General features: G+C 42.1%; 2 protein-coding genes across 6 annotated transcripts in view; both read right to left on the bottom strand.

Moving 5' to 3' along the window:
• Nucleotides 1-44056: 44056 nt before the first annotated feature.
• On the bottom strand, nt 44057-102306 carry LOC112237451 (myoD family inhibitor). 5 transcript variants are annotated; one of them, XM_042296264.1, is made up of 6 exons: nt 101729-102305; nt 100372-100521; nt 71174-71311; nt 61369-61695; nt 53381-53472; nt 44061-44328 (listed from the first exon to the last, which is right to left on the bottom strand). In XM_042296264.1, the coding sequence occupies exons 3-6, from the start codon at nt 71295-71297 to the stop codon at nt 44287-44289; spliced, it is 585 nt and encodes a 194-aa protein (XP_042152198.1). In that variant the 5' UTR covers nt 71298-71311; nt 100372-100521; nt 101729-102305; the 3' UTR covers nt 44061-44286. The 5 variants fall into 5 exon arrangements, with proteins under 5 accessions (XP_042152195.1, XP_042152198.1, XP_042152197.1 ...); XM_042296261.1 differs by lacking the exon at nt 53381-53472 and having other exon boundaries at nt 44057-44328; nt 101729-102306; XM_042296263.1 differs by lacking the exon at nt 44061-44328 and having other exon boundaries at nt 53031-53472.
• Nucleotides 102307-141296: 38990 nt separating this feature from the next.
• The window catches only part of LOC112239667 (forkhead box protein P4), a 162890-nt gene continuing 160007 nt past the window's right edge, over nt 141297-144179 (bottom strand). Inside the window, 3 exon segments of the mRNA XM_042296251.1 lie at nt 141297-142222; nt 142591-142766; nt 143814-143880. Of these exon segments, the coding sequence (XP_042152185.1) occupies nt 142066-142222; nt 142591-142766; nt 143814-143880 (400 nt within the window). The 3' untranslated portion in view covers nt 141297-142065.

Below are 144179 nucleotides of genomic sequence, written 5' to 3'. Positions count from 1 at the left end.
TCCACAGGTTTAAGACATACATCAGAACCAGGTCTTAACTCCACAGGTTTAAGACATACATCAGAACCAGGTCTTAACTCCACAGGTTTAAGACATACATCAGAACCAGGTCTTAACTCCACAGGTTTAAGACATACATCAGAACCAGGTCTTAACTCCACAGGTTTAAGACATACATCAGAACCAGGTCTTAACTCCACAGGTTTAAGACATACATCAGAACCAGGTCTTAACTCCACAGGTTTAAGACATACATCAGAACCAGGTCTTAACTCCACAGGTTTAAGACATACATCAGAACCAGGTCTTAACTCCACAGGTTTAAGACATACATCAGAACCAGGTCTTAACTCCACAGGTTTAAGACATACATCAGAACCAGGTCTTAACTCCACAGGTTTAAGACATACATCAGAACAGGTCTTAACTCCAGGTCTTAACTCACCAGGTCTTAACTCCACAGGTTTTAAGACATAAGACATCAGAACCAGGTCTTAACTCCACAGGTTTAAGACATAAGAACAGGTCTTAACTCCACAGGTTTAAGACAACCAGGTCTTAACTCCACAGGTTTAAGACATACATCAGAACCAGGTCTTAACTCCACAGGTTTAAGACATACATCAGAACCAGGTCTTAACTCCACAGGTTTAAGACATACATCAGAACCAGGTCTTAACTCCACAGGTTTAAGACATACATCAGAACCAGGTCTTAACTCCACAGGTTTAAGACATACATCAGAACCAGGTCTTAACTGGACAGGTTTAAGACATACATCAGAACCAGGTCTTAACTCCACAGGTTTAAGACATACATCAGAACCAGGTCTTAACTCCACAGGTTTAAGACATACATCAGAACCAGGTCTTAACTCCACAGGTTTAAGACATACATCAGAACCAGGTCTTAACTCCACAGGTTTAAGACATACATCAGAACCAGGTCTTAACTGGACAGGTTTAAGACATACATCAGAACAGGTCTTAACTCATACATCAGAACCAGGTCTTAACTCCACAGGTTTAAGACATACATCAGAACCAGGTCTTAACTGGACAGGTTTAAGACATACATCAGAACCAGGTCTTAACTCCACAGGTTTAAGACATACATCAGAACCAGGTCTTAACTCCACAGGTTTAAGACATACATACAGAACCAGGTCTTAACTCCACAGGTTTAAGACATACATCAGAACCAGGTCTTAACTCCACAGGTTTAAGACATACATCAGAACAGGTCTTAACTCCACAGGTCTTAACTCCACAGGTTTAAGACATACATCAGAACAGGTCTTAACTCCACAGGTTTAAGACATACATCAGAACCAGGTCTTAACTCCACAGGTTTAAGACATACATCAGAACCAGGTCTTAACTCCACAGGTTTAAGACATACATCAGAACCAGGTCTTAACTCCACAGGTTTAAGACATACATCAGAACCAGGTCTTAACTCCACAGGTTTAAGACATACATCAGAACCAGGTCTTAACTCCACAGGTTTAAGACATACATCAGAACCAGGTCTTAACTCCACAGGTTTAAGACATACATCAGAACCAGGTCTTAACTCCACAGGTTTAAGACATACATCAGAACCAGGTCTTAACTCCACAGGTTTAAGACATACATCAGAACCAGGTCTTAACTCCACAGGTTTAAGACATACATCAGAACCAGGTCTTAACTGGACAGGTTTAAGACATACATCAGAACCAGGTCTTAACTCCACAGGTTTAAGACATACATCAGAACCAGGTCTTAACTCCACAGGTTTAAGACATACATCAGAACCAGGTCTTAACTCCACAGGTTTACAGACAGGTAACTCCATTTAAGAGAACCAGGTCTTAACTCCACAGGTTTTAACACATAAGACATACATCAGAACCAGGTCTTAACTCCACAGGTTTAAGACATACATCAGAACCAGGTCTTAACTGGACAGGTTTAAGACATACATCAGAACCAGGTCTTAACTCCACAGGTTTAAGACATACATCAGAACCAGGTCTTAACTCCACAGGTTTAAGACATACATCAGAACCAGGTCTTAACTGGACAGGTTTAAGACATACAGAACCAGGTCTTAACTCCACAGGTTTAAGACATACATCAGAACCAGGTCTTAACTGGACAGGTTTAAGACATACATCAGAACCAGGTCTTAACTCCACAGGTTTAAGACATACATCAGAACCAGGTCTTAACTCCACAGGTTTAAGACATACATCAGAACCAGGTCTTAACTCCACAGGTTTAAGACATACATCAGAACCAGGTCTTAACTCCAAGACATACATCAGGGTTTAAGACAGGTTTAAGACATCAGAACCAGGTCTTAACTCCACAGGTTTAAGACATACATCAGAACCAGGTCTTAACTCCACAGGTTTAAGACATACATCAGAACCAGGTCTTAACTCCACAGGTTTAAGACATACATCAGAACCAGGTCTTAACTCCACAGGTTTAAGACATACATCAGAACCAGGTCTTAACTCCACAGGTTTAAGACATACATCAGAACCAGGTCTTAACTCCACAGGTTTAAGACATACATCAGAACCAGGTCTTAACTGGACAGGTTTAAGACATACATCAGAACCAGGTCTTAACTCCACAGGTTTAAGACATACATCAGAACCAGGTCTTAACTCCACAGGTTTAAGACATACATCAGGTCTTAACTCCACAGGTTTAAGACATACATCAGAACCAGGTCTTAACTGGTTTAAGACAGGTTTTAACTCCACAGACAGACATACATCAGAACCAGGTCTTAACTCCACAGGTTTAAGACATACATCAGAACCAGGTCTTAACTCCACAGGTTTAAGACATACATCAGAACCAGGTCTTAACTCCACAGGTTTAAGACATACATCAGAACCAGGTCTTAACTCCACAGGTTTAAGACATACATCAGAACCAGGTCTTAACTCCACAGGTTTAAGACATACATCAGAACCAGGTCTTAACTCCACAGGTTTAAGACATACATCAGAACCAGGTCTTAACTCCACAGGTTTAAGACATACATCAGAACCAGGTCTTAACTCCACAGGTTTAAGACATACATCAGAACCAGGTCTTAACTCCACAGGTTTAAGACATACATCAGAACCAGGTCTTAACTCCACAGGTTTAAGACATACATCAGAACCAGGTCTTAACTCCACAGGTTTAAGACATACATCAGAACCAGGTCTTAACTCAGGTTTAAGACATACATCAGAACCAGGTCTTAACTCCACAGGTTTAAGACATACATCAGAACCAGGTCTTAACTCCACAGGTTTAAGACATACATCAGAACCAGGTCTTAACTCCACAGGTTTAAGACATACATCAGAACCAGGTCTTAACTGGACAGGTTTAAGACATACATCAGAACCAGGTCTTAACTCCAGGGGTTTAAGACAGGTCTTAACTCCACAGGTTTAAGACACACATCAGAACCAGGTCTTAATTGGACAGGTTTAAGACATACATCAGAACCAGGTCTTAACTCCACAGGTTTAAGACATACATCAGAACCAGGTCTTAACTACACAGGGTTAACACATACATCAGAACCAGGTCTTAACTCCACAGGGTTAACACATACATCAGAACCAGGTCTTAACTCCACAGGGTTAACACATACATCAGAACCAGGTCTTAACTCCACAGGTTTAAGACATACATCAGATCCAGGTCTTAACTCCACAGGTTTAAGACATACATCAGAACCAGGTCTTAACTGGACAGGTTTAAGACATACATCAGAACCAGGTCTTAACTCCACAGGTTTAAGACATACATCAGAACCAGGTCTTAATTGGACAGGTTTAAGACATACATCTTAGAACATACATCAGAACCAGGTCTTAGGTCTTAACTCTTAACTGGACAGGTTTAAGACATACATCAGAACCAGGTCTTAACTCCACAGGTTTAAGACATACATCAGGTTTAAGACATACATCAGAACCAGGTCTTAACTCCACAGGTTTAAGACATACATCAGAACCAGGTCTTAACTGGTTTAAGACATACATCAGAACCAGGTCTTAACTCCACAGGTTTAAGACATACATCAGAACCAGGTCTTAACTCCAGAACACAGGTTTAACACAGGTTTAAGACATACATCAGAACCAGGTCTTAACTCCACAGGTTTAAGACATACATCAGAACCAGGTCTTAACTGGACAGGTTTAAGACATACATCAGAACCAGGTCTTAACTCCACAGGTTTAAGACATACATCAGAACCAGGTCTTAACTCCACAGGTTTAAGACATACATCAGAACAGGTCTTAACAGGTTTAAGACATACATCAGAACAGGTCTTAACTCCACAGGTTTAAGACATACATCAGAACCAGGTCTTAACTCCACAGGTTTAAGACATACATCAGAACCAGGTCTTAACTCCACAGGTTTAAGACATACATCAGAACCAGGTCTTAACTCCACAGGTTTAAGACATACATCAGAACCAGGTCTTAACTCCACAGGTTTAAGACATACATCAGAACCAGGTCTTAACTCCACAGGTTTAAGACATACATCAGAACAGGTCTTAACTCCACAGGTTTAAGACATACATCAGAACCAGGTCTTAACTCCACAGGTTTAAGACATACATCAGAACCAGGTCTTAACTCCACAGGTTTAAGACATACATCAGAACCAGGTCTTAACTCCACAGGTTTAAGACATACATCAGAACCAGGTCTTAACTCTGGACAGGTTTAAGACATACATCAGAACCAGGTCTTAACTCCACAGGTTTAAGACATACATCAGAACCAGGTCTTAACTCCACAGGTTTAAGACATACATCAGAACCAGGCAGGTTAACTCCACAGGTTAACTCTTAACTGGACAGGTTTAAGACATACATCAGAACCAGGTCTTAACTGGACAGGTTTAAGACATACATCAGAACCAGGTCTTAACTCCACAGGTTTAAGACATACATCAGAACCAGGTCTTAACTCCACAGGTTTAAGACATACATCAGAACCAGGTCTTAACTCCACAGGTTTAAGACATACATCAGAACCAGGTCTTAACTCCACAGGTTTAAGACATACATCAGAACCAGGTCTTAACTCCACAGGTTTAAGACATACATCAGAACCAGGTCTTAACTCCACAGGTTTAAGACATACATCAGAACCAGGTCTTAACTCCACAGGTTTAAGACATACATCAGAACCAGGTCTTAACTCCACAGGTTTAAGACATACATCAGAACCAGGTCTTAACTCCACAGGTTTAAGACATACATCAGAACCAGGTCTTAACTCCACAGGTTTAAGACATACATCAGAACCAGGTCTTAACTCCACAGGTTTAAGACATACATCAGAACCAGGTCTTAACTCCACAGGTTTAAGACATACATCAGAACCAGGTCTTAACTCCACAGGTTTAAGACATACATCAGAACCAGGTCTTAACAGGTTTAAGACATACATCAGAACCAGGTCTTAACTTTTAAGACATACATCAGAACCAGGTCTTAACTCCACAGGTTTAAGACATACATCAGAACCAGGTCTTAACTCCACAGGGTTAACACATACATCAGAACCAGGTCTTAACTCCACAGGGTTAACACATACATCAGAACCAGGTCTTAACTCCACAGGGTTAACACATACATCAGAACCAGGTCTTAACTCCACAGGTTTAAGACATACATCAGAACCAGGTCTTAACTCCACAGGTTTAAGACATACATCAGAACCAGGTCTTAACTCCACAGGTTTAAGACATACATCAGAACCAGGTCTTAACTGGACAGGTTTAAGACATACATCAGAACCAGGTCTTAACTCCACAGGTTTAAGACATACAGGTCTTAACTCCACAGGTTTAAGACATACATCAGAACCAGGTCTTAACTAAGGTTTTAAGACAGGTTTAAGACATACATCAGAACCAGGTCTTAACTCCACAGGTTTAAGACATACATCAGAACCAGGTCTTAACTCCACAGGTTTAAGACATACATCAGAACCAGGTCTTAACTCCACAGAACCAGGTCTTAACTCCACAGGTTTAAGACATACATCAGAACCAGGTCTTAACTCCACAGGTTTAAGACATACATCAGAACCAGGTCTTAACTCCACAGGTTTAAGACATACATCAGAACCAGGTCTTAACTGGACAGGTTTAAGACATACATCAGAACCAGGTCTTAACTCCACAGGTTTAAGACATACATCAGAACCAGGTCTTAACTCCACAGGTTTAAGACATACATCAGAACCAGGTCTTAACTGGACAGGTTTAAGACATACATCAGAACCAGGTCTTAACTCCACAGGTTTAAGACATTCAGAACCAGGTCTTAACTCCAAGACATACATCAGGTTTAACTCCACATACATCAGAACCAGGTCTTAACTCCACAGGTTTAAGACATACATCAGAACCAGGTCTTAACTCCACAGGTTTAAGACATACATCAGAACCAGGTCTTAACTGGACAGGTTTAAGACATACATCAGAACCAGGTCTTAACTCCACAGGTTTAAGACATACATCAGAACCAGGTCTTAACTCCACAGGTTTAAGACATACATCAGAACCAGGTCTTAACTCCACAGGTTTAAGACATACATCAGAACCAGGTCTTAACTCCACAGGTTTAAGACATACATCAGAACCAGGTCTTAACTGGACAGGTTTAAGACATACATCAGAACCAGGTCTTAACTCCACAGGTTTAAGACATACATCAGAACCAGGTCTTAACTCCACAGGTTTAAGACATACATCAGAACCAGGTCTTAACTCCACAGGTTTAAGACATACATCAGAACCAGGTCTTAACTCCACAGGTTTAAGACATACATCAGAACCAGGTCTTAACTGGACAGGTTTAAGACATACATCAGAACCAGGTCTTAACTCCACAGGTTTAAGACATACATCAGAACCAGGTCTTAACTCCACAGGTTTAAGACATACATCAGAACCAGGTCTTAACTCCACAGGTTTAAGACATACATCAGAACCAGGTCTTAACTCCACAGGTTTAAGACATACATCAGAACCAGGTCTTAACTCCACAGGTTTAAGACATACATCAGAACCAGGTCTTAACTCCACAGGTTTAAGACATACATCAGAACCAGGTCTTTTAAGACATACATCAGAACCAGGTCTTAACTCCACAGGTTTAAGACATACATCAGAACCAGGTCTTAACTGGACAGGTTTAAGACATACATCAGAACCAGAACTCAGGTCTTAACTACATCAGAACAGGTTTAAGACAGGTTTAAGACACATCAGAACCAGGTCTTAACTCCACAGGTTTAAGACATACATCAGAACCAGGTCTTAACTCCACAGGTTTAAGACATACATCAGAACCAGGTCTTAACTCCACAGGTTTAAGACATACATCAGAACCAGGTCTTAACTCCACAGGTTTAAGACATACATCAGTTTCTTAACTCCACAGGTTTAAGACATACATCAGAACCAGGTCTTAACTCAGGTTTAAGACATACATCAGAACCAGGTCTTAACTGGTTTAAGACATACATCAGAACCAGGTCTTAACTCCACAGGTTTAAGACATACATCAGAACCAGGTCTTAACTCCACAGGTTTAAGACATAAGAACAGGTCTTAACTCCACAGGTTTAAGACATACATCAGAACCAGGTCTTAACTCCACAGGTTTAAGACATACATCAGAACCAGGTCTTAACTGGACAGGTTTAAGACATACGTCAGAACCAGGTCTTAACTCCACAGGTTTAAGACATACATCAGAACCAGGTCTTAACTCCACAGGTTTAAGACATACATCAGAACCAGGTCTTAACTCCACAGGTTTAAGACATACATCAGAACCAGGTCTTAACTCCACAGGTTTAAGACATACATCAGAACCAGGTTTACAGGTTTAAGAGACATACATCAGAACCAGGTCTTAACTCCACAGGTTTAAGACATACATCAGAACCAGGTCTTAACTGGACAGGTTTAAGACATACATCAGAACCAGGTCTTAACTCCACAGGTTTAAGACATACATCAGAACCAGGTCTTAACTCCACAGGTTTAAGACATACATCAGAACCAGGTCTTAACTAAGGTTTAAGACATACATCAGAACCAGGTCTTAACTACAGGTTTAAGACATACATCAGAACCAGGTCTTAACTCCACAGGTTTAAGACATACATCAGAACCAGGTCTTAACTCCACAGGTTTAAGACATACATCAGAACCAGGTCTTAACTCCACAGGTTTAAGACATACATCAGAACCAGGTCTTAACTGGACAGGTTTAAGACATACATCAGAACCAGGTCTTAACTCCACAGGTTTAAGACATACATCAGAACCAGGTCTTAACTCCACAGGTTTAAGACATACATCAGAACCAGGTCTTAACTTAACTCCACAGGTTTAAGACATACATCAGAACCAGGTCTTAACACAGGTTTAAGACATACATCAGAACCAGGTCTTAACTAACTTAAGACATACATCAGAACCAGGTCTTAACTCCACAGGTTTAAGACATACATCAGAACCAGGTCTTAACTCCACAGGTTTAAGACATACATCAGAACCAGGTCTTAACTCCACAGGTTTAAGACATACATCAGAACCAGGTCTTAACTCCACAGGTTTAAGACAGGTTTAAGACAGGTTTAAGACATACATCAGAACCAGGTCTTAACTCCACAGGTTTAAGACATACATCAGAACCAGGTCTTAACTCCACAGGTTTAAGACATACATCAGAACCAGGTCTTAACTCCACAGGTTTAAGACATACGTCAGAACCAGGTCTTAACTCCACAGGTTTAAGACATACATCAGAACCAGGTCTTAACTGGACAGGTTTAAGACATACGTCAGAACCAGGTCTTAACTCCACAGGTTTAAGACATACATCAGAACCAGGTCTTAACTCCACAGGTTTAAGACATACATCAGAACCAGGTCTTAACTAAGGTTTAAGACATACATCAGAACCAGGTCTTAACTCCACAGGTTTAAGACATACATCTTAACTCCAGACATACATCCAGGTCTTAACTGGGTTTAAGACATACATCAGAACCAGGTTTAACTGGACAGGTTTAAGACATACATCAGAACCAGGTCTTAACTCCACAGGTTTAAGACATTTAAGAACCAGGTCTTAACTCCATACATCAGGTTTAAGGTTTAAGACATACATCAGAACCAGGTCTTAACTCCACAGGTTTAAGACATACATCAGAACCAGGTCTTAACTCCACAGGTTTAAGACATACATCAGAACCAGGTCTTAACTCCACAGGTTTAAGACACACATCAGAACCAGGTCTTAACTCCACAGGTTTAAGACACACATCAGAACCAGGTCTTAATTGGACAGGTTTAAGACATACATCAGAACCAGGTCTTAACTCCACAGGTTTAAGACATACATCAGAACCAGGTCTTAACTACACAGGGTTAACACATACATCAGAACCAGGTCTTAACTCCACAGGTTTAAGACATACATCAGAACCAGGTCTTAACTCCACAGGTTTAAGACATACATCAGAACCAGGTCTTAACTCCACAGGTTTAAGACATACATCAGAACCAGGTCTTAACTGGTTTAAGACAGGTCTTAACTACAGGTTTAAGACATACATCAGAACCAGGTCTTAACTCCACAGGTTTACATCAGAACAGGTCTTACTCCACAGGTTTAAGACATACATCAGAACCAGGTCTTAACTCCACAGGTTTAAGACATACATCAGAACCAGGTCTTAACTCCACAGGTTTAAGACATACATCAGAACCAGGTCTTAACTCCACAGGTTTAAGACATACATCAGAACCAGGTCTTAACTCCACAGGTTTAAGACATACATCAGAACCAGGTCTTAACTGGACAGGTTTAAGACATACATCAGAACCAGGTCTTAACTCCACAGGTCTTAACTCTTAACTCCACAGGTTTAAGACATTAAGAACAGGTCTTAACATTTAAGACATACCAGGTCTTAACTCCACAGGTTTAAGACATACATCAGAACCAGGTCTTAACTGGACAGGTTTAAGACATACATCAGAACCAGGTTTAACTCCACAGGTTTAAGACATACATCAGAACCAGGTCTTAACTCCACAGGTTTAAGACATACATCAGAACCAGGTCTTAACTCCACAGGTTTAAGACATACATCAGAACCAGGTCTTAACTCCACAGGTTTAAGACATACATCAGAACCAGGTCTTAACTGGACAGGTTTAAGACATACATCAGAACCAGGTCTTAACTCCACAGGTTTAAGACATACATCAGAACCAGGTCTTAACTCCACAGGTTTAAGACATACATCAGAACCAGGTCTTAACTCCACAGGTTTAAGACTTAACTTAACTCCACAGGTTTAAGACATACATCAGAACCAGGTCTTAACTTAAGACATACATCAGAACCAGGTCTTAACTCCACAGGTTTAAGACATACATCAGAACCAGGTCTTAACTGGACAGGTTTAAGACATACATCAGAACCAGGTCTTAACTCCACAGGTTTAAGACATACATCAGAACCAGGTCTTAACTCCACAGGTTTAAGACATACATCAGAACCAGGTCTTAACTCCACAGGTTTAAGACATACATCAGAACCTTAACTGGTCTTAACTCTTAACTCACAGGTTTAAGACATACATCAGAACCAGGTCTTAACTCCACAGGTTTAAGACATACATCAGAACCAGGTCTTAACTGGACAGGTTTAAGACATACATCAGAACCAGGTCTTAACTCCACAGGTTTAAGACATACATCAGAACCAGGTCTTAACTCCACAGGTTTAAGACATACATCAGAACCAGGTCTTAACTCCACAGGTTTAAGACATACATCAGAACCAGGTCTTAACTCCAGGTTTAAGACTTAGAACCAGGTCTTAACTCCACAGGTTTAAGACATACATCAGAACCAGGTCTTAACTCCACAGGTTTAAGACATACATCAGAACCAGGTCTTAACTCCACAGGTTTAAGACATACATCAGAACCAGGTCTTAACTAAGGTTTAAGACACAGGTTTAACTCCACAGGTTTAAGACATACATCAGAACCAGGTCTTAACTGGACAGGTTTAAGACATACATCAGAACCAGGTCTTAACTCCACAGGTTTAAGACATACATCAGAACCAGGTCTTAACTCAGGTCTTAACTGGACAGGTTTAAGACATACATCAGAACCAGGTCTTAACTCCACAGGTTTAAGACATACATCAGAACCAGGTCTTAACTCCACAGGTTTAAGACATACATCAGAACCAGGTCTTAACTCCACAGGTTTAAGACATACATCAGAAACCAGGTCTTAACTCCACAGGTTTAAGACATACATCAGAACCAGGTCTTAACTAAGACATACATCAGAACCAGGTCTTAACTCCACAGGTTTAAGACATACATCAGAACCAGGTCTTAACTCCACAGGTTTAAGACATACATCAGAACCAGGTCTTAACTGGACAGGTTTAAGACATACATCAGAACCAGGTCTTAACTCCACAGGTTTAAGACATACATCAGAACCAGGTCTTAACTGGACAGGTTTAAGACATACATCAGAACCAGGTCTTAACTCCACAGGTTTAAGACATACATCAGAACCAGGTCTTAACTCCACAGGTTTAAGACATACATCAGAACCAGGTCTTAACTCCACAGGTTTAAGACATACATCAGAACCAGGTCTTAACTCCACAGGTTTAAGACATACATCAGAACCAGGTCTTAACTCCACAGGTTTAAGACATACACAGGTCTCAAGACATACATCAAACCAGGTCTTAACTGGACAGGTTTAAGACATACATCAGAACCAGGTCTTAACTCCACAGGTTTAAGACATACATCAGAACCAGGTCTTAACTGGACAGGTTTAAGACATACATCAGAACCAGGTCTTAACTCCACAGGTTTAAGACATACATCAGAACAGGTTTAAGGTTTACATACATCAGAACCAGGTCTTAACTCCACAGGTTTAAGACATACATCAGAACCAGGTCTTAACTCCACAGGTTTAAGACATACATCAGAACCAGGTCTTAACTCCACAGGTTTAAGACATACATCAGAACCAGGTCTTAACTCCACAGGTTTAAGACATACATCAGAACCAGGTCTTAACTCCACAGGTTTAAGACATACATCAGAACCAGGTCTTAACTCCACAGGTTTAAGACATTTAAGACATACATCAGAACCAGGTCTTAACTCCACAGGTTTAAGACATACATCAGAACCAGGTCTTAACTCCACAGGTTTAAGACATACATCAGAACCAGGTCTTAACTCCACAGGTTTAAGACATACATCAGAACCAGGTCTTAACTCCACAGGTTTAAGACATACATCAGAACCAGGTCTTAACTCCACAGGTTTAAGACATACATCAGAACCAGGTCTTAACTCCACAGGTTTAAGACATACATCAGAACCAGGTCTTAACTCCACAGGTTTAAGACATACATCAGAACCAGGTCTTAACTCCACAGGTTTAAGACATACATCAGAACCAGGTCTTAACTCCACAGGTTTAAGACATACATCAGGTCTTAACTCCACAGGTTTAAGACATACATCAGAACCAGGTCTTAACTGGACAGGTTTAAGACATACATCAGAACCAGGTCTTAACTCCACAGGTTTAAGACATACATCAGAACCAGGTCTTAACTCCACAGGTTTAAGACATACATCAGAACCAGGTCTTAACTCCACAGGTTTAAGACATACATCAGAACCAGGTCTTAACTCCACAGGTTTAAGACATACATCAGAACCAGGTCTTAACTCCACAGGTTTAAGACATACATCAGAACCAGGTCTTAACTCCACAGGTTTAAGACATACATCAGAACCAGGTCTTAACTCCACAGGTTTAAGACATACATCAGAACCAGGTCTTAACTCCACAGGTTTAAGACATACATCAGAACCAGGTCTTAACTCCACAGGTTTAAGACATACATCAGAACCAGGTCTTAACTCCACAGGTTTAAGACATACATCAGAACCAGGTCTTAACTCCACAGGTTTAAGACATACATCAGAACCAGGTCTTAACTCCACAGGTTTAAGACATACATCAGAACCAGGTCTTAACTCCACAGGTTTAAGACATACATCAGAACCAGGTCTTAACTCCACAGGTTTAAGACATACATCAGAACCAGGTCTTAACTCCACAGGTTTAAGACATACATCAGAACCAGGTCTTAACTGGACAGGTTTAAGACATACATCAGAACCAGGTCTTAACTCCACAGGTTTAAGACATACATCAGAACCAGGTCTTAACTCCACAGGTTTAAGACATACATCAGAACCAGGTCTTAACTCCACAGGTTTAAGACATACATCAGAACCAGGTCTTAACTCCACAGGTTTAAGACATACATCAGAACCAGGTCTTAACTGGACAGGTTTAAGACATACATCAGAACCAGGTTTAAGGTTTAAGACATACATCAGAACCAGGTCTTAACTCCACAGGTTTAAGACATACATCAGAACCAGGTCTTAACTCCACAGGTTTAAGACATACATCAGAACCAGGTCTTAACTCCACAGGTTTAAGACATACATCAGAACCAGGTCTTAACTCCACAGGTTTAAGACATACATCAGAACCAGGTCTTAACTCCAGGTTTAAGACATACATCAGAACCAGGTCTTAACTCCACAGGTTTAAGACATACATCAGAACCAGGTCTTAACTCCACAGGTTTAAGACATACATCAGAACCAGGTCTTAACTGGACAGGTTTAAGACATACATCAGAACCAGGTCTTAACTCCACAGGTTTAAGACATACATCAGAACCAGGTCTTAACTCCATACATCAGAACCAGGTCTTAACTCCACAGTTTCAGAACCAGGTCTTAACTCCACAGGTTTAAGACATACATCAGAACCAGGTCTTAACTCCACAGGTTTAAGACATACATCAGAACCAGGTCTTAACTCCACAGGTTTAAGACATACATCAGAACCAGGTCTTAACTGGACAGGTTTAAGACATACATCAGAACCAGGTCTTAACTCCACAGGTTTAAGACATACATCAGAACCAGGTCTTAACTCCACAGGTTTAAGACATACATCAGAACCAGGTCTTAACTCAGGTTTTAACAGAACCAGGTCTTAACTGGACAGGTTTAAGACATACATCAGAACCAGGTCTTAACTCAGAACCAGGTCTTAGGTTTAAGACATACATCAGAAACTCCAGGTTTTAACTCAGGTCTTAACTCCACAGGTTTAAGACATACATCAGAACCAGGTCTTAACTCCACAGGTTTAAGACATACATCAGAACCAGGTCTTAACTCCACAGGTTTAAGACATACATCAGAACCAGGTCTTAACTCCACAGGTTTAAGACATACATCAGAACCAGGTCTTAACTCCACAGGTTTAAGACATACATCAGAACCAGGTCTTAACTCCACAGGTTTAAGACATACATCAGAACCAGGTCTTAACTGGACAGGTTTAAGACATACATCAGAACCAGGTCTTAACTCCACAGGTTTAAGACATACATCAGAACCAGGTCTTAACTGGACAGGTTTAAGACATACATCAGAACCAGGTCTTAACTCCACAGGTTTAAGACATACATCAGAACCAGGTCTTAACTCCACAGGTTTAAGACATACATCAGAACCAGGTCTTAACTGGACAGGTTTAAGACATACATCAGAACCAGGTCTTAACTCCACAGGTTTAAGACATACATCAGAACCAGGTCTTAACTCCACAGGTTTAAGACATACATCAGAACCAGGTCTTAACTCCACAGGTTTAAGACATACATCAGAACCAGGTCTTAACTCCACAGGTTTAAGACATACATCAGAACCAGGTCTTAACTCAGGTTTAAGACATACATCAGAACCAGGTCTTAACTCCACAGGTTTAAGACATACATCAGAACCAGGTCTTAACTCCACAGGTTTAAGACATACATCAGAACCAGGTCTTAACTCCACAGGTTTAAGACATACATCAGAACCAGGTCTTAACTATACATCAGAACCAGGTCTTAACTCCACAGGTTTAAGACATACATCAGAACCAGGTCTTAACTACACAGGGTTAACACATACATCAGAACCAGGTCTTAACTCCACAGGGTTAACACATACATCAGAACCAGGTCTTAACTCCACAGGGTTAACACATACATCAGAACCAGGTCTTAACTCCACAGGTTTAAGACATACATCAGATCCAGGTCTTAACTCCACAGGTTTAAGACATACATCAGAAACCAGGTCTTAACTGGACTGGACAGGTTTAAGACATACATCAGAACCAGGTCTTAACTCCACAGGTTTAAGACATTAACTCTTAACTCCACAGGTTTAAGACATACATCAGAACCAGGTCTTAACTCCACAGGTTTAAGACATACATCAGAACCAGGTCTTAACTCCACTTAAGACATACATCAGGTTTAAGAAGACATACATACATCAGAACCAGGTCTTAACTCCACAGGTTTAAGACATACATCAGAACCAGGTCTTAACTCCACAGGTTTAAGACATACATCAGAACCAGGTCTTAACTCCACAGGTTTAAGACATACATCAGAACCAGGTTAACTGGACAGGTTTAAGACATCAGAACCAGGTCTTAACTCCACAGGGTTTAAGACATACATCAGAACCAGGTCTTAACTCCACAGGTTTAAGACATACATCAGAACCAGGTCTTAACTCATAGGTTTAAGACATACATCAGAACCAGGTCTTAACTCCACAGGTTTAAGACATACATCAGAACCAGGTCTTAACTCCACAGGTTTAAGACATACATCAGAACCAGGTCTTAACTCCACAGGTTTAAGACATACATCAGAACCAGGTCTTAACTCCACAGGTTTAAGACATACATCAGAACCAGGTCTTAACTCCACAGGTTTAAGACATACATCAGAACCAGGTCTTACTCCACAGGTTTAAGACATACATCAGAACCAGGTCTTAACTCCACAGGTCCACAGGTTTAAGACATACATCAGAACCAGGTCTTAACTCCACAGGTTTAAACCAGGTCTTAACACAGGTTTAAGACATACATCAGAACCAGGTCTTAACTCCACAGGTTTAAGACATACATCAGAACCAGGTCTTAACTCCACAGGTTTAAGACATACATCAGAACCAGGTCTTAACTCCACAGGTTTAAGACATACATCAGAACCAGGTCTTAACTGGACAGGTTTAAGACATACATCAGAACCAGGTCTTAACTCCACAGGTTTAAGACAGGTCTTAACTCAGGTTTAAGACATACAGAACCAGGTCTTAACTGGACAGGTTTAAGACATACATCAGAACCAGGTCTTAACTCCACAGGTTTAAGACATACAGAACCAGTCTTAACTCCACAGGGTCTTAACTGGACAGGTTTAAGACATACATCAGAACCAGGTCTTAACTCCACAGGTTTAAGACATACATCAGAACCAGGTCTTAACTACATCAGACAGGTTTAAGACATACATCAGAACCAGGTCTTAACTCCACTTAAGACATACACAGGTTTAACTCCACAGGTTTACATACATCAGAACCAGGTCTTAACTCCACAGGTTTAAGACATACATCAGAACCAGGTCTTAACTCCACAGGTTTAAGACATACATCAGAACCAGGTCTTAACTGGACAGGTTTAAGACATACATCAGAACCAGGTCTTAACTCCACAGGTTTAAGACATACATCAGAACCAGGTCTTAACTCCACAGGTTTAAGACATACAGAACCAGGTCTTAACAGGTTTAAGACATACATCAGAACCAGGTCTTAACTCCACAGGTTTAAGACATACATCAGAACCAGGTCTTAACTCCACAGGTTTAAGACATACATCAGAACCAGGTCTTAACTCCACAGGTTTAAGACATACATCAGAACCAGGTCTTAACTCCACAGGTTTAAGACATACATCAGAACCAGGTCTTAACTCCAGGTTTAAGACATACATCAGGGTTTAACTCCACAGGTTTAAGACATCAGAACCAGGTCTTAACTGGACAGGTTTAAGACATACATCAGAACCAGGTCTTAACTCCACAGGTTTAAGACATACATCAGAACCAGGTCTTAACTCCACAGGTTTAAGACATACATCAGAACCAGGTCTTAACTCAGGTTTAAGACATACATCAGAACCAGGTCTTAACTCCACACAGACATACATCAGAACCAGGTCTTAACTCCACAGGTTTAAGACATACATCAGAACCAGGTCTTAACTGGACAGGTTTAAGACATACATCAGAACCAGGTCTTAACTGGACAGGTTTAAGACATTTACATCAGAACCAGGTCTTAACTCCACAGGTTTAAGACATACATCAGAACCAGGTCTTAACTGACAGGTTTAAGACATACATCAGAACCAGGTCTTAACTGGACAGGTTTAAGACATACATCAGAACCAGGTCTTAACTCCACAGGTTTAAGACATACATCAGAACCAGGTCTTAACTCCACAGGTTTAAGACATACATCAGAACCAGGTCTTAACTCCACAGGTTTAAGACATACATCAGAACCAGGTCTTAACTCCACAGGTTTAACACATACAGGTCTTAACTGGAGAACCAGGTCTTAACTCCACAGGTTTAAGACATACATCAGAACCAGGTCTTAACTCCACAGGTTTAACATACATCAGAACCAGGTCTTAACTCCACAGGTTTAAGACATACATCAGAACCAGGTCTTAACTCCACAGGTTTAAGACATACATCAGAACCAGGTCTTAACTCCACAGGTTTAAGACATACATCAGAACCAGGTCTTAACTCCACAGGTTTAAGACATACATCAGAACCAGGTCTTAACTCCACAGGTTTAAGACATACATCAGAACCAGGTCTTAACTGGACAGGTTTAAGACATACATCAGAACAGGTCTTAACCAGGTCTTAACTCCTCCACAGGTTTAAGACATACATCAGAACCAGGTCTTAACTGGACAGGTTTAAGACATACATCAGAACCAGGTCTTAACTCCACAGGTTTAAGACATACATCAGAACCAGGTCTTAACTCCACAGGTTTAAGACATACATCAGAACCAGGTCTTAACTGGACAGGTTTAAGACATACAAGACATACATCAGAACCAGGTCTTAACTCCACAGGTTTAAGACATACATCAGAACCAGGTCTTAACTCCACAGGTTTAAGACATACATCAGAACCAGGTCTTAACTCCACAGGTTTAAGACATACATCAGAACCAGGTCTTAACTCCACAGGTTTAAGACATACATCAGAACCAGGTCTTAACTCCACAGGTTTAAGACATACATCAGAACCAGGTCTTAACTCCACAGGTTTAAGACATACATCAGAACCAGGTCTTAACTCCACAGGTTTAAGACATACATCAGAACCAGGTCTTAACTTTAAGACATACATCAGAACCAGGTCTTAACTCCACAGGTTTAAGACATACATCAGAACCAGGTCTTAACTCCACAGGTTTAAGACATACATCAGAACCAGGTCTTAACTGGACAGGTTTAAGACATACATCAGAACCAGGTCTTAACTCCACAGGTTTAAGACATACATCAGAACCAGGTCTTAACTAAGACTACATCAGAACCACTTAGGTTTAAGACATACATCAGAACCAGGTCTTAACTCCACAGGTTTAAGACATACATCAGAACCAGGTCTTAACTCCACAGGTTTAAGACATACATCAGAACCAGGTCTTAACTCCACAGGTTTAAGACATACATCAGAACCAGGTCTTAACTGGACAGGTTTAAGACATACATCAGAACCAGGTCTTAACTCCACAGGTTTAAGACATACATCAGAACCAGGTCTTAACTCCACAGGTTTAAGACATACATCAGAACTTAACAGGTTTAAGACATACATCAGAACCAGGTCTTAACTGGACAGGTTTAAGACATACATCAGAACCAGGTCTTAACTCCACAGGTTTAAGACATACATCAGAACCAGGTCTTAACTCCACAGGTTTAAGACATACATCAGAACCAGGTCTTAACTCCACAGGTTTAAGACATACATCAGAACCAGGTCTTAACTCCAGAACCAGGTTTAAGACATACATCAGAACCAGGTCTTAACTCCACAGGTTTAAGACATACATCAGAACCAGGTCTTAACTCCACAGGTTTAAGACATACATCAGAACCAGGTCTTAACTCCACAGGTTTAAGACATTAAGAACGACAGGTTTAAGACATACATCAGAACCAGGTCTTAACAGGTTTAAGACATACATCAGAACCAGGTCTTAACTCCACAGGTTTAAGACATACATCAGAACCAGGTCTTAACTGGACAGGTTTAAGACATACATCAGAACCAGGTCTTAACTCCACAGGTTTAAGACATACATCAGAACCAGGTCTTAACTCCACAGGTTTAAGACATACATCAGAACCAGGTCTTAACTCCACAGGTTTAAGACATACATCAGAACCAGGTCTTAACTCCACAGGTTCCATAAGGGTGTTACAGAAAAAGAATGTAATAAATGTAATAATAATAAAAGCTAATGTAGTCAAGCCCTTAGTCCTGACAGTGGGTTGATGGTTGAGTTTTGGGTCTCTCCCCCTCTCGTCCCCCCTACTGCCTCTGTGGGACAGATCATAGGGGCCTATGTAAGCCTGTGGTTCATTCATTCATTATTTGATTATTTAATCAGCCCAGATGAAAATCATCTTTAACACCAGTGTTAATTAGGAAACATCTGGAGCAGAGAGAGAGAGAGCGAAAGAGAGAGAGAGAGAGATGAAAACAGGGGATGGCATCTCTGTCTCTCCAGCTGTCACTGTCTCTCCTTCTATCCCTCCATTATCCCCCTCTTACCATCCATTTCTCTTATTCTCCCTCCCTCCCTTTATATTTTCTTTGTCATTCTGTCACCTTCTGTTCTGTAATGCCAGTGTATCCCACCAGGGGGAGCAGTGTTTATGCTGCTAGACACCAGACCAGTTGGTGAAGGAGAAGGAGAACTTTTACATTTTCCCAATAACACAAGCAGGAGAATATCATGCACTGTATACACTACCAATATATAGTCTGTAAGGATATCCATACAATATCATTCACTGTATACACTACCAATATATAGTCTGTAAGGATATCCATACAATACCATTCACTGTATACACTACCAATATATAGTCTGTAAGGATATCCATACAATACCATTCACTGTATACACTACCAATATATAGTCTGTAAGGATATCCATACAATACCATTCACTGTATACACTACCAATATATAGTCTGTAAGGATATCAATACAATACCATTCACTGTATACACTTCCAATATATAGTCTGTAAGGATATCAGTACAATACCATTCACTGTATACACTACCAATATATAGTCTGTAAGGATATCCATACAATACCATTCACTGTATACACTACCAATATATAGTCTGTAAGGATATCCATACAATACCATTCACTGTATACACTACCAATATATAGTCTGTAAGGATATCAATACAATACCATTCACTGTATACACTACCAATATATAGTCTGTAAGGATATCAATACAATACCATTCACTGTATACACTACCAATATATAGTCTGTAAGGATATCAATACAATATCATTCACTGTATACACTACCAATATATAGTCTGTAAGGATATCAATACAATATCATTCACTGTATACACTACCAATATATAGTCTGTAAGGATATCAGTACAATACCATTCACTGTATACACTACCAATATATAGTCTGTAAGGATATCCATACAATACCATTCACTGTATACACTACCAATATATAGTCTGTAAGGATATCAATACAATATCATTCACTGTATACACTACCAATATATAGTCTGTAAGGATATCCATACAATACCATTCACTGTATACACTACCAATATATAGTCTGTAAGGATATCAATACAATATCATTCACTGTATACACTACCAATATATAGTCTGTAAGGATATCCATACAATACCATTCACTGTATACACTACCAATATATAGTCTGTAAGGATATCCACACAATACCATTCACTGTATACACTACCAATATATAGTCTGTATGGATATCAATACAATATAATTCACAGTATACACTACCAATATATAGTCTGTAAGGATATCAATACAATATCATTCACTGTATACACTACCAATATATAGTCTGTAAGGATATCAATACAATATCATTCACTGTATACACTACCAATATATAGTCTGTAAGGATATCAATACAATATCAATACATTTTAATGGACGATAAAGTATTATTTTATATTATTTTATGACCTGAGAGTATACAGCACTTCCCTTTTGTTGGTCATTAAACCAGTGGAGCTCTATGTTCTGTTCCTCCCCCATCATTCACACATGAACAGCACCTGAAGGTGGGATTATTTGGCAGCACCACGAACACCACTCCAGTCCAGTGGTGATCCTTCATACCTACAGCACCACGAACACCACTCCAGTCCAGTGGTGATCCTTCATACCTACAGCACCACGAACACCACTCCAGTGCAGTGGTGATCCTTCATACCTACAGCACCACGAACACCACTCCAGTCCAGTGGTGATCCTTCATACCTACAGCACCACGAACACCACTCCAGTCCAGTGGTGATCCTTCATACCTACAGCACCACGAACACCACTCCAGTGGTGATCCTTCATACCTACAGCACCACGAACACCACTCCAGTCCAGTGGTGATCCTTCATACCTACAGCACCACGAACACCACTCCAGTCCAGTGGTGATCCTTCATACCTACAGCACCACGAACACCACTCCAGTCCAGTGGTGATCCTTCATACCTACAGCACCACGAACACCACTCCAGTCCAGTGGTGATCCTTCATACCTACAGCACCACGAACACCACTCCAGTCCAGTGGTGATCCTTCATACCTACAGCACCACGAACACCACTCGAGTCCAGTGGTGATCCTTCATACCTACAGAACCACGAACACCACTCCAGTCCAGTGGTGATCCTTCATACCTACAGCACCATGAACACCACTCCAGTCCAGTGGTGAACCTTCATACCTACAGCACCATGAACAGAGGGATGGGGAAAAGAGAGGAGGAGGGGATAGAGGGAAAGAGGAAGGGATTCCCTTTAATTGCAATCATCCTGAGCAGCTCTGTGTGTCGTGCTGGCAGCAGCACTGCAGGGATCCACACTCCACACATACAATTAACACAGGATAGTGGGGGGCACATAATTGGGCCTTCTCCCTCTCTCCAGTCACGCTATCCTACTATGTGTGTATTTGGGTGTGTGTGTCTGCTACAGGGTGTGTGTGGCCACTGGTCCTGATTTTACTCCAAAGCTAAAGACATATTCCATGTTCATACTTGGCCCTTAGTTTTCTATTGTCAGTATGTGGTTGTACAGTACATGTGGTGGAGCCTGCCCATCTGAGGGGGGTACAGCTCCATGACAGTTCCATGTTTCTTGGTTGATGCTCGTCATCTGCTTTGCCTGAACCAAAACAGTGTTGTTGTTTTTGTCTATGGGTTGTTCTACGCTGGCTGGGTGATGCGTCCAGCTATTGTCTCAGGATGTTTCCTCTGTCTGTGTCTCAGTATGTTTCCTCTGTCTGTGTCTCAGTATGTTTCCTCTGTCTGTGTCTCAGTGTGTTTCCTCTGTCTGTGTCTCAGTGTGTTTCCTCTGTCTGTGTCTCAGTATGTTTCCTCTGTCTGTGTCTCATTGTGTTTCCTCTGTCTGTCTCAAGATGTTTCCTCTGTCTGTGTCTCAGTGTGTTTCCTCTGTCTGTGTCTCATTGTGTTTCCTCTGTCTGTGTCAGTATGTTTCCTCTGTCTGTGTCAGTATGTTTCCTCTGTCTGTGTCTCATTGTGTTTCCTCTGTCTGTGTCTCAGTATGTTTCCTCTGTCTGTGTCAGTATGTTTCCTCTGTCTGTGTCTCATTGTGTTTCCTCTGTCTGTGTCAGTATGTTTCCTCTGTCTGTGTCTCAGTGTGTTTCCTCTGTCTGTGTCAGTATGTTTCCTCTGTCTGTGTCTCAGTGTGTTTCCTCTGTCTGTGTGTCAGTATGTTTCCTCTGTCTGTGTCTCATTGTGTTTCCTCTGTCTGTGTCTCATTGTGTTTCCTCTGTCTGTGTCTCATTGTGTTTCCTCTGTCTGTGTCTCAGTGTGTTTCCTCTGTCTGTGTCTCAGTGTGTTTCCTCTGTCTGTGTCTCAGTATGTTTCCTCTGTCTGTGTCTCATTGTGTTTCCTCTGTCTGTCTCAAGATGTTTCCTCTGTCTGTGTCTCAGTGTGTTTCCTCTGTCTGTGTCTCATTGTGTTTCCTCTGTCTGTGTCAGTATGTTTCCTCTGTCTGTGTCAGTATGTTTCCTCTGTCTGTGTCTCATTGTGTTTCCTCTGTCTGTGTCTCAGTATGTTTCCTCTGTCTGTGTCAGTATGTTTCCTCTGTCTGTGTCTCATTGTGTTTCCTCTGTCTGTGTCAGTATGTTTCCTCTGTCTGTGTCTCAGTGTGTTTCCTCTGTCTGTGTCAGTATGTTTCCTCTGTCTGTGTCTCAGTGTGTTTCCTCTGTCTGTGTGTCAGTATGTTTCCTCTGTCTGTGTCTCATTGTGTTTCCTCTGTCTGTGTCTCATTGTGTTTCCTCTGTCTGTGTCTCATTGTGTTTCCTCTGTCTGTGTCTCATTGTGTTTCCTCTGTCTGTGTCTCAGTATGTTTCCTCTGTCTGTGTCTCATTGTGTTTCCTCTGTCTGTGTCAGTATGTTTCCTCTGTCTGTGTCTCAGTATGTTTCCTCTGTCTGTGTCTCAGTATGTTTCCTCTGTCTGTGTGTCAGTATGTTTCCTCTGTCTGTGTCTCATTGTGTTTCCTCTGTCTGTGTCAGTATGTTTCCTCTGTCTGTGTCTCAGTATGTTTCCTCTGTCTGTGTCTCAGTATGTTTCCTCTGTCTGTGTGTCAGTATGTTTCCTCTGTCTGTGTCTCAGTGTGTTTCCTCTGTCTGTCTCAGTATGTTTCCTCTGTCTGTGTCTCAGTGTGTTTCCTCTGTCTGGGTCTCAGTATGTTTCCTCTGTCTGTGTCTCATTGTGTTTCCTCTGTCTGTGTCAGTATGTTTCCTCTGTCTGTGTCAGTATGTTTCCTCTGTCTGTGTCTCAGTATGTTTCCTCTGTCTGTGTCAGTATGTTTCCTCTGTCTGTGTCAGTATGTTTCCTCTGTCTGTGTCAGTATGTTTCCTCTGTCTGTGTCTCAGTATGTTTCCTCTGTCTGTGTCTCAGTATGTTTCCTCTGTCTGTGTCTCAGTGTGTTTCCTCTGTCTGGGTCTCAGTATGTTTCCTCTGTCTGTGTCTCATTGTGTTTCCTCTGTCTGTGTCAGTATGTTTCCTCTGTCTGTGTCAGTATGTTTCCTCTGTCTGTGTCAGTATGTTTCCTCTGTCTGTGTCAGTATGTTTCCTCTGTCTGTGTCAGTATGTTTCCTCTGTCTGTGTCAGTATGTTTCCTCTGTCTGTGTCTCAGTATGTTTCCTCTGTCTGTGTCTCAGTGTGTTTCCTCTGTCTGGGTCTCAGTATGTTTCCTCTGTCTGTGTCTCAGTGTGTTTCCTCTGTCTGGGTCTCAGTATGTTTCCTCTGTCTGTGTCTCATTGTGTTTCCTCTGTCTGTGTCAGTGTGTTTCCTCTGTCTGTGTCTCATTGTGTTTCCTCTGTCTGTGTCTCAGTGTTGGCAGGGTGTTGTGTCAGGGTTAATTAAGACACACAGCTCATCTCTACCTGATGAGGGTCAGAACACAGAGGCAGCTCTGCATCACATTAATCTAACCCCAATTTATGCTGACACACACACACACACACACACACACACACACACACACACACACACACACACACACACACACACACACACACACACACACACACACACACACACACACACACACACACACACACAGAGAGAGCTGCATCACATGAATCCTCAATGTATGTTGTCCATCCTGCTGATAGATACCACACTCATCTGCATCCAAAATCACACAGGCACACATATAGTACACACACTCCTGTTCACACACACTTGCACACATGCAAGCACACATTCACACTTAAGTACACACGTGCACACACACATTTTAGCTGCCTGCTCCGTCATCCAGTGGTGATGATGATCCTGCTGTTTTGACCTCCTGTTTCTGATTCATCCTTCCTTCTCTCTGAAAACATATACACATGCGCGCGCACACACCGACACACATACTACTGGGCCTCTACTCCGGGCCACTACTCCGGGCCGCTACTCCGGGCCGCTACTCCGGGCCGCTACTCCGGGCCGCTACTCCGGGCCGCTACTCCGCGCCGCTACTCCGCGCCGCTACTCCGGGCCGCTACTCCGGGCCGCTACTCCGGGCCACTACTCCACCTGCACACTATACTACACACTACCCTCCACCTGCACACTATACTACACACTACCCTCCACCTACACACTATACTACACACTACCCTCCACCTACACAATATACTACACACTACCCTACACCTGCACACTATACTACACACTACCCTCCACCTGCATACTATCCTACACTCTACCCTCCACCTGCACACTATACTACACACTACCCTCCACCTACACACTATACTACACACTACCCTCCACCTACACAATATACTACACACTACCCTACACCTACACACTTTCCTACACACTACCCTTCACCTGCACACTATACTACACACTATCCTCCACCTGCACACTACCCTCCACCTACACTATACTACACACCACCCTACACCTACACACTATACTACACACCACCCTACACCTACACACTATACTACACACTACCCCCCACCTGCACACTATCCTACACACTACCCTCTACCTACACAGTCTCCTACACACTACCCTACACCTACACACTACCCTCTACCTACACACTATCCTATACACTACCATTCACCTGCACACTACCCTCCACCTGCACACTATCCTACACACTACCCTCCACCTACACACTATACTACACACTACCCTCCACCTACCTACTATCCTACACACAACCCTCCACCTACACACTATACTACACACCACCCTCCACCTGCATACTATCCTACACACTACCCTCCACCTACACACTATACTACACACTACCCTCCACCTGCATACTATCCTACACACTACCCTCCACCTACACACTATACTACACACTACCCTCCACCTGCATACTATCCTACACACTACCCTCTACCTACATACTATACTACACACCACCCTCCACCTACACACTATCCTACACACCACCCTCCACCTACACACTACCATCCACCTACACACTATCCTACACACCACCCTCCACCTACACACTATACTACACACTACCCTCCACCTACACACTATCCTACACACCACCCTCCACCTACACACTATACTACACACTACCCTTCACCTACACCTAAAATACTGTCGGGTCGTATCAGATGATTAATAGTGGCTTGGATTGTGCAAGTCATTGGCCACACAAATACATCTGGGCCCAACTTATTATTATATGAACCGTCCACACAAATACATCTGGGCCCAACTAATTATTATATGAACCGTCCACACAAATACATCTGGGCCCAAATTATTATTATATGAACCGTTCACACAAATACATCTGGGCCCAAATTATTATTATATGAACCGTCCATACAAATACATCTGGGCCCAAATTATTATTATATGAACCGTCCACACAAAGTTACAGTTAAGATTGGAAGCATTTTAAAAATGAAGGATATTACCTCTTTAAAAACAAGTGAGTGCTTTAGTCTGAATGAATGGTCTCCCTTGCTGGGTTTGCACCACCCCTCCCTCGTTTCCCTCCCTCTCACTCCCGAAAGGTTAACGGTGAGAGGCCCTCCTGGAGACGCACAAGTCACCTCCTTTAATTGCCTTTTCTCATCCTTCCTGTTCTCCACTGGGGTCAGGTCTGTCCACTGCAGGACCAGACAGAGGGATGTTTCTGCAGCATACACAGACGCGTCACTGAGGCACTCAGGCTGAACTGAGAACCGGAGGCAAGGATGGTAGGGGCATGGGAGGGGGCAGGGGAGATGTGTGTGTGTGTGTGTGTGTGTGTGTGTGTGGCACTTCAAGTGTCTGCACTTACACACACAGTATCTCATTAGAAGCAGAGGGGTGCTGTAGTGTACCTATGTTGGCTAATTGAGCTGCAGTGGTCACCAGGCCTCAGTACCGCCCTCATCCATGAAACAGCTGACACCAGCACTGCAATGCTCACTATTTCTTATAGAGATGACGATATTAGCTGGGAGATCTAACCTGGATAGAAACTTCAGAAACCATGTAGAAAATTCCCCATATTTCTCATTTCTGTTATTGAAAAGTGGCTACAGTTTTACTATGAGAGTGTGCGTGGTAGAACATCATTAGAAGTTTGATTTGTAGAAACGCTGTATCTGTACAAATTATCAGGTTGACCTTGAAACATGCAATTCTATGAACTGATGAAAGGAAATGGTTTCATGCTTTTCAAATGAGAGGTTTTCATTTGTAGGCTACTCTGTTCTGCCATGCGACTAATAATGAATAAACTGAATAGTGAATAAAAATGAAATAGTGAATAAATGTAACATCTTTCCAGAGAATGATCCAAGATGTGTCAATCTATTTAGTTATACTTTCAACTTTCAGGTTTCAACTTTTAATGTCACATGCACAAGTACAGTCAAATGCCTTTCTTGCAAGCTCCAATCCCAACCTTTTAATATATATATTTTTTTTAACCTTTATTTAACTAGGGAAGTCAGTTAAGAACAAATTCTTATAACCTCTTAGACATTGTAAAGACAGTTTGAAAATGACCATTCTAAACTTCTAAAAGTGACATAAAAGTGTCATAATGACCTCTTCCTAACACCAGCTCAATGATTCTCTGGTGTGGATTGGCAGCAGAAGACTGTGATATGATATGAGCTCTACACGTTGCTAGCATTAGCCTGGCTGTGTGGCTGAACCATAGAATCAGGAGTAGAATGAACATCCCCATCGAAAGCAGTGCTCCGTAGACTGATGGACTGTCTGTTCTACTCATTCTACTTCTAGGAGGCCATTTGAGTCAGAGCTCTGGGTGTGAGAGGATATCATTAGGAACTGACAGCAGAACAGATGAGTTGTGTTATCTCACTCTCACATCTAAAACGCTATGGCTGAGGGAGATGGATAGAAAGAGAGAGAGCCAGAGCGAGCGCGAGATAGAAAGATGGAAAGAAGAGAGTGAGATGGAGGTAATGGAGAGGGGGGGGGTAGAGACAGAGAAAAGAGATTTGAGAAAAGGCTCATTCCCATCTGACATGTAGAGATTGGGCATGAAGGTGTCTACCGTCTTTAATTCATTCTGTTTGGGGAGGACTGGTCTGGGTTCAAAGTGCCATTGGAAAAGCAGCATGTTATTAAAGTAACTTCCAAATAACATGCCAAAGGAAAATATTACTATATAAAATCATGAGCATATATTTTTTGAAGGTGCTTCCTGGCTGGATACACGTATGTGCAGTAATTCACAGAATGGCAGGTGTTGTGCTGGATCAGTATACAGTATATAGGTTGGCCACACAGAAATATGGCTGACCTTCTCCAGTAGGAGTGGCCAGCATTAGGCTGTGTGTCCCTAAGCAGAGCCCTTCCTTACCATGTCACCACTGCTGCTGGCTGCAAACTCTCGGACCTTCTTACCCAGACCTCCTCACTGAGGGGACTTTTAATCCACTTTACAAGGTTCTGAGTTTCACTAGTGCCCCATTATAAATGAATATCATATATAATACAGTGTAGTAGTGTAATGATATTCTGCTCTGGAGCACAGCTCCGGCCAGTCAGCCATTTCCTTCTCCTCCGCCCACTGACTAGGCACCATAGCACAGAGGAGAGGAAGCTGTGGAACAGCTATGAATACAGGTGGGACAACCAGGTGGGGATGTTGTGTGTGTCTCAACACAATTACAGATAATACGTCCAGAAGAGACACATTTGGAGTTCCTTGCTGCCATTGAGCTGCAGAACTACAAGGAATGATTTGTAGGTCATCATATGGAATCTGTTAACCATGTACAGAGTTTAGAGCTCACTACATTGGCGTGGGTTTTGAATTACACACACTTCACAATCAAATCTAAGAACGTTTTAGTTGGACCACCATTTTGTTCTCTTCTCTGTTCTGTTACTACCACAGGACTGCAACATACCAAGGTGTGGATTTATGGAACATTAAAGTCCTCTTTTAATATAAAGCACATGTATGGAACTGTTGGACAGCAAGCTACAGTAGACTCTATGATTCAGGATTGTTCTTTTTCCTTCTTTTACAGTAAGGAACGAGGCGTGAATTAAAGGCATGGTGAAAGTTTGCAGCTTTACAGAAAGCTCTGAAAATAAACTGCCCAAATGGATCTTGTGGTTTTAAAATGAGAGAGAAGTGATGAAAACAACGACGTGCCCTGTGATTCTGGCCTTTTGACTCTGGATGTTTGAAATGTTTCTGTTTTGCTGAACTGGAAGGGTGACAGCAGGTGGGCAACAATGCAGGAGCAACAGTTGCTAAGGAACAGGGTTCTAACGTTTCCACGGTGATCAGAGCGTTATGACCCAAACAGTGCAGGGCTCACTTCTCTCTCCCCCTCTCCCCTGCCTTCTCCTCACCCCTATTACCCCCCCTCCTCTCCCCCTCTCCCTCCCCTGGGTGTGCGTTGTGTGTCCAGGTCAACTGGACCAAATCTGTTTGAGCGGCTGCCATCACACGTTCACACACTTGGCCAGAGCTCACTCATACACATGCAAACCCACACATGCTCACACGCTCACGGCAGGAAATGAGTGTTTGTTCGGACAAGGCGCCTCTTCCTGTGCGCTCCCTAAGGGCTCCCTCTGGTCCGGGTTCTCATTGTGTGCGCTTGCTTTTGCCTTCCCCACTCCACACTTGCTTATTCTCTCTCTATTCTCTGGGATCCCTCTTGCCTATTCCGTCTTTATACTTTGGACCCTGTCTCATCTCTCTGCTCCCTCTCTCTTATCTGGTCTCGCTGTCCTCATTCCTCATCCCCTCCCTCCTCCCTCCTCTGTTTGGTTCCCTTCTCTCTCCCAAAGCCAGTGGATGGAGGTGGTCTGTTAGAGGATCTATTTCACTCAGAACTCAGAGACACGTTACAAGGAGCTGTCAGACAGTCAATACAATGGGACTTTGTCTGTGATCACTTTTAATGCTGAATGTCTCATTTGACATTTCCTTGCAAGTGGCCAAACTCAGTCTTTATATGGACGATTTTAAATGGCAGCATATTTATCGAAATCAGGAGAGAATAAACAGTGAAATGGAATGGATTCTGTGTGTGAGATTCAACTGGAGGACTGGAAGAAATCGAGAGGCTGTGTAGACCAAAGAGATATTGGCCTGCGTGTGTGTGTGCATGTTTGTGCATGTGTGTGTAACGACAAAGCCTTGGTCTGTGCTTGCTGTTTGCTTAAGGTGGCATGAGTCGGCGAGACTCAAACAGGAGCCTGTTTTTGCATGACCTGCCAAGCGCCCGACTGACGTTTAGCTCACACATACACACACACACACACGCACACACACGCATCGGCCACAAGTCAACATCTCTCTGCACTAGCAGTCTTCTTGTCTTTTAGTTTTTTCAACACAGCACCAGATCCAGACAGCCATTTTTATTCTTCAGACATAGACCCGTTGAAAGCAGCTACAGTACAGCTGTGAGCGACATTTTTTTATTTCACCTTTATTTAACCAGGTAGACTAGTTGAGAAGTTCTCATTTACAACTGCGACCTGGCCAAGATAAAGCAAAGCAGTGCGACACAAACAACAACACAGAGTTACACATGGAGTAAACAAAACATACAGTCAATAACACAATAGAAAAGTCTACATACAGTGTGTGCAAATGAGGTAAGATTAGGGAGGTAAGGCAAAACATAGGCCATAGTGGTGAAATAATTACAATTTAGCAATTAAACAGTGATAGATGTGCAGAAGATGACAGTGCAGATAGAGATAGTGGGGTGCAAAGGAGCAAAAAAATAAAAAATAACAATATGGGGGATGAGCCAGTTGCGTGGGATATTTACAGATGGACAATGATCTGTAAGCTGCTCTGACAACTGATGTTTAAAGTTAGTGAGGAAGATATGAGTCTCTAGCTTCAGTGATTTTTGCAATTCGTTCCAGTCATTGGCAGCAGAGAACTGGAAGGAAAGGCAGCCAAACGAGGAATTGACTTTGGGGGTGACCAGTGAAATATACCTGCTGGAGCACGTGCTACGTGTGGATGCTCTGACGAGGAGGAGTAGTAAGGATCGGAGGACCAACGTGCAGCGTGGTACGTGTTCATGCTCTTTATTAAAACAATCGAACACTGAAACAAAACAATAAACGACACGTGAAATAACCAACCGAAACAGTTCCGTGTGGAACATACAGACACAGAAAATAAACACCCACCAAACACAAGTGGGAAAAGGCTACCTAAATATGATTCTCAATCAGAGACAACTAACAACACCTGCCTCTGATTGAGAACCATACCAGGCCAAACGCAAAACACAACATAGAAAACAGAACATAGACAAACCCACCCAACTCACGCCCTGACCATACTAAACAAAGACATAACAAAAGAACTAAGGTCAGAACTTGACAATGGAGACCAGTGAGCTGAGATAAGGCGGGGCTTTACCTAGCAAAGACTTATAGGTGACCTGGAGCCAGTGGGTTTGGCGATGAATATGAAGAGAAAGCCAGCCAAAGAGAGCATACAGGTCGCAGTGGTGGGTAGTATATGGGGCTTTGGTAACACAACGGATGGCAATGTGATAGACTACATCCAATTTGCTGAGTAGAGTGTGGAGGCTATTTTGTAAATGACATCGCCAAAGTCAAGGATCGGTAGGATAGTCAGTTTTACGAGGGTATGTTTGGCAGCATGAGTGAAGGATGCTTTGTTGTGAAATAGGAAGCCGATTTTAGATGTAATTTTGGATTGGAGATGCTTAATGTGAGTCTGGAAGGAGAGTTTACAGTCTAACCAGACACCTAGGTATTTGTAGTTGTCCACATATTCTAAGTCAGAACCGTCCAGAGTAGTGATGCTAGATAGCTGGGCAGGTGCGGGCAGCGATCGGTTGAGGGTAGCCTAGTGGTTAGAGCGTTGGACTAGTAACTGAAAGGTTGCAAGTTCAAATCCCCAAGCTGACAAGGTAAAAATGTGACGTTCTGCCCCTGAACAAGCAGTTAACCCACTGTTCCTAGGCCGTCATTGAAAATAAGAATTTGTTCTTAACTGACTTGCCTAGTTAAATAAAGGAACATTTAAATAAAAAGAGCATGCATTTAGTTGTACTTGCATTTAAGAGCAGTTGGAGGCCATGGAAGGAGAGTTGTATGGCATTGAAGCTCATCTGGAGGTTTCTTAACACAGTGTACAAAGATGGACCAGATGTATACAGAATGGTGTCGTCTACGTAGAGGTGGATCAGAGAATCACCAGCAGCAAGAGCGACATCATTGATGTATACAGAGAAAAGAGTCGGCCCGAGAATTGAACCCTGTGGCATCCCCAGATGTCCGGACAACATGCCCTCCGACACACTGAACTCTGTCTGCGAGGTAGTTTGTGAACCAGGGGATGGCAGTCATTTGAGAAACCAAGGCTGTTGAGTCTGCCGATAAGAATGCGGTGATTGGCAGAGTCAAAAGCCTTGGCCAGGACGAAGAATACGGCTGCACAATATTGTCTTTTATCGCTGGCAGTTATGATATCGTTTAGGTCCTTGAGCGTGGCTGAGGTGCACCCATGACCAGCTCGGAAACCAGATTGCATAGTGGAGAATGTATGGTGGGATTCGAAATGGTCGGTGATCTGTTTGTTAACTTGGCATTCGAAGACCTTAGAAAGGCAGGGTAGAATAGATATAGGTCTGTCACAGTTTGGGTCTAGCGTGTCTCCCCTTTGAATTGGGGGATGACCGTGGCAGCTTTCCAATCTTTGGGAATCTCAGACAATATGAAAGAGAGGTTGAACAGGCTAGTAATAGGGGTTGCAACAATTGCGGCGGATCATTTTAGAAAGAGAGGGTCCAGATTGTCTAGCCCAGCTGATTTGTAGGTGTTAAGATTTTGCAGCTCTTTCAGAACATTAGCTATCTGGATTTGGGTGAAGGAGTAATGGGGAGACTTGGGCGAGTTGCTGTGTGGGTGCAGAGCTGTTGAACAGGGTAGGGGTAGCCAGGTGGAAAGCATGGCCAGCCGTAGAGTAATGCTTATTGAAATTCTCAATTATCGTGGATTTATCGGTGGTGACAGTGTATCGTAGCCTCAGTGCAGTGGGCAGCTGGGAGGAGGTGCTCTTGTTCTCTATGGACTTTACAATGTCCCAGAACTTTTGGGAGTTTGTGCTACAGGATGCAAATTTCTGTTTGAAAAAGCTAGCTTTTGCTTTTCCTAACTGCCTGTGTATATTGGTTCCTAACTTCCCTCCTCCATGAGGGGAGGGGCTAAGATAATGGACCAAGATGACCTAGGCCTAGGTTTAATCCAGGGCTCACTTGAAAAAGACATGTAAAGCTCAATGTATGTGATAATGGTGCTGGTGGGAGGTTAGCTGAAGACTGACAGGTGGGCCATGTGAGCAGGTGTTGTAGGAAGAGTGAGCTAGGACTGAAAGGTCAGTCTGGGGTGAGTTGTTTGGGTGTACAGTATGAGACATGTCTGAGAGGTTGGCGGTCAAAGCCACGTTGCTGGAGGGGCCTGGAAGAGAGCCAGATGTTGCGTAACGACTCCCATAAACCAGCAGGGGTGCAGCGTCTCTCTGTTTCCCCCCTCTCTCTGTCTCTCTGTCTCTGACGCCCTGTTTCTCTCTCTTTGCCTGTATCTCTCTCTCTCTCTCTCTCTCTCTCTCTCTCTCTCTCTCTCTCTCCTCTCGGCCTTAATGACAGAGTCACAGCAATAGCTAAACAGGAGGAAAAGACGTTGAGACAACATCCCAACAACTTGTAGGGTTCTATTCAATCTGTATCGGTGAAGCTTAAAGGTATTTCATATTGAGCCGACATATGCAGTGTTTACCGTGAATGCAGTCTCCACTAACGTGGGAACATTGCCTTTAAATTTCAATCACGCTGCAACGCTGAATTTCCGTGATACGGATTGAATAGAGCCCTTAGTCAACGTTAGGCTTCCGGCGTTTCCCACCCAGCTAGATCAAAGTGGAGCCTTAAGTAGCACTGTCTGCTTTATGCACATCCCCTGTCTGACTGCAACAGAACCTCTGAGAGAGAGAGAGGGAGGCCTGAGTGCCAACACTACACTGTTTTCACTGTGTGTGTGTGTGTGTGTGTGTGTGTGTGTGTGTGTGTGTGTGTGTGTGTGTGTGTGTGTGTGTGTGTGTGTGTGTGTGTGTGAATGTAAGCATGGCGATTTCATTATCATAAATAGGGACTGGGAAATCTCCTCCATCTTTCAATTTTACCTCTTTTAATTATTTTCTCTCCATCTCATGTTTGATGAAGTAAAAACAGATGGGATGGATAGGGCATTTAATTACCCTGTACTGATTCTGCCTCTCAACCAACAGACAGGGGAAGACCCCCCCTCCTCCTCAAACACACACACACATCTTCCCCTTTACTCTACCCTACAGGATAGTCATTGTGAACTGATCATCCTACTCATTGGAGAATTTGGGTTAGGTTTAGGTTCTACGGTTAGTTGTTAATATTTAGTAAGGTAAAATGGTTTAATATGGTGGTGGCCCATAGAGTGGGACTTTTCACCCCCACATCTGATTTCTCTCCTTACTCTGTTTGCCATTTTCCTCTGCAGATACATGTTGGTTGCAGCAGTCTGACTGATACTATCTTCCCATCCATTTACCACAGTGACATCTACTCTAACTCTAGCTTCATATCCATACCCCTGCTCAAGCATAACCCTAACCCTAGCCATAACCCTAACCCTAGCCATAACCCTAACCCTAGCCATAACCCGAACCCTAGCCATAACCTAGCTTAATTCAAAATAAAAAATACATGTTTTAAATGAGAAGTAGTCATTGGTCTGAAGCCAAAAAAGAAAGGAAATTCCCATGAGCACCACATTGCCTACTCCACCCATGTCTACCAAGGTTATCCAGCACACAGCTTTGACCTACTACAGTAGCTATGTTGGTCTGTTGTACTTTAAACACTGTGTATGCAGTTTGCTTAGGCTTCAAACCTTCTCAAACAGCCTAATTCACATTCTTAGAGGAGGTGCTCCCACAATAATGTGATTTTTACTGCAAAAGATGGTGAACTATGCCTGGGCAGGGCAAAGCCAGAGGAAACTTTGGTGGAGGTCCGTAGCGGTCCTGACGTGCAAATCGGTTGTTCGACCTGGGTATAGGGGCGAAAGACTAATCAAACCATCTAGTAGCTGGTTCCCTCTGAAGTTTCCCTCAGGATAGCTGGCGCTCGAAGTCTCGCAGTTTTATCTGGTAAAGCGAATGATTAGAGGTCTTGGGGCCGAAACGATCTCAACCTATTCTCAAACTTTAAATGGGTAAGAAGCCCAGCTCGCTGGCTTGGAGCCGGGCGTGGAATGCGAGCTGCCTAGTGGGTCACTTTTGGTAAGCAGAACTGGCGCTGCGGGATGAACCGAACGCCGGGTTAAGGCGCCCGATGCTGACACTCATCAGACCCCAGAAAAGGTGTTGGTCGATATAGACAGCAGGACGGTGGCCATGGAAGTCGGAATCCGCTAAGGGGTGTGTAACAACTCACCTGCCGAACCAACTAGCCCTGAAAATGGATGGTGCTGGAGCACTGGACCCATACCCATCTGTCGCCAGCCACGGGAGCCTCGAGGGCTACACCGCGACGAGTAGAATGGCCGCTGCGTTGAGCACGGAAGCCCAGGGAGCGGGCCCGGGTGGAGCCGCCGCGGGTGCAGATCTTGGTGGTAGTAGCAAATATTCAAACGAGAACTTTGAAGGCCGAAGTGGAGATGGGTTCCATGTGAACAGCAGTTGAACATGGGTCAGTCGGTCCTAAGAGATGGGCGATTTTTTTGCCTTTTCCCCCAGCATTGTCCCAGCCATATCCACGCAGCAGGAAGAATTAAAATCCTCCACAATAGTATGGGGCTTGCCTGTCCTAGCCACTCGGTAGCTCACCATATAAGATGCTTCTACCCCCTTCTTATTAATGGTATCTGTTGCTTTTATACATATGTCTTACTACTCGAAAGTCGTCTTTATTCTTGCTCAAAAAACTCCTGCGGTTTAATTTTCATTTCGTTTCTAAATGTCTGCGCAAGAGTGAAGGTTTCCCATGAGAGAGTAACGGTTAATGTGATTGGATGTTAATTATTTGACTAGGCTACCTGTATTTGACATTGTGCTGTTATTTCGCTGAACAGTAGTATAGCCCCGTTGGAAAATATAATGTAATGATTTTTTGGCGTACCCCCGATGGCATTACCCCAGTTTGGGAATACCTGGTGTAGAGAATCTTTTTATCATCTCAACCACTGTGAAATATATTTCCCATAACAAAAAGATTGTATTTTCAGCTGTTTGATGCTGGTGTACAAAACCTAAAGATCCACCGCTACTTACACTTGCTTTCCATGAGGATGACAGATCTATAACTCACATTTCTATGTGAATTTGATTTCTGTAACCATTAGCTTACCAGTGTAATATTGACATAAGCTCAGAAACACTTTTTAACCTGTTTTATCAATGTTCATTACCTCTGTCAAATGAATATGTAGCTTAAAGTTGTGTGTATTTGTATTTATTTTTTCAATAAAGATGGTGACGCTACAATAATACACATTTACAATAGGCCTATATCTAAAAATACATATAGCATAGTGAGACAAACACTGAGTGCGCAAAACATTAAGAACACCTGCTCTTTCCATGACATTGACTGAACATGTGAATCCAGGTGTAAGCTATAATTCTTTATTGATGTCACTTGTTAGAGCCACTTCAATCAGTGTAGATGAAGGGGAGTCGACACGTTAAAGAACCATTTTTAAGCCTTGAGACAATTAAGACATGGATAGTTTATGTGTGTCGTACAGAGGATGAATTAGCAAGACAAAATATATAAGTGCCTTTGAATGTGGTTTAGTAGTAGGTTCCAGGCCCACCGGTTTGTGACATGAACTGGAATTCTGCTGGGGTTTTCACACTCAACAGTGTCCTGTGTGTATCAAGAATGCTCCACCACCCAAAGGACATTCAGCCAACTTGACACAACTGTGGGAAGCATTGGAGTCAACATGGGACAGCATCCCTGTGGAACGCTTTTGACACCTTGTAGAGTCCATTTTTTAATTTTACCAGGTAAATTGACTGAGAATACATTCTCATTTACAGCAACGGTCTGGAGAATAGTTACAGGGGAGAGGAGGGGGGATGAATGAGCCAGTTGTAAACTGGGGATGATTAGGTGGCCATGATGGTATGTAGGCCAGATTGGGAATCCATGCCCTGACGAATTGAGGCTGTTCTGAGAGAAAAAGGTGTTCAATATTAAGAAGGTGTTCGTAATGTAAAGTGTGTGTGTGTATATTGTAGCGGTTTCATGGGTTGTGTGGTGGATGGACATTATGTTAGTTATGTTAGTTATGTTAAACAACTACCTCTTCCTCTACTGTATGTATTTATTTAGCTCCTTTGCACCCCATTATTTCTATTTCTACTTTGCACTTTCTTCCACTGAAAATCTACCATTCCAGTGTTTTACTTGCTATATTGTATTTACTTCGCCACCATGGCCTTTTTTTGCCTTTACCTCCCTTCTCACCTCATTTGCTCACATCGTATATATACTTGTTTATACTGTATTATTGACTGTATGTTTGTTTTATTCCATGTGTAACTCTGTGTCGTTGTATCTGTCGAACTGCTTTGCTTTATCTTGGCCAGGTCGCAGTTGTAAATGAGAACTTGTTCTCAACTTGCCTACCTGATTAAATTAAGGTAAAATAAAATAAAAATGTGCCTTCGAGGTTTCTTATATTTTTGGCTGCCAGGTCCATGGAGAGCAATGTGAAGTATTCTCCAGAGGGACAGCTCAGGGGAAACTTCTAGACTGCAACAGAACAGCCACACCTGTCTCCAGTTGTAATCAGAGCCAAACTGCAGCCGGTTAAACCAATCAGTGCCTCTGCTTAACCGCAGCCTGGGTTTTCTTTCTTTGACCCCGGCAGGTGATTGGAGAAGACAAAGCATATGGTAGAGAAGGAGGTTTTTAAAGAAAGGAACTTATGATTTCAACAAGGATATAACCCTCAAAGACAAGATTGGATGACCTTCCACTGGTGACGAAGTGTTTACTTTGTTTGTTTTTGAGTTTTGTATAACATGAATGCTACCGAAAACTGGTTTATTACTATCAGGTTAACCCTTCACTTGGACTGGTCGTGTGTTTGTATGTGTAAACCCTGCCTTACAAAGATCTTGGCCCCCAAACCATCACTATATGTATTTTTTATTTTAATAGCAAGAAACTGTATATTCTATTATTCCTCTGATGAATTGTGACTCGTTTCAGGAAACTAGGCGTATGTCGCACGTCATTACTTCACAGAAGAGCCAAAATTTCTATTTTGGCAGAAAGTCCTTCTAGAACATGCAAACTTTCATGTGCCTTAATAACAGACTTGTATGCCAACTGTAAATACAAATAAAATTGTTTAATTACGAGCATAGTTGGCTTAGCCAGAGAAAAAGAGAGCAACATTCCCGCTAGCCATGATTGTCTGAGATAATGAGTGGGCTGGACATGCCGAAAGATTGAGTTCGGATTGGTCTGCCATATAGCACGCTTCTGTCTGCCATGTAGAACGCTTCTGTCTATATCATGAGCTGGTCAGTATGTGTAGGTAATCATTTCTAATGTGGCTTTTTTGAAAGATATCACATAGTAGAACTACATAAGTGTTGCTCTCCACTTTCTGGAGGACCGAGTTCTAAAATCAGTGGAATTAGAGAATGATAGCTAAGGAGATGGCAAATTCTGCCATTTGATTGCAAATATGTAGGCAGAGTCAAAAAGAGAACACACAGAAGGCTGTTGTATAAAACACCTGTCTCTGGATTACATCTTCAAACTGAGGGCAACCATGGCATCCATGACAGACAGGGAGAAGCGTCCATCCATCTATACGGGTAAGATAGTCTTGCTTGCTAGCTACAGTACATTTTCCGAAATGACACGTTTCTTTTTGTCAAAGTTGTTTCCACTGCGACAACTGTCGATATACTTAGCTGGTCTGGCTATCTGTGTGCCAGAGTGCAGATTAACTGACAAATTTAAAAACACTCAACATCCGTTGAATATGGCCAGTGTCAGTAAACATTGGCAAAAAAAAGTGTCATTAAATTGTTGCCAACAGCACAACATAAAAAGAGCCTAACCAGCTCTCATTTGTGTCTGGAAGTAGCTAGCAAGCTAGCCAACGTTAGCCAGTTAGCTTGGGCGCTTGACGGCTGTTAGGTCAAAACGCTCAGATCAACCCTACTCCTCGGCCAGAGCATACAGTGTGTGCTCTGAACATTCTGAATTTACCAACGGTCAATCTGACAATGCTCTGAGTTTACGAACACCCAGAGCTCACTCTGAGCACACTCTGGCACTCAAGATGAAATGTATGACACACCCGTAGTATAACACAGCATTAGTCTTGAAATCTTTGGTGGTTCAGTACATGTGAATCCTTAAAGAGATGGGTGGGGCTAAGGATTTAGAGGGTGTGAACGCTGCTGAATGGGTGTAGACAAAGAAGCGCTCACCACAAGGTGTACCAAAATATTCAAGGGCCATTTTCTCACAAGTTTCTCAACTTTCAAAGCAGAATTACTTTCTCATTGTTCCTCAACTGTAGTGTATGAGATACCATTTTCTAGCTCTGAGTCTACTTTTACCCAGTGTAAAAAATACCATTTCAAATTTTGCTACATAAGACTAAATCGAGCCAGTCGGTCACAGTTAGGCTGTTTGAGAAGGTTTGAATCCTAAGCAACCTGCATACACTGTTTGAAGTACAGAACAACATAGCTACTGTAGTAGGTCAAAGCCGTGTGCTGGGAACCCTTGGTAGAGCATGGGTGAAGTAGCCTTTCTTCAGGCCTACTCAAAAAGTGGGCATTTGTTTTTAATTTCAATGTTTTTTACACTGGAAGGTGATTTTCTGCATAAGGTGTGTTACACACCATTTTCACATGCAAATCCAGATATTTTTTTGGAGCAACCAAGTCTGCTATTGGCAGTGCTATTGTAACCTTTGACTTAACCTCTGCCAAAAGGTCTCGGCCTTAATGGCACAGCTTGCTTTTAAACCATTGTCTGCTGGCTGTTGCCCTCTAATATCTAAAATCAGTTTGGAACTAACTATTTAAAGTATATTTTGAATTTACCATGGATAGTCAAAAGTCATTGTGTGCAGTTTTCAGACAACCTGGACTCGGGGGTAGAGGTAACATGCAACTTAAACACGGGACACTCCAATTAGTGTGATATGTTACATTTCTTATGGTGCGTAATTCTTTTGTGGGTATCCATCATCCATTTCGTATGATTTTTTCCAAATTGCAATTCATACAATATGTTACGAATTTGAAAAATGGATATGTTCTGAATTCCAATTTGTTGTTGCTGACGTTAGCTAGGTGGCTAACATTAGCTAGGCTATGGAGCAGGGGCTAGGGTTAGTCTTAAGGTTAGGGTTACCTAACATCCAAAGTAGCTAAAAAGTTGTAAGGTGTTGCAAATTAGCTAAAATTTTAAAGTTGTCTGAGATTTGAACACGCGACCCTTGGGTTGCTAGACTTTTGTGTCATATGCCCACCCATCCACTCCGACCAACCACCCTACCAAATCAAATCAAATCAAATCAAATCAAATTTTATTTGTCACATACACATGGTTAGCAGATGTTAATGCGAGTGTAGCGAAATGCTTGTGCTTCTAGTTCCGACAATGCAGTAATAACGAGCAAGTAATCTAACTAACAATTCCAAAAAAAAAAAAAACTACTGTCATACACAGTGTAAGGGGATAAAGAATATGTACATAAGGATATATGAATGAGTGATGGTACAGAGCAGCATAGGCAAGATACAGTAGATGATATCGAGTACAGTAGATGATATCGAGTACAGTATATACATAAGAGATAAGTATGTAAACCAAGTGGCATAGTTAAAGTGGCTAGTGATACATGTATTACATAAGGATGCAGTCGATGATATAGAGTACAGTATCAACGTATGCATATGAGATGAACAATGTAGGGTAAGTAACATTATATAAGGTAGCATTGTTTAAAGTGGCTAGTGATATATTTACATCATTTCCCATCAATTCCCATGATTAAAGTGGCTGGAGTAGAGTCAGTGTCATTGACAGTGTGTTGGCAGTAGCCACTCAATGTTAGTGGTGGCTGTTTAACAGTCTGATGGCCTTGAGATAGAAGCTGTTTTTCAGTCTCTCGGTCTCAGCTTTGATGCACCTGTACTGACCTCGCCTTCTGGATGGCAGCGGGGTGAACAGGCAGTGGCTCGGGTGGTTGATGTCCTTGATGATCTTTATGGCCTTCCTGTAGAATCGGGTGGTGTAGGTGTCCTGGAGGGCAGGTAGTTTGCCCCCGGTGATGCGTTGTGCAGACCTCACTACCCTCTGGAGAGCCTTACGGTTGAGGGCGGTGCAGTTGCCATACCAGGCGGTGATACAGCCCGCCAGGATGCTCTCGATTGTGCATCTGTAGAAGTTTGTGAGTGCTTTTGGTGACAAGCCGAAATTCTTCAGCCTCCTGAGGTTGAAGAGGCGCTGCTGCGCCTTCCTCACGATGCTGTCTGTGTGAGTGGACCAATTCAGTTTGTCTGTGATGTGTATGCCGAGGAACTTAAAACTTGCTACCCTCTCCACTACTGTTCCATCGATGTGGATGGGGGTGTTCCCTCTGCTGTTTCCTGAAGTCCACAATCATCTCCTTAGTTTTGTTGACGTTGAGTGTGAGGTTATTTTCCTGACACCACACCCCGAGGGCCCTCACCTCCTCCCTGTAGGCCATCTCGTCGTTGTTGGTAATCAAGCCTACCACTGTTGTGTCGTCCGCAAACTTGATGATTGAGTTGGAGGCGTGCATGGCGACGCAGTCGTGGGTGAACAGGGAGTACAGGAGAGGGCTCAGAACGCACCCTTGTGGGGCCCCAGTGTTGAGGATCAGCGGGGAGGAGATGTTGTTGCCTACCCTCACCACCTGGGGGCGGCCCGTCAGGAAGTCCAGTACCCAGTTGCACAGGGCGGGGTCGAGACCCAGGGTCTCGAGCTTGATGACGAGCTTGGAGGGTACTATGGTGTTGAATGCCGAGCTGTAGTCGATGAACAGCATTCTCACATAGGTATTCCTCTTGTCCAGATGGGTTAGGGCAGTGTGCAGTGTGGTTGAGATTGCATCGTCTGTGGACCTATTTGGGCGGTAAGCAAATTGGAGTGGGTCAAGGGTGTCAGGTAGGGTGGAGGTGATATGGTCCTTGACTAGTCTCTCAAAGCACTTCATGATGACGGATGTGAGTGCTACGGGGCGGTAGTCGTTTAGCTCAGTTACCTTAGCTTTCTTGGGAACAGGAACAATGGTGGCCCTCTTGGTGGCCCTCTCAAAGCCACCTCCAGAGGAAGTTGCCCCCACTATTTTGATCTAATTCCTGTTCCTAGTATGGAATTACTTGTTTAGCTCCACCCTCTGAACACCTCTGAATGGCTCCTTATAAATATTGATTAATTGGGCGTGCACATCTCCACCTTCCTCAGGAGCACAGCACAGTTAACAGTAGCTATGACAAGACGATGGACCATCCACTCTCCTCCTCCCCCTTCTGCAACGAAATGTAATGATAAAGGATGATTTCAGAATTTAGCCAGGCAGCTAGCTACTGGTAACTCTTAGCAACTGTGCATAATTTGTTTCAAACATATGAGTACCTGTAAATATACTAGCTAGCTCCCATTCAGCTGATTATCTGTAGTGTAAAGGTTAGGTAGTTAATAGCTAGCTACTGTACTCAAAATGTAGCTAGCCTGTTAGCTAGCTAACAAATCAACAGCTGGAACGACCTATTTGTATTGTTTAAAAATATCCCCACTAGCTGACTACTTAAAAAAGGTCAAATAGGGGGTGCTTATTTATCCTGTTTCACTGCATGTACAAGTGATAACCTTTACGTATGTGAGGTGTGAAATGTGTTTTTTTGCCTATCCCAACTCCACAGGAGGCACCCTCGGAAAGTGGGGTCACAACCAATATAACTCTAAAGCTTTTTGGCCCTAAATGTTTTTGTAGGGAGCCAAGGAATGCAACTATTACCTTTATCAGTGATGGACACTAGCTAGAATGTGGGCCAATTATTTTATAGCAATATAGCTAGCTACTAATAGAATAGCCCAACTTCTTAAACATTGTTTTGATGAGCAGGTTAGGATGTGACTTGGTCAACTCATACTTTGTACCAAATGCATTGGCTATCAATAAACATCTTACAATGTATACAGTAGAAGTACATGTATGTTCCTTGTTATTTACTTAGTATTATCCTACTTCATCCAGATATTCCACTGTTGATGTGTATGTAGCACAAACTTACTAGTTAGCGTGTATTCTCAGAAACAATAACACCAGTGTTACTGTAACAGAATGTGTATACTGTAATATAGGTTATAGCCAAGAGGAGGAAATGGTGGCTTGCTAGAGCACAGACATGGTTCGTATTTCAGTGGTGCTCATGAGGACTCCCATAACAATTAAAATGTCGATGTGGTCCCCTCAAACATATTGTAACATTGGGAACCCTCAGTAGTCAATGTGTTATACGAACCTGAGCGCAGAAGTAGACTGTGGGCTTTCTGTACATTGTAATAATTTATTTTCCATTCCATTGTTTGCTCAGCATGTAATTGTATTTGGTTATGTAAACATTACAAGAACAGTCATTGAATGATAAACAGAAAAAAACATGGATGCATTCTGTGATATATTTTTTAAACAATTTCCTCCACATCCTCGCTTTGTCATTACTACAATATTGCTGATTGCTCAGCCTGTGTTCTTCGTCTGCATCACATAGCCTGGGAGTCATCAGTCCTGTAAGGGATGGATCCAAATTTGCAGAATGGGTACCTGGAGGAAAATGGGGGAGGGCCATGCTTTTTCAATTTCATTTAAGGGGAGGGTTCAGTATTTTTTTCTTAGTCCAGTGTCGGGTCATGTAATTTCTAATTGATGAAATGTCTATTTCTCAGTGTTTCAGAATTGGTTGCTACCGTATATAGGCGATATACAGTATTAGATATATTATTAATAGTTATAAATCTACGATAGCTGCTGGGATGGTGAACAGTGCCCCTTGACTTTTTCCACATTTTGTTACGTTACAACCTTATCCTAAAATAGATTAAATATATACAATCTCAGAACTATACACAAAATACCCCATAATGACTCATGGAAAATAGGTTTTTAAACATTTTGGCAAATTTATAACAAAACAAATACTTTATTTACATAAGTATTCAGACCCTTTGCTATGACACTTGAAATTGAGCTCAGGTGCATCCTGTTTCCATTGATCATCCTTGAGATGTTTCTACAACTTGAATGGAGTCCACCTGTGGTAAATTCAATTGATTGGACATGATTTGGAAAGGCACACACCTGTCTATATAAGGTCCCACAGTTGACAGTGCATGTCAGAGCAAAGACCAGGCCATGAGGTTGAAGCAATTGTCCGTAGAGCAACGAGACAGGATTGTGTCGAGGCACAGATCTGGGGAAAGGAAAATGTCTAAAGCATTGAAGGTCTCCAAGAACACAGTGGCCTCAGTCATTCTTAAGTGGAAGAAGTTTGGAACCACCAAGACTCTTCCTAGAGCTGGCCGCCCGGCCAAACTGAGAAATCGGGGGAGAAGGGCATTGGTCAGGGAGATGACCAAGAACCCGATGGTCACTCTGACAGAGCTCCAGAGGTCCTCTGTGGAAATGGGAGAACCTTCCAGAAGGACAACCATCTCTGCAGCACTACCAATCAGGCCTTTATGGTAGAGTGGCCAGACGGAAGCCACTCCTCAGTAAAAGCCACATGACAGTCCGCTTGGAGTTTGCAAAAGGCACCTATGAAACCTAGATTGAACTCTTTGGCCTGAATGCCAAGCGTCACTTCTGGAGGAAACCTGGCACCATCCTTAAGGTGAAGCATTGTGGTGGCAGCATCATGCTGTGGGGATGTTGTTCAGAGGCAGGGACTGTGAGACTAGTCAGGCTCAAGGCAAAGATGAATGGCGCAAAGTACAGAGAGATCCTTGATAAAAACCTGCTCCAGAACGCTCAGGACCTCGACTGGGGTGAAGGTTCACCTTCCAACATGACAACGATCCTAAGCACACAGCCAAGACAATGCAGGAGTGGCTTTGGGACAAGTCTCTGAATGTCATTGAGTGGTCCAGCCAAAGCCCGGACTGGAACCCAATCGAACATCTCTGGAGAGACCTGAAAATAGCTGTGCAGCACCACTCCCCATCCATCCTGACAGAGCTTGAGAGGATCTGCAGAGAAGAATGGGAGAAACTCCCCAAATACAGGTGTGCCAAGCTTGCAGTGTCATATCCAAGAAGACTCAATGCTGTAATTGCTGCCAAAGGTGCTTCAACAAAGTACTAAGTAAAGTGTCTAAAAACCTGTTTTTGCTTTGTCATTATGGGTATTGTGTGTAGATTGATAAGGGAAAACATCAATTGAATAAATTGTAGAATAAGGCTGTACCACAACAAAATGTGGAAAGTCAAGGGGTCTGAATACTTTCCGAAGGCACTGTAATTAAAACTAGTCTGCAATGGATATTCCAACCCTGAGCCCCGGCCTGCTCTGCTCTTATTTTACGCTGCATAACCAATTCTGTGCTGTGTAGGCCTAAAGTGGCAGTTCAGGAGGAGAGTCAAAGAATTCTTTAGGTGTTTTTATTTTATTAAGCCTAGTCTAAAAATGCAATATGTTGAGCGTGGACTAGCCTATAGCCTGTTCAGTTTGAGAAAGTAGAGCATGAAGATGAGGAGGAACAGAGGTCAACTTTGGTAGCTTGCTACCACTATAATTCATTTGAATAAAAACTAAATGTTTCCTGCCCATGATGTATATGTCAAAGTTATTGATCTCACAATAAGCCAGATTTGAGTAACTTCCATTGTGGTGCTGAAACTTGAAGCAGCAGTCGTGGCACAATCAATCAGAAATGGGCAGCTTATGGTGCTGAAAGTAGGCAAATTCAAGTAGGCAAATTGTCGACCAAATCTAGCCACCATAACACTCTTTAAATAACAGCCTTTCACTGACACTGAGGTAGGCTACGTTAAAACCAGGACTCAAATGAAGGTAGTATGAGTAGACCTGCCATAGACTTTTCATTAAAGAAAAGTGCATATGGGATATCATTGTTTAGTTTCTTTGACATTCAGAAGCTGAGCTACAACCTTCTATAGCCGAGGAGACCAACAATTGACTTTGATTATGAAGTCATCTAATTCTGTCACTATCAATTGATTAAGCTATTCACTTTCTGTACAATAGAAGATGTTTAAACCCAAGACAGCTTTTATGGAAACAAGCCTCCTCTGTCTGGGGTAGAAAGGTAGGCCTACTGTCTGGGGTAGAAAGGTAGGCCTCCTGTCTGGGGTAGAAAGGTAGGCCTCCTGTCTGGGGTAGAAAGGTATGCCTCCTGTCTGGGGTAGAAAGGTATGCCTCCTGTCTGGGGTAGAAAGGTAGGCCTAGTGTCTGGGGTAGAAAGGTATGCCTCCTGTCTGGGGTAGAAAGGTAAGCCTACTGTCTGGGGTAGAAAGGTAAGTCTACTGTCTGGGGTAGAAAGGTATGCCTACTGTCTGGGGTGGAAAGGTAAGTCTACTGTCTGGGGTAGAAAGGTAAGTCTACTGTCTGGGGTAGAAAGGTAAGTCTACTGTCTGGGGTAGAAAGGTATGCCTCCTGTCTGGGGTAGAAAGGTAAGTCTACTGTCTGGGGTGGAAAGGTAAGTCTACTGTCTGGGGTAGAAAGGTATGCCTACTGTCTGGGGTAGAAATGTATGCCTCCTGTCTGGGGTAGAAAGGTATGCCTCCTGTCTGGGGTAGAAAGGTAGGCCTACTGTCTGGGGTAGAAAGGTATGCCTCCTGTCTGGGGAAGAAAGGTAAGTCTACTGTCTGGGGTAGAAAGGTAGGCCTACTGTCTGGGGTGGAAAGGTAAGTCTACTGTCTGGGGTAGAAAGGTAAGTCTACTGTCTGGGGTAGAAAGGTAAGTCTACTGTCTGGGGTAGAAAGGTAAGTCTACTGTCTGGGGTAGAAAGGTAAGTCTACTGTCTGGGGTAGAAAGGTAAGTCTACTGTCTGGGGTAGAAAGGTAAGTCTACTGTCTGGGGTAGAAAGGTATGCCTACTGTCTGGGGTAGAAAGGTATGCCTACTGTCTGGGGTGGAAAGGTAAGTCTACTGTCTGGGGTAGAAAGGTAAGTCTACTGTCTGGGGTAGAAAGGTATGCCTACTGTCTGGGGTAGAAAGGTAAGTCTACTGTCTGGGGTGGAAAGGTAAGTCTACTGTCTGGGGTAGAAAGGTATGCCTCCTGTCTGGGGTAGAAAGGTATGCCTCCTGTCTGGGGTAGAAAGGTATGCCTCCTGTCTGGGGTAGAAAGGTAGGCCTACTGTCTGGGGTAGAAAGGTAAGTCTACTGTCTGGGGTAGAAAGGTAAGTCTACTGTCTGGGGTAGAAAGGTAGGCCTACTGTCTGGGGTAGAAAGGTAAGTCTACTGTCTGGGGTGGAAAGGTAAGTCTACTGTCTGGGGTAGAAAGGTATGCCTACTGTCTGGGGTAGAAAGGTAAGTCTACTGTCTGGGGTGGAAAGGTAAGCCTACTGTCTGGGGTAGAAAGGTAAGTCTACTGTCTGGGGTAGAAAGGTAAGTCTACTGTCTGGGGTAGAAAGGTAAGTCTACTGTCTGGGGTGGAAAGGTAAGTCTACTGTCTGGGGTGGAAAGGTAAGTCTACTGTCTGGGGTAGAAAGGTAAGTCTACTGTCTGGGGTAGAAAGGTAAGTCTACTGTCTGGGGTAGAAAGGTAAGTCTACTGTCTGGGGTAGAAAGGTAAGTCTACTGTCTGGGGTAGAAAGGTAAGTCTACTGTCTGGGGTAGAAAGGTAAGTCTACTGTCTGGGGTAGAAAGGTAAGTCTACTGTCTGGGGTAGAAAGGTAAGTCTACTGTCTGGGGTGGAAAGGTAAGTCTACTGTCTGGGGTAGAAAGGTAGGCCTACTGTCTGGGGTAGAAAGGTAAGTCTACTGTCTGGGGTGGAAAGGTAAGTCTACTGTCTGGGGTAGAAAGGTAAGTCTACTGTCTGGGGTAGAAAGGTAAGTCTACTGTCTGGGGTGGAAAGGTAAGTCTCCTGTCTGGGGTGGAAAGGTAAGTCTACTGTCTGGGGTAGAAAGGTAAGTCTACTGTCTGGGGTAGAAAGGTAAGTCTACTGTCTGGGGTAGAAAGGTAAGTCTACTGTCTGGGGTAGAAAGGTAAGTCTACTGTCTGGGGTAGAAAGGTAAGTCTACTGTCTGGGGTAGAAAGGTAAGTCTACTGTCTGGGGTAGAAAGGTAGGCCTACTGTCTGGGGTAGAAAGGTAAGTCTACTGTCTGGGGTAGAAAGGTAAGTCTACTGTCTGGGGTAGAAAGGTAAGTCTACTGTCTGGGGTAGAAAGGTAAGTCTACTGTCTGGGGTGGAAAGGTAGGCCTAACTTTTGAAAGTACCATGCTCAGATTCCTAATGACATCTCAGATTGAATTATTTGCCAATTGTTGCAAACAAGTTCCACTGATTTGGCATTGGATAGATATTATAAGATGAACACATAGACCTCTCTCTCTCTGTCCATTCTTAGCCTGTCATTTCGGTTAGTTGTATTAATAAAGATTCTGCTAATATGTAATGATATTGAATTGTGTAACATGTTGTAGGGAGATTTGAATTTAACATTGAGCTTCAACCAATGCCATACTATTGTGGGGGCAACACCTCGTCCCAACACTAAAAACCAATGAGGAAATGGGAGAGGCAGGACTTGCAGCGCATTGAGCGTCACAAATAGAATCAAGTTCTATTTTGCGTCTGGCTTCGCAGACGCTCGTGAGCAGTGTAGGTGCAATTTCTATTTAACTAGGCAAGTCAGTTAAGAACAATTCTTATTTTCAATGACGGCCTAGGAACAGTGGGTTAACTGCCTCGTTCAGGGGCAAAACGGCAGATTTTTACCTTGTCAGCTCGGGGATTCGAACTTGCAACTGTTCGGTTTCTAGTCCAACGCTCTAACCACCAGGCTACCCTGCCGCCCCAATGAATGAATAACATGTAAATAACTGTCAAAAATCGACATCACCATTGTTCATTATACTGTATAATATGCTCATTGCACAGTATGTTCATTATATGTTCTCCTCTCTAACAATGCACTGCACTGTTTTACATCATGTATCCATGTTTAACTAATCCAAAATTATGGCAAGAAGACAAGCTTGGAGTCGGCACAAAAATGTCTGTGTATCCAGTTACTGTTTTGTGTGCCAGTAAGACTACTGAGGAGACCACAACCCAGCAGGCTCCCGTCCTCGGCCTGTTCTCTACTGTAGCAGGGAGAAAAGAAATTGGCATGAGTCAGCCGTTTGTTTCTGCTCGGGTCTCACGGAAGCAGCATAGGCCCTAGTGAGTGGGTGGAGCAGAGCTAGTAGGGGAAAGAGACCAAGTTTAGGATAGAAGGCAGCTTGCAAAGGCAGCTTATATCTGGCATATGGGAGCCTTATTTTACATCATCAAGCGGGCCCCACACCATCATATACCAGTGGTGGAGGTGGTTATGCATAGAAGTGTAATAATTAGAACAAATGAAAGGTGCTATCTAGAACCTAAAACAGTCATTTGGCTGTCCCTATAGTAGAACCCTTTTAAGAAATCTTGGTTCCTGGTAGAACCCTTTCCAGAAAGGGTTCTACATGGAACCCAAAAGAGTTCTACCTGGAACCAAAAAGTGTTCTACCGGGGACAGACACATTTGTGTTGTTCATGGTCCATCTAATATAGTGGAACAATAGAATTAGCCACTTGTGTATTTGTAACACTGAGAAGGACAAAGCATTGTGAGCCATCATTTTAAAGCATTACAGCAAAGATGGCTGGCAGTGTACACACCACGTAACATTGGTTTGGATGGGAATGTCAGCTCTATTAATTGTATTTCTGTGTGATTACCTCATTGCACTTCCACTGTTATTCCCCCTCTGTTCTGTGGTGTGTAATCATCATATATCTTCCTTATAGACGTCTGACAGTGAGATTAATCTAGCTATCCTAATGTTCCTGGAGTGAGACGAACTGTCACATAATCAATCTATTGATAAACGAACAGATAGATTCCAGCCCAGTTTTTAATTGCAGTTCTGAGGTGTGACAATACAATACTATCACTGCAGCACATGACTGGAGAACATAGGAGGTTAGGCCTTGGAATTGCTCCAGGATCAGTGTTGTATTTTTAACAAATCCTAATGATTAGGGTTAGGGTTATGGCTAGGGTTTGTGTTGAGCCGGGGTGTGGACACGAAGCTAACTTTAGAGTTGAGATTACTGTTTGACTTTAAGTACTATATAATACCAATACCTTAAAATGTACTTTGAAATAATGGCACAATAATGAAGACACTTTTAAAACAGAAAGGGGGTCTCTAAATGTCACCTAGTTTATCAGTGGTTGAGCCATCCCACTAGGCACACACTGGTTGAATCAATATTGTTTCCATGTCATTTTAACTAAATGACGTTGAAACAACGTGTAATAGACGTTGAATTGACATATGAGCCCAGTGGGATGGCTTTGAAAGCATATTGGTGAATGACTTTGGACTGTTTGAATGGTTTCTGTGTGTATGCAGCCTGTGAGGATGACTAGGCAGATGCAGAGCTGAGGACTAAAGACACATGGGTCCACAGCAGTCATGGTCCTGTTGTTTCCATCAAACAACCATCTGTTCTCAGTCCACACACATGCTTTGTCTTATCTTAAATGTCTACTTATACACCATCCTATAATCGCTTTCTTGCTCTCTCCATCTCCCTCTTGCTGTGTGTGTATGTGTGTGTGTGTGTGTGTGTGTGTGTGTGTGTGTGTGTGTGTGTCAGTGAAGGCTTCTCAGAGGAGGAAGGGGAGGACCATCCTACTCAATACGAAACCTAGGAGGCTCGTGGTTCTCACCCACTTCCATAGACTTACACAGTAGTTATGGCAACTTCCGGAGGATGTCCTCCAAACTATCGGAGCTCTTGCAGCATGAACTGACATGTTGTCCATCCAATCAAAGGATCAGAGAGTTAATCTAGTACTGAAAGAATAAGCTACAGCTAGCTAGCACTGCAGTGTATAGAATGTGGTGAGTAGTTGACTCAGAGACAATAGTTGAACAGTTTAACAACAACAACAAAACATGTAATGAAGGAGAAGCAGCGAGAGAGAAAGCGAGAGCCAGAGAGCCAGAGAGCCAGCTAATGCAGCTTATTTAGCCTACTCTACAACCTGACTCAAGCAGAGAGGAACAATATTTATGTTAGGTAGTGTAGCATTTCGCTACATTCGCATTAACATCTGCTAACCATGTGTATGTGACAAATAACATTTCAAATCAAATCAAATCAAATTTATTTATATAGCCCTTCGTACATCAGCTGATATCTCAAAGTGCTGTACAGAAACCCAGCCTAAAACCCCAAACAGCAAGCAATGCAGGTGTAGAAGCATTTGATTTTGAGCTAAGGCTATCCAACACTGCAACTCTTCCAAGTCAAGGTAAGCATTTGGTTTTATTAATTTATTGCCACAGGGGCCTGCCAGTGTAACTGCGAAACTGCTTGCTGTACACTGTACTGTGTGATTGTACCCATAGATATGTAGTTTACTTACACATTCTAAGTTCTAGTTTCGTCACTATAACGTTAATATGGTGACAACGGTGTAGGCTGTATATATTGGTTAGCGGTCATGGTATGAAGGTTTGGCTTGGAGAGGTTTTTGTGCCTGGTCACAGACAGTTATTGTGTTGTGCACTGAAGTCCACACGCAAAGGGGAAAAGTGAGAAGAGGAGAGCACGTAGATGCGAGAAGGAATTATACAACATGCCAAGTTATGATGCTGTGGCTGCTATGAAGGTGAACTGTGTGTGCGATGATCAGGGGTGTATTCATTCCGCCGATTCTGTTTGAAAACATTTCTTAAACGGAAGCAAAACGAACAAAACAGGGAGGGAGCAATCTTAGTTTGTCCAATAGAAACTAGTTTTAGTTGCAAAAATTTTGCAACTGTTTGGACTAATGATTACACCCCAGATCAGCTAGATGCAGGCAGTAGTGTGCAAAGTGGTATTGAATGTGTCACTGTGTCACCTTGATTACTCCAATTTGTCATTCGACCTGTTAAAAACTATGTTATATACTTTCATTTGTAGGTTAGGTTGTAGCAACCACATGATGGGTAAAGGGAAAATTAGAGTATCATGTAGTAGCCTAAACCTATCGATGTTACATTGAGTCGGGTGAATTTAATAGAAAGGCCATGCTCATGAAAAATAATAATAATCGGCCTCCCTAATCTTGAACGGCACGAACCACCACTGGCATGTGTGTTCTATAATACTGGTTTGGTTTGGATACAAGCTTAAAGCACTAATAGTATCTGCCTCAGACAGAGAGCCAATTATTGTAGAGAATATTCAGTCCGATGTAAAAAGAACAGCAGCATCTACCCACAATTTTGAGAACAAAAAAAGCACTTTAAGAGTCAGATGAAATGTCAAGGCATTTATTGAAAGTAGAAGTTTAATAACAGCTTTAACAGTGCTTGAAGTGGAATTAAAAAGGTGACAGTACTCAATTTAATTTGACTATTTTTATAGAGTCAGTATTCTAGAAAAGTTGCGGGTTCTAGGGAGCTCTCCGCACCCCTCAAGACTGTCCCACTTCAACCACTAGCTCAAAAAGCTGTCTGATGAAGAGCATAGATTTCAATACATCAAACCATTCCAGGACACACCCTAACCTGATTACATTGTCATAAAGGCCCTCTACATGAACATCAAGATGAAAATTAGGGTCTGTGTTCTTCTCCAAAGCACAGCATCACCACCGTGTCTCACCGTATTGTATGTGTGCACTCTCTGGCCATCGTTGCATTCCATTGACCCGCACATTAATAAAACACAGTAGATCCTCCTCGTCTCCCTGACTCCTGGAGAAAAAGGAAGAGATGAATTTACAGAAGCCAAAGTCGAGTCGCTCTTCATGTCAGGGGTATTCATTTCTGATTTTCATCACAGCCTGTGACCCTCTCACCTCTATTAGAATGCAGCCGCTGTAATTTCATGGTTAATATTCAATAGCCACTTGTCCCCTGCGCCTGCTGTGTGCATGGAACATCTCTAGAGGTGTGTGTGTGTGTGTGTCATTTATGATGTGTGTGACTGTATGTGTATGTGCGTATGAGAAAGACTGTGTGTATGCGTGTGTGACTGCAACTGTATTTGTGTATGTACTGAGAAAGGGAAATGGCTTCCTCCAAAACAGTTGCAGATGTCGAGATGTTCTCTCTCTTTCTCTCCTCCCCATCTGAGGCCCAGTATGAATGGTTTCTCTGTGAGACCTGCAGGGCTGGCATCCAGTGCTGCTTGTGGCCCTGAGGCTAGACACTCAAACACTGGCCCAGTTATCTCTGACCTCTACACAGGGACAGTGGGATGGACAGGCTGGGGTATTGACCTCACAGCCAACGCATACTGTACACACACACACGCACGCACGCACGCACGCACGCACGCACACACACACACACGACTCGTTACGTAAGTTCACATCTGTGAGTATCTATGTGGGTATAGTATACAGAGGGGGTTAGAGGTAGAGAGAGAAGCATGAGAGAGTGGATTAAAAAGAGGAGAACAGAGTGAGATCCCCTCTCACTTTCTAACAGAAAAATGTCCCAGCGTTTCTCCACATATTGATGCATTGGCCCAAACAGGCATTCCTACTCAACGACTGTGGTCTGTTCTGCATGAGCCCAGTTGTTGATCTGTTTTCTCCACAAAGACAAGGAAGGGGGAGGAGGGAGGTGAACAGAACAGTGCAAAGACATGGTTATGGGGAAAACAAGATGAAGTAATCATTTTTTTTTAAAGATGTTAAGATTATTGGCACCCGTGTTTCAATACTCCGGTAACCTCCCCTTGTGAGAATAAAGACACTGGGCATTTTGTTTTTAAATCATGAGATTGGAGAACACATTAGGAGGAATTCTGTACGGCGGAATGGTCTAAGATCCCTCCCAATGTGTTCTCCTATCTTATAAAACATTTTAGAAAAAGGCTCAGTGCCGTTATCCTCAAGGGGAGGGTACCAGAGTATTGAAAACAGGGGTGACAATTTTGACCGCTATCTTTTTGAGGATATATATTTTTCAAAACTTGTTAAACAAAATATTTTTCTGAGCAATTGCATTAGTATAAAATAATTTAATTTCCTTTTTTCCCCATACAATATAGCTCATTATTTGTATTATTTATTTGAGTCTGTTTTGGAAAGACGTGGAGGGTGCTCAACCAACGTGAATTGAGATGCTCACCAAAAACAGATGCTCACCATAAAAAATATGTTTAATTTAAGCAAGGTTAAAAGATGAACGTTTCAGCATTCAATTACATCAGAACAGTCTTTTTTTGCTCATCTTCATCAAGGGTGCCAATAACTCCCTTCAGGACTGTACAGTCGTGGCCAAAAGTTTTGAGAATGACACTAATATTAATTTTCACAAAGTCTGCTGCCTCAGTTTGTATGATGGCAATTTGCATATACTCCAGAATGTTATGAAGAGTGATCAGATGAATTGCAATTAATTAAAGTCCATCTTTGCCATGCATTTCAGCCCTGCCACAAAAGGACCAGCTGACATCATGTCAGTGATTCTCTTGTTAACACAGGTGTGAGTGTTGATGAGGACAAGGCTGGAGATCACTCTGTCATGCTGATTGAGTTTGAATAACAGACTGGAAGCTTCAAAAGGAGGGTGGTGCTTGGAATCATTGTTTTTCCTCTGTCAACCATGGTTACCTGCAAGGAAACGCGTGCTGTCATAATTTCTTTGCACAAAAAGGGCTTTACATGCAAGGATATTGCTGCCATTAAGATTGCACCTAAATCAACCATTTATCGGATCATCAAGAACTTCAAGAAGAATGGCTCAATTGTTGTGAATAAAAAATGGTACCAACACATCCTCCGAGAACTTCTCCCAACCATCCAGGAACAGTTTGGTGACGAACAATGCCTTTTCCAGCACGATGGAGCACCTTGCCATAAGGCAAAAGTAATAACGAAGTGGCTCGGGGAACAAAACATTAATATTTTGGGTCCATGGCCAGGAAACTCCCCAGTCCTTAATTCCATTGAGAACTTGTGGTCAATCCTCAAGAGGTGGGTGGACAATCAAAAACCCACAAACTCCAAGCATTGATTATGCAAGAATGGGCTACCATCAGTCAGGATGTGGCCCAGAAGTTAATTGACAGCATGCCAGGGCAGATTGCAGATGTCTTGAAAAAGAAGGGTCAACAGTGCAAATATTGACTCTTTGCATCAACTTCATGTAATTGTCACTAAAAGCCTTTGACACTTATGAAATGCTTGTAATTATCCTTCAGTATTCCATAGTAACATCTGACAATAATATCTAAAGACACTGAAGCAGCAAACTTTGTGGAAATTAATAATTGTGTCATTCTCAAAACTTTTGGCCATGACTGCAGATACTCTATTTAGGCCCTATCAAAATAAAGTGTTACTCAATACAACATGATTGAATCTTAAAGGCAATATTCCATTGTTAAATGGAGACTGTATTCATGGTAAAAGCTGCATATGTCGGCTCAATCAGAAATGACTTTTTTTTTTAACTTTTCTATGGTGCAATCTGTTACACTTCAGCGATACAGATGGAATAGAGCCCGTAGTCTGTTCAGAGAAGAGGCATTTCAGTAAATATGGACATCATGGTAGATACATAGAGGAAAGACCAGTCTGCATTGGTGCCTGATGACAAAAATATAGACACCGTTTCACTTCTAACACGGTCATTTTATTACACATGGTCCTGGGTAAACACTAAACACGTATTGGACATAATGCTTGTATCAACTACTTTCACCAGAGCAAGCTAAGATTTCATCTTGACACCCATGAGATGTCTCAAGGCCCATTTCACGAGACAAGACATGAAAAAGGAAAAACTCAGAGAGAGATTGTAGTGAAGCGGAACCTTGCACTGTCAGGGAATGCAAAATGTCACTGTTCACTCGGGCAGTATCAAGTTGATTATGTTCCAGTTCTATCCTAACTATTTAAGAGTTACCACAATTTGACTACATTAGATACAGTTCCTGTTTGATCCAGAGTGCATCCAAAACAACAAACATTATTACGGCTTCCTATACGTATACAGTGGAAGTCAGAAGTTTACATACACCTTAGCCAAATACATTTAAACTCAGTTTTTCACAATTCCTGACATTTAATTCTAGTAAAAAAATCCCTGTTTTAGATAAGTTAGGATCATCACTTTATTTTAAGAATGTGAAATGTCAGAATAATAGTAGAGCGAATTATTTATTTCAGCTTTTATTTATTTCATCACATTCCCAGTGGGTCAGAAGTACATGCTACCAAAAACTAATTGAGTGTATTGCCTTTAAATTGTTTAACTTGGGTCAAATGTAGCCTTTCACAAGCTTCCCACAATAAGTTGGGTGAATTTTGGCCCATTCCTCCTGACAGAGCTGGTGTAACCGAGTCAGGTTTGTAGGCCTCCTTGCTGGCACATGCTTTTTCAGTTCTGCCCACAAATATTCTATAGGATTGATGGCCACTCCAATACCTTGACTTTGTTGTCCTTAAACCATTTTGCCACAACTTTGGAAGTATGCTTGGGGTCATGACCCATTTGTGACCAAGCTTTAACTTCCTGACGGATGTCTTGAGATGTTGCTTCAATATATCCACAAAAAGTAAAACTTCCTCATAATGCCATCTATTTTGTGACGTGCACCAGTCTCTCCTGCAGCAAAGCACTGCCACAACTAGATGCTGCCACCCCCATGCTTCACGGTTGGGATGGTGTTCTTCGGCTTGCAAGCCTCCCCCTTTTTCCTCCAAACATTAACGATGGTCATTATGGCCAAACAGTTCTATTTATGTTTCATCAGACCAGAGGACATTTCTCCAAAAAGTACGATCTTTGTCCCCATGTACAGTTGCAAAACGTAGTCTGGCTTTTTTATGGCGGTTTTGGAGCAGTGGCTTCTTCCTTGCTGAGCGGCCTTTCAGGTTATGTCGATATATGACTTGTTTTACTGTGGATATAGATACTTTTGTACCTGTTTCCTCCAGCATCTTCACAAGGTCCTTTGTTGTTGTTCTGGGATTGATTTTCACATTTTGCACCAAAGTACGTTAATCTCTAGGAGACAGAATGCTTCTCCTTCCTGAGCGGTATGACAGCTGCGTGGTCCCATGGTGTTTGTACTTGCGTACTATTGTTTGTACAGATGAACGTGGTACCTTCAGGCGTTTGGAAATTGCTCCCAATGATTAACCTTTTTCTGAGATCTTGACTGATTTCTTTTGATTTTCCCATGATGTCAAGCAAAGAGGCAGTGAGTTTGAAGGTAGGCTTTGAAATACATCCACAGGTACACCTCCAATTGACTCAAGTTGTCAATTAGCCTATCAGAAGCTTCTAAAACCATGACATCATTTTCTGGAATTTTCCAAGCTGTTTATAGGGACAGTCAACTTAGTGTATGTAAACTTCTGACACACTGGAATTGTGATACAGTGAATTATTATAAGTGAAATAATCTGTCTGTAAACAATTGTTGGAAAAATGACTTGTGTCATGCACAAAGTAGATGTCCTAACCGACTTGCCAAAACTATAGTTTGTTAACAAGAAATTTGTGGAGTGGTTGAAAAAAATAGTTTTAATGACTCCAACCTAAGTGAATGTAAACTACCGACTTCACCTGTATCTCTCAAATTCCCACTTCTGATTTCCAGTTTTATTTTCCATTAAAAACAGTCTACATTGTTAAGACTAGGCATATTTCCAGGGCTTTACTCAACAATGACTTGGATGTACAATATGACACCTCTCTCTACATCATTTGTAATCCAGAATAAAACTTTAATGCATCTTTTCAATCTTACCTTAATCTCCATGTAGATGTACAGTTAGCTCTTTCATCAGAGATTCCTAGTATTCCCAATAAGGCATGTCTTTCATTACTAGTTACAGTAATACAATACAGATTATCTATCTGTAAAGTCTGTAGTCTTTGGAATCAAGCAATTGGCTAGTTTGATTAGTCATAGCCTACAACCAAGTTTAAAACCTTCCACAGAATATAGGATATAAAGATTCAGCAACAGCAAACTCCGATTTGCTTTGGTGATTCTGAGAGACAAAGGGCCCTATTCAATCTGCATCGCGGAAGTTCAGCTCTACAGCATGATTGACTACATTCACGGTAAATGCTGCAAATGCCCAGTCAGAAATTACCTTCAAATACATAGAGCTGAATCTGTAGCGCTTCAGAGTTTCAGATTGAATAGACCCCAAAGTCATAAGAGGAACAACACAGTTGTTGCTGAGGGCAATCAGGACCCACTGGGTATAAAATATACAAACATAATCTTAGTAGAAAAATACATATCTCATGAGTTGCTGGGCAGAAAAGGGTATGTGTTGGAGTGTGCAGGATCTATTCTATTATGATAAAACTAATATACTTACCATACAAAATGCTAGCATATGGATCATACTTAGCATAATATCCGCAGATATTCTAAATGAAATGACATTTTGAAGAACGACTGCTTTGCAGCGAGAGAGGTTGGAACTGATAACATAGAAATGTGATTTCACATTGGAAGAGAAATGCAAATATCTAAACTAAAATCTACACAAAATAAGATGGATTAATAGAATTTTTTTTGCAAAGGAGAGACAATCCAGGCCTGGAGTAAAGCAGAGGCCTTCCGTTCACATACTGTACAGTACAAGAGAATGAGCAGATCAGGTAAAAGCATTGAGAGTTTGAATGATCTCTTCCTGTCTATCAGTTAGTAACCATCTGTAATCCGTTTACAGCCAGACATATAGACAGTTACAGAAAGATGAAAGACGAGCTCTCCTTTCACATGTTTGAGTCAGATGGAGGATGTGTCGATTGTTTGGTCGGTCAACAACGCCCCTACAAACACTGCAGACTTTGGTTTCAGCCCAGCACTATTCAACTCATCAACTAACCATAAAATCTCGATTAGCTGAATCAGGTGTGCTAATGCTGGCTATGGAACAAAATGTTTGTAGCAGTAGCTAGGTTTTCATCCAATTAGAGACAGATGTTCATGCAAATATTCTAGAATTCGCATAAAGAAAATATGCGCATATAAATCAGTGCCTGATAAAGCAGTGACACAAAATGTACTTTTCCGCTCCAGTTTTCATGTACCAAATATAAATCCAAATCTAACATCTAAAGTAAATCTAAAGTGTTTCCATTGCATTTTCAACTCTACCAATAGTTTAGTCACAAAAACTGCTGTGTTAAATAACTCTGGTCTTGGCAGATGAGCTCCAGCCACCAGCTCTCAGATACCGTGCAGGTAGGTTCGTCTACATGATACGGTTATTATGGATAAGAGGGAGAATATTTGTACTTGTCAAATGGCAGTCAAGCGTCGATCATCACTTCACCATTTCTCACATAATACATTTTACCGCCACAAAAAGATCCCACCATGTCGGCATTTTTGTATTTTTTTTTTACAAATCTTCACAGCTATCCTGATTTTTGTTAATACGGTACGACTTCACTCGCATAAACTTTGTATGGAAACGTAGTTAGTGTTGACGCGTTTCCATTGGTTTGTAGCCAAGCCCCCTACTCCCAGTCCTAGTCATCTACAGTAGACACACCCTCCACACAGGACCGTGCACGCTGAGAAAAACGGTTAGCACTCAAACTGGAAGCCTTTAACCTTGCCAAGGACAAACTAGGGTTCTGCTCCCATCTGAGCGACCATTTTCCTATTACTCTGCTGTCTTATCTACAGAAACACTGAAATCCTGTTAAATGGAGCCATTTTCTCATTTGCCTGCGAGGTCATTTTCATGCATGGAGAGATCCATTCATTGTGCTGCTGAGCCTCTGGAGACAGGGGGTTCTGCTGTAAGAAGAGACAGCTCACTGAGACAGATCACTGAGGGTCCAAAGGAAGTCCAGAGAGAGAAGCCGTTCAGAACCATCGCTGGAGCACAGCTAGCATGGTGTATACACATCTGCATAGCAATGGGAGATATCCATAATTCTCCTTAACAGGCAACACAGAAGAGAGGTGAGCAGGACAAGCCAAAGAGTAGTCCATGTCCTTTGATTGGTCAATTCCAATGGATTGTCCACAACATTGACCAATGCCAGCACTTGATCTTGGTCAAAGCCAATGATATGTCCTTACATGGACCAATGGCAACTCTCAATATGTCCTCAATATTGGCCAATGATCCTGCCCCTCCACTACCCTGTCTACTGAGCCTGGGCTTTGTCTGTGTGAGACAGAGAGATATCACCCACTGCAGTTTGGGAGGCTCAGGAGGAGAAACAGAGGCCACAGCACTCCATACAGATCTCCAGGCAGTCTGCAGACTCGCAGCACGCGTCAATGATCCCACAGTCCATGTCACATGGCAGCTCACAGTCGCCGCACTCCTCCGAGGCGCAGCAGCAGCAGAAGCACGCCGAGTTGTCCCCCGCACACGAACCACAGGTGGCACAGTCCAACACGATGTTACACAGAGTCAGGAACTCACAGAACAGACAGGCCAGGATACAGTGAACACAACAGTCTGAGGGAGAGATGGGGAGTTATTCATCTTTATTTGGCCTGCTAAGTTGGTTTGGAATGCATACTGTTTGGGAGAGGATGGGGGAGACGGGATGGAGAATAATAAGAGATGAGACATAGGAGGAGGGAGGAAGTGCAGGATACAGTGAGATAGACTAGATCAGGTAGCAACTCACCTTCCTGTACCTCTGTAGGTATCTGGGAGCTGTTGCTCTTGGAGGAGCTCTTGCTCCTCTTGCTGCTCTGAGAGGTGATGGAGGGGTTGGACTGGAGCTTCGTGGAGTTCTTCATCCCCGACGAGGAGGAGGAAGAGGCTGCTTTAGGGAGGGAGCCAGGGGCAGGCCGATCACAGGGGCCTCCGTTCCTCACTCTGTTGGTGTGAGGGGCGTGCGTGCAGTTGGGGCAGTGTGTGTGAAGCTTGGCTCCGTCTCGTGGTTGGCTGGTTGGCTGTGTTAGGCAGGGTTGGGCAGGGTGGATGTGGGTGGATCGAGCCTGGGGCTGACCTGAGGACAGGAACAAAGAAAGAAAAGAAAAACATTTACAATAGTTGCTTTCGTTGTAATAGCGGGACACATGGGAAACGTAGTCATTGATACAGCAGGCCTCAATGGCTCCTGGGAAGGGCCATGTGTATTATGATGACTTCTGACCCGGCTCGTCTAGATGCTTACACGACAACCCACAGACAGACACTCTACGCTAATGTCCTCTCCTCTCCCCTCCTCTCACTGACATGAATAAACAAGAACAAGTTGGTGGGAGAAACGTGTCTTGGACACAACATCATTACAGAGAATCCCCATAGGAAATAGGCCTTCAGTTTGGCCAGGTCAAATTCATAGAACATTAAGAATCTATTCAAATCATTCACCAAGGACAACTGGTACTTCATGGTCTACCACTGGCAGCTGCACATTGCTAGGTGCACCCTGCATTCATATGTCACTCATGACTGTGATGCATATATGGTTGCTAGTTTTAGGGTTTTGATTTATGTGAACAGAGGGGCTGAAATGGCTTGGTTCTCTCTCCTCACAGTCTCAAATGTAGGCTACACACACACACACAACCCTGGTGTGTTTACAACCTACAAACCCTCTACTGTTCCTCCTTTAACTCAGACCAGGGTTGATCTTGGCTGTCCAACGTGCACCTCTTCGTATATTTTACTCTGAGCAGTGCCACCAATACTCATTTCCTGAGGTGTGAAAGCACACCACCTCTGTCAAAACAAACACCTTGAAAAATATATGATATATTATGATAATATTTAATACCATCCTTTCGAGGCCCTAAATATTTTCTTGACCTGAACACACAGATGGAGAGAGGTGTGACTTCACAGGGTAGAAAACCACTGCAGGACGTCCAGAGAGAAACACACACACAGACACACACACCGGGGGCTGAGATGCAGTGAGGCCTAGCGGGCAGTAAAACCGTCCATTAGACAATCATTCAGAGACAGATAACCCTGCTAGGGCTGTTTTGATTGGCCCATGGCCGGGGTCACACAACCAATCGAGTGTGATTAAAGATTCTTTCATTCAGCGTTTTCTAACCCCATTCCAGATGTCTGGCAACCCACGGGTTAGTGTGAGTGTGTGTGTGTGTGGGGAAAAAATATTGCGTCTTCTGAAGTATGTCATAAGTCAATACCTGCTGCTCTGCTGTTATGTCTCTTTTCTCCTTTTTCCTCCTTCTCTCCCCCTCGCTCTCCTTCTTTCTCCCCCACTCTCTTTCCCTCGCTCCTTCTCTCTCCCCCACTCTCTCCCTCGCTCCTTCTCTCTCTCCTCTCTCCCCCACTCTCTCTCCTTCTCTCTCCCCCACTCTCTCTCCTTCTCTCTCCCCCACTCTCTCTCCTTCTCTATCCCCCTCTCTCTCTCCTCTCTCCCCACTCTCCTTCTCTCCCCACTCTCCTTCTCTCCCCACTCTCCTTCTCTGTCTCTCCCCCACTCTCTCTCCTTCTCTCTCCCCCTCTCTCTCCTTCTCTCTCCCCCCACTCTCTCTCCTTCTCTATCCCCCTCTCTCTCTCCTCTCTCCCCACTCTCCTTCTCTCCCCCACTCTCTCTCCTTCTCTCTCCCCCCCACTCTCTCTCCTTCTCTATCCCCCTCTCTCTCTCCTCTCCCCACTCTCCTTCTCTCCCCACTCTCCTTCTCTCCCCACTCTCCTTCTCTGTCTCTCCCCACTCTCCTTCTCTGTCTCTCCCCCTCGCTCTTTGTCTCTCCCCCTCGCTCTTTGTCTCTCCCCCTCGCTCTTTGTCTCTCCCCCTCGCTCTTTGTCTCTCCCCCTCGCTCTTTGTCTCTCCCCCTCGCTCTTTGTCTCTCCCCCTCGCTCTTTGTCTCTCCCCCTCGCTCTTTGTCTCTCCCCCTCGCTCTTTGTCTCTCCCCCTCGCTCTTTGTCTCTCCCCCTCGCTCTTTGTCTCTCCCCCTCGCTCTTTGTCTCTCCCCCTCGCTCTTTGTCTCTCCCCCTCGCTCTTTGTCTCTCCTCCTCGCTATCCCCCGGTCTTTCACTTTAACCATTCGCACATTTTAAAGATACAGTACAATGCTGTGTAGTACATTACAGCATAACGGTTTGGTTCTGTCTAGAGGAGGAGAAGAGAGAGCGAGGGATGGTGAGTAGAGGAGGAGACAGGATGTGTGGCCACCATTGTTCTCCAAATGATCGGTAAGGAGGAACAGTCAGACCCATCCAAACCCTGGACCCCAGAGAGAGAGAATCTGCCCTAAAAACCATGTCTCAGCTTTTCACTTCACTAGAAGACATGCACACGCACACACACAGACACGCACACACACACGCACACACACAGAGAGAGACATAATTGCAGCCACCAACCCTAATCAGAGTCAGTTTTAGTGAAACCACACAGAGCGATGCCTTTACCCCACATCTCTCTGCTAGTCATTCTCTAAGTAGCACAGCACATGCCGTCCATGTCTGGTTGCCAGTACATTCCTCTGGTTGGTAAAGACAACAGCAGCAGGAATATTGTTTGTTTCTTGATTGCCATTTGAGTCTTTAAAAAAGGATTGCTGGAAATGGAACAAGGGATGACTTCCTTCTAACTAGACAGAGAGAGAGTTCAAATGGTGTCTGGATATTATTTAGAGTGGTATGAGAGTTCATTCACCCCTCTCCCCTGTGTGTGGGTGTCGGTGGGGGTGTGTGTGTGTGGGCAGTAAACAGGCGGGTCTCTTGGGCATCTAGCAGCCAGACAGACAGACTGACTAGGTTTCAGAGGAGTCATGACTGTCTCCATATAAAGCCTAAGGACAAACAACAAGGCTGGCACACACACAGAGAGAGAGAGAGAGAGAGAGAGAGAAACAGCTCTTTGTGCAACACACCCTGCGATAGAGAGTGTGCGTGTATGTGTTTGTGAGATAGAGAAACAGACGACAGTGTGTGAGAGAAAGATGTGTTCTGCGGATCTACACCCCTAAGCTTTGGCTGCCTTGTCTATTTTGGGTCAGGAGTGATGTAAGGGCGTGCCACACAAACACAATGATTCAGCAGCACATAGTTAAAAATAAGAACAAATAAAAAGCCAAATGACTGTGGGCTTAGCATGATGAAACTGGCACACCACAAACTGAAGGAGAAGAGGGGAGAAACACAGAGCAGGAAGGAGGGTGAGTCAATAGTGTAGCCTGGGCCGGAGAATGCAAGAATATGTACAAAACAGTGTGTGAGGGGAAACAGAGCGAGAGACAGAGAGAGTGTTAATTTTGATTGTTTATTTCACTTTTGTTTATTATCTATTTCACTTGCTTTGGCAATGTTAACATGTTTCCCATGCCAATAAAGCCCTTGAATTGAGAGAGAGAGACAGGGTGAGACTGGGAGAGGAAGAGAGGCCCAGTGTAGGCCCAGCCTGTTGCCTGCAGCGATGGGGGTGTGGTATGTCTGGCTTGAGAGAGGGTGAATCACAGTCGGCTGAATGCTCACCTCTACCTCCCCTCCCCTCCCCCTCCCTCTCTCCCCAAATCCCTCCATTCACTCACCTCCCATTACCCTCCAAACTGCCAACCTCCCCCTCCCTCCAAATCCCACCACCTCCCCTTCAGTCACCTCCCTCCCACTACCTCCCCTTCAGTCACCTCCCTCCCACCACCTCCCCTTCAGTCACCTCCCTCCCACCACCTCCCCTTCAGTCACCTCCCTCCCACCACCTCCCCTTCAGTCACCTCCCTCCCACCACCTCCCCTTCAGTCACCTCCCTCCCACCACCTCCCCTTCAGTCACCTCCCACCCACCACCTCCCCTTCAGTCACCTCCCTCCCACCACCTCCCCTTCAGTCACCTCCCTCCCACCACCTCCCCTTCAGTCACCTCCCTCCCACCACCTCCCCTTCAGTCACCTCCCTCCCACCACCTCCCCTTCAGTCACCTCCCACCCACCACCTCCCCTTCAGTCACCTCCCTCCCACCACCTCCCCTTCAGTCACCTCCCTCCCACCACCTCCCCTTCAGTCACCTCCCTCCCACCACTCTAGACTTGAGGCTATGATTACTACTGATCACTGCACATCTCTACCTTTCCAACCTCCCTCCTCCTACCTCCCTCTTTCCCCACTTTTCCTCCCTCTCTCCTTCAGTGACTCAGCAGTCTGACCAGTAGACAGTAAACAGAGTGCTGTTGATGCCAGACCAGCTGAACTCGGTCAGAGCTGTGAGGGACATGTTGGGAACCTGTTTTCCCTCCCTACATATAGAACAGAAACACCTGAGTGACGCCCAGAACTGTTACTACAGATCACAGCTAATCACAACTAAGTGCTTTACATGGTAAGTACTGTCACCTTGTCCTTCCACTGTCACCTCATTCACCACCAATGGGACTTGATGAGGACTGGGAGGTGGGGGGTGTTAAAATGTGTGACCCCTCACAAACACTGACCTCATAAGCCCCTGGCTGCTTCAGCTCATTTCAATAACAATCTCTACAGGGATGGGGACTCTAATCTCAGGAGAGCAGAGTGTGGTATTTCTAAAGAGTGGTATTCCAATGGAAGTGTGGCTTATTTCCCTATACAGAGTGGGCAATGGGGGCTGAGAGAGGATAAACGCCCTACTTAACTGGGAGAATGGGGTGAAAATATGGAGAGAGGGAGGGAGGAGAGAGGGAGAGAGGAGAGAGGGAGAGAGGAGAGAGCAGAGAGGGAAGGAGGAGAGAGCAGAGAGGGAGAGAGGAGAGAGGGAGAGAGGAGAGAGGGAGAGAGGAGAGAGGGAGAGAGGGAAGGAGGAGAGAGCAGAGAGGGAAGGAGGAGAGAGCAGAGAGGGAAGGAGGAGAGAGCAGAGGGGGAAGGAGGAGAGAGCAGAGGGGGAAGGAGGCGAGCGGAGAGGAGAGGAGGAGAGAGGGAGAGAGGAGAGAGGGAGAGAGGAGAGAGGGAGAGAGGAGAGAGGAGAGAGGAGAGAGGAGAGAGGGAGAGAGGAGAGAGGGAGAGAGGAGAGAGGGAGAGAGGAGAGAGGAGAGGAGGAGGAGAGAGAGGGAGAGAGGAGAGAGGGAGAGAGGAGAGAGGGAGAGAGGAGAGAGGGAGAGAGGAGAGAGGGAGAGAGGGAATGAGGAGAGAGCAGAGAGGGAAGGAGGAGAGAGCAGAGAGGGAAGGAGGAGAGAGCAGAGAGGGAAGGAGGAGAGAGCAGAGAGGGAAGGAGGAGAGAGCAGAGGGGGAAGGAGGCGAGCGGAGAGGAGAGGAGGAGAGAGCAGAGAGGGAAGGAGGAGAGAGCAGAGAGGGAAGGAGGAGAGAGCAGAGAGGGAAGGAGGAGAGAGCAGAGAGGGAAGGAGGAGAGAGCAGAGAGGGAAGGAGGAGAGAGCAGAGGGGGAAGGAGGCGAGCGGAGAGGAGAGGAGGAGAGAGCAGAGAGGGAAGGAGGAGAGAGCAGAGAGGGAAGGAGGAGAGAGCAGAGAGGGAAGGAGGAGAGAGCAGAGAGGGAAGGAGGAGAGAGCAGAGAGGGAAGGAGGAGAGAGCAGAGGGGGAAGGAGGCGAGCGGAGAGGAGAGGAGGAGAGAGCAGAGAGGGAAGGAGGAGAGAGCAGAGAGGGAAGGAGGAGAGAGCAGAGAGGGAAGGAGGAGAGAGCAGAGAGGGAAGGAGGAGAGAGGGAAGGTGGAAAGCGTGAAAGGTAAGATAGAGGAGAGAGGGAAGGAGGAGAGAAGTAAGGTGGAAAGGGTGAAAGGTAAGACAGAGGAGAGGGAAGGGGAAAGAATGGGTCAGAAGTAAAGTTGGGGTTAGGTGTCACTCTTTCCAGGCTCTGTGTGCGTGTGTGTGTGTGTGTGTGTGTGTGTGTGTGTGTGTGTGAGAGAGAGAGAGAGAGAGAAGCAAGAGGAGGATGAGGAAAAGGAGAGATTAATCACAGACTACTGTGTGTGTGTGTGAAGGAGGAGGAAGAGGAGGATGAGGACAGATCAATCTCAGACTGGTGTGTAATTAAAGGCACTGTGTCACAATCCTGTTACATTTTACACCAGCGACACTCTAACCTGGTCCACATCCCCTTTAATGAGCCCAACATCATACTGACCTCACCAAGCTGTCAACTCAGCCTTTCCACTGCACTGTTGTGTGTGTGTGATTGTACGCCTTACAACTAAAACGTTAACTAAATATTGCTCCATTTCAGCTGTTATTAACTTGTCTGTATGGAGCATTTTCTGACTGAAGTTGTACAAATGAGTCATGAGGACTGATGAATCCCTGTGGGTCCTTAACTCTCTGTGTTCCACTGTGGCACCAGACAAAGGGAGTGAGTGAGGGAATGTGAGTGAGGGTCTGACAGAGAGGTGGTGGTGATGGTGGTTAGAGTAGCAGCAGAGCAGACCTGAGGTTTGGATGAAAACAGTTCCAAACATACAAGAGTACCCCCAAAGGAGAGGTCAGTCACGAGTCAGCTTTTCACCCCTCCCACCCCGCTACTTACTGGCAGGGTGTATAGGACTGTGACAGGTCACTCACACTGACGTAAGAGCTTGACTGATGCTTTACTGAATCAATGTGCTAGAGACACAGAAACACACCACTCAACTACTGAAGAGAACAGCATACACACACATGCAGGCACAGCACACACAAACCTGTGCACACACTCGTGCATGCACTTACGCACTTGTGCACACATGCGCCACATTAACACACACCCGTTAACAGCTCTCTCTGCACATTAGTCTCAGACAGCTTGTCAGAGGCCCAGCGCCAGACACATGCTACAGCCATGATGTCATCACTGTGAGACAGAGCATCTGGGTTGCAGAATGCAATCTCGCTTCTGTTTTCCTCCACACACGTGTCATTTACATGATGACATCACGGCACATACACACAGACATCTAGTCAACTAGTAGCAGCAAGAGGCACAAGTTCATATTTGATATAATCAGTAGACAGGCCAAACTCTCCCTCTCTTTATGGCTGTGGTTGTAGCAGAGTAAGAGGATCTAGAAAGTTAGTCACAGTGTTGCTGATGATACAATAGTGTTCAATTTACGACTTCGACACACACGCATGCACAAAAACACACATACACACACACTCACATAATACGAGCCCCCAGACTGACTCACCAGCCATCTGCATCAGCAGAGAAAAGCAGGCGTAACAGAGATGACATTGCTTATAGATGCTGATCTAAGGTCTGTTTTGATTTCTTCCCCTAATGGTTAAGGTTAGGCTTGGGGAAGGGAAAGCTGATCCTAGATATGTACACCAGAGTGGGAGGAGGGTTTGAAAGGAGGTGTAGATGATGGATTGAGGGAGGTATAGGGGGGTGGAGGGAGGTATGGAAGGAGGGAGGTATAGGGGGATGGAGGGAGGTATAGGGGGTGGAAGGAGGGAGGTATAGGGGGTGGAAGGAGGGAGGTATAGGGGGTGGAAGGAGGGAGGTATAGGGGGTAGAAGGAGGGAGGTATTGGGGGATGGGGCGTGGTATAGGGGGCTGGAAGGAGGGAGGTATAGGGGGATGGAGGGGAGGTATAGGGGGTGGAAGGAGGGAGGCATAGGGGGTGGAAGGAGGGAGGTATAGGGGTGGAAGGAGAGAGGTATAGGGGGTGGAAGGAGAGAGGTATAGGGGTGGAAGGAGAGAGGTATTGGGGGATGGGGCATGGTATAGGGCGAAGGAGGTAGGTATAGGGGGATAGAGGAAGGTGTGAGATGGATAGAGGGAGGTATAGGGGGATGGAGGGAGGTACAGGGGGATGAAGGTATAGGGGGTAATGAGGTACAGGGGGATGGAGGAAGGTGTGAGATGGATAGAGGGAGGTATAGGTGGAAGGAGGTATGGGGGTAATGAGGTACAGGGGGATGGAGGAAGGTGTGAGATGGATAGAGGGAGGTATAGGTAGAAGGAGGTATAAGTGGTAATGAGGTACAAGGGGATGGAGGAAGGTGTGAGATGGATAGAGGGAGGTATAGGTGGAAGGAGGTATAGGGGTAATGAGGTACAGGGGGATGGAGGAAGGTGTGAGATGGATAGAGGGAGGTATAGGTGGAAGGAGGTATAGGGGTAATGAGGTACAGGGGGATGGAGGAAGGTGTGAGATGGATAGAGGGAGGTATAGGTGGAATGAGGTATAGGGGGTAATGAGGTACAGGGGGATGGAGGAAGGTGTGAGATGGGGCTTGAACATTTTGTCTGTAGTCTAGTAACTCTTGCAGCACAGTGTATGGAGCTGATTTTATGGGGGACATAAAATAAGAGAAGAATGTTGAATACAGACCCAGACTAATACGCACACGCACACACAAAAATCCCACAGAAACCTGTCTCATAAGTATTTCAACATTACCCGGCCCAATTCCCCCATAACCCTAAATACTGTCCTAGTATTACCCAATCTCTCTCTCTCTCTCTCTCTCTCTGACACAGCCTCTTAAACACACCATCATTACAGCTCCTGGAGTTACTTTGTGGTAGCTCAGTAACTATCAGTAAGTAGCTCTCGTTGCTTGGAGCAGAGGACCCCTGGCCGGACTACAGTGGGATGATGTGTGTGTGGATAGGGGTTTTGGCGGAGACAGGAAGGTATGTGTGTATCAGTATATTTGTGTACAGTATCTGTATGTTATTGATGCCAAGGCTGCTTTTCCAGCAGGAAGTGAATGCAGTACTGTATTGGGGGACCATATGGTGTTAGGGGGTCAGTGAAGGACATCTGTTCAGCTCTGTGAACCACCTTTACCGTTTGGACTTCTTGTGACCCATCAACGAAACAAACCAGTGTTTCTAGCCAGGACCAGGCCTTGAACTGTGACCCCTCTAATCAGGTCTGGCGATACACTGTAAGCCCAGGTCTATATTACTACATAAACTATGGTTCATACTTCACAAAGATGCCCAAGAGAATACGGGGGAGAGATGGACACGTCCAAAAACTATACTGTCAGAGTCACCTAGGTACAGTAGTCATAGCGACTCCCAGCAATCACAGTTACCACCAAACAGAGAGGAAATAGTCAAATGGAGGAGAGGTGTTTCATTTGGCTGCAGCATGTGGCGTTTTGCATGTAGACACGTGTACTTTAGCAATTTGGAAACTAACAGGCAGGTATCCTAGTGGTTAGAGCGTTGGACCAGTAACCGAAAGGTTGCTAGATCGAATCCCTGAGCTGACAAGGTAAAAATCTCTTGTTCTGCCCACTGCTCCCCAGTAGGCCATCATTGTAAATAAGAATTTGTTTAACATGCCTATTTAAAAATTAAAAATATTTAAACTTTATTTTTAATTTTTAAATCCCTCTGTTGACAATTCAATTCAGAGGCATGAGAGAGTGTGTATCTAACCTATTTCTTAGGGCTGTGTGTGTTCATTCAGGGTCCAGACGGTGTGACTCACAACACCGGGGCTGGAGCCCAAACAATCAAAGGCATTTATGTATTTGTATGTGTGTGCGTGAGAGAGCGTGTACATATGTGCAGACAGACGTGTGTGTGTGTGTGTGTGTGTGCGTATGCTTGTGTATGTACGTGTGTGTGTGTGTGTAACTCACAGGTAATGCTCTTGCTAGGTGTCGTCAGGTCCGGCTGTGAGAGACTGTTGTTGTTGTTGCCGTTCTCCGCGTCTCCTAGCAACCCCTCTGGTTTAACCTTTGGCCTCTCGATGAGGGGCTCCATGCTCCTGTCCAAATCTGGAGGTAACAGAGAGAGAGGAGAGACAGACAGAGGGACAGGACCAATGTTCCCTCTAAGCTGCGTGGGCGCACATCTCCCCACAGACTGCCACACTGAAGAAATGACGCGCAGAGAAGCACAAGATTGAACTTCACTCAACTTTCTAGAGTTTTCCCCATTAGTTAACACTATCACCGTTTCCCCGTTAGTTAACACTATCACCGTTTCCCCGTTAGTTAACACTATCACCGTTTCCCCGTTAGTTAACACTATCACCGTTTCCCCGTTAGTTAACACTATCACCGTTTCCCCGTTAGTTAACACTATCACCGTTTCCCCATTAGTTAACACTATCACCGTTTCCCGTTAGTTAACACTATCACCGTTTCCCGTTTCCCGTTAGTTAACACTATCACCGTTTCCCGTTAGTTAACACTATCACCGTTTCCCGTTAGTTAACACTATCACCGCGTTTCCCGTTAGTTAACACTATCACCGTTTCCCGTTAGTTAACACTATCACCGTTTCCCGTTAGTTAACACTATCACCGTTTCCCGTTAGTTAACACTATCACCGTTTCCCGTTAGTTAACACTATCACCGTTTCCCCATTAGTTAACACTATCACCGTTTCCCTGTTAGTTAACACTATCACTGTTTCCCCGTTAGTTAACACTATCACCGCTATCACCGTTTCCCCGTTAGTTAACACTATCACCGTTTCCCCGTTAGTTAACACTATCACCGTTTCCCTGTTAGTTAACACTATCATACGTAATTTCCAGTCACAACTTGCAGACTTGTTACCGTGTTGCTGTGCGCTTGTGCGTTTTGTTGCCAACCTTACTTTGCTACCTGACATTCCTGGGTGTGGCATGGGGTTTAATGTTAGATCCCTTACTTCAAAGGCAGTTATAGTCAATGAACTTCACTGATCATAATGGATGTGATTGGCCTGACTGGTGTCACTGGTCAAAGTTTACGGTTTTTACTTTTTAATTACCGTTTACATTTTTGGTTTTTCCCTCAACTTTTTTACTCTGGACGCTTTATCTGGACGTGATTCGTCAGGACCTCCAACATCCGAAGCTAAGTAGTAACATTAACATGATGCTTTATCTGGACGTGATTCGTCAGGACCTCCAACAGCCGAAGCTAAGTAGTAACATTAACATGATGCTTTATCTGGACGTGATTCGTCAGGACCTCCAACAGCCGAAGCTAAGTAGTAACATTAACATGATGCTTTATCTGGACGTGATTCGTCAGGACCTCCAACATCCGAAGCTAAGTAGTAACATTAACATGATGCTTTATCTGGACGTGATTCGTCAGGACCTCCAACATCCGAAGCTAAGTAGTAACATTAACATGATGCTTTATCTGGACGTGGTTCGTCAGGACCTCCAACAGCCGAAGCTAAGTAGTAACATTAACATGATGCTTTATCTGGACGTGATTCGTCAGGACCTCCAACATCCGAAGCTAAGTAGTAACATTAACATGATGCTTTATCTGGACGTGATTCGTCAGGACCTCCAACAGCCGAAGCTAAGTAGTAACATTAACATGATGCTTTATCTGGACGTGATTCGTCAGGACCTCCAACAGCCGAAGCTAAGTAGTAACATTAACATGATGCTTTATCTGGACGTGATTCGTCAGGACCTCTAGTTAGTTTTAGTTTAGTTTTTCAGCTCAGCTATCCCCATTGAGACCGTGTCTGTGCCTCGACCTGGGTTGGGCAAAACTTAGCAATCTCACTAGGATAAAGACCTCCTCCATTCCTGTCATTATTGAAAGAGATTGTGATACCTCACATCTCAAAATAGGGCTAATTAATGTTAGATCCCTTACTTCAAAGGCAGTTATAGTCAATGAACTAATCACTGATCATAATCTTGATGTGATTGGCCTGACTGAAACATGGCTTAAGCCTGATGAATTTACTGTGTTAAATGAGGCCTCACCTCCTGGCTACACTAGTGACCATTTCCCCCGTGCATCTCGCAAAGGCGGAGGTGTTGCTAACATTTATGATAGCAAATTTCAATTTACAAAAAAAATGGCGTTTTCGTCTTTTGAGCTTCTAGTCATGAAATCTATGCAGCCTAATCAATCACTTTTTATAGCTACTGTTTACAGGCCTCCTGGACCATATACACCGTTCCTCATTGAGTTCCCTGAATTCCTATCGGACCTTGTAGTCATAGCAGATAATATTCAAATTTTTGGTGACTTTAATATTCACATGGAAAATCCACATCCACAGACCCACTCCAAAAGGCTTTCGGAGCCATCATCATCTCAGTGGGTTTTGTCCAACATGTCTCTGGACCTACTCACTGTCACAGTCATATTCTGGACCTAGTTTTGTCCCGTGGAATAAATGTTGTGAATCTTAATGTTTTTCCTCATAATCCTGGACTATCGGACCACCATTTTAATACATTTGCAATCGCAACAAATAATCTGCTCAGACCCCAACCAAGGAGCATCAAAAGTCGTGCTATAAATTCACAGACAACACAAAGATTCCTTGATGTCCTTCCAGACTCCCTCTGTCTACCCAAGGACGTCAGAGGACAAAAATCAGTTAACCACCTAACTGAGGAACTCAATTTAACCTTCCGCAATATCCTAGATGCAGTTGCACCCCTAAAAACTAAAAACATTTCTCCTAAGAAACTAGCTCCCTGGTATACAGAAAATACCCGAGCTCTGAAGCAAGCTTCCAGAAAATTGGAACGGAAATGGCGCCACACCAAACTGGAAGTCTTCCGTCTAGCTTGGAAAGACAGTACCTTGCAGTATCGAAGAGCCCTCACTGCTGCTCGATCATCCTATTTTTCCAACTTAATTGAGGAAAATAAGAACAATCCGAAATGTATGTTTTATACTGTCACAGAGCTAACTAAAAAGCAGCATTCCCCAAGTGAGGATGGCTTTCACTTCAGCAGTAATAAATTCATGAACTTCTTTGAGGAAAAGATCATGATCATTAGAAAGCAATTTACGGACTCCTCTTCAAATCTGCATCAGTTTGTTATATCTGGAGTACTTCTCTTGTCTTATCCGGTGTCCTGTGTGAATTTGCTCTCTCTAATTCTCTCTTTCTTTCTCTCTCTTGGAGGACCTGAGCCCTAGGACCATGCCTCAGGAATACCTGGCATGATGACTCCTTGCTGTCCCCAGTCCACCTGGCCGTGCTGCTGCTCCAGTTTCAACTGTTCTGCCTGCGGCTATGGAACCCTTCACGCGATGTACTACCTGTCCCAGACCTGCTGTTTTCAACTCTCTAGAGACAACAGGAGCGGTAGAGATACTCTGAATGATCGGCTATGAAAAGCCAACTGTCATTTACTCCTGAGGTGTTGACTTGCTGCGCCCTCGACAACTACTGTGATTATTATTATTTGACCCTGCTGGTAATTTATGAACATTTGAACATCTTGGCCATGTTCTGTTATAATCTCCACCCAGCACAGCCAGAAGAGGACTGGCCACCCCTCATAGCCTGGTTCCTCTCTAGGTTTCTTCCTAGGTTTTGGCCTTTCTAGGGAGTTTTTCCTAGCCACCGTGCTTCTACAGCTGCATTGCTTGCTGTTTGGGGTTTTAGGCTGGGTTTCTGTACAGCACTTTGAGATATCAGCTGATGTACGAAGGGCTATATTTAATTTGATCAACATTTCCCTGTTAGTTAACAGAGGCAACCTTGCCCTGTTAACACTATCACCGTTTCCCTGTTAGTTAACAGAGGCAACCTTGCCCTGTTAACACTATCAACGTGTCACTTTACTGTGGGAATCCTGATCAAATCAAAGCAATATTAGCCACTTTTAACGCAACATACCAAAACAAAATGAACTATGCAAGACTTAGTATGCAAAACTAACTATGCAAGGGATTTTGTTGTAGGTAGAACACATCGGAGTAGGATTCTATTGCATTGACATGCCCTTACTCTACACAGACTGGTGCAGCATAACCAATCAGAGCTACAGTAGGCCTATATACAAATGGATCATTGCCATATGGATCTGTGCCATTTACTTTGAACTGGACTGTGTTTACTGCATGAGCAATAGTGAGTAGATGCACTTGTTTTGAGATCAAAGCCAGAGCTGCATTTAACCACGTGTGTACATTTGTTCATATTCTTTGCTAGTTAGAGTTATTAGCCCAGTTATAGATTTTATAGTATATTGTAGTTTGTAGTCAGCAATAAGGGAGTGATTACTTCCTACAAGATTATAAAAGTGTACATTTCTAGACATTATGAAAATCAAGTCAGGTAAAGAGCTTTTTTTCTCTTAAAGGGACAGTGCTGTATTTTGAGACGACTGTTAAACTACTGTTAAACTAATTTAAACAGGTACAGCAGTAAACACGTGCCGGAAGTTACACTGAAGCTCAGCAGACCTGAAAATTGCTCAGTGATTAACATTTTTTTGAGGGAACATTGGACAAGACACACATTCATCTGGAGGTGAGAGAGAGAAGAGAGACTGGGACAGGACACACATTCATCTGGAGGTAACAGAGAGAGAAGAGAGACTGGGACAGGACACACATTCATCTGGAGGTAACAGAGAGAGAAGAGAGACTGGGACAGGACACACATTCATCTGGAGGTAACAGAGAGAGAAGAGAGACTGGGACAGGACACACATTCATCTGGAGGTAACAGAGAGAGAAGAGAGACTGGGACAGGACACACATTCATCTGGAGGTAACAGAGAGAGAAGAGAGACTGGGACAGGACACACATTCATCTGGAGGTAACAGAGAGAGAGAAGAGAGACTGGGACAGGACACACATTCATCTGGAGGTAACAGAGAGAGAAGAGAGACTGGGACAGGACACACATTCATCTGGAGGTAACAGAGAGAGAAGAGAGACTGGGACAAGACACACATTCATCTGGAGGTAACAGAGAGAGAAGAGAGACTGGGACAGGACACACATTCATCTGGAGGTAACAGAGAGAGAAGAGAGACTGGGACAGGACACACATTCATCTGGAGGTAACAGAGAGAGAAGAGAGACTGGGACAGGACACACATTCATCTGGAGGTAACAGAGAGAGAAGAGAGACTGGGACAGGACACACATTCATCTGGAGGTAACAGAGAGAGAAGAGAGACTGGGACAGGACACACATTCATCTGGAGGTAACAGAGAGAGAAGAGAGACTGGGACAGGACACACATTCATCTGGAGGTAACAGAGAGAGAAGAGAGACTGGGACAGGACACACATTCATCTGGAGGTAACAGAGAGAGAAGAGAGACTGGGACAGGACACACATTCATCTGGAGGTAACAGAGAGAGAAGAGAGACTGGGACAGGACACACATTCATCTGGAGGTAACAGAGAAGAGAGAAGAGAGACTGGGACAGGACACACATTCATCTGGAGGTAACAGAGAGAGAAGAGAGACTGGGACAGGACACACATTCATCTGGAGGTAACAGAGAGAGAAGAGAGACTGGGACAGGACACACATTCATCTGGAGGTAACAGAGAGAGAAGAGAGACTGGGACAGGACACACATTCATCTGGAGGTAACAGAGAGAGAAGAGAGACTGGGACAGGACACACATTCATCTGGAGGTGACAGAGAGAGAAGAGAGACTGGGACAGGACACACATTCATCTGGAGGTAACAGAGAGAGAAGAGAGACTGGGACAGGACACACATTCATCTGGAGGTAACAGAGAGAGAAGAGAGACTGGGACAGGACACACATTCATCTGGAGGTAACAGAGAGAGAAGAGAGACTGGGACAGGACACACATTCATCTGGAGGTAACAGAGAGAGAAGAGAGACTGGGACAGGACACACATTCATCTGGAGGTAACAGAGAGAGAAGAGAGACTGGGACAGGACACACATTCATCTGGAGGTAACAGAGAGAGAAGAGAGACTGGGACAGGACACACATTCATCTGGAGGTAACAGAGAGAGAAGAGAGACTGGGACAGGACACACATTCATCTGGAGGTAACAGAGAGAGAAGAGAGACTGGGACAGGACACACATTCATCTGGAGGTAACAGAGAGAGAAGAGAGACTGGGACAGGACACACATTCATCTGGAGGTAACAGAGAGAGAAGAGAGACTGGGACAGGACACACATTCATCTGGAGGTAACAGAGAGAGAAGAGAGACTGGGACAGGACACACATTCATCTGGAGGTAACAGAGAGAGAAGAGAGACTGGGACAGGACACACATTCATCTGGAGGTAACAGAGAGAGAAGAGAGACTGGGACAGGACACACATTCATCTGGAGGTAACAGAGAGAGAAGAGAGACTGGGACAGGACACACATTCATCTGGAGGTAACAGAGAGAGAAGAGAGACTGGGACAGGACACACATTCATCTGGAGGTAACAGAGAGAGAAGAGAGACTGGGACAGGACACACATTCATCTGGAGGTAACAGAGAGAGAAGAGAGACTGGGACAGGACACACATTCATCTGGAGGTAACAGAGAGAGAAGAGAGACTGGGACAGGACACACATTCATCTGGAGGTAACAGAGAGAGAAGAGAGACTGGGACAGGACACACATTCATCTGGAGGTAACAGAGAGAGAAGAGAGACTGGGACAGGACACACATTCATCTGGAGGTGACAGAGAGAGAAGAGAGACTGGGACAGGACACACATTCATCTGGAGGTAACAGAGCGAGAAGAGAGACTGGGACAGGACACACATTCATCTGGAGGTAACAGAGAGAGAAGAGAGACTGGGACAGACTGGAGGTGACAGGACACACATTCATCTGGAGGTAACAGAGAGAGAAGAGAGACTGGGACAGGACACACATTCATCTGGAGGTAACAGAGAGAGAAGAGAGACTGGGACAGGACACACATTCATCTGGAGGTAACAGAGAGAGAAGAGAGACTGGGACAGGACACACATTCATCTGGAGGTAACAGAGAGAGAAGAGAGACTGGGACAGGACACACATTCATCTGGAGGTAACAGAGAGAGAAGAGAGACTGGGACAGGACACACATTCATCTGGAGGTAACAGAGAGAGAAGAGAGACTGGGACAGGACACACATTCATCTGGAGGTAACAGAGAGAGAAGAGAGACTGGGACAGGACACACATTCATCTGGAGGTAACAGAGAGAGAAGAGAGACTGGGACAGGACACACATTCATCTGGAGGTGACAGAGAGAGAAGAGAGACTGGGACAGGACACACATTCATCTGGAGGTAACAGAGAGAGAAGAGAGACTGGGACAGGACACACATTCATCTGGAGGTAACAGAGAGAGAAGAGAGACTGGGACAGGACACACATTCATCTGGAGGTAACAGAGAGAGAAGAGAGACTGGGCAGGACACACATTCATCTGGAGGTAACAGAGAGAGAAGAGAGACTGGGACAGGACACACATTCATCTGGAGGTGACAGAGAGAGAAGAGAGACTGGGACAGGACACACATTCATCTGGAGGTAACAGAGAGAGAAGAGAGACTGGGACAGGACACACATTCATCTGGAGGTAACAGAGCGAGAAGAGAGACTGGGACAGGACACACATTCATCTGGAGGTGACAGAGAGAGAAGAGAGACTGGGACAGGACACACATTCATCTGGAGGTAACAGAGCGAGAAGAGAGACTGGGACAGGACACACATTCATCTGGAGGTAACAGAGAGAGAAGAGAGACTGGGACAGGACACACATTCATCTGGAGGTGACAGAGAGAGAAGAGAGACTGGGACAGGACACACATTCATCTGGAGGTAACAGAGAGAGAAGAGAGACTGGGACAGGACACACATTCATCTGGAGGTAACAGAGAGAGAAGAGAGACTGGGACAGGACACACATTCATCTGGAGGTAACAGAGAGAGAAGAGAGACTGGGACAGGACACACATTCATCTGGAGGTAACAGAGAGAGAAGAGAGACTGGGACAGGACACACATTCATCTGGAGGTAACAGAGAGAGAAGAGAGACTGGGACAGGACACACATTCATCTGGAGGTAACAGAGAGAGAAGAGAGACTGGGACAGGACACACATTCATCTGGAGGTAACAGAGCGAGAAGAGAGACTGGGACAGGACACACATTCATCTGGAGGTAACAGAGAGAGAAGAGAGACTGGGACAGGACACACATTCATCTGGAGGTAACAGAGAGAGAAGAGAGACTGGGACAGGACACACATTCATCTGGAGGTAACAGAGAGAGAAGAGAGACTAGGACAAAGGCAATACACATTCACAAAGCCTTTATGAAGGCTACTTAAAAAGGCTATAAACTGTTCTACTTGAATTCTTCTGAAGTTATTGAATGTCTCCTCTTCCTCCAGACATGTTGCTGAGAACAGCTGAAACATCAATATTTTATCACTGTAGCTGCTTTGTTCTGTCTTTGATAGAGTTGCCAATGTACTCAAGGACTACCACATATAATACACATGGACCGAGAACACACACACACACACACTGTTTCATACTGTAGATTCCACTAACAGGACATATCCCTTCTGCCATTGAACGTCTACTGCCATTTCCAACCTTCAAGCTGTTCACTGGATGGGACAGACTGTATAATTACTCCTCTCCCTCAAAGAGAGAGTGAGTGAGAACATCATTGTGTGAGGGAGTGTATGTGTGATGTGTGTGTGTGTGTGTGTGTGTGTGATGTGTGTGTGTGCATCTGGAGACAGTAAAATCCAACCCCTTTAGACTGTTTAGGGGTGTATGTGAAACCTGCATTGAAACCTGCATTGTGTTTGTGAGGACATATATAGTGCATTAAATGTATGTGAGGACATATGTATATAGTGCATTAAATGTATGTGAGGACATATGTATATAGTGCATTAAATGTATGTGAGGACATATGTAACATATGTATGTGTTTTATATGCGCCTGCTGGAGCCAGGCAGTCCATAATGAAGCTGTAATTATGCAGGGCAACACACACAGGTTGTGGGCCTCAGAGGTGCAGACTCATTCCTGGGCAAATGGGAGCCAGCTGGGTTTGATCTGCCAACACACACACACACACACACACACACACACACACACCATCTCCTGCGGAAGGCCTCAACCACCCCAGCCCCGTTTATTTACTCTACTCTCTCTTCTCTATCCTGTCTCTTCCTCCCTCCTGCTTCTCAGTCTCTCACTCTTCTGTCCTCAACTCCTTCCCCTCTATTTTACCACTCTTTCCCCTATCTTTCTTCATCCTTCCCTCACTCCCTCCCATCGTGGTGAAGTAGGTATACATGGACTCCCCTAAGCAGTCAGCCGCTGCCTGCTAACAGTGACCACAGCAGCAGTTCTGATCTACTGCACCTCTACTCACTATTTATCATCCCCATACATTTAGTTCTCACATAAGATACACAACTTCAAGCCACACACTTCATGACCCCCTCTTCTCTTTCTTTCTCTCTCGCTACTCTTCCTCCCATCTGGACCATAAGACTCCTACTCTCATCAGAAACACACAGGGAAGGGGAAACACATTAGACTACATTATAGAGTGAGACAGATCCTGTTCAAACAGCTTTTCAGAGTGTTTGTTTGTAGAGGAGCCAGAAGGTCCAAGAGAGAGTTCTGAGCAAAGACGCCACGTCTCTACCGCAGGCGCCACGTCTCTACCGCAGGCGCCACGTCTCTACCGCAGGCGCCACGCCTCTACCGCAGGCGCCACGCCTCTACCGCAGGCGCCACGCCTCTACCGCAGGCGCCACGCCTCTACCGCAGGCGCCACGCCTCTACCGCAGGTCATGTCTCTACTACAGACACCATGTTGTTTCTCTGTGGTTTATAAAAACCCAAGGTGCCTCACTCGCTAATATTTTCTACTTTTTTAACAGCTTATTTAAAACTGCGGTTGGGAGAACTTTAAAAGCCATCTTTAAAACTACTGTAAACGTCTGCTTTTACGGAAAAGATTGGTTCCTTTGTCCGTAACCACATGTTGCAGTATATTCTTTAACTGTGTTGTTGCAAAATCAAATGTATTACCACACTCTCGTTGTGTGTTAACTTTGCTAAAAAAGGTTTCTGGGAAGCTGTGTCTGTCACGACTTCCGCCGAAGTCGGCTCCTCTCCTTGTTCGGGCGGCGTTCAGCGTCACCGGCTTTCTAGTCGGCTCCTCTCCTTGTTCGGGCGGCGTTCGGCGTCACCGGCTTTCTAGCCATCGCCGCTCCATTTTTCATGTATCCATTTGTTTTGTCTTGTTCCCTGCACACCTGGTTTTCATTCCACAATCAATCTACATGTATTTATTCCTCTGTTCCCCATCATGTCTTTGTGTTATGTGTGTATTGTTGATGCACCAGACTGGCTTGTTTTTTCCGTGTTATTTTTCACAAAGATGTTTATTGTTAAACATAATTCTTGTGACTGCTTTGCACGTTTTGCACTTTTGCCTAAATAAAGTGTGCGCCTGTTCTCAAATCTCTGCTGTCCTGCACCTGACTTCGCTACCAGTACGCACACATCTGACAGTGTCCTTACAAACAGTACACATGAACTACAACACAGTAGCCATTTTCAAGGTGAGAATGCCTGCACTGTTATTTCCTCTTTCCTTTATATTTTAGTGAGCAAAATCCAATACTCTCAACTAAAATCCATATTTGACTTTTGAGACATCAAAAACCCTCAAACAACATGGTAGAAGTAAACATGTTTACACAGAGAAACTAATCATCATCATTATTATTAATATCAAAGCCAGCAAAACAACATGCTAGGATAAATAGGAAATATGTGTGTGTGTGTGTTCTCACTGCGAGTGTTGACCTGGATGTGAGCAGGATCATAGAAGAGGGGAAATGCTTCCTCTACACCCTGTCGCTCCCCCGCTCACACACTGCCCCATATACAGAGACACACACTCCCTGTGTCCCTCCTCCGCATGTGGAAGACATTTCAAAGGCAGCGGCCGCCATGCTGCTTCCATTATAGTCAATCAGGGCCTGAACCAGATATTAAAGCACTAGCCAGGGGAGCCGCCGTCAATACACTGACTGTTCTCTGTGTGTGTGTGTGTGTGTGTGTGTGTGTGTGTGTGTGGTTCTGAAGTATGTGTGTCTGAAAATCAGTGGCATCTATTGTTCACTCTATTGTTGTATCATTCTTTCTATCTATACTGAACAAAAATATGAACACAAGTGTTGGTCCCATAGTTCATGAGCTGAAATAAAAGATCCCAGAAATTTTCTGGAGGCACAAGAATATTATTTTGCTAAAATTTTGTGCACACATTTGTTTATATCCCTGTTAGTGAGCCTTTCTCCTTTGCCAAGATAATCTGACAGTTGTGGCATATCAAGAAGCTGATTAAACAGCATGATCATTACACAGGTGCACCTTGTCCTGTAGGCAATACAAATATGCAGTTTTGTCACAACACAATGCCACAGATGTCTCAAGTTGTGAGGGAGCGTGCAATTGGCATGCTGAGTGCAGGAATGTCCACCAGAGCTATTGCCAGATAATTGAATGCTAATGTCTCTACCATAAGCCGTATCCAACGTCATTTTAGAGAATTTGACAGTATGCCCAACCAGCATCACAACCACATGTAACCATGGTAGCCCAGGACCTCCACATCCGGCTTCTTTACCTGAGAGATTGTCTGAGACCAGCCACCCGGACAGCTGATGAAACTGAGGAGTATTTCTGTCGTAATAAAGCCCTTTTGTGGGGAAAAACTAATTCTCAAAAACCCCTGCCCAGTCATGTGAAATCCATAGATTATAGGGCCTAATGATTCTATTTCAATTGACTGATTTCCTTATATGAACTGGAACTCAGTAAAATTATTGAAATTGTTGCATTTATATTTTTGTTCAGTATATCAGCATTCTATCAATAATTCTATCATTCAATATCTTGTTCTATCGTTCTTTTTATCTATCCTGTACCTTGAACAGTTCTTATCGTTTCTCGTAGACATGAGGGTTAAACACCAAAACAAATGGGTTGTGCCTCCAAGCCCTTGTCTGCCCTTAGTAAGCCACCACCATTGGACCAAAACAAATCTGAACCCAATATCAAATGTGACTAGAGCCAATTCTATGCTGGCACTCATGCAAAACCCCCAAACCACCAAACCGTGAAGTGATTTCCGAGATCTGAGAATGATGAATCTCTAATTCAAATCAGACCAAAGTAATCAAGCAATGCTGGAGCTAGCTGTGTATACACACACACATGTTGGTGTGTGTCTGTGTGTGCGTGTGTGTTCGCGTGTGCGTGCATTAGCAATGTGGGAAAAATCAACACAGATACATATCGGGATATTATTTTTGACTCGATGGGGAGGAGGATGGGGTGGTGATGGGTCATTGGATCAGCACAAACTTCCAGTACGGACTGTTTGTAATGTAGATGTACAAAGGAGTGAAGATGGATGCCGTTTAAATACTATGAGGCTGGTTGATTAATCAAGAGTGAGGCGGACTTGTGGTTAATGAAGATTGGATGCAGGTGAGCAAATTAGAGAGTGACCGATAATCGGTTGGGCCAATATTTGTTACCGATATTAGCCTTTTCTTGACTATCGATGCAGCCGATGTCCCCTACGTAGTATGAGCACACTAGCCCCTTGTGTAAAATGTTGCAAACTGGTGAGGAACATCTGGCTGGACTGCATCTTGTTAGCTAACCACTCATGCTGGATATATTTTAGCTTAAGGACACTTGATTGATGACACACGGCATGTATACATTTTGAAAGTGTTCAAGGAACGGTTCAAGGAACAGAACCAAAAAGTAGAATATTTTTAAAGGACCAGTGATCCATACTGTTCTGGAAAAGAACCGTTATTTTTGATGGGAACTGGTTAGTAATGTTCCTTTATGTAACAGACATTTTTTTCTAGTCCCACAACAAAATGCAGTAAAGCGCCTATGGAAAGCCCTCACTGAAACCTATTCCAGTGTCTGCCTGCAAGCTGGAAATCTTTACCTGTGTGTGTTTAAGCACAGAGAAGAATGGATGAACCTTTTCAATGCTAGTTAGGGATACTATAGGCCTAGTTATCAGCTAGGATTTATTAACTACAAAAAGGTAAGGTAATGTATTTTACATTTTGGTACCACTCTGCACACACACAAGCTGGTTAGCTAGCTGCTCAAAAGGACATTCAAAGTTCCTCCATATAAGCCAATCCTCCTAGGTATAATTCTGTGTAACTAATTCATATAATGCATGTGATAACTAGATGCCCAGTGATTCAAGCCTCCTCAACCCTCTCTCACTCTCTCCACACTTGTACAATTTCAGTTGCATCTTGCGCCATAGACTACACTTGTTTGTCCATCACACATGTAAACAACTAGTTTGCCTGCTCTATCCACACTGATTGGTGAAGTAATTCAATTAGCTAAAAATGTTTTACAAAATAGTTGACTTCATAGGTTAAAAAATAGAAAATAACAATATAAACCTGTACTTTTTGGGGTTCAAACCCATTCAGAACTTTATTTTGCTGGTCGGAACAGTGGAACGAAACAAAAAAGATTGTGGTTCTGTTCAGAACTAAACTATTGGAAAATGATTTTGCTTCCAACCCCTGATGTCCATATATAGGCTACAGGACATTACAAAACAACATACTGGCCACCAGCTAGCTAGAAGATTTGAGGCTAAGGTCAGCTCAACTACTTTATTTGTTATAACACATAGCAACACATAGCAAGGCGATTGTCTCCAAAAATGTTCACTGGGTTAAATGACTCGTATTCTCTTAGTTGACAAATTGTTGCATGTAAGAGAGGAGTGTCTTGAGAGTGACTGGTCTGAGACAGTCTTAAAGAGACAGCACACTTTATGAAAAAAAGAGATCAGGCTGCTTCTATGCAAATGTTGTTGAGGCAAATATAATAGGCTAATATAAGTCCCAAATTGAAGGGAAACTGTGTGATTGTTTGTCATCTGTAGCACCATAGATTCCACTGAAATCAGCCAAGACAAGCTCAATAACTCAATGCATGCACACACTCCTATTGAATATGCATTCACCTGTATTGTGAGTAAGTCTATGGCATCTTGATTTCACCCAGCTCTCACGTCACAATGAGACGTCCAGCCATGTTTCTCAAAAGTCACATTTTATAAGTTGTTCCAAACATAAAATGTTGAAGTATTTAAAGTTAAGTTTAGGCATTAACTCCAAATTCTTAAGGTTAGGAATTCACTCCGGATGGTTAAGGTAAGGGTTAAGGATTGGGATAGGCTTCAAACAAAAATATCAAAAATAACTTGCAATCTGCCATCATCGTCCGCAATGCCCTAGCAAAACTGAAACCTACTTGAAGGTAACAGCGCTCACTGTTGCCCAGTGGCCAGTTTCCACGTCATCTCCCGACATCCTCAGACATGGATGGACGTCGAATACTGACTTGTGTCAGTTGTATCCTGTGCACGTGGCGAATACACTTAGAAACTTATGTAGTTAGATTGTCTCTGGGAAATTTTGTCATCACCATTTTCAAATTTAATGATATTGAATAACGGCATAAAATATTTTATTTTAGCCTTAAAAAAAACATATTGGTCGTTCTCTAAAGCAAATTGGCATGGTCACAGCTCTAATAGGCTGCATTTCAATATGACTGTCTAGGCCCATATATGGAGTTCCTGCTCCAGGCCACATTCCAATATGACTGTCTGGGCCCATATATGAAGTACTTCCTGTAAGGATGCATTCCAATAAGGAAAGACAATGCCTATATATAAGTTCCTGCTGTGTCGTCTGAAGCTTAAAGCTCCCCTCCCCAAAACTGTGTTATAAACTACACTCAAGAGCGGCAATACACAGGAATATCACCATATCACAATAAAGCTGGACCATGTGGATGATAGAAACATGAGCTAGCAAACTCTGCAACGTGTCAAATATGGCCAAAGAAGAGAGAGACGCTATTACTCTGACTCCATGAGGGGTCTATACTTATGTATAGACAGGTAGGTTGTTACTCTGACTCCATGAGGGGTCTATACTGATGTATCAGTGGGTAGGTTGTTACTCTGACTCCATGAGGGGTCTATTTATTTTTTATTTTATTTCACCTTTATTTAACCGGTTAGGCTAGTTGAGAACAAGTTCGCATTTACAACTGGGACCTGACCAAGATAAAGCAAAGCAGTGCGACAGAAACAACAACAGCCTTGTCTCAGGATGGTAAGTTGGTAGTTGAAGATATCCCTCTAGTGGTGTGGGGGCTGTGCTTTGGCAAAGTGGGTGGGGTTATATCCTTCCTGTTTGGCCCTGTCCGGGGGTGTCCTCAGATGGGGCCACAGTGTATCCTGACCCCTCCTGTCTCGGCCTCCAGTATTTATGCTGCAGTAGTTTGTGTGTCGGGGGGCTAGGGTCAGTTTGTTATATCTGGAGTACTTCTCCTGTCCTATCCGGTGTCCTGTGTGAATTTAATTGTGCTCTCTAATTCTCTCTTTCTTTCTCTCTCTCGGAGGACCTGAGCCCTAGGACCATACCTCAGGACTACCTGACATGATGACTCCTTGCTGTCCCCAGTCCACCTGGCCGTGCTGCTGCTACTCCAGTTTCAACTGTTCTGCCTTATTATTATTGGACCATGCTGGTCATTTATGAACATTTGAACATCTTGGCCAGGTTCTGTTATAATCTCCACCCGGCACAACCAGAAGAGGACTGGCCACCCCACATAGCCTGGTTCCTCTCTAGGTTTCTTCCTAGGTTTTGGCCTTTCTAGGGAGTTTTTCCTAGCCACCGTGCTTCTACACCTGCATTGCTTGCTGTTTGGGTTTTAGGCTGGGTTTCTGTACAGCACTTTGAGATATCAGCTGATGTATGAAGGGCTATATAAATACATTTTATTTGAACACAGAGTTACACATGGAATAAACAAGCGTACAGTCAATAACACAATAGAAAAAAAGAATGTCTATATACAGTGTGTGCAAATGGCGTGAGGAGGTAAGGCAATAAATAGGCCATAGTAGCAAAGTAATTACAATTAAGCAGATAGATTAACACTGGAGTGATAGGTGAGCAGATGATGATGAACAGATGATGATGTGCAAGTAGAGATACTGGTGTGCAAAAGAGCAGAAAAGTAAATAAAAACAATATGGGGATGAGGTAGGTAGATTGGGTGGGCTATTTACAGATGGACTATGTACAGCTGCAACGATCGGTTAGCTGCTCAGATAGCTGATGTTTAAAGTTAGTGATGGGAATATAAGTCTCCAACTTCAGCGATTTATGCAATTCGTTCCAGTCACTGGCAGCAGAGAACTGGAAGGAAAGGTGGCCAAAGTAGGTGTTGGCTTTGGGGATGACCAGTGAGATATCCTTGCTGGAGCGCGTGCTATGGGTGGCTGTTTTTATCGTGACTAGTGAGCTGAGATAAGGCTGAGCTTTACTTATCATAGACTTATAGATGATCTAGATTCTAGATTCTAGATTTGATTTTGGATTGGATATGTTTAATATGAATCTGGAAGAAGAGTTTACAGTCTGGCCAGACACCTAGGTATTTATAGTTGTCCACATATTCCAGGTCAGAACCGTCCAGAGTACTGATGCTAGTTGGGCGGGCAGGTGTGGGCAGCGAATGGTTGAAAAGCATGCATTTGGTTTTACTAGCGTTTAAGAACAGTTGAAGGCCACGGAAGGAGTGTTGTATGGCATTGAAGCTCATCTGGAGGTTAGTTAACACAGTGTGCAAAGAAGGACCAGATGTATACAGAATGGTGTCGTCTGCATAGAGGTGGATCAGGGAATCACCCGCAGCAAGAGCGACATCAGTGATATATACAGAGAAAAGAGTTGGCCCGAGAATTGAACCCTGTGGTATCCCCATAGAGACTGCCAGAGGTCCGGACAACAGGCCCTCCAATTTGACACACTGAACTCTGTCTGCGAAGTAGTTGGTAAACCAGGCGAGGCAGTCATTTGAGAAACCAAGGCTATTGAGTCTGCCGATAAGATTGGCTGAGAGTGTTGACAACATGTAAACTATACATCTTTAAAAAATAAAAAATCTATTTTTTATGATATCCAATTGGTAGTTACAGTCTTGTCCCATCACTGCAACTCCCCTATGGACTCGGGAGAGGCAAAGGTCGACAGCCATGCGTCCTACGAAACACAACCCTGTCAAGCCGCACTGCTTCTTGACACACTGCTCGCTTAACCCGGAAGTCAGCCGCACCAATGTGTCGTAGGAAATACTGTCCAGACGTTGACTGAAGTCAGCTTACAGGCGCCTGGCCCACCGCGATGCAGTACCTTAGACTGCTGCGCCACTCAGGAGGCCCCCTGTAAACTATATTTTGTCTCCAAATGTTTATTGAAACCATAAATAAACGTGCACAATGAGCATTTGTTATCTCTCAAATACATTGTTACAGTTGTTGATTAGTGTCACGACTTCCGCCGAAGTCAATGCCTCTCGTTGTTCGGGCGGCGTTCGGCGGGCGGCGTCGCCGGGCTTCTAGCCATCATCGATTTACTTTTCATTTTCCATTTGTCTTGTCTTGTCTTCCCACACACCTGGTTTCAGTTCCATCATTACATGTTGTGTATTTAACCCTCTGTTCCCCCCCATGTCCTTGTCCGGGAATTGTTTATTGTAAGTGCATGTGCACGTATGCTGGTGTGTGACGGTTTTGTTTGTTCTATTTTACGGTGGCTTTTATTATTAAACTGCTCCGTTGGAACACAGCTTTTGCTCTCCTGTACCTGACTTCCCTGCCGCCAGTACTCACCCATTACAATTAGCTAGCTAGCGAATTTTTGCCATATTAGCATTTAAATCAGTAAAAACACCTCAAAACAACAAGAAGATAAAACTAGCTGAAACGAGCCACCTACGATTCCCCACATGGTAGCTTCTTGTCATTGTTGCTAGTTAACAGACTGTTCAGAACATTACAACACACGGCTTCCGGTCCCATTGATGCGCGCACATCATTTATGACGTTGTCAACCAACCCTTAAATAGAAAGAGACTGGAGACTGTTAAGCTGTATTTTTTCATTAGCAGGGAGAGAGAGGGGTAAAGGGGAATCCTTAGAGGCAGCAACATGGCACCCAGCTCTAAAGTCTACAGTTGGCTAAACTCTTTCAGCGGCCATCTTAGCCCCAGCCTTCCTCTCCTCACAACTCTTACTCTCTATTTTCCTCCCTCTATCTCCCCCACCCACTCTCGATCTCTCTCTCTCCTGTTATCTGAGTGTTCTTTATTAACTGGAAGACAGAAAACAGAGCAAGAAAGAGACTGGGATTGGAGCCTGGCATATGAGTGGGTGAGTGAGTGAGTGAGTGAGTGAGTGAGTGAGTGAGTGAGTGAGTGAGTGAGTGAGTGGAGTGTGGAGGGGATGGAGTGTGGAGGGGATAGAGTGTGGAGGGGATAGAGTGTGGAGGGGATAGAGTGTGGAGGGGATAGAGTGTGGAGGGGATAGAGTGTGGAGGGGATAGAGTGTGGAGGGGATAGAGTGTGGAGGGGATAGAGTGTGGAGGGGATGGAGTGTGGAGGGGATAGAGTGTGGAGGGGATAGAGTGTGGAGGGGATAGAGTGTGGAGGGGATAGAGTGTGGAGGGGATAGAGTGTGGAGGGGATAGAGTGTGGAGGGGATGGAGTGTGGAGGGGATGGAGTGTGGTAGCAGAAAGAGAAAAGAGACAGAGGATTTACGTGGAGTCTTTGAAACTCCCTAAATCCTCTGTCCCAGTCTCTGTCATACAGCCCTTACTAATGCCCCTCTGAAGCAGCTCTACACTGAGAAAAACTCTGCTGTGTGTGTGTGTTTGTTTGTGTTCGTGACTGACAGAAGCAGAGTCTCTAGAGAAGCAGAGATGCTTATAGAGTAAAGAAAGATTCCACAACCTGACTGTGTAGGGATCTACCTCTGTGTCTTTGATCAGGCCAGGCAGAAACATAACATCACACTGGCTAGGTTTCAAAATACACCTTGTTCTGTATACACAGTAGTGCACTAGCATTGACCATACCACCAAGTGGAGCCCTATCTGTTCAAAAGTAGTGCACTAGATGGCTGCCATCTGACATATGTCCATTCATTCACTCTCTCAATGGATTATTCTCCCTTACAGAGAAGTTTAGGCCATTCACATCTGCCAGTTTCCTGGAGTCAGTGCCCAAGACAAGTCCTGTCATCATTCAAGCCCAGGGAGTGAGTGAGCACGGACCATTATCCAAACACCTGTATCTCTGTCCCAGAGCGAGCAGCCATCCATAGTAGAGGTCAATCGATTAATTGGAATGGCCGATTAATTCGGGCCGATTTCAAGTTTTCATAACAATCGGTATTTTTGGACACCGATTTGGCCAATTTAAAAAATATATATTTTTATTATTTTTTACACCTTTATTTAACTAGGCAAGTCCGTTAAGAACACATTCTTATTTTCAATGATGGCCTGGGAACGGTGGGTTAACTACCTTGTTCAGGGGCAGAACGACAGATTTTTACCTTGTCAGCTCGGGGATTCGTTTTTGCAACCTTCCAGTTACTAGTCCAACGCTCTAACCACCTGCCTTACATTGCACTCCACGAGGAGCCTGCATGGCAGGCTCACTACCTGTTACACGAGGGCAGCAAGAAGCCAAGGTAAGTTGCTAGCTAGCATTAAACTTGTTTTTTATAAGATAATCAATCTTCACATAATCACTAGTTAACTACACATGGTTGATGATATTACTAGTTTATCTAGCGTGTCCTGCGTTGCATATAATCGATGCGGTTAATTTCTCATCGAATCACAGCCTACTTCGCCAAAACGGGTGATGATTTAGTACTGTCGTTGCACCTAACCATAAACATCAATGCCTTTCTTTAAAATCAATACACAAGTATATATTTCTAAACCTGCATATTTAGTTAATATTGCCTGCTAACATGAATTTCTTATAAATAGGAAAATTGTGTCACTTCTCTTGCGTTCCGTGCAAGCAGTCAGGGTATATGCAGCAGTTTGGGCTGCCTGGCTCGTTGCGAACTGTGTGAAGTCCATTTATTCCTAACAAAAACCATAATTAATTTGCCAGAATTGTTATTATGACATAACATTGAAGGTTGTGCAATGTAACAGCAATATTTAGACTCAGGGATGCCACCCGTTAGATAAAATACGGAACGGTTCCGTATTTCACTGAAAGAATAAACGTTTTGTTTTCGAAATTATAGTTTCCGGATTCTACCATATTAATGACCAAAGGCTCGTGTTTGTGTGTTATTATGTTATAATTAAGCCTATGATTTGATATTTGATAGAGCAGTCTGACTGAACGATGGTAGGCAGCAGCAGGCTCGTAAGCATTCATTCAAACAGCACTTTCGTGCGTTTGCAAGCAGCTCTTCACAATGCTTCAAGCATTGAGCTGTTTATGACTTCAAGCCTATCAACTCCCGAGATTAGGCTGGTGTAACACATGTGAAATGGCTAGCTAGTTAGCGGGGTGCGTGCTAATAGGGTTTCAATCGGTGACGTCACTCGCTCTGAGACTTGGAGCGGCTTTTGTGGAGCGATGGGTAACGATGCTTCGAGGGTGGCTGTTGTCGATGTGTTTCTGGTTCGAACCCAGGTAGGGGCGAGGAGAGGGACGGAAGCTATACTGTTACACTGGCAATACTGAAGTGCCTATAAGAACATCCAATAGTCAAAGGTATATGAAATACAAATGGTATAGAGAGAAATAGTCCTATAATAACTACAACCTAAAACGTCTTACCTGAGAATATTGAAGACTCATGTTAAAAGGAACCATCAGCTTTCATATGTTCTCATGTTCTGAGCAAAGAACTTAAACGTTAGCTTTTTTACATGGTACATATTACACTTTTACTTTCTTCTCCAACACTTTGTTTTTGCATTATTTAAACCAAATTGAACATGTTTCATTATTTACTTGAGGGTAAATTGATTTTATTGATGTATTATATTAAGTTAAAATAAGTGTTCATTCAGTATTGTTGTAATTGTCATTATTACCAAATAAATCTAAATTTTAAAAAATCCTCCGATTTAATCGTTATCAGCTTTTTTTGGTCCTCCAATAATTGGTATCAGCGTTGAAAAATCATAATCGGTCGACCTCTAATCCATAGCATTGACATGCAGAGCAGAGATCCCTCACACATATGACCTCTCAAACCATCCAAACATCCAATGATCAATCCAGATGCCTCCAGTCAATTCAGCTTTGTCATATAATGTTACATCCAACCCTGAATAACAATAAGCTCCCATAATAATTACACATGCAAACATATACACACACACAGCATACACAAATCCTACACGCACACACACAAAGAGACATACACAGAGAAACACAGACCCTAGCTGTATGTCTGTAATGTTGTTGGTCACGGCATGTGGATGGTAAACAGGTGGTGTCGCTTAGCAAAATATATCTCATGGATTAAAGGCCACCAGCAAATACATTTATCACACACACACACACACACACACACACACACACACACACACACACACACACACACACACACACACACACACATTTTGTTTTATTATCCTTGTGGGGACCAAACAATTGATTCCCATTCAAAATCCTATTTACCCTAACCTTAACCCCTAAACCTTAACCCCTAAACCTTAACCCCTAAACCTTAACCCCTAACCCTAATTCTAACTGTAATTGTAACCCTAAACCAAAACCCGTAAACATATAATAATAGGCTAAATGTTCCTACTTGTCTGAATTGTCCGTGTTATACTATCCTTATGAGGACTTCTGGTCCCCACAAGGACAGTAAAACCAAACACACACACACAAATGCAAACCCACACCCTGTCAAACAATACAGAACAATTCCCACAATAATTCCTCAGGGATCCTTAAGAGAGTGTGTGTGCATGTGTGTGTGTTGTAATTAAGAAATTAATAAGACTAAAAACGAAAACAATTAGTCATGGAGATACACTCACGTCCTCTGTGGCATCTCCTCAATGAACCCACACACACACGCGCACACACACACGCGCGCGCACACACACAGCATAGCCTAATCTGCCCTGAAACCCAGCCAGGACTCAAAGACACACTTGAGAGAAAAGCGCTTTCTGAGGAGAGTGCTGGATAGAGTCCAGAAAGCCAGATTATTGTTGCTTAGAGAGAATGAAGCAGTGTAAGCTCATTAAAGACTGAAACTGTCTGCTGTTTAACAGGCCTAAGAGGAATTTAATTGTGTTACTTTGTCTCAGAGATTCTTCTTCTGGGAAAAACTCAAGCTAGTGTTTAGTTAGCGTCTCTTTTGTGGCATGCATCTAAACACACACAGAGGTCATGACAGGTCAGGTTCTCTTTGATGTGTAGAAACACACACAAACACACGTTTGAGAGGCCACACATCTCTGTTCGGTAAACGGAATCAACAGAGAATCTTTGCTAACGAGGGTTCAAAGGTCTCCATTATAACCACATTTCCTATGCAACCGTTAGACACACCACCTCAGGGTTGCTGTGCCTTCAGTAGATTCTCTACACTCCAAGGACCCGTTATGGTTGAGCAGCAACACAACCTCTGCATCGCTGCTTTCCTGCATTCTGCAGAGGAGAAGCTACAGTAGGCCAGCTCAGCGAGGGCCAAGTGTGTGTCAGAGTTGGAGAGGTTGGGAAAACAAACTCTCATGCTTTTTCATAGTTCAACTATGTCGTAAAAATGCCTCAAACTGCACCACGTTTATTTCCGTCAGTGAGAGAAAGCAAATTACACACACAGCCTCTAACACACATGAAGAGAAGACACACACTAACACACACAGCCTCTAACACACATGAAGAGAAGACACACACTAACACACACAGCCTCTAACACACACAGCCTCTAACACACATGAAGAGAAGACACACACTAACACACACAGCCTCTAACACACATGAAGAGAAAACACACACTAACACACAGCCTCTAACACACACAGCCTCTAACACACATGAAGAGAAGACACACACTAACACACACAGCCTCTAACACACACAGCCTCTAACACACACAGCCTCTAACACACACAGCCTCTAACACACATGAAGAGAAGACACACACTAACACACACAGCCTCTAACACACACAGCCTCTAACACACATGAAGAGAAGACACACACTAACACACACAGCCTCTAACACACACAGCCTCTAACACACATGAAGAGAAGACACACACTAACACACACAGCCTCTAACACACACAGCCTCTAACACACACAGCCTCTAACACACACAGCCTCTAACACACATGAAGAGAAGACACACACTAACACACACAGCCTCTAACACACATGAAGAGAAAACACACACTAACACACACAGCCTCTAACACACACAGCCTCTAACACACATGAAGAGAACACACACACTAACACACACAGCCTCTAACACACATGAAGAGAAGACACACACTAACACACACAGCCTCTAACACACATGAAGATAAGACACACACTAACACACACAGCCTCTAACACACATGAAGAGAAGACACACACTAACACACACAGCCTCTAACACACACAGCCTCTAACACACACAGCCTCTAACACACATGAAGAGAAGACACACATTAACACACACAGCCTCTAACACACACAGCCTCTAACACACATGAAGAGAAGACACACACTAACACACACAGCCTCTAACACACACAGCCTCTAACACACACAGCCTCTAACACACATGAAGAGAAGACACACACTAACACACACAGCCTCTAACACACACAGCCTCTAACACACACAGCCTCTAACACACATGAAGAGAAGACACACACTAACACACACAGCCTCTAACACACACAGCCTCTAACACACACAGCCTCTAACACACATGAAGAGAACACACACACTAACACACACAGCCTCTAACACACATGAAGAGAAGACACACACTAACACACACAGCCTCTGACACACATGAAGAGAAGACACACACTAACACACACAGCCTCTAACACGAGGGGGAAGAGGGAGAAGGGATAAACTTGTTGGTATTTAGATGGTAGAAATACTCCCATGTAAACAAGCTCACTGATTGCATCTTTACAGCCGAGTGAGAGAGTGAGAGACACAGAGAGAGAGAGAGTATGTAGTCATAGAGGGCAATGGCTGGACAGCAAGCCTTGAATCAGCAACCCTGCAGTTAGCTGTACAGGGCACCTGTGCTGTCAGCCCTCTAGGCAGATGCCGTAGATGGAAAGAGTAGACCGTTACATTGCCATATGGAACCAGGGTGGTAGCAGATTTTCTGGGCAGAGCACAGCACAAATAGACCAAATAAGTCAGGACCACTCTCCACACACAAACACACATCCCTGTGGTGCCAGCCCAGCTAGAAGAAATCAATGGGCCCTGTGTGTGTGTGTGTGTGTGTGTGTGTGTGTGTGTGTGTGTGTATTCTCCTCGTCTGATACACACGGGGTGCAGTGCTGGTCTGGGATTCTGGGAGGGTGAAGTTAGGGGTGGGGGTGGGATGTGGGGAGCTGGTGGGGTGTGGGGAGCTGGTGGGGTGTGGGGAGCTGGTAAGTGATGAAAGCAAGTCCTTGTTGCCCTCTATGGAAGTGAAGCCAGTTCTCATTCCATTCCTCATTCCGCCCTCCCATCCCTTCCTTTTCTTCACCAACCTAAACTCATATCCGTCCTCCCAAATCAACTCACCCCCTTTACACCCCTTCTTAGGTGGTTAAGGGTAACTTTTACCTGGAGCTAGTGGTTAGGGAGACCTGCATGTTGGGACAACATCTGTGAAGACTGAAACTAAAAACAACAACAAAATTACCTTAAAAAATATGACTCATTATCTGATGTCCTACTTACATTTCTGATGGTTAGCCTCAAAGGTCTGTGTGTGTTGAGGGGGGTATACAGTGCATTCGGAAACTATTCAGACCCCTTTCCTTTTTCCACATGTTGTTACGTTACAGCTTCATTCTAAAATTGATTAAATACATTTTTCCCTCATTAATCTACACACAATGCCCCATAATGACAAAGCAAAAACAGTTTTTAGACATTTTTGCAAATGTATAAAAAATGTACAACAGAAATACATAATTTACATAGGTATTCAGACCCTTCAGTATTCAGACCCTGCTATGAGACTCGACATTGAGCTGAGGTCAAAGGAATTGTCCAAGACAGGATTGTGTCAAGGCACAGATCTGGGGAAGGGTACCAAAAAATGTATTCAGCATTGAAGGTCCCCAAGAACACAGTGGCCTCCATCATTCTTAAATGGAAGATGTTTGGAACCACCAAGAGACTCTTCCTAGATCTGGCAGCCTGGCCAAAACTGAGAAATCTGGGGAGAATGGCCTTGGTCAGGGCGGTGAACAAAAACCTGATGGTCACTCTGACAGAGCTCCAGAGTTCCTCTGTGGAGATGGGAGAACCTTCCAGAAGGACAACCATCTCTGCAGCACTCCACCTATCAGGCCTTTATGGTAGAGTGGCCAGACGGAAGCCACTCCTCAGTAAAAGGCACCCGACAGCGCACTTGGAGTTTGCCAGAAGGCACCTAAAGGCTCTCAGACCCTGAGAATCAAGATTCTCTGGTCTGATGAAACCAAGATTGAACACTTTGGCCTGAATGCCAAGTGTGGAAGAAACCTGGCACCATCCCTACAGTGAAGCATGGTGGTGGCAGCATCATGCTGTGGGGATGCTTTTCAGCGGCAGGGACTGGAAGACTAGTCGGGATCGAGGGAAAGATGAACAGAGCAAAGTACAGAGAGATCCTTGATGAAAACCTCCTACAGAGCGCTCAGGACCTCATACTGAGGTGAAGGTTCTCCTTCCAACAAGACAACGACCCTAAGCGCACAGCTAACACAACGCAGGAGTGGCTTCGGGACAAGTCTCTGAATGTCCTTGAGTAGCCCAGCCAGAGCCCGGACTTGAACCCAACTGAACATCTCTGGAGAGACATGAAAATATACTGTGCAGCGAGGCTCCCCTTCAAACCTGACAGAGCTTGAGAGGATCTGCAGAGAAGAATGGGAGAAACTCCTCAAATACAGGTGTGCCAAGCTTGTAGCGTCACACCCAAGAAGACTCAAGGCTGTAATCTCTTCCAAAGGTGCTTCAACAAAGTACTGAGTAAAAGGTCTGAATACTTATGTAAATGTGATATTTCCGTTTTTATTTTTTAGACATTTCCAAAATGTATAAAAAGTTGAGCGGGGAAAAAAATAATTTAATCATTTTTAGCATAAGGCTGTTACGTAACAAAATGTGGAAAAAGTCAATGGGTCTGAATTAGAGGTCGACCGATTGTGATTTTTCAACGCCGATACCGATTACTGGAGGACCAAAGAAGCCGATATCGATTAATTGGACGATATTTTTTATTTTATTTGTAATAATGACAATTACAACAATACTGAATGAACACTTATTTTAACTTAATATAATACATCAATAAAATCAATTTACCCTCAAGTAAATAATGAAACATGTTCAATTTGGTTTAAATAATGCAAAAACAAAGTATTGGAGAAGAAAGTAAAAGTACAATATGTGCCATGTAAAAAAACGTTTAAGTTCCTTGCTCAGAACACGAGAACATATGAAAGGTGGTGGTTCCTTTTAACATGAGTCTTCAATATTCCCAGGTAAGAAGTTTTAGGTTGTAGTTATTATAGGAATTATAGGACTATTTCTCTCTATACCATTTGTATTTCATTAACCTTTGACTATTGGATGTTCTTATAGGCACTTTAGTATTGCCAGTGTAACAATATAGCTTCTGTCCCTCTACTCGCTCCTCTCTGGGCTCGAACCAGCAACACAATGACAACAGCTACCATCGAAGCAGCGTTACCCATGCAGAGCAAGGGGAACAACCACTAGAAGGCTCAGAGCGAGTGACGTTTGAAATGCTATTAGCGCGCGCTAACTAGCTAGCCATTTCACTTCGGTTACACCAGCCTCATCTCGGGAGTTGATAGGCTTGAAGTCATAAACAGTGCAATGCTTGACGCACAACGAAGAGCTGCTGGAAAAACGCACGAAAGTGCTGTTTGAATGAATGTTTCCGCGCCTGCTTCTGCCTACTACCGCTCAGTCAGATACTTAGATACTTGTATGCTTGTATGCTCAGTCAGATTATATGCAACGCAGGACACGCTAGATAATATCTAGTAATATCATCAACCATGTGTAGTTAACTACTGATTATAATTGATTGTTTTTTTATTAGATAAGTTTTCATGCTAGCTAGCAACTTACCTTGGCTTACTGCATTCACGTAACAGGCAGTCTCCTTGTGGAGTGCAACGAGAGAGAGGCAGGTCGTTATTGCGTTGGACTAGGTAACTGTAAGGTTGCAAGATTGGATCCCCCGAGCTGACAAGGGGAAAGTCTGTCATTCTGCACCTGAACGAGGCAGTTAACCCACCGTTCGTAGGCCGTCATTGAAAATAAGAATGTGTTCTTAACTGACTTGCCTAGTTAAATAAAGGTATAAAAAATAAAAATGGCAAATCGGCACCCAAAAATAGAGATTTCCGATTGTTATGAAAACTTGAAATCGGCCCCAATTAATCGTCCATTCCGATTAATCGGTCGACCTCTAGTAGACACACATGCATCCACATGTTCCTATGTTATTGTATTCTTCTAGAATATAGATCCTAGTGTTCTGGGTCCAGACTTGCCCTATAGAAGACTCCTCCCACCATGGAGGATTTTTGTGGCTTGTTCCCATGGTAACAAATCACTCGACATCCCAGTTGACTTCCCTAACCCCGCCTCCCTCTATCCTATCTTAAACAGCACTGTCCTCTTACCAGGGCTTCCTGGAGCTTTAGGATGCAAATAGAGATGAAAGAAGCAGCCAATAGAGTTAGAGCAAAGGTGGGATGAAGACACTTCTAGCCAATCAAAACACAGAATCATTCACATACGCCTACCTCCTCCCTCACACCCATCAATAAATCTCTCCACAAATAAATCTCACTATGACCAATCAGGCTTTATGTTGGCTCTTTGTTGCCCAACTCCAAACCTCAACCGGAAACCGAAAAGAGGGATAGAAGAGGGCATGAAGCCCTGAGCTGTCCCTACAAGCACCAAAGGTCGCCATTCCTTCAGGCTCTTTGTTATACTGCACACACACAGTATCCCTACTGTTGCTTTGACAGTGAGCTGAGTTAGGTGTCCTGGTAGGAAGAGAGTACAGAGACAGATCTGGTCTTCATTATGATCTACTGTACAGACTTTCACTATGTCTACTCCACTGGGAGAACAAACACATCGTTCAGGACTTGTTTAACACACACACACACACACACACACACACACACACACACACACACACACACACACACACACACACACACACACACACACACACACACACACACACACACACACACACACACACACACAGTACAGACATACTGGTCCCTTTCAACACTCCATGTGTGTACAGTCTCTCTCTCACACATGAATGAATGTATGCATGTACACACACATGCACAAGCATACATACACATGTGCACACCGCTCTTCTCCCTATCTTAGTTAAGCTCATACACAAACACACTCCAAAAGCATCCAGACAATCACTGTTGATGGTAATCACTTCTCCCGTTCACCGAGACAGGCATGTTCCAACCCACTACACACACAGCTCTTCTTCCCCTCTTTCAGACTCCAAGGATGGGATGGAGAGGAAGGATACATGTTTATAGTGTTTGAATAGGGCCTCCTTCCTTTCTGTCCTTTCCTTACGTACAGGATGGCACTTGATAAAGCAGCGTAGCTTAGCATCATGACATTCCCCTAAACCAGGGGTGTCAAACTCATTCCAGGGAGGGCCGAGTGTCTGACGGTTTTTGGGTTGTCCTTTCTGTTAAGACCTAGGCAACCAGCTGAGGGGAGCTTCTTACTAATTAGTGACCTTAATTCATCAATCAAGTACAAGGGTGGAGCCAAAACCTGGAGACACTCGGACCTATGTGGAATGAGTTTGACACATGCCCTAGACCTTCAGTACTGTCAATGCCACAACAGTTCACTCACCTGTGGTGTGTGTGGGGATTGGAATAGGGGTGGAGGCTGGGATGTCCGTGGAGGGGTTGGGGTGCAGAGTGGGGGGATGTGGGTCCCTATCATCAGGGGGCTCAGGTGAGCTGACAGGGGGCTCCTCTCCTCATCCATGGGTGTGGCACACTAGGGGGTGGGGGGGGAACAGGTGTCAAGCCTGACAGAGACACAGAGATACACAGAGAACCCTGTCAGACAACACAAGAGAGAGAGAGAGAGAGAGAGAGAGAGAGAGAGAGAGAGAATTGACCATGCTTAGAACCCCAATCAGCAGAGCACTCCTGCATGGAGTGATTTGATTTGATTTGATTTGATTTGATTTGGAAACAGAAAAAGGATCATAAAATCAAACTACCATACACTGTGTGTATCTTGACCCTTTCCTCCGAATGTTTCAGGAAAGTTCCAGAATCCTAACAGAATATGCAGAAATTGGCCAACATCAGGGGATTAGAGTGCACCAGCTCAGCTGCATGTGCGTGACCATCTCTGTGGGACAGCTGTGCTCTGGCGTGCTTATGCTCCTCAAGCAACACAGACTGCAAGGCCTCTGTCACAGCGCGGTATGGAGCACAACCAGCCAGCCATTGACATGTTCATATTTCATGTATTGCACTCACATGGGAGATTCATTTTATTTCAGAAAACCCATCTCCACTTCCTTCTCATGACTGTCTGGACACATTCTAGAACCTTCTGGACTAGAATTTATTTTGCCCTGGTCGAGATAACTGGCTAACCTTTAATTGAATGGGCTTCTACACTTTTGGCACTTTTAGTCATCTAAACGGGCTGTAGCCTACACTAAACACTTACAGTAGCATAGTATGTCAAAATATGTGTCAAAATATTGTGTCTGAAATATGTGCCATCTCTATACAAAGATGATCTGCTAATAAAATGAAAATGGTATCAAACTTTGAATTACTTTTATTTTACATTTAAGGATGTTAGAAAACTTTATGAAGTTGGCAAAGTCCTCAACTAAACTACTGTGTTGATCCTTGATCACAATTAAAGGCATCTGATCCTTACCTTAACCCTGACCTGGGCTTGAGGAGAAGAGGTACTGGTTCAACCCTGAACCTAACCTTAACCTAATGTTAACCAATTCTGAAATAAAAAATCGGTTGCAGGTCAGAAGTGTCCATATAGTTCTCATTATATTTACATTGCATTACATGCCTGACGGATTTCTTTCTCCTGACGAGTCCATGCACGCTCACCCCGAGCCAGCCGACTCAACCCTGTGGTCCTGTTCACTCGATTTATATTGAAGCAAAAGGCGACAAGTTAGACAACAACATGGGTAGAACTCCTCAAAACCACTTACCTTACTGTTGGCTGCGACACAGGGCACTCGTTGTTCGCTAATTCATTCTCTGACCCCTTTCCCAGGTAGACTAGATTCTCCTCTCTGACTTTCCCGTGCTCTCCACTCTTCTGCTCTACTCTCCTCTAACTTTCCCCTCTCGTTGCCACCACAACTCTTCTTCTCGTCTCCATAAACTCCTTCATGCGTAATTTTAGGACATGTCTTGATGCAGAAGTGGACTGTTAGGATTTTTTCGAAAAGTTTTTCCTCTCCTTCCAACCCCCCTCGGGGACTCTATCTCCGTCTGTCCCGTTCCTCCGCCTGTCAGTGTGAATGTGGGTTTGAGCTCTACGGGCAGTCTCCAGAACAGTCTTTGTCTCGGGTTCAACTTTCCCAGCCCTTACAGAGGTTTGACATAGGCTACAATGCTCTCTTTACAAAGTAAAAAAAAAATGTTTTTATAACTTTCCAAACTCACGAGTTGTCTGCTGCTGTAGATGATTCAGCATTGAAACTTTGGATGTCATCAGACTTGCCCGTACTTCACGCACTCCTCCTGCCTGTCCCTCCTCTCTCTCCCCTCAAACGCTTGTCTGGGGAAAGCTCCAGTCTGTTAGAAAATAAACGACAGTCAACACTGATTACCGTGCTTCTTCCAGGCACGAATTTAGAAGTACTCCTAAACTAGAGCCACGGATTGACTAACATGGGATCTCAGATGAGTTATATTATTATATCGACGCATACCTCGAAGTGATAATTAGGATTATGATAACAAGGTTTATTATCACCATAGTAGGATAATATAGCTAGGCCTAGTATTAAGCAATAATTATAAATGATAAAATGTTGAAATTGTTGGACTAGCCTATGCATAAAACAGTAGCCTATATTATGATGTATAAAACAAGCCTAATAATAGGTCTAATAATAATCATAAATCTTTTTTTTTTAATCATTTTTATAGGAATAGTATTTGTGTCAGATCCTCTCATGTTAATTAACAAATGGTTCATGTTCAAAGTGCGTTTAGGTAGGCTACACAAACAATTAATTGTGCATAGCCTAGGCTAACCACAAATGTGATTGCCACGCATCAACAGTTGAAAAAGCCAGCCTCATTCAGTTGAAAAGGCCAGCCTCATTCAGTTGAAAAGGCCAGCCTCGTTCAGATGAAAAGGCCATCCTCATTCATTCCCGCCATCGTTCACGTTTATTAAATGTGCGTGCGCACCAAACATACTCTAACCTTGCGTGCGCCATTTCCCCGCAAATGTTGTTATTTATCAGTTTTGAACACTCAGGAAAGTGTATGCATCTCCAAGCACAGCACAGACCAAACCTTAGCACAGCTTCTATCGGTTGATCAATTGTATTGCAAGCAGATATTGCTCTTATGGGGAAATGGAGGCGTTTGGTGCAGGGGGATTATTATAGTGCCTAATACAAACATTAGAACATTAACACTAATAATAAAACAGATGCATTTGCCATTGGTAAGGACATTTTTTATTTGTACTTTTATTATATAGGCCTAAATCATAATCATATATTGCAGGATGTCTCCTTTTCTGACATGACTTGTTTATTTCCGCTGTACAACAAATATTAGCAAACCATTTATCCATCGCTCATTCAATAGCCAAGCATGCTCGAAAGTAAATAGACCAGTAGTTTACTTAACATGTTTGACAGTATGGATAAGCTATACTTATTGCTGTGTGGTATGAGCATGGTCTCATAGACTAGGTGTAACATAGTAAATGTAAATCGAGGACACTCAAAGTAGTATATATTATGTTTGGTATGGTTATATAAAACAGTATTATATATTATGTTTGGTATGGTTATATAAAACAGTATTATATATTATGTTTGGTATGGTTATATAAAACAGTATTATATATTATGGTTGGTATGGTTATATAAAACAGTATTATATATTATGTTTGGTATGGTTATATAAAACAGTATTATATATTATGTTTGGTATGGTTATATAAAACAGTATTATATATTATGTTTGGTATGGTTACATAAAACAGTAGTATATATTATGTTTGGTATGGTTATATAAAACAGTAGTATATATTATGTTTGGTATGGTTATATAAAACAGTATTATATATTATGTTTGGTATGGTTACATAAAACAGTAGTATATATTATGTTTGGTATGGTTATATAAAACAGTAGTATATATTATGTTTGGTATGGTTATATAAAACAGTAGTATATATTATGTTTGGTATGGTTATATAAAACAGTAGTATATATTATGGTTGGTATGGTTATATAAAACAGTATTATACATTATGTTTGGTATGGTTATATAAAACAGTATTATATATTATGTTTGGTATGGTTATATAAAACAGTATTATATATTATGTTTGGTATGGTTATATAAAACAGTATTATATATTATGTTTGGTATGGTTATATAAAACAGTATTATATATTATGTTTGGTATGGTTATATAAAACAGTATTATATATTATGGTTGGTATGGTTATATAAAACAGTATTATATATTATGTTTGGTATGGTTATATAAAACAGTATTATATATTATGTTTGGTATGGTTATATAAAACAGTATTATATATTATGTTTGGTATGGTTATATAAAACAGTATTATATATTATGTTTGGTATGGTTATATAAAACAGTATTATATATTATGTTTGGTATGGTTATATAAAACAGTATTATATATTATGTTTGGTATGGTTATATAAAACAGTATTATATATTATGTTTGGTATGGTTATATAAAACAGTATTATATATTATGTTTGGTATGGTTATATAAAACAGTATTATATATTATGTTTGGTATGGTTATATAAAACAGTATTATATATTATGTTTGGTATGGTTATATAAAACAGTATTATATATTATGTTTGGTATGGTTATATAAAACAGTATTATATATTATGTTTGGTATGGTTATATAAAACAGTATTATATATTATGTTTGGTATGGTTATATAAAACAGTATTATATATTATGTTTGGTATGGTTATATAAAACAGTATTATATATTATGTTTGGTATGGTTATATAAAACAGTATTATATATTATGTTTGGTATGGTTATATAAAACAGTATTATATATTATGGTTGGTATGGTTATATAAAACAGTATTATATATTATGTTTGGTATGGTTATATAAAACAGTATTATATATTATGGTTGGTATGGTTATATAAAACAGTATTATATATTATGTTTGGTATGGTTATATAAAACAGTATTATATATTATGTTTGGTATGGTTATATAAAACAGTATTATATATTATGTTTGGTATGGTTATATAAAACAGTATTATATATTATGTTTGGTATGGTTATATAAAACAGTATTATATATTATGTTTGGTATGGTTATATAAAACAGTATTATATATTATGTTTGGTATGGTTATATAAAACAGTATTATATATTATGTTTGGTATGGTTATATAAAACAGTATTATATATTATGTTTGGTATGGTTATATAAAACAGTATTATATATTATGTTTGGTATGGTTATATAAAACAGTATTATATATTATGTTTGGTATGGTTATATAAAACAGTATTATATATTATGTTTGGTATGGTTATATAAAACAGTATTATATATTATGTTTGGTATGGTTATATAAAACAGTATTATATATTATGTTTGGTATGGTTATATAAAACAGTATTATATATTATGTTTGGTATGGTTATATAAAACAGTATTATATATTATGTTTGGTATGGTTATATAAAACAGTATTATATATTATGTTTGGTATGGTTATATAAAACAGTATTATATATTATGTTTATAAAACAGGTATGGTTATATAAAACAGTATTATATATTATGTTTGGTATGGTTATATAAAACAGTATTATATATTATGTTTGGTATGGTTATATAAAACAGTATTATATATTATGTTTGGTATGGTTATATAAAACAGTATTATATATTATGTATTATATAAAACAGTTATATATTATGTTTGGTATGGTTATATAAAACAGTATTATATATTATGTTTGGTATGGTTATATAAAACAGTATTATATATGGTATATATTATGTTATATAAAACAGTTGGTATGGTTATATAAAACAGTATTATATATTATGGTTGGTATGGTTATATAAAACAGTATTATATATTATGTTTGGTATGGTTATATAAAACAGTATTATATATTATGTTTGGTATGGTTATATAAAACAGTATTATATATTATGTTTGGTATGGTTATATAAAACAGTATTATATATTATGTTTGGTATGGTTATATAAAACAGTATTATATATTATGGTTTGGTATGGTTATATAAAACAGTATTATATATTATGGTTGGTTATATAAAACAGTATTATATATTATGTTATATAAAAACAGTATTATATATTATGTTTGGTATGGTTATATAAAACAGTATTATATATTATGGTTGGTATGGTTATATAAAACAGTATTATATATTATGGTTGGTATGGTTATATAAAACAGTATTATATATTATGGTTGGTATGGTTATATAAAACAGTATTATATATTATGTTTGGTATGGTTATATAAAACAGTATTATATATTATGTTTGGTATGGTTATATAAAACAGTATTATATATTATGTTTGGTATGGTTATATAAAACAGTATTATATATTATGTTTGGTATGGTTATATAAAACAGTATTATATATTATGGTTGGTATGGTTATATAAAACAGTATTATATATTATGGTTGGTATGGTTATATAAAACAGTATTATATATTATGTTTGGTATGGTTATATAAAACAGTATTATATATTATGGTTGGTATGGTTATATAAAACAGTATTATATATTATGGTTGGTATGGTTATATAAAACAGTATTATATATTATGTTTGGTATGGTTATATAAAACAGTATTATATATTATGTTTGGTATGGTTATATAAAACAGTATTATATATTATGTTTGGTATGGTTATATAAAACAGTATTATATATTATGTTTGGTATGGTTATATAAAACAGTATTATATATTATGTTTATATATGGTTATATAAAACAGTATTATATATTATGGTTGGTATGGTTATATAAAACAGTATTATATATTATGTTTGGTATTTATGGTTGGTATGGTTATATAAAACAGTATTATATATTATGGTATGGTTATATAAAACAGTATTATATATTATGGTATGGTTATATAAAACAGTATTATATATTATGTTTGGTATGGTTATATAAAACAGTATTATATATTATGTTTGGTATGGTTATATAAAACAGTATTATATATTATGTTTGGTATGGTTATATAAAACAGTATTATATATTATGTTTGGTATGGTTATATAAAACAGTATTATATATTATGTTTGGTATGGTTATATAAAACAGTATTATATATTATATGGTTGGTATGGTTATATAAAACAGTATTATATATTATGTTTGGTATGGTTATATAAAACAGTATTATATATTATGTTTGGTATGGTTATATAAAACAGTATTATATATTATGGTTGGTATGGTTATATAAAACAGTATTATATATTATGTTTGGTATGGTTATATAAAACAGTATTATATATTATGTTTGGTATGGTTATATAAAACAGTATTATATATTATGGTTGGTTGGTTATATAAAACAGGTATGGTTATATAAAACAGTATTATATATTATGTTTGGTATGGTTATATAAAACAGTATTATATATTATGGTTGGTATGGTTATATAAAACAGTATTATATATTATGTTTGGTATGGTTATATAAAACAGTATTATATATTATGGTTGGTATGGTTATATAAAACAGTATTATATATTATGTTTGGTATGGTTATATAAAACAGTATTATATATTATGTTTGGTATGGTTATATAAAACAGTATTATATATTATGTTTGGTATGGTTATATAAAACAGTATTATATATTATGTTTGGTATGGTTATATAAAACAGTATTATATATTATGTTTGGGTATATAAAACAGGTTATTATAAAACAGTATTATATATTATGTTTGGTATGGTTATATAAAACAGTATTATATATTATGTTTGGTATGGTTATATAAAACAGTATTATATATTATGTTTGGTATGGTTATATAAAACAGTATTATATATTATGTTTGGTATGGTTATATAAAACAGTATTATATATTATGGTTTATAAAACAGGTATGGTTATATAAAACAGTATTATATATTATGTTTGGTATGGTTATATAAAACAGTTTGGTATTATATATATATGTGTTTGGTATGGTTATATAAAACAGTATTATATATTATGTTTGGTATGGTTATATAAAACAGTATTATATATTATGTTTGGTATGGTTATATAAAACAGTATTATATATTATGTTTGGTATGGTTATATAAAACAGTATTATATATTATGTTTGGTATGGTTATATAAAACAGTATTATATATTATGTTTGGTATGGTTATATAAAACAGTATTATATATTATGTTTGGTATGGTTATATAAAACAGTATTATATATTATGTTTGGTATGGTTATATAAAACAGTATTATATATTATGTTTGGTATGGTTATATAAAACAGTATTATATATTATGTTTGGTATGGTTATATAAAACAGTATTATATATTATGTTTGGTATGGTTATATAAAACAGTATTATATATTATGTTTGGTATGGTTATATAAAACAGTATTATATATTATGTTTGGTATGGTTATATAAAACAGTATTATATATTATGTTTGGTATGGTTATATAAAACAGTATTATATATTATGTTTGGTATGGTTATATAAAACAGTATTATATATTATGTTTGGTATGGTTATATAAAACAGTATTATATATTATGTTTGGTATGGTTATATAAAACAGTATTATATATTATGTTTGGTATGGTTATATAAAACAGTATTATATATTATGTTTGGTATGGTTATATAAAACAGTATTATATATTATGTTTGGTATGGTTATATAAAACAGTATTATATATTATGTTTGGTATGGTTATATAAAACAGTATTATATATTATGTTTGGTATGGTATATATAAAACAGTATTATATATTATGTTTGGTATGGTTATATAAAACAGTATTATATATTATGTTTGGTATGGTTATATAAAACAGTATTATATATTATGTTTGGTATGGTTATATAAAACAGTATTATATATTATGTTTGGTATGGTTATATAAAACAGTATTATATATTATGTTTGGTATGGTTATATAAAACAGTATTATATATTATGTTTGGTATGGTTATATAAAACAGTATTATATATTATGTTTGGTATGGTTATATAAAACAGTATTATATATTATGTTTGGTATGGTTATATAAAACAGTATTATATATTATGTTTGGTATGGTTATATAAAACAGTATTATATATTATGTTTGGTATGGTTATATAAAACAGTATTATATATTATGTTTGGTATGGTTATATAAAACAGTATTATATATTATGTTTGGTATGGTTATATAAAAAACAGTATTATATATTATGTTTGGTATGGTTATATAAAACAGTATTATATATTATGTTTGGTATGGTTATATAAAACAGTATTATATATTATGTTTGGTATGGTTATATAAAACAGTATTATATATTATGTTTGGTATGGTTATATAAAACAGTATTATATATTATGTTTGGTATGGTTATATAAAACAGTATTATATATTATGTTTGGTATGGTTATATAAAACAGTATTATATATTATGTTTGGTATGGTTATATAAAACAGTATTATATATTATGTTTGGTATGGTTATATAAAACAGTATTATATATTATGTTTGGTATGGTTATATAAAACAGTATTATATATTATGTTTGGTATGGTTATATAAAACAGTATTATATATTATGTTTGGTATGGTTATATAAAACAGTATTATATATTATGTTTGGTATGGTTATATAAAACAGTATTATATATTATGTTTGGTATGGTTATATAAAACAGTATTATATATTATGTTTGGTATGGTTATATAAAACAGTATTATATATTATGTTTGGTATGGTTATATAAAACAGTATTATATATTATGTTTGGTATGGTTATATAAAACAGTATTATATATTATGTTTGGTATGGTTATATAAAACAGTATTATATATTATGTTTGGTATGGTTATATAAAACAGTATTATATATTATGTTTGGTATGGTTATATAAAACAGTATTATATATTATGTTTGGTATGGTTATATAAAACAGTATTATATATTATGTTTGGTATGGTTATATAAAACAGTATTATATATTATGTTTGGTATGGTTATATAAAACAGTATTATATATTATGTTTGGTATGGTTATATAAAACAGTATTATATATTATGTTTGGTATGGTTATATAAAACAGTATTATATATTATGTTTGGTATGGTTATATAAAACAGTATTATATATTATGTTTGGTATGGTTATATAAAACAGTATTATATATTATGTTTGGTATGGTTATATAAAACAGTATTATATATTATGTTTGGTATGGTTATATAAAACAGTATTATATATTATGTTTGGGTATGGTTATATAAAACAGTATTATATATTATGTTTGGTATGGTTATATAAAACAGTATTATATATTATGTTTGGTATGGTTATATAAAACAGTATTATATATTATGGTTGGTATGGTTTGGTATATAAAAACAGTATTATATATTATGTTTGGTATGGTTATATAAAACAGTATTATATATTATGTTTGGTATGGTTATATAAAACAGTATTATATATTATGTTTGGTATGGTTATATAAAACAGTATTATATATTATGTTTGGTATGGTTATATAAAACAGTATTATATATTATGTTTGGTATGGTTATATAAAACAGTATTATATATTATGTTTGGTATGGTTATATAAAACAGTATTATATATTATGTTTGGTATGGTTATATAAAACAGTATTATATATTATGTTTGGTATGGTTATATAAAACAGTATTATATATTATGTTTGGTATGGTTATATAAAACAGTATTATATATTATGTTTGGTATGGTTATATAAAACAGTATTATATATTATGTTTGGTATGGTTATATAAAACAGTATTATATATTATGTTTGGTATGGTTATATAAAAAACAGTATTATATATTATGTTTGGTATGGTTATATAAAACAGTATTATATATTATGTTTGGTATGGTTATATAAAACAGGTTTATAAAAAACAGTATTATATATTATGTTTGGTATGGTTATATAAAACAGTATTATATATTATGTTTGGTATGGTTATATAAAACAGTATTATATAAAACAGTTATGTTTGGTATGGTTATATAAAACAGTATTATATATTATGTTTGGTATGGTTATATAAAACAGTATTATATATTATGTTTGGTATGGTTATATAAAACAGTATTATATATTATGTTTGGTATGGTTATATAAAACAGTATTATATATTATGTTTGGTATGGTTATATAAAACAGTATTATATAAAACAGTTATATATTATGTTTGGTATGGTTATATAAAACAGTATTATATATTATGTTTGGTATGGTTATATAAAACAGTATTATATATTATGTTTGGTATGGTTATATAAAACAGTATTATATATTATGTTTGGTATGGTTATATAAAACAGTATTATATATTATGTTTGGTATGGTTATATAAAACAGTATTATATATTATGTTTGGTATGGTTATATAAAACAGTATTATATATTATGTTTGTTTGGTATGGTTATATAAAACAGTATTATATATTATGTTTGGTATGGTTATATAAAACAGTATTATATATTATGTTTGGTATGGTTATATAAAACAGTATTATATATTATGGTTGGTATGGTTATATAAAACAGTATTATATATTATGTTTGGTATGGTTATATAAAACAGTATTATATATTATGTTTGGTATGGTTATATAAAACAGTATTATATATTATGTTATATATTATGTTGGTATGGTTATATAAAACAGTATTATATATTATGTTTGGTATGGTTATATAAAACAGTATTATATATTATGTTTGGTATGGTTATATAAAACAGTATTATATATTATGTTTGGTATGGTTATATAAAACAGTATTATATATTATGTTTGGTATGGTTATATAAAACAGTATTATATATTATGTTTGGTATGGTTATATAAAACAGTATTATATATTATGTTTGGTATGGTTATATAAAACAGTATTATATATTATGTTTGGTATATAAAACAGTATTATATATTATGGTTATATATAAAACAGTATTATATTATATTATGTTTATATATTATGTTTGTATGGTTATATAAAACAGTATTATATATTATGTTTGGTATGGTTATATAAAACAGTATTATATATTATGTTTGGTATGGTTATATAAAACAGTATTATATATTATGTTTGGTATGGTTATATAAAACAGTATTATATATTATGTTTGGTATGGTTATATAAAACAGTATTATATATTATGTTTGGTATGGTTATATAAAACAGTATTATATATTATGTTTGGTATGGTTATATAAAAAACAGTATTATATATTATGTTTGGTATGGTTATATAAAACAGTATTATATATTATGTTTGGTATGGTTATATAAAACAGTATTATATATTATGTTTGGTATGGTTATATAAAACAGTATTATATATTATGTTTGGTATGGTTATATAAAACAGTATTATATATTATGTTTGGTATGGTTATATAAAACAGTATTATATATTATGTTTGGTATGGTTATATAAAACAGTATTATATATTATGTTTGGTATGGTTATATAAAACAGTATTATATATTATGTTTATGGTATGGTTTGGTATATAAAAACAGTATTATATATTATGTTTGGTATGGTTATATAAAACAGTATTATATATTATGTTTGGTATGGTTATATAAAACAGTATTATATATTATGTTTGGTATTTATATAAAACAGTTATATATTATGTTTGGTATATATAAAACAGTATTATATATTATGGTTGGTATGGTTATATAAAACAGTATTATATATTATGTTTGGTATGGTTATATAAAACAGTATTATATATTATGTTTGGTATGGTTATATAAAACAGTATTATATATTATGTTTGGTATGGTTATATAAAACAGTATTATATATTATGTTTGGTATGGTTATATAAAAAACAGTATTATATATTATGTTTGGTATGGTTATATAAAACAGTATTATATATTATGTTTGGTATGGTTATATAAAACAGTATTATATATTATGTTTGGTATGGTTATATAAAACAGTATTATATATTATGGTTGGTATGGTTATATAAAACAGTATTATATATTATGTTTGGTATGGTTATATAAAACAGTATTATATATTATGTTTGGTATGGTTATATAAAACAGTATTATATATTATGGTTGGTATGGTTATATAAAACAGTATTATATATTATGTTTGGTATGGTTATATAAAACAGTATTATATATTATGTTTGGTATGGTTATATAAAACAGTATTATATATTATGTTTGGTATGGTTATATAAAACAGAAAGTCAATTCATTCTAAAATGAAAGGATGGTGGTCAGTTGGTCAGTCATTTTTTTCCCCAAATCTCATCATGGACAACTTTAGCTAATTAGCTAATTTTCAAAGACTTACTACTTTTTAGCTATTTTACAACTATGCATGTTAGCAAACCCTTCCCCTAACCTTAACCCTTTAACCTAACTCCTAACCTTAACCCTAACCTAACTCCTAACCTTAACCCTAACCTTAACCCTTTAACCTAACTCCTAAACTTAATACTGGGCGAAAAGGGTCAATATCAGGGGATATCTTTAGCTTTATATTTCCGGATATCTGACATTTTACTACATATACAGTGGCAAGAAAAAGTACTGTATGTGAACCCTTTGGAATTACCTGGATTTCTGCATAAATTGGTCCGAATATTTGATCTGATCTTCATCTAAGTCACAACAATAGACAAACATAGTGTGATTAAACTAATAACACACACATGATTGTATGTTCTTGTCTATATTGAATACTTCATTTAAACATTCACAGTGTAGGTTGGAAAACGTATGTGAACCCCTAGGCTAATGACTTCTCTAAAAGCTAGTTGGAGTCAGCTAACCTGGAGTCCAATCAATGAGACGAGATAGATGTTCTTTAGAGCTGCCTTGCCCTTTAAAACACTCACAATTAGAGTTTGCTATTCACAAGAAGCATTGCCCGATGAGAACCATGGCTCGAACAAAAGAGATCTCAGAAGACCTAAGATTAAGAATTGTTGACTTGCATAAAGTTGGAATGGGTTGCAAAAGTATCTCTAAAAGCCTTGATGTTCATCAGTCCACGGTAAGACAAATCGTCTATATATGGAGGAAGTTCAGCACTGTTGCTACTCTCCCTAGTAGTGGCTGTCCTGCAGAGATGACTGCAAGAGCACAGTGTTAGAATGCTCAATGAGGTTAAGAAGAATCCTAGAGTGTCAGCTAAATACTTACAAGCTAGCAACTCTTTTGGTGAGTCTATGATACGTAAAACACTAAAGAAGAATGGTGTTCATGGGAGGACACCACGGAAGAAGCCACTGCTGTCCAAAAAAAACTTTGCAGCATGTCTGAAGTTTGCAAAAGAGCACTTGGATGTTGCACAGATCTACTGGCTAAAAATTCGATGAACAGATGAAACTATAGTTGAGATGTTTGGAAGGAACATACGTGTGGAGAAAAAAAGGCACAGCACACCAGCCTCAAAACCTCCTCCCAACTGTCCTGATTGAGATGCTGTGGCAATACCTCAAAAGAACAGTTCACACCAGACATCCCAAGAATATTGTTGAACTGACAGTTTTGTAAAGAGGAATGGTTCAAAATTCCTCCTGACCATTGTGCAGGTCTGATCCGCAACTACAGAAAACATTTGGTTGAAGTTATTGCTGCCAAAAGAGGGTCAACCAGTTATTAAATCCAAGGGTTCACATACTTTCCCCACCCTGCACTGTGAATGTTTACACGGTGAGTTCAATAAAGACATGAAAACATATAATTGCTTGTGTGTTATTAGTTTAAGCAGACTGTGTTTGTCTATTGTTGTGACTTAGATGAAGATCCAATTGTATGACCAACTTATGCAGAAAACCAATTAATACCAAAGGGTTCACATACGTTTTCTTGCTACTGTAAGGAGTAGACATGCTCCAGATATGCATGTCCTTAATTTCAAATACAAAGTCAGGATATTCTCCTTAATGGACCAGTTTCTACATGCATCCAATCTGGACCTCAGAAATCCCCCTGCTACTGTTTCTTAAGCACATCTCTGCTATTTCTGTTTAAAACATGAGGTGTTGCAAATCCAGAGCTCCAATCACAATGCATGTTTTCTGTAAAGATGCAAACATAGGCCATTTTTTGCACTTTTATTTAATTATTTATTTAACAGAAAACAAAAGTTGCACACCCTCAATTGCCCTGTTTGTTATGGACGATGAATGCAGATTGGGTCATCAGCAGCAGTCACTCGCAGTCCAGACCCAATGTAGCGGCAGTGTTGGTCTGTGATCCAATCCAAACCGTCAATGCATAAATCACGAATAAAAATTGTGTTGATATTGCAAGAAAATAATGTCATGTAACTTAATCAAACCACAAGGTAGCTACTCTACCTGCTTCATTCATGACGAGAAAACTAACTGGAACTAGCTCGCCAAGTTGATTGATTAACGAGTCATAAAAAAATACACCTAAATGTTTTAAAATGTTAGCTGTCCTACAGGAAAAGCAATGTCATTATTCGATAGCTAGCTAGGCTGCCAACCAGTTAGCGTTTAACCCCCTATCAAGCCTAGCTAGCAAGCTAGCTAGCTAGCCCTACTGGCTGCTGGTCAAATTAGATAACGATCCTTGATTCTAGTTTATTTATTTTTATTGAACCTTTATTTAACTAGGCAAATCAGTTAAGAACAAGTTCTTACTTACAATGATGGCCTATCAAAAGGCAAAAGGCCTCCTGCGGGGAAATAAATACAATAAAAATACACTTCTCAAAAAAATAAAGGGAACACTAAAATAACATCCTAGATCTGAATGAATGAAGTACTTTTTTCTTTACATAGATGAATGTGCTGACAACAAAATCACACAAAAATTATCAATGGAAATCAAATTTATCAACCCATGGAGGTCTGGATTTGGAGTCACACTCAAAATTAAAGTGGAAAACCACACTACAGGCTGATCCAACTTTGATGTAATGTCCTTAAAACAAGTCAAAATGAGGCTCAGTCGTGTGTGTGGCCTCCACGTGCCTGTATGACCTCCCTACAACGCCTGGGCATGCTCCTGATGAGGTGGTGGATGGTCTCCTGAGGGATCTCCTCCCAGACCTGGACTAAAGCATCCGCCAACTCCTGGACAGTCTGTGGTGCAAAGTGGCGTTAGTGGATGGAGTGCTCAATTGGATTCAGGTCTGGGGAATGGGCGGGCCAGTCCATAGCATCAATGCCTTCCTCTTGCAGGAACTGCTGACATACTCCAGCTACATGAGGTCTAGCATTGTCTTGCATTAGGAGGAACCCAGGGCCAACCACACCAGCATATGGTCTCACAAGGGGTCTGAGGATCTCATCTCGGTACCTAATGGCAGTCAGGCTACCTCTGGCGAGCACATGGAGGGCTGTGCGGCCCCCCAAAGAAATGCCACCCCACACCATGACTGATCCACCACCAAACCGGTCACGCTGGAGGATGTTCCAGGCAGCAGAAAGTTCTCCACGGCGTCTCTAGACTGTCACGTCTGTCACATGTGCTCAGTGTGAACCTGCTTTCATCTGTGAAGAGCACAGGGCACCAGTGGCGAATTTGCCAATCTTGGTGTTCTCTGGCAAATGAAAAACATCCTGCACGGTGTTGGGCTGTAAGCACAAACCCCACCTGTGGACGTCGGGCCCTCATACCACCCTCATGGAGTCTGTTTCTGACCGTTTGAGCAGACATATGCATATTTGTGGCCTGCTGGAGGTCATTTTGCAGGGCTCTGGCAATGCTCCTCCTGCTCCTCCTTGCACAAAGGCAGAGGTAGCGGTCCTGCTGCTGGGTTGTTGCCCTCCTACAGCCTCCTCCACGTCTCCTGATGTATTGGCCTGTCTCCTGGTAGCGCCTCCATGCTCTGGACACTACGCTGACAGACACAGCAAACCTTCTTGCCACAGCTCGCATTGATGTGTCATCCTGGATGAGCTGCACTACCTGAGCCACTTGTGTGGGTTGTCGACTCCGTCTCATGCTACCACTAGAGTGAAAGCACCGCCAGCATTCAAAAGTGACCAAAACATCAGCCAGGAAGCATAGGAACTGAGAAGTGGTCTGTGGTCCCCACCTGCAGAACCACTCCTTTATTGGGGGTGTCTTGCTAATTGCCTATATCTTCCACCTGTTGTCTATTCCAGCATGTTAAATGTATTGTCAATCAGTGTTGCTTCCTAAGTGGACAGTTTGATTTCACAGAAGTGTGATTGACTTGGAGTTACATTGTGTTGTTTAAGTGTTCACTTTATTCTTTTGAGCAGTGTATATGACAAAACACACATCACAACAGGAGAGACAACACTACATAAAGAGAGACCTAAGACAACATAGCAAGGCTGCAACACATGACAACACAGCATGGTGGCAGCACAAAACATGGTACAAACATTATTGGGCACAGACAACAGCACAAAGGGCAAGAGGGTAGAGACAATGATACATCACACAAAGCAGCCACAACTGTCAGTGAGAGTATCCATGATTGAGTCTTTTAATGAAGAGATTGAGATAAAACTGTCCAGTTTGAGTGTTTGTTGCAGCTCGTTCTAGTCGCTAGCTGCATCGAACTGAAAAGACGAGCGAGTTACTACAATAAATAAAACATCTTAAATTAGCTCCAACCCTTTGCATTAACTTCTTTAAAGGATTTTCTGGAACAGCTTCTCACTGCTTCGTTTCTCCAGTTGTCAGTTCGACCACACACCTTTTACACACTTATTTGTGGCACCCCAAAATAAAAAAGAATGACAGTTGAAAATAAGTGATTCTTGTTGCTATGCTACCACTTACAGTGATTTTAGCTTGTGGTTTGCATGCACCTTTATGCAGATGAAAGTATAGCTAGTGGCTTAAAGAATGAGGCTTGAGCGTGTCCTCAAAACTCAAATAAGCATCAGAAATTGTCCTTATTTAGCATATCAAAAAGCATATCAAGAACCTGATATGGACCTCAGTCAAGAGCATATGCATTGTATATGCTGAGAAAATAGACTGTGTAGGCCTACTGTCAGTATTTGTCATCATAGAGAATGACAAAATCACGCACGGTATGGCCAGTCAATATCTGGCCATACCGTGCGTGATACCTGGAGGGAATCCAAAAATGATTTGTGCATGATAGAAAAATATGTATTTCATATTTGTCAAATTATTGAGCATGTGCCGAAAACTCAGAAATGCATCAGAAATCTTCCTTATTTTCAGCATATCAAAAATCATATCAAGATCCGGATATGGACCGTCCTCTGCCAAGAGAAGGTTATACAGCTCCACCATCGAGAGCATGCGTTGACCAACTGACAAGTGTCTTCATTGACATGTTCAACCTCTCCATGTCTGAGTCTGTAATACCAGCATGTTTCAAGCAGACCACCATAGTCCCTGTGGCCAAGAACACTAAGGTAACCTGCCTAAATCACTACCGACCCGTAGCACTCATGTCTGTAGCCATGGAGTGCTTTGAAAGGCTGGTCATGGCTCACATCAACACCATTATCCCAGAAACCCTAGACCCACTCCAATTTGTATACCACCCCAACAGATCAACAGACGATGCAATCTCGATTGCACTCCACACTGCCCTTTCACACCTAGACAAAAGGAGCACCTATGTGAGAATGCTGTTCATTGACTACAGCTCAGCGTTCAACACCATAGTGTCCTCAAAGCTCAGATAACTAAGGTCAGGGCGTGACAATGTGTGATATTCGGAGTAGTCAAATCCCAGTATAATACATGTCTGGAACACACTGGATCTGGGATCAGAATTTGTCAGGATATGGTGCAGATCCACTAGACTCAAAATATGCATTGGAAATGGTCTGTATTCTCTAGAATATAAAACAAGTGTAATGTAAAGATATCCCCTAATATATCCCCTTTTTGCCCAGTGTAACTCTAACCCTAACCTCTAGCCTTGCTAGCGTTAAGCAGCTAGCTAATGATAGTGTTAGTCACAAATTCGTATCATAACATACATTTTGCAAATGCATAAAACAGCCTATTGTACATTTTACAAATGTGTAACATAGGCTATTGCACAAATTGTCATTTGTAAGATACTATACAAACTGTAAACATATCATACGAAATGAATGATTGACATCCACTCATTAATACATACAATACGAAATGTAACATATCATACTCAATGTGGTATGCAGATTTACTTACAGAATAATACAAAATGCTCTGAGACCAGGTTGCAGCGGGAGCAGGAAATATTTAATCTTAGAGCCTATACCGAAGCAGGAGAAATAAACACAGCCATGTACTAATAAACAAAATATTGAACGACAATTCGTATTTTGCAAAGAAGTGTGGGCCGATGCATTTATCCTTTGAAATTGTTCGAATAGATTATTAGTCTAGCAGAATGCAAGGCCAGTGTTAGACTCTCGCTATAGGCATCATGCATTTTTTTGTTTGAAAGTCACTGCAAAGGATGATCACATTCTGCCCACACCTCTTCAGAAATGTGAACGAATTTGCCATACAGCAAATTAGTTTTTGTTACCATAAAATTGAATAGAGGGAGATTTCCTACTATTTCTACTATTTGTTGTGTAGTGGTAATAACTTAAACCTGTTATGTCAGAAAAGGAGAGACATGTCCTGCAATATGATTATAATTAATCAAAGTCAAATAAGCATATCAGGTGACATGCTTCTATCTCCTTACCAACGGCAAATGCGTCTGTTTTATTATTAGGCCTATGTTTGAATGTTTTTATTAGCCTACCATTATTATAGGCTAATAACCGTGCATCTCCCATTTATCCCAAACAAACCGTTGATCAACCTTCTAAAAGTTCTTTACAATCATGGTTTGACATTTGCATGACGATACTCTCACTTTTCCGTCAAGTTCAAAATGGATAAATACCAACATTTGTGGGAAAACTGCCCCATGCAAGGCACCTGGCCTGGTAGTTAGACTGATGAGAGTCGTTGGTGTGATGGACGTGTGGAGGACTGGCGAGGCCACGAGGTAAATCGGTGCGGTTAATCAAATGATGCATTCAAACAAAACAGACTGCACTTTTCAGAGAGAGGTGCCTGAGGTTCAACAACACACACATGCCTAATCATATTCAATTTGTCTCACAAATAAATCACTCCTGACACTGAATCCTGACACTAGGCCTGGGCCAACTGTAGCCTATCATATCTCTTATGAAGAGGTTGTGGCTACCGCACAGCTGTTATGAACAATTGTAATTTCATCAGTAAAGCAGTCAAATTATATTCGTTGACACAATTCACCCATTTGAAGCAGCTGAATACAAAGCAGCCTTAGCAGGAGGAAAACAGAGAGATCCCTGAATGTGCATACTGAGGGCTGATTACATACACTCAATTCATTTACATGCTTTGCAAGAGGAACGATTTCCTTAATAATCCTGTTTACATAGACACATCTGATACCAGGCTACCTGATGGGACTTTTGATAAGGGACAGTTGGAAATGATTGTGGGGGGGTGTAGCGTGGTTTTTGGGGGGGCACAGGGCACTTTCCCCTGGACTACATTTGCCCTTTTGCAGCTTTTACTCCGTATTTTCTCCATCCTAGCTACATTTCCTCATCTGTTTGCATGTGCCTCCCCTGTATTAAGGCGTTTTGGTAATTCCCTTATGCACTGTGCTTTTCCATGCACAAAATATTACTATACTACAGATCAATATACACTGAGTGTACAAAACATTAAGAACACCTTCCTAATATTGAGTTGCTCCCCTTTTGCCCTCAGAACAGCCTCAATTCGTCGGGACATGGATTCCACAAGGTGTTGAAAGTGTTCCACAGGGATGCTGGCCAATGTTGACTCCAATGTTGTCCACAGTTGTGTCAAGTTGGGTGGCTGTCCTTTGGGTGGTGGACCATTCTAGATACACACAGGAAACTGTTGATTGTGAAAACCCCAGCAGCGTTGCAGTTCTTGACACACTCAAACGGTTTCGACTGGCACCTACTACCATACCCGGTTCAAAGGCACTTTGTCTTGCCTATTCACCCTCTCCTATTCACCATCTCCAATATTCACCGTCTCCTATTCACCCTCTCCTATTCACCCTCTCCTATTCACCCTCTCCAATATTCACCGTCTCCTATTCACCCTCTCCTATTCACCGTCTCCAATATTCACCCTCTCCTATTCACCCTCTCCAATATTCACCGTCTCCTATTCACCCTCTCCTATTCACCCTCTCCTATTCACCCTCTCCAATATTCACCCTCTCCTATTCACCGTCTCCAATATTCACCCTCTCCTATTCACCCTCTCCAATATTCACCGTCTCCTATTCACCCTCTCCTATTCACCCTCTCCTATTCACCCTCTCCAATATTCACCGTCTCCTATTCACCCTCTCCTATTCACCGTCTCCAATATTCACCCTCTCCTATTCACCCTCTCCAATATTCACCGTCTCCTATTCACCCTCTCCTATTCACCCTCTCCTATTCACCCTCTCCAATATTCACCCTCTCCTATTCACCGTCTCCAATATTCATCCTCTCCTATTCACCCTCTCCAATATTCACCGTCTCCTATTCACCCTCTCCTATTCACCCTCTCCTATTCACCCTCTCCAATATTCACCCTCTCCTATTCACCCTCTCCTATTCACCCTCTCCAATATTCACCATCTCCTATTCACCGTCTCCTATTCACCGTCTCCTATTCACCGTCTCCTATTCACCCTCTCCTATTCACCCTCTCCAATATTCACCGTCTCCTATTCACCGTCTCCTATTCACCATCTCCTATTCACCCTCTCCTATTCACCCTCTCCAATATTCACCGTCTCCTATTCACCCTCTCCTATTCACCATCTCCAATATTCACCCTCTCCTATTCACCCTCTCCAATATTCACCCTCTCCTATTCACCCTCTCCTATTCACCCTCTCCAATATTCACCCTCTCCTATTCACCCTCTCCAATATTCACCATCTCCTATTCACCGTCTCCTATTCACCCTCTCCAATATTCACCGTCTCCTATTCACCCTCTCCTATTCACCCTCTCAAATATTCACCGTCTCCTATTCACCGTCTCCTATTCACCCTCTCCTATTCAACCTCTCCTATTCACCCTCTCCTATTCACCCTCTCCTATTCACCCTCTCCAATATTCACCGTCTCCTATTCACCCTCTCCTATTCACCCTCTCCAATATTCACCGTCTCCAATATTCACCGTCTCCTATTCACCCTCTCCTATTCACCCTCTCCTATTCACCCTCTCCAATATTCACTGTCTCCTATTCACCGTCTCCTATTCACCATCTCCTATTCACCCTCTCCAATATTCACCCTCTCCTATTCACCCTCTCCAATTTGAACCGGGTATGGTAGTAGGTGCCAGGCGCACCAGTTTGAGTGTGTCAAGAACTGCAACGCTGCTGGGTTTTTCACGATCAACAGTTTCCCGTGTGTATCTAGAATGGTCCACCACTCAAAGGACATCCAGCCATACTTGACACAACTGTCGGAAGCATTGGAGTTGGAGGCACACGTACACAATCTACAGTATGTCTCAATGGTCTCAAGGATTAAAAATCCTTCTTGAACCTGTCTTTTTCCCTTCATCTACACTGATGGAAGTGGATTTAACAAATGACAACAATAAGGGATCATAGCTTCACCTGGATTCAGCTGGTCAGTCTATGTCATGGAAAGAGCTGGTGTTCCTAATGTGTTGTACACTCAGTGTATACGGTATATATATGTATTTATTTGATGTATCTTTTGCCTCTCGGGTCCTTCTAGGCTTCAGCCCTGTAAACTCCTGCCTTATCTTGGCCCTGCTTTTCCAAAGTGAGTATGTTTACATGCATTCTAATAATTGAATATTAAACTGATTATGGTATGGCACTAGTCATGTTAACACTTTACTCTGCTTATCTTAATTTGTGTAATCAAAGTAAGCATACACCAATTAAAACCTGTTTTTCTGAGCACTGTTTTGAACTATTAGGACGTGTAAACAGCATAATCCGCGTTCCAGCGGTGTATTTGATCTACACATGTGCACGTCTGGTAGTGCACGTCTGGTAGTGCACGCCTGGTAGTGCACGCCTGGTAGTGCATGTCTGGTAGTGCACGTCTGGGAGTGCATGTCTGGTAGTGCACGTCTGGTAGTGCACGTCTGGTAGTGCACGTCTGGTAGTGCACGTCTGGTAGTGCATGTCTGGTAGTGCATGTCTGGTAGTGCATGTCTGGTAGTGCATGTCTGGTAGTGCATGTCTGGTAGTGCATGTCTGATAGTGCATGTCTGGTAGTGCATGTCTGGTAGTGCATGTCTGGTAGTGCATGTCTGGTAGTGCATGTCTGGTAGTGCATGTCTGGTAGTGCATGTCTGGTAGTGCACGTCTGGTAGTGCACGTCTGGTAGTGCACGTCTGGTAGTGCACGTCTGGTAGTGCACGTCTGGTAGTGCACGCCTGGTAGTGCACGCCTGGTAGTGCATGTCTGGTAGTGCACGTCTGGTAGTGTGAGCCTCCCTCATATACTTGTGTGAAGAATCAAATATGCTTCACAAAAATAACATGGATCCTGATTGGCAATTGTCTGTATTTAAGTCCCATCAGGCAGCCTGATTTCAGAAGTGTCCATGTAAACAGGAATATTAGGGAAGTCGGTCTTCTTGCAAAGCATGTACATTTTTAAATTGAACTATTACATTAATCTGACTATTCATAATAGTCCTATTATTGTGTGCATGTAAATAACATATTCAATGTCCCTGTATGATCCTACTGATGTTTTTAGGCCAGAGGCTCCTCTGAAAGACCACGACTAATGGAATGATAGGGTCTGCACAGTGCTAATGTAGTTATTTAACCCAAAACTAAAGTATTGCGTAATTGGTCAGCTGCTCAATTATGTTTATCTTTTCTGTCCACGAGAGATACACAGTGCTTACTCAACTGTTCCAACACAAGCCTTTACTATAGTAACAAGAGATATACTCAGTGCATACTCAACTGTTCCAACACAAGCCTTTACTATAGTAACAAGAGAGATACTCAGTGCATACTCAACTGTTCCAACACAAGCCTTTACTATAGTAACAAGAGAGATACACAGTGCTTACTCAACTGTTCCAACACAAGCCTTTACTATAGTAACAAGAGAGATACTCAGTGCATACTCAACTGTTCCAACACAAGCCTTTACTATAGTAACAAGAGAGATACACAGTGCATACTCAACTGTTCCAACACAAGCCTTTACTATAGTAACAAGAGATATACTCAGTGCATACTCAACTGTTCCAACACAAGCCTTTACTATAGTAACAAGAGATATACTCAGTGCATACTCAACTGTTCCAACACAAGCCTTTACTATAGTAACAAGAGATATACTCAGTGCATACTCAACTGTTCCAACACAATCCTTTACTATAGTAACAAGAGAGATACTCAGTGCTTACTCAACTGTTCCAACACAAGCCTTTACTATAGTAACAAGAGAGATACTCAGTGCTTACTCAACTGTTCCAACACAAGCCTTTACTATAGTAACAAGAGAGATACTCAGTGCATACTCAACTGTTCCAACACAAGCCTTTACTATAGTAACAAGAGAGATACTCAGTGCTTACTCAACTGTTCCAACACAAGCCTTTACTATAGTAACAAGAGAGATACTCAGTGCATACTCAACTGTTCCAACACAAGCCTTTACTATAGTAACAAGAGATATACTCAGTGCTTACTCAACTGTTCCAACACAAGCCTTTACTATAGTAACAAGAGAGATACACAGTGCATACTCAACTGTTCCAACACAAGCCTTTACTATAGTAACAAGAGATATACTCAGTGCATACTCAACTGTTCCAACACAAGCCTTTACTATAGTAACAAGAGATATACTCAGTGCATACTCAACTGTTCCAACACAAGCCTTTACTATAGTAACAAGAGAGATACTCAGTGCATACTCAACTGTTCCAACACAAGCCTTTACTATAGTAACAAGAGAGATACTCAGTGCATACTCAACTGTTCCAACACAAGCCTTTACTATAGTAACAAGAGAGATACACAGTGCATACTCAACTGTTCCAACACAAGCCTTTACTATAGTAACAAGAGAGATACTCAGTGCTTACTCAACTGTTCCAACACAAGCCTTTACTATAGTAACAAGAGAGATACACAGTGCATACTCAACTGTTCCAACACAAGCCTTTACTATAGTAACAAGAGAGATACTCAGTGCTTACTCAACTGTTCCAACACAAGCCTTTACTATAGTAACAAGAGATATACTCAGTGCTTACTCAACTGTTCCAACACAAGCCTTTACTATAGTAACAAGAGAGATACTCAGTGCTTACTCAACTGTTTCAACACAAGCCTTTACTATAGTAACAAGAGAGATACTCAGTGCTTACTCAACTGTTCCAACACAAGCCTTTACTATAGTAACAAGAGAGATACTCAGTGCATACTCAACTGTTCCAACACAAGCCTTTACTATAGTAACAAGAGAGATACACAGTGCATACTCAACTGTTCCAACACAAGCCTTTACTATAGTAACAAGAGAGATACTCAGTGCTTACTCAACTGTTCCAACACAAGCCTTTACTATAGTAACAAGAGAGATACTCAGTGCATACTCAACTGTTTCAACACAAGCCTTTACTCTAGTAACAAGAGATATAATCAGTGCATACTCAACTGTTCCAACACAAGCCTTTACTATAGTAACAAGAGAGATACTCAGTGCATACTCAACTGTTTCAACACAAGCCTTTACTCTAGTAACAAGAGATATAATCAGTGCATACTCAACTGTTCCAACACAAGCCTTTACTATAGTAACAAGAGAGATACTCAGTGCATACTCAACTGTTCCAACACAAGCCTTTACTATAGTAACAAGAGAGATACTCAGTGCATACTCAACTGTTTCAACACAAGCCTTTACTATAGTAACAAGAGAGATACTCAGTGCATACTCAACTGTTCCAACACAAGCCTTTACTATAGTAACAAGAGATATACTCAGTGCATACTCAACTGTTCCAACACAAGCCTTTACTATAGTAACAAGAGATATACTCAGTGCATACCCAACTGTTTCAACACAAGCCTTTACTATAGTAACAAGAGAGATACTCAGTGCATACTCAACTGTTTCAACACAAGCCTTTACTATAGTAACAAGATATATACTCAGTGCATACTCAACTGTTTCAACACAAGCCTTTACTATAGTAACAAGAGAGATACTCAGTGCATACTCAACTGTTCCAACACAAGCCTTTACTATAGTAACAAGAGAGATACTCAGTGCATACTCAACTGTTCCAACACAATCCTTTACTATAGTAAAAAGACAATGTTTGAGAGCTGCCAAACATCAGTTGGGTCCACACTGTCTGGTTACTGGCCCACAATAGGGTGTGTTGAACTCTATTATCACACTCCTCTCTGGTCTGCACCACATGATTGGGGCCAGGAGTCTTTCCTGACACCATGACTCTGACCAGGTAAAACTCCTGGTCCCAGACCTTTTCCTGGTCAGATCGCATGGGACATTTTCCTGCCTTACTCCTGAGACATGATGTGTTCCCATTTGCGGCTCAATACGCCAGCTCATCATCTGGCATCCAGCAAAAGATGTCACTGGCCCGAAAAATTCCACACCTCTGCCTTCTCTGATCAAATCACTTTCCAGTGGATGAAACATAAAACACAGCACAGGGAGCTGCTACTGGGCGTGCAGCTAAACAGATAGAGCATCAGACTACTTGTTAATATATTACACCAGGGTAGCCTAGATAGGGTCTGGACTCTTGGCAGTATGCTCAAATGTTGGACTAGCCGCATGTCCATGCAGCTTATATACTGTACTGTACTACCCTGTGGAACACTTTCCCATATATTTGGGATGGAAGCCTGCAGATTTCTCCCAATGCATATAACTGGGTCTACACAACAGTGGTCCATGGACTCAGCTCTACTTTAAACAACATGAGGTATGGAAAGGTCTGGCAAACAGGTTTTGGGGTACAGTATTGCTCTAAAGATGAAGGATTTACACCATGAAAGCCAGTTGTTCTCATCTGGTGGCTAACACCTGGAGGTGGTCTTCTTTTTCAGCACTACAGATAACACAGGAAGATGCAACACAACATACACAATACAACACACTGACCTCCAGCAGGCAGGGAGAGGGCAAGATAAAGAGGGAGTCAGGGGAAGGGTGTATTATGGAAGGAGAGGACAGGGAGGGAAGGAAGGGGAAGGGTGTATTATGGAAGGAGAGGACAGGGAGGGAAGGAAGGGGAAGGGTGTATTATGGAAGGAGAGGACAGGGAGGGAAGGAAGGGGAAGGGTGTATTATGGAAGGAGAGGACAGGGAGGGAAGGAAGGAAGGGGAAGGGTGTATTATGGAAGGAGAGGACAGGGAGGGAAGGAAGGAAGGGGAAGGGTGTATTATGGAAGGAGAGGACAGGGAGGGAAGGAAGGGGAAGGGTGTATTATGGAAGGAGAGGACAGGGAGGGAAGGAAGGAAGGGGAAGGGTGTATTATGGAAGGAGAGGACAGGGAGGGAAGGAAGGGGAAGGGTGTATTATGGAAGGAGAGGACAGGGAGGGAAGGAAGGAAGGGGAAGGGTGTATTATGGAAGGAGAGGACAGGGAGGGAAGGAAGGAAGGGGAAGGGTGTATTATGGAAGGAGAGGACAGGGAGGGAAGGAAGGGGAAGGGTGTATTATGGAAGGAGAGGACAGGGAGGGAAGGAAGGAAGGGGAAGGGTGTATTATGGAAGGAGAGGACAGGGAGGGAAGGAAGGAAGGGGAAGGGTGTATTATGGAAGGAGAGGACAGGGAGGGAAGGAAGGGGAAGGGTGTATTATGGAAGGAGAGGACAGGGAGGGAAGGAAGGGGAAGGGTGTATTATGGAAGGAGAGGACAGGGAGGGAAGGAAGGAAGGGGAAGGGTGTATTATGGAAGGAGAGGACAGGGAGGGAAGGAAGGGGAAGGGTGTATTATGGAAGGAGAGGACAGGGAGGGAAGGAAGGAAGGGGAAGGGTGTATTATGGAAGGAGAGGACAGGGAGGGAAGGAAGGAAGGGGAAGGGTGTATTATGGAAGGAGAGGACAGGGAGGGAAGGAAGGGGAAGGGTGTATTATGGAAGGAGAGGACAGGGAGGGAAGGAAGGAAGGGGAAGGGTGTATTATGGAAGGAGAGGACAGGGAGGGAAGGAAGGAAGGGGAAGGGTGTATTATGGAAGGAGAGGACAGGGAGGGAAGGAAGGGGAAGGGTGTATTATGGAAGGAGAGGACAGGGAGGGAAGGAAGGGGAAGGGTGTATTATGGAAGGAGAGGACAGGGAGGGAAGGAAGGAAGGGGAAGGGTGTATTATGGAAGGAGAGGACAGGGAGGGAAGGAAGGAAGGGGAAGGGTGTATTATGGAAGGAGAGGACAGGGAGGGAAGGAAGGGGAAGGGTGTATTATGGAAGGAGAGGACAGGGAGGGAAGGAAGGGGAAGGGTGTATTATGGAAGGAGAGGACAGGGAGGGAAGGAAGGGGAAGGGTGTATTATGGAAGGAGAGGACAGGGAGGGAAGGAAGGGGAAGGGTGTATTATGGAAGGAGAGGACAGGGAGGGAAGGAAGGAAGGGGAAGGGTGTATTATGGAAGGAGAGGACAGGGAGGGAAGGAAGGGGAAGGGTGTATTATGGAAGGAGAGGACAGGGAAGGAAGGAAGGAAGGAAGGGGAAGGGTGTATTATGGAAGGAGAGGTTAGGGAGGGAAGGAAGGGGAAGGGTGTATTATGGAAGGAGAGGACAGGGAGGGAAGGAAGGAAGGGGAAGGGTGTATTATGGAAGGAGAGGACAGGGAGGGAAGGAAGGAAGGGGAAGGGTGTATTATGGAAGGAGAGGACAGGGAGGGAAGGAAGGAAGGGGAAGGGTGTATTATGGAAGGAGAGGACAGGGAGGGAAGGAAGGGAGGGTGTATTATGGAAGGAGAGGACAGGGAGGGAAGGAAGGGGAAGGGACAAGACAGGGAGAAAGAAAGAGAGTGACTGTGCAATAATTAGAAAGAGGAGGTCAGGTTAAAAGTGAGAATTCGGTAGAGCTAAACGAGTTGGCAATATTGTGTGTGTATACGAGGCTTTGACCGCCGCTACAGATATCTGCAGGGAAGTTTTGGGGAGTATTATTTTAAACTTTTGACGCTGATTGTTTTCAATGGGTTTGAATAGTCTGGCGTTACTGGGGAGAAGAGAGTGGGAGAAAGAGAGGAGAGGAGAGAGGGTGAAAATGTGGTTCCAATCACTCACAAAGATGCTTTTGTTCTGCGGCTGAGGCCCTTACTCTCTTAGCGAGCCCTCAGGAGCCTGCAAACTGGAGCTCTCCTCTCATCACAGGCCTTATTATATTGAAGATGACTGCACTTCCAGTTACAGTTTGGGTGGTTGCTACAGCATGGACCTGGGAGGGGCATTTATTACAACTAGCTGCGAACTAGGTGATATAGGGTGACATTTAGGTGACATAGGGTGACCTTTAGGTGACATAGGGTGACATTTAGGTGACATAGGGTGACATTTAGCTGACACAGGGTGACATTTAGGTGACATAGGGTGACATTTAGGTGACATAGGGTGACATTTATGTGACATTTAGGTGATATAGGGTGACATTTAGGTGATTAAGGGTGACATTTATGTGATATAGGGTGAGATTTAGGTGATACAGGGTGACATTTAGGTGACATTTAGGTGACATGGGGTGACATTTAGGTGATATAGGGTGACATTTAGGTGACATAGGGTGATATAGGGTGACATTTAGGTGACATAAGGGGACAGGTGATATAGTGTGACATTAAAGTGATATAGGGTGACATTTAAGTGACATGGGGTGACATTTAGGTGACATAGGGTGATATAGGGTGACATTTAGGTGACATAGGGTGATATAGGGTGACATTTAGGTGACATAAGGTGACAGGTGATATAGGGTGACATTTAGGTGACAGAGTGACATTTAGGTGATATAGGGTGATATAGGGTGACATTTAGGTGACATAAGGTGACAGGTGATATAGGGTGACATTTAGGTGACAGAGTGACATGTAGGTAATATAGGGTGACATAAGGTGACAGGTGATATAGGGTGACATTTAGGTGACAGAGTGACATTTAGGTGATATAGGGTGACATTTATGTGACATAAGGTGACAGGTGATATAGGGTGACATTTAGGTGACAGAGTGACATTTAGGTGATATAGGGTGACATTTAAGTGACATAGGGTGACATTTTGTATAGCACAAAAACGCTTTTTAAATGATCTTAATACCAATTGTATCCAACATGAGTAAATTTAAAGCCATTATTCCATTAGCATACTTTACTGGTATGTTTGTGTGTATGTCACACTTTTTGTCCTGACCACAGAGTGAGAGCACAGTAGGCCTCTTCTCTTTATTTAACCCAACCAAACTGATCCAAGCTGAGGAAAGTAACCAAAATAGCTGTCATGTTTTGTTTAGAGTGAGTCAACATACAGGAGAGCAAAAACAGCCTCCACGCACGCACGCACGCACGCACACACACACACACACACACACACACACACACACACACACACACACACACACACACACACACACACACACACACACACACACACACACACACATACACACACAGAGGCAGCGAGAGGTCTCTGTACAGTATGAGCTGCACTCAGTGTTTCAGTGTTCCTCTCAGAGCTACAGCTAATAGCTAGCCAAGGCCCTGCCGGAGAGGCTTTATCCTCTTCCTCTAACACACACACCTTCACAGACACTCATACGCACGTACCACACACACACACACACACACACAGAGGCAGCGAGAGGTCTCTGTACAGTATGAGCTGCACTCAGTGTTTCAGTGTTCCTCTCAGAGCTACAGCTAATAGCTAGCCAAGGCCCTGCTGGAGAGGCTTTATCCTCTTCCTCTAACACACACACCTTCACAGACACTCATACACACGTACCACACACACACACACCTTCACAGACACTCATACACACGTACCACACACACACCCACCTTCACAGACACTCATACACACGTACCACACACACACACCTTCACAGACACTCATACGCACGTACCACGCACACACACCTTCACAGACACTCATACACACGTACCACACACACACACCTTCACAGACACTCATACACACGTACCACACACACACACCTTCACAGACACTCATACACACGTACCACACACACACACCTTCACAGACAATCATACACACGTACCACGCACACACACATGCGAACCAGCATGAATGCATAAATACATGCTCACATACACACCTGTTACATAAGCACATAAATTCACAAGCCAATAGAATGCACACAGACACATAAACTCCACCCCTAAAGAGGTTTGGCTTGTACAGTACTTCTCTCCAGATAATAATAAGAAATACTTTAATATAAATTAGTTACACGTCTACGCCAAACAATAGTGAACCAAGAATGAGATGTCTGTGTGTTGCCCTGCACCTTGGCTCACCTTGTGTACCGTACAGAGTTTCTATTTAGTATGCATACAACAGTGTATGTTTGTGCGTCTTTAGTATGCATACGACAGGGTTTCTCCCAAACCAAACGTTACAGGGATTTAAGCGCCAAGAACACATTTCCTCCCTTGTGACTAACAGAACAGTTCACAAAAAGCACCAGATTAAATCAAGTTGAAACTTTCCAAAAACATTGAACAGTATAAAAAAACATCCCTGTGGCAACAGATCCACAGTGGCGCGCCGAGGTTTACAGATAAGCTTAAGGGCCTGTTTCAAACCCTGAGGAGAGGAAGAAAACGTAGTGAATGAAAGAGGTGGAGAATGAAGGATGGAGAGAGGAAGAGAAGAGAGGGTTAAGAGAAGAGAGGGTTAGGAGAAGTGGGAGAGAGGGTTAAGAGAAGGGGGAGAGAGGTAGGGAAGGGGAGAGGGTTATGAGAAGGGGGAGAGAGGGTTATGAGAAGAGAGGGTTAAGAGAAGGGGGAGAGAGGGTTAAGAGAAGGGGGAGAGAGGGTTATGAGAAGGGGGAGAGAGGTTATGAGAAGAGAGGGTTAAGAGAAGGGGGAGAGAGGGTTAAGAGAAGGGGGAGAGAGTGTTATGAGAAGAGAGGGTTAAGAGGAGGGGGAGAGAGGGTTGAGAGAAGGGGAGAGATGGTTATGAGAAGAGAGGTTTAAGAGTAGGGGGAGAGGGTTAAGAGAAGAGAGGGTTAAGAGAAGGGGGAGAGGGGTTAAGAGAAGGGGGAGAGAGGTAGGGAAGGAGAGAGGGTTAAGAGAAGGGGGAGAGAGGGTTATGAGAAGGGGGAGAGAGGTAGGGAAACGAAAGGAACCTGATCTCTCTCAGCTGGGCTGGAATAACACACCTCCACCCAGTGGCTGTCTGAGTCTGTCAGGGGTGAGGGAGTTCTGACTAACACACATACACATGCACACGCACGCACGCACACACACACGCATATGCACACACGCACACACACGCACACACACATGCATACCCACACACACACACGCACACATGCACACACACATGCAAACCCACACACACACACGCACACACGCACAGAAATTGGGTCTGAATGTATCTGTGGTGTGAGTTGCTTCTGACTATCACAGCATATTTGGATCCACAATGAAACATTGTGATTAAAAGGTACCCGTTACTATGTATGTTTTAAAGATCATACTTTAAAACATGTACTGAGGTGCTGACATTTGAACATCTTGGACATATTCTGTTGTAATCTCCACCCGGCACAGCCAGAAGAGGACTGGCCACCCCTCATAGCCTGGTTCCTCTCTAGGTTTCTTCCTAGGTTTTGGCCTTTCTAGGGAGTTTTTCATAGCCACCGTGCTTCTACACCTGCATTGCTTGCTGTTTGGGGTTTTAGGCTGGGTTTCTGTACAGCACTTTGAGATATCAGCTGAGGTAGGAAGAGCTATATAAATACATTTGATTTGATTTTGATCTAAATGTTCTACTGTATGTGTTAAAGATCAGAGTATTACGTGTCAATCTCAATTTTCCCTCAGGAACAATAAAGTTGATTTTATATTATCTCTCAATCATATCTTGACTGTGTACGGTTAAAGGATCCACTGATAGGAAAATAAAAGACCTACACCCAATGGCTTTCACCAATCCAACCTGGTCAGATCAGTGATGACCAGATCAGTGATTACTTGATCAGCGGTCAAGGAAGGAAGGAAGGGAAGAGTGAAGGAAGAATGTAGTATGTGAACAGGCCCAGTGTCCTCCAGGCTATGTGTCTACTAGGAAGGAAGAAAGGAAGGAATCATGTAAACAGTATGTGAACAGGCCCAGTGTCCTTCAGGCTGTGTGTCTACTAGGAAGGAAGAAAGGAAGGAATCATGTCAACAGTATGTGATCAGGCCCAGTGTCCTTCAGGCTGTGTGTCTACTAGGAAGGAAGATAGGAAGGAATCATGTCAACAGTATGTGAACAGGCCCAGTGTCCTCCAGGCTGTGTGTCTACTAGGAAGGAAGAAAGGAAGGAATCATGTCAACAGTATGTGAACAGGCCCAGTGTCCTTCAGGCTGTGTGTCTACTAGGAAGGAAGAAAGGAAATAATCATGTCAACAGTATGTGAACAGGCCCAGTGTCCTTCAGGCTGTGTGTCTACTAGGAAGGAAGAAAGGAAGGAATCATGTCAACAGTATGTGAACAGGCCCAGTGTCCTTCAGGCTGTGTGTCTACTAGGAAGGAAGATAGGAAGGACTCATGTCAACAGTATGTGAACAGGCCCAGTGTCCTTCAGGCTGTGTGTCTACTAGGAAAGAAGATAGGAAGGAATCATGTCAACAGTATGTGAACAGGCCCAGTGTCCTTCAGGCTGTGTGTCTACTAGGAAAGAAGATAGGAAGGAATCATGTCAACAGTATGTGAACAGGCCCAGTGTCCTTCAGGCTGTGTGTCTACTAGGAAGGAAGATAGGAAGGAATCATGTCAACAGTATGTGAACAGGCCCAGTGTCCTTCAGGCTGTGTGTCTACTAGGAAGGAAGAAAGGAAGGAAGGAATCATGTCAATAGTATGTGATCAGGCCCAGTGTCCTTCAGGCTGCATGTTTAGAAGCAGTTGCTTCTGTTGTCTGGTTTGTTTACCCCTCCTGGTGGCCACACATTGTAGCACAGCAACAGCTGCTGACCGACTCACTCAAGGGCGAACTAGTATCAGCTTACCCTTCCCAAACCCTAACCTTGACCATTAGGGCGGAAACACAAAACTGGATAATGGTCAGGAGAGAGAAGGCTGAGGACTTCCTCACTGTTACCACTGTGATATTAGAGCATGTAGACACAAACAACTGATAAATGAGCACTACAACTGAGGGGAAACAAGGTGAGCACTACGTCATGCAGTCAATGTGGTGAATATGATTTGTTAAATGTCATCAGCTAAGTGAGTGAGTGTGCATGCGTGCAGGTGTGTGTGTGTGTGTGCGTGTGTGTGTGTGCATGCATGCAGGTGTGTGTGTGTGTGTGTGTGCGTGTGCATGCGTGCAGGTGTGTGTGTGTGTGTGTGTGTGTGCGTGCAGGTGTGTGTGTGTGTGTGTGTGTGCGTGTGCATGCGTGCAGGTGTGTGTGTGTGTGTGTGTGTGTGCGTGTGTGCGTGCACATAAGGGCAGTCTCCTTCCACCTAGCCAGATAAAGAACACCACGCTGACACAGTCAGACAGTGTAATAAGTATTTTATTGCATTTTATAATGCCATTGTCAATAATTAGTACAGATTACATGCAACTAGACCTACTGTACAGCTGTTTTATTGTCTGCATGGACAGACACAAGAAGATTCAGGTTACAAATACACAGATATATGTGTGTGTTTTATACAGCATGAGGAAAAGGGCAGTGACTGGCATTACATGGCCACCCAGGGAAGGGGGAAAGGGCAAAGGGGAAAGGGCAAAGGTCTCGGTGACAGTTGCCTTTTTAAAAACCTCTTTTAGACCGCCTGAAAAACCACCGCCTGCTCCTACTGTACCCCTTCGCCTGGGTCACACTTACAAAGTAAACAAACAGAATGAAATAAAAAGATAAGAGGTAAACAGGTAAACTGAAACTAAGTAACATTACAGAGAGTCACTGCTGAAAATGTACACACATTCCTAAGATACAACCAGAGGACAGCTGAAGTGGTAGTTCCATTTTTCTGGGCCGTGAAGTTAATAATACCATCGGGCAACACCCCTTTAAGACCTCTTCTCCTCGACATGACACCTCAGAGCTGTCCAATCATAGAGCGGGGGCGGGCCCATGTAGGTCCCCGGAGTCACTAATGATCCAATAGGAAGAGTGCTTGTCTGAGAGATGATAGTGATAGCGTAGAATGGTTTGTGGTATGGGAAGTAGCTTGTGGTATATTACGTTGCTAATACAGGACATTCACCTTGGTGTTGCTCTAGAGCATTGCCTAGGGTTGGTTTGGTTACGGTTGTGGTAGTCTGTTAGCTGATGTGCCACGGCCACTCACAAAACCTTCGATGCATGACTGAAGATGAACTGGATTTCTGAAAGCCATTAGAATGTGTGTGTGTTTGTGTCTGTGTCGTTGTGTTTGGGAATGCAAGAAAACAAAGATTCCGATTGGACAAACATCACCAGGTGTGTGACTCAGGGCCACGCCCAGTTGCCCTGTGGAGTGATTGACAGCTGTGAGGCTTAAAGGTCATCAGGAATGACTGGGGTCAGGGATCAGAGGACACATATTGGCACCTTAAGGACCAAAAACATCACCTCAACACTGCTTCATCTTCAAAAGCAACATATTTTCTTCAATAATATTTCTCTTTTTTTTTCTGAGGTTTTGGTCCTGTCTTAGAGAAAAGTCCTTCTGAGGTATCATCAATACATAATGAAGTCAACTTTTTACATTGTTTTCAGTAAGTTTTTCTTTTTCTTTCCTTAAAAATGCATAAATGCAGTACAGAGACAAAAGTATCAAAATAGACCTAGCTAAGATAAATATACAAACAGGTGTTACCTAAACCACTTATCTAACTTTAGTTATTTAATTTTTTAGAGATAATACACTTAAAAAATCATCGTCCCAGACGTTTTTATGAAGAAAACTGAAAAAAAGGACAAAACAAAAACTATTAAACCCAGATACCTGCAGCACTTAATATGATAAAATACATACACTTCAGCATTAGCAATACAGTATAGGAATCAGAGCTGGAAGCTTTACAATAGCTAAACAGGTGCAGAAAATGAACACAACAGAAAATCAAAAAGACATAATGGTAAAGAATGCCCTCGAGAGCTAAGCCAAGCGTTAATATACAATAATACATCATAACAGCAAAGCCGGAGAAGGAACAGAACCGTCTATGGCGATCTGTCAACACCATCAACGAATGTCAATCTACATCTTTATAAAACAGCGTGGTTTACAGGTGTACCTTAAAGCACAATAATTCAAAGATCTTTATATTTACTGAATGCAGCAGTTCCTCATTCATGAGAGTTTGGATCATAACAATAATAATAGTAGTAATGATAAATTCCTTTGTAAGCGTGTGTTATTATTGCCCTTCTCCCAGCGAGTGGCGATTGAGGGTGTACAGTGTACAGTAAGCTCTGTGTTTGTCTTTGGATAGTATCTTTAGTTACTCAGAGCCTCTCCTCAGCTGTCTGAACCACAGGGGCCACCAGGGGCCCGGCTCCTAGTGACAGCGGCCACTATTCACCATGAGGGGACAGCTCCATGTCACAGGGATTATATTCCCAGCTCTGACTGGTACTCAGGGCCCTTTTGACTGAACACTGACTACAGACTGTAAGAGAGTGTGTCTTTTATCGCTGCCATCTTACAGCCGTTTTCTGCATTAATGTGAAGTGCGGGCCGCTGGCGTGTGGCGGGCACTAGTGTGTGTGTGGCCCATTGGCGTGTGGCGGGCACTAGTGTGTGTGTGGCCCACTGGCGGGTGCCGGGCACTGATATATTCTGCCCCTCCTCCCTCCTGACAATCAGCTTCCTGCCCCATTGAATCGCCACTAACGACCGGACTATCATTGGCTGCTGGCAAAGCCTGCTCATCAATATGCGTGCATACAATTAGAGCACCCAATTAAGAGGCTGTTCACGGAGCCATATGCTAATGAAAGCACAGAGACAGCCAATAATACCCAGCTGAGAGTAGACCTTTTAAACCACTTCACTCTTCACTCTTAGGAGAACGCACCGGTTCTCTGTGGTTTTAGGAGAGGTAGTCATCTTTAACGGGATGCAACGTTGTTGTAACGTCTCTTTGTTTTTACGCTCACGCTCGTGAATTTGGAGTCCAGGTAGCCAGACAAGCTTTTTCAGACCCACAAAATGTGTAGTAACAGTAAGCTGTGTTTTGGTATATTTCACTATTATTATTGAGGAAGAATGGGAAAAGAACTGAAATATTTAGGGTCTCCAGTCTCCCATTTGCTTTTATTGTGTGAACCATTTTGAAAAGGAGGTAGTGTTATTTTTGGTTTTTACTCTCGTTTCAAGGTGTCCCTCTCCCACTTTGTTTGTTATAAATCAATCTGATGACGTGAAGCATCATAACCCTACTTAGACAGGAGACAGTGCTGTTTTACACAGGAAGTTAATACAAAGACTCCTCTATTTAAAAAAGAAAGCAAATGGTCTGAAGTGAAGAGTTGATTTGACAAAACTCTTCCCCGGATGTTGTTTTAGAAAAAAATACATAAGTTGCATGTCCCTTGGCGTGTTCCTTTTACATATGCATGATTTTGTCGTTTGTTGGTGGTTCCCTCTTTGCTGTAAATATCACAAGTAGTCATAATGGTATGTCTGTTCTGAATAGCCCTCCCTCCCTGTCCATTGATGTGATGTTTGGGATGACAGCCAGCTTCAAACTGTCTTTATCACAACTACTCACAGCACATCTGAGACTGGGGATATGAATGTGTTTCTATAGCAATGTGAGAGCATGAAGACTATATAGGAGTGAACAATTATCATTGTTCCTATGTATTATAATAACACTTGTCCTTTTTGGTATTTGTTATACTGTTGTGTCTGCTAGAGTATACTGTAGGTGAGCAGCACAGAAGGTACAGTAAGTAAACAGTTCACGGCTAAACTGTTCACGGCTAAACCATTCCCCGCTAATCCGTTCACGGCTAAACCATTCCCCGCTAAACCGTTCACGGCTAAACCATTCCCCGCTAATCCGTTCACGGCTAAACCATTCCCCGCTAAACCGTTCACGGCTAAACTGTTCACGGCTAAACCATTCCCCGCTAATCCGTTCACGGCTAAACCATTCCCCGCTAAACTGTTCACGGCTAAACTGTTCACGGCTAAACCATTCCCCGCTAATCCGTTCACGGCTAAACCATTCCCCGCTAATCCGTTCACGGCTAAACCATTCCCCGCTAAACCGTTCACGGCTAAACTGTTCACGGCTAAACCATTCCCGCTAATCCGTTCACGGCTAAACCGTTCACGGCTAAACCATTCCCCGCTAATCCGTTCACGGCTAAACCATTCCCGCTAATCCGTTCACGGCTAAACCGTTCACGGCTAAACCATTCCCCGCTAATCCGTTCACGGCTAAACCATTCCCCGCTAAACCGTTCACGGCTAAACTGTTCACGGCTAAACCATTCCCCGCTAATCCGTTCACGGCTAAACCATTCCCGCTAAACTGTTCACGGCTAAACTGTTCACGGCTAAACCATTCCCCGCTAAACCGTTCACGGCTAAACTGTTCACGGCTAAACTGTTCACGGCTAAACCATTCCCCGCTAAACTGTTCACGGCTAAACCATTCCCCGCTAAACTGTTCACGGCTAAACCATTCCCCGCTAAACCGTGCTAAACCGTTCCCGCTAAACCGTTCACCGCTAAACCGTGCTAAACCGTTCCCCGCTAAACCGTTCACCGCTAAACCGTTCACCGCTAAACCGTGCTAAACCGTTCCCGCTAAACCGTTCACCGCTAAACCGTTCACCGCTAAACCGTTCCCCGCTAAACCGTTCACCGCTAAACCGTGCTAAACCGTTCCCGCTAAACCGTTCACCGCTAAACCGTGCTAAACCGTTCCCGCTAAACCGTTCACCGCTAAACCGTTCCCCGCTAAACCGTTCCCCGCTAAACCGTTCACCGCTAAACCGTGCTAAACCGTTCCCGCTAAACCGTTCACCGCTAAACCGTTCCCGCTAAACGGTTCCCGCTAAACGGTTCCCCGCTAAACGGTTCCCCGCTAAACCGTGCTAAACCGTTCCCGCTAAACCGTTCCCCGCTAAACCGTTCCCCGCTAAACCGTTCACCGCTAAACCGTTCACCGCTAAACCGTTCACCGCTAAACCGTTCACCGCTAAACCGTTCACCGCTAAACCGTTCACCGCTAAACCGTTCACCGCTAAACCGTTCACCGCTAAACCGTTCACCGCTAAACCGTTCACCGCTAAACCGTTCACCGCTAAACCGTTCGTTATTCAGTCTAACTGGTACCCGGGTCAAGAAGATAACATTCTGCTGCATAGCACAAAGGGTTGTTTGAATTTATAGTGTTGAGTTTCACAATGAAAGCATTGTTTTGGTTGAGGAAATGAATCCAAACATGCATTATTGCAGTGCAATAACAATGTATTTTTTGGGCCCGGTATCCCGGTTAATGGACAACTGACAACAGCCCACAGTTAGTTTTTTGCTGGCTTCTAGTGTCACATAAAGGGATATAAATTCCGTGTTCAAGTGCCTTATGAGGGTAAGATAATGATGTGCCATCTTTAACTATAAAGCCCATCTTAGGCCTGCCCACAGCGGAGCCTCTCTTAGGGTTGTGTTTGAAACACAGGTAGCCTGAGCATGGAGAGATACATTTAAATCCTAAGCGCTTTCTTTCTTTATCGAAGGAACTGCAAGAGGCTGTTTGTTAATACTGTTTTTGTCCTTCTACCATAGCATACCTAACGTGAGTCGTCATTCGCACCAGTTAACACGTATGTAAAAAGATTTTAACATCACCAAATTCTATTTTGCATTTTATACTTTGGTTTTTGGAATGGTCAGTACTGTCATGAACAAATTCAACGTAATAGTTACGATAATACAATGATAACTTAGATTTCAGGTGTTGGTTGTCTTTTGGCCAGTTCTTTAGAGGAAAAACTCAAAAAGGGGAAAAATAAACTACAGGGTTTTTGGTTTTCTACACATTTCTTTGGTTACCTGTAACAAAAATAAAATGGGAAAAAGCAGATAATACATGAAAATAATGTGTTTAAATTTGGTATGGCACTGCAGAGAAGGTAATGCTTTTATGCTCACTGAAAACAAAAGATTTGTAATCTCACGTGCTATTCTTTTAGTCCAACTCACACAGTGAATTGCAGATAGCTTCTATACAGTAACTACAGTAACAATAGAACTTTGAACTGAAACTGAGTTGCCACATTTTGGTGTCCCGCAGAAAGAATTCCCCTTATTTCTTTAACATTTTGGACACAGTTCCAGATGGAACCTTTGTGGGATGAGGTATTCTCTGACCGTAATAATATATTTTTTAAAGCATTGCTTTGTATCACAGCTGATGTTTCTCAACTAACTACGAGAAGATAAAATAAAAAGGAATGAGTTGAGAAAAGTGAGAAAAGGAATAATAAAAATGTATGACAAATTGTGGGGATAATGAGTGAGTGTTCTCAGGAGCTGAGGCCCCAGATCCTAAGTGCTATTCTCAATCTCCTGCCATCTAAACGGGTACACCCAGACACACAGAAAGGTATTCGGCGTACGGTGGGTTGGGTATTTTTGGAACAACGCTTTCTTTCCTGACAATACTAGTATAGAATGGTGTGAACCAGCAGAGTCAATAAAAACAAAAAACTACAAAATACACTTTGAAACAGAATTATATCACCATGGAAATATTGACCCTAAAAAATAAACAAAGAAACCATCAAATAAAAAAAGATGTGAAAACGATACCACTTTTTGGGTAACATTTTTCGTATTCCATAATCCTCAACCATTTTATTCAGATATCGCTGTGTGGATGCTCCCTCCCTCCCTCTCTCCTACCTCTCTTTCTCTCTCTCTCTCAGTGGCCTGGGCCCATCACTCTATCACGCATGAAGAAGGAGTAATGCAACAAAGGGTCCTCTTCCTGAAATCTGTTTTGTGGGGATGGGGGATTTCTTCTTTCTGTGTTTGGCTTAAGGAGGAGAGAGAGTCTTGTCTGGCTTGGACGGAGAATGGGTAGAGAGTGGGCTTAGTGCAGAGTCCTGCCATCCAGTCTCAGTCTCACCTATGGATCACTGACTGGCTTGGTTTCTGATGTGTGAGCAGATGTGGGTAATCTTTGAGAAAACTACAACTGTCTTTCCTTCTCTCTCAGTTAACAGAAGAAAGTAAAAAGCGACTGACAGGATTGGAGGAGAAGTATACACATCCTGGTGACTGTTCCAAAATATATATACATGATCTGGTGTGTGTGTGTCTACACTCTCCCTCACACACAGCTGTATGTATATTTAAGTGGTGTGAACATCAAACTACCAGCACTAAAGGACTGTAGGGCGGGCAGACCATCTGTCCCAATCAGCAGGGAGAGGAGGACAGAGGAGAAGGGGGAACCTCCATATCACCACTAAGAGCTGTCTCTCTGGCAATACGCTGCTCATAGGGTGGGGGAGGAGGGGGGTGGTGAGGTGGGTGAAAACGTGTGGGGATAAAGCAATGCTCCAGAGTGTTATTTTTGCATCGGTACATAACGGAGGTCTAACCCTGTTTGAAGTTTCTCATTGTTGTTGGTTTCTTGCTTTAAAAGAAATCATACATTTTTAAAACTCTCTATATCTTCTTTTTTATGTGTCATAATTTCTCTTCCCTCCAATGGAGGGGCGGGATTAAACCTCAAAGTCCCGCCCACTGGTTCAGCTCTTCCAATCCTACTCCAGCTCGTCGGTTGGAAGCTCATCCTCCAAATCTCGGTCATCCCGATCGCTAGGCAATGCCATGTTGCCATGAGTGATAGTTGCCATGAGCGACACAGAGCGTCTGTCCTCCTCAACCTCAGTGGGCTCCTCCTTCACATGGACCTGGTGTCTGAGAGACAGAGGGATGGGTTAGAGAGGGTGAGAGACAGCGAGAGAGAGACAGTGAGAGAGAGAGACAGCGAGAGAGAGACAGCGAGAGAGAGAGAGAGAGAGAGAGAGAGAGAGAGAGAGAGAGAGAGAGAGAGAGAGAGAGAGAGAGAAAGAGAGAGAGAGAAAGACAGCGAGAGAGAGAGAGAGAGAGAGAGAGAGAGAGAGAGAGAGAGAGAGAGAAAGACAGCGAGAGAGAGAGAGAGAGAGAGAGAGAGAGAGAAAGAGAGAGAGAGAGAGAGAGAGAGAGAGAGAGAGAGGGAGAGAGACGTATTAGAGAGGGAGAGAAAGAGAGTTTATGAGTGTGTGTGAGGAGAGTGTGTGTCTTACCCATACTGCTGTGGGCTGAGTGTAGGGCTGCAGCTACCGTTGCTGTTGACCTGTTCCACAGTGGAGCTGACGTCATTGTGGCCCATCCCATGTAGCATGCTGAGGCTGGCGGCAGAGGAGGGGTTAACCAGGCCCTGGCTGTTCAACAGAGTCAGACTGCTCTCTGCAAGGGCCGCCTAACACACAGAAACACACAGGTTTACATTACAATAACCATTGTTTACAATGGTACATAATTTAAAAGACACTCACACACATCCTAATAGACTTCAAGTACTTATGGATCCACAAATACACTTTGTTAGTATGAAGGACTCATAGATTTATGAGGCAATAGAGATGCTTAGACTGGTGAGTCCTGTTGAGATCTTGCTGATACTGAGTAATGCTGAAGACTAGAGCAAGGCAGGGTGACTACACTTTCAGGTTAACCCCTTACAACCACTAGGGGGCTCCTGAACTCTACACTTCACTGCTCAAGGGTTTAATGGTACAGTATGTGCAGGCTTGTTGGTACGTGTGTGTATGTGGAGTCGGGGTGGGTTAGGGGGGTAGAGAGAGATGTGCTGGTTGGTTTGAGTCGGGGTGGGGTAGGGGGGTAGAGAGAGGTCTGCTGGTTGGTTCTCCCAGAGAGAGAGAGAGAGTGCGTGTGTGTGTGTGTGTGTGTGTGTGTGTGTGTGTGTGTGTGTGTGTGTGATAGGAGTGTTAGGAGTGGCACTGAAATTGATTTTCTAGGACAGGCACTAATTTTATTCAGTGACCTTAATTGACAAATACTTGATGCTATAAATCATCTGAGTCAAAGTCGGCTGGAGTAGAATGTGTGTGTGTATATGCGTGTGGGGAGGTGTGGGGAGGTGTGTGTCTGTACGTGTGAGAGTGTTAAGGGCAGGTGTGTGTCGTTAGGGAATGCACTAATTATAGGAGGAAATTGATATTAGTGCCCTTGATCGTGACTGGCTATCGCACACGTGTCACTGTGACAACCCTCACCTGCGAACTAGTGCACGTGTGTGTGTGTGTGTGTGTGTGTGTGTGTGTGTGTGTGTGTGTGCGTGCACTTGCACGTGCACGTGTGTGTGTGTGTGCGTGTGTGTGCACTTGCACGTGCACGTGTGTGTGTGTGTGTGTGTGTGTGTGTGTGTGTGTGTGTGTGTGTGTGTGTGTGTGTGTGTGTGTGTGTGTGTGTGTGTGTGTGTGTGTGTGTGTGTATATACACTAACCTGGTAGCTGGCGTTTAGGGAACCGAAGCCCAGGCCTGAAATCATATTCTTCACCAGAGTAGGACTCCTAGAGAGAGAAAGAGAGAGGGATAAAGAGAGAGGTAGAAGAGAAAGAGAGAGAGAAAGAGAGAGGGGGTAAAGAGAGAGGTAGAAGAGAAAGAGAGAGAGAAAGAGAGAGGGGGTAAAGAGAGAGGTAGAAGAGAAAGAGAGAGAGAAAGAGAGAGGGGGTAAAGAGAGAGGTAGAAGAGAAAGAGAGAGAGAAAGAGAGAGGGGGTAAAGATAGAGGTAGAAGAGAAAGAGAGAGAGAAAGATATGGGGGGAATGGAAATAAACACATATTGACAACATGTGTGCAGAAGAGTTGGT

Source organism: Oncorhynchus tshawytscha, linkage group LG02, assembly GCF_018296145.1.
Source record: "Oncorhynchus tshawytscha isolate Ot180627B linkage group LG02, Otsh_v2.0, whole genome shotgun sequence".
NCBI classification, from domain to species: domain Eukaryota; kingdom Metazoa; phylum Chordata; class Actinopteri; order Salmoniformes; family Salmonidae; genus Oncorhynchus; species Oncorhynchus tshawytscha.
Note: the sequence above shows the minus strand (reverse complement) of the source record. Positions and strands in the feature narration are given on the sequence as shown.

What these genes read in the sequence shown, in the direction of transcription:
- LOC112237451 (XM_042296261.1), bottom strand. Translation starts at nt 71,297, where the DNA reads ATGGAGCCCCTCATCGAGAGGCCAAAGGTTAAACCAGAGGGGTTGCTA. An exon ending in ACCTAGCAAGAGCATTACCT is followed by an intron (nt 61,696 to 71,173) that starts GTGAGTTACACA and finishes TCCTGTCCTCAG; the next exon opens with GTCAGCCCCAGGCTCGATCC. An exon ending in ACCTACAGAGGTACAGGAAG is followed by an intron (nt 44,329 to 61,368) that starts GTGAGTTGCTAC and finishes ATTTTCCTCCAG; the next exon opens with GTACCCATTCTGCAAATTTG.